Source organism: Rhineura floridana, chromosome 12 (assembly GCF_030035675.1).
Source record: "Rhineura floridana isolate rRhiFlo1 chromosome 12, rRhiFlo1.hap2, whole genome shotgun sequence".
Lineage (NCBI taxonomy): Eukaryota > Metazoa > Chordata > Lepidosauria > Squamata > Rhineuridae > Rhineura > Rhineura floridana.
The window spans coordinates 8,501,058-8,645,236 of record NC_084491.1 but is presented as its reverse complement, the minus strand read 5'-3'; the positions used below and the strand labels follow the sequence as shown (position 1 = coordinate 8,645,236).

Below are 144,179 nucleotides of genomic sequence, written 5' to 3'. Positions count from 1 at the left end.
ATATTAGGATAAATTGCTTGCAAAAGTGTCTACATTATTCAGGCCTGCATACTACAAATTAGTTGGACAAATTTACACAAAAATGCTGGTAAGGGTACTCTAACTCAAATTGCTGCAAACAATGTGGAGAACTGAATTTAAGATTGGAAAAATGAGAGAATCAAAACTGACAGATCTTTCCATCCCTAGAAGGGATGAGGAACCTGGAACCCACCAGGTTTTGTTGGACTACAACTACCACCACCCTTGACTATTTGTCAGAGTCCAGGGGGTGCCCTCAGAGGCCAGCTACCAGAGACATATGCTTTTCACTGAGGTTCCCATCAGCAAGGACAGGATCACAGATGCAGCACCATCCAAACAAACAAAAGTCAAGCACAGAAAATCATCTAGGCCAATCATGTTCTGGAGACAAAGCTAGGCAACAATCCAAAGTCAATATCGCAGAGAGATCAAGCAAGGGAAACCAAGGCAAGTAGACAATAAAGATCTGCAGCATTTCCAACAACTAGAACGTACAAGTGGGAGGCCTTATATACTCCGGCCTCCTAAAAACCACCCTCTAATCACAGCTGCTGGCAGTGACAGAATACCAGCTATTGCTTGCTCATGAATAGACCCTTTACTCAAAAGTTGACCAATGACTCGTCAGCATGGACCTGAAGCTTTTTTTTTGCTAGCATTCTCAAGAACTGGGAGATGAGTGACTCCACCTATTTCTCCTCTGATAGTTCTATAGGTTCTTCATTAGTTATCAATCAGAAGAACCCTTGAAAGGGATTCTCTGCATTGGATTCAGGGGTCCCTGCCTGCTCCTCAAAGTCCTCAACTTGTGGGGTGTCTGGTCCATCCTCTGAGGACCCCATGCCTGGTACAAAGTCACTACATGACTCTACTAGCCATGGTGGCTGGGGCTGCTAGGAATTAGGAGTCCAATGACACATAGTAGACTGCAGGTTTCTTGCTTCTACTTTATGCCATCTGCTCTGAAATAGTCTAGAATACTTCCAAGGCATCCATTGGTGAAGCACGATCCTTGCTTCAAGTCCCAGCCAAATCCTTCTTGGCCACCTGGATGGGGTGCGGGGGAAGCAAGGCCAGTTTCTCATTCTGGGAGGAAGGGTGGAATATAAATTTAATAAATAAATAAACAGAATACCACAACAAAAAGTTGCAGCGTAAGCCCACACCTAAGAGAAGTGCTTCTATTCAGAATTTTAGATAGGGTGGAACTGAATCTTTGTAGGGATGTTCAGGCCTCTTGTGTATGTGTGTGAGAGATAGTGCTGCCCTGGGCTTCTAGTGGGAGGAAGGGTGGGATATAAATGTAATTGATTAATCAATCAATTAATAGTTTCAGGAGTGAGGAAAGGATAAAGGATACCTCTTTCATCCTTTGTTCAAAGACTTTCCTTGCTGGGCTAAAAAGCAGTGGGGGGGCTGCCAACCCCAAACCTGAGCATTTTATAGCTATGTAGGGATTGTGAAGGAAGGCTATAGAACAGTGGCTCCCAACCTGGGGGCTGTGACGCCCAGGGGGACTATGAAGTAATCCAGAGAGGGCCACGAACAGTAAAGAAATGAATTATTTTATTAATTTTTTTAAAAGTCTGCACTACAGACACTGTCTGCTCTCCACTGCTGCTGCAGATGACACCTCCCCCTTGCTCCAAACAAGAGGGGATGACTTTTGCTGAAGCACCAGAGTGTCTTTCAGGCACACCAAGGGCAAGCATCTGCCTATACCACGTATGGCAGATGCCAAAGGAGGCTGAGGGAGGTGCTACCAGGAAGAAGAGGGGATTACTACTATCCTGACTCCCACCTCCTTGCACTGCTGCTGCAAAAAATAAGCAAGGCTGCAAGGAAATGCTGCTTTCCCCCTTCCTTCCTGGCAGCCAACCTGCCTGCCTTTCTTGACTCCTATTTCACTACCACCTCCCTTTAAAATTTATTCTTATTTGTGAGGCTGCCCAGATCTTGCCTTTGGCCCAGACCGAGCCAAGGAGCATTGAGGAAGCTCAGGACTTACTTGCCCCCATCTCTGAGGCTAAGGATGTGTGCAAGTGTCCCCCCTTTCTTCTACCTACATTCCACCACCACCCAGCTTCTCTCTCCAAGATGCTGCAGCAGTTGAGGGTTTACCCCCTCCCACATGCTCCAATGCATGCATGCCTACAGATGCTTGCAGGAGGGGCAGGTGTGTTCCTGTGTGTGCATGCCCTGACCGGTCTTCTGCTCCACTCTCATTCCCCAAGTGCACGCTAACCAAGTAGTCAGTTCTGATGATCATCCCAAGGCCTAAAAGCACTAACCCCCCATCTCAAAGTATCCACCCTTTTGCTTTCACAGTCTAGCATCCCACCACTACCACATTGATGTTTCTTGATAATGATGATGGTTTTTAAAAAGCTCAGCAGGTTGGCTGAGGCTTGGGTCCACATACTGCAGCTGAAAAGTATTTATTTATTTATTATTGCATTTCTATCCCACCTTTCCTCCAAGTTGCTCAAGGTGGTGTCTATGGTTTCCCCTCCCCTTTCTATTTTATCTTTTCACCAACCCTGTGAGATAGGTCAGGCTGAGAGACTGTGTCTGGCCCAAGGTCACCCAGGGGCTTTATGGCTGGGTGGGGATTTGAACCTGGATCTTATTCCAACACTGTAACCCACTGGTGTTGGGATACATCTTCAGATTGTTGTGTGGGGGAGTGAGATCCCAATTTTATTGGACCTTTGCATTAAGAAAAGAAAGCAACACCTCTGTCTGCAGGGAGCTTTATCTAGAAAGGGATATTTGGAGATGTGATTTTGTCATGCTCCATTTTTCCAATTAACAGAGACTAAAATTACAGTTAGTGTGTGGGAGGGGGTGTCACAAAATATTTTGAGTAAAGGGGGTCCCATACTCATAAAGGTTGGGAACTACTCCTATAGAACAGCGATCTGGAGAATGAGAAAGGAAAGAAATGTCTCTCCTTCCTGCCCTTTTCTTCTGTTAGAATAATAATAATAATAAACAACCCAACAGGATAATTACCTTTATTAGGACCAAGCAAGAAGTTACAAAAATGTCAGCAAGCTATGCAGGACTCTGCTTCAGGTTGGATGTTCTCTTAAAGAATGTTCTGTCATGGCTGATGAGATTGCATGTATGGGATGGGATCATGGGTGTATGTGTGTTGGATAGGGTTGCCAGGTTCCTGGCCTGAGACTGATCCTGTATCTTTAGGAGAAGAGAAAGCCAGCCAAGTGCAGGTGTTCTTGCAACCCTGTAATGGGAAAAACCACAAGGTGGAATTCTCGCTTCCCCCTGTGCAACTTTTAAAGATACAGAAGACCTCTTGGAGGCTGGGCCTGGCAACCAAGAGGTCTTCTGTATCTTTAAAACAGAGCTTGGAAAAGTTACTTTTTTGAACTACAACTCCCATCAGCCCAATCCAGTGGCCGTGCTTTAAAAGTTGTGCAGGGGGAAGATACAGGATCAGTCTCAGGCCCTGAACCTGGCATCACTAGTGTTGGAGGAGGTCTATGTTACAAGTTGATATTGCTCCACCACCACCACCAAATGATGCTTGGACCTTGAAAAGCACTCAGCCACTTGAGTTCACCATTAGAGAGAACAAGTGGGATATGCAAGAAAATGTTGCAGTGCGGGCTTTTTTCTTCTTTAGGGCTTTAGCCAGACAGTCCTGACTTTTTCCAGGATACTCCATTCCATCCCCCACTGTTTAGTTTTCCATCCCCCCCCCAAAAAAAACACCCAGCCACCCAGCATTCTGTAACCAGTCCTTATGGGGCTGTTTTTGGGTATCTCCCACTAATTTTTGTCTGCATAAGCATGAACACTAATACTTTAATCAGTATTAGTATACAGACAGGTGAGAGCCATTCCATACCTTCTCCCAGTTTTTTTTTGGGGGGGGGAATAACAGTCAGCTGCATTGTGTGCCCATTGAGCATTCCCTCTGAGTTGTTTGGGTCCCCCCCCTCCATTTACAGTCTTTGGGAACTGGACACACCCAGCCCCATCTACATTAAAAACTTGAATTTATCTTGGAAAACTGCAGCCGGTTTAACCATCCAACTCTGGTATGAAAAGCTATGGAACCTCATAATTATGGAGAAATTAACATGCTATTTAAGAACTTTAAGAGACCGAAAAGCCACAGACTCATTTAATAAAACCTGGCAAGACTTTATTTCCTTTATTGACAATACTGATACAGATCCACAAGTGCCAGACTGATATGTCCACTTTTGGAGGTCATAAATATCCTTCCTAGGAGACAGTGGAAAAACCAGTCACTTGCAATTTAACCAGGACAAACAAGGAAAACACTCACTGGCAATAAAACAAAACAAGAGTTATTTTAGGTTAATCTGCTGCCTTATCTCCAGTTCTGAAATTACCAATTGAGGTCAGGATGCTTCTACATGCTTGCTCAGGTTTTTAAGGAAGGCTCGGCTCTGTATCCCACCCAGAGCCACAGTTGGTGGACACACAAGGCAGGGCCTTCTTGATGTGCCAACCACATTCTGGAACTCATTGCCCTGGGAAGTTTGGTTAGTTCCAACACCAGATTAAAGGAGAACTGTTCTCTCATGCTTTTGACATGAACCTGTGGACTGCTTTGCTGTTGTTCTAACTGAAATGCTATTTGCTGTTGTATTTCTGTAGGAACATGCCTTATACTGAGTCATGCTATTGGTCCATCTAGCTCAGTAGTGTCTACACTGACTGGCAGTGGCTCTCCAGGGCTTCAGGCAGGAGCCTCTCCCAGCCCTACCTGGATATGTTGGGGACCAAACTTGGGGCCTTCTGCATGTAAGACAAATGCTCTAGCACTAAACTTTGGCCCTTCCCCAAAGGGAAATATATTTTCATTCTGTTTTATTCTGAATTTGCTTGTTAGCCATCCTTAGTGGGACAGAAAGCTCTTTTCTGCCCCCCCCCGGATCTGGGAAAGGTGCAGTGAGCAAGGGTGAAGGATTCAAGTCTGGATTAGGCTGCTATGAATAGCAACCCTCACAAAGGATCCTTTTTTACCTGGTATTGCTCAGGAATTCTAAGAAACCAAAAAAGTCAGTGCAGTTTTTGAAATCACTGGTTAAATTCACTGCAGTTTTCAAAGGTTCAGTCCACCATCTTGATTCAAAATGGTGTGCAACTGTATCCAGCAGAGACAAAAGCGTGCTCCTTGACTCAGGAACCATCATGTAAAATTTGCTTATGCTGTCTTAAGAGTCCAAATGCACAGCAAGCAGATCTATCTATCTAGTGTAGATAGATAGATAGTGTCTCTCTGTGTATATATATATATAGAGAGAGTTTTATGTGTGTGTGTGTTCTGTATGCATATATAGAAGCAAATACAGTTGTTTTGGACTTGCCTGAGATCAAAGCAGACTCCTTAATTCCCAGCTTCAAACAGAAGTTTCGCTTCGTGCCATCTGTCAGTACAGAACAGCAAGAGTTAACATAAATGGCAGGCCACAACTTCAGGGCACCAGCTGGTTTTGCATCGGATTCACTATCCCCTTGGGATCTTTTAACTGCCTCATAAACCTGGTCTTAGTGGATGCAATGCTTTGTGCCATTAGCATTTTGGGGATGTGCTGATGTGTACGTGCACGAGCACACACACAAAGGAAAAGGGGGAGTCTCTATTCTGTTTTCATCTACCATTTTGTCTCACGGTCTGTTTCCAAATCAGATTTAAAAGAACTAAATGAAATTAAGGAAAGGGCATTCCCACTACATCATTCAGGAATTACTTAGGGGTAGAGGCATGCAGCCAAAGATTTGACTGATAATTTGGAGCTTTTTAGTAGGAGGGAGAAGCAGCTGTGGGGAACTTGACAGAGGTGTACAAATTATGCATGGTGGAGAAAGTGTCTCTGCCTCTTTCATAATATCAGAACTCAGGGCTGTCCAATGAAGCGGAACGTTGGAAGGCTCAGGACAAAAAAAAAAGGAAGTACTTCACACAGGCAGCACAGTGTTAAATAGCCGTCATTTAGGCTCCGTATACACCCTACATTTAAAGCACATTTAATGCACGTCGCTTCCCTCAAAGAATCGTGGCAACTGTCGTTTACCTCTCATAGAGCTACAATGCCCAGGAACCCAAACAAACAACAGCTCCCAGGATTCTTTGGAGGAAGTCATATGCTTTAAATGTATTGTGTTATGCACCCTCATTTATGGAATTTGCGGCCACTTGATGTGGAGATGGCCACAGATATGGTTGCCCTGAAACAAATAGAGTATGAATCCAGACAAGATGGAAGTGCTATGGGTGAGTGGTTCCCGTGCCCAAGAGTTGGCAGAATTACCTATTCATAATAGGATTGTACTCTCCTTGAAAGAGCAGGTGCATATTTTTGGGATTCTCCTGAAGCTAGCCTCACTTGAGGTCCAGGTGGACTCAATGCCTGGGAGCATTTACACCCGGCTTTAGCTGGTGAGTCCACTATGGAAATTTCTAGATAGGGGTAGTCTGGCCATGGTTACTCATGCTCTGGTGACGTTTAAGCTGGACTGTTTTAATATGTTGTATATGGGACCTTGCAACTTACACAAGATGCTCCAGCAAGAATGCTGGTGGAGAGGGGTGTGGCCTGGAGATGGGTGGTCTGCTGGAAAGGAGGTGTGATGTGGGCAGAGCCCCAAAGTCAGCTAGAGACTTGGAGGGTTGCATTTAGACCCCAGGTCTGGAGTTCCCCACCTCTGTAGTAGGGGCAGCAGGTTTGCAAGCATATCAGTCCTATCCTAAAACAGCTGTACTGGTTGCTAGCCCAAGGTGTTTACTTTGATTTTTAAAGCCCTAAACAGCCTGGGACCCAAACATCTGCAAGAACTTTTTATTTATTAATTAATTTATTAAATTTGTTAGTCACCCATCTGGCTGGTTGTCCAGTCACTCTGGGCGACATACAGAACAAAAGCATACAGATACATTAAAACAGTAAAATCCCAACTAATAATAATAAAACCTAACTTCTTCCAAATTGACCTGCCCATGCTTTAAAATCACCAGATGAGGCTGTCTTGGTGGTCCCTATCCAAAATGAAGTATGTGGCATGGGGGCCCAGGGAAGGGCTTTTTCGATGGTGGCTTCTTACATGTGGAACTCCATACTGAGGTACACCTGGCCCAATCTCTTTATAGTTGTAGGCAAATGGTTAAGATGCACCTTTTTTTTAGCCAGCATTAGGAGAAAGAGAGACCTAATTGGATAAATTAATTCATTGCTGCTGCTATTAGTAAAATGTTATTGAGTGAATTGTCGAGTTGCATATTTAAAGAATTGTGTTATTTTATGGATTTTATGCATTCTTTTTATATTATTTGACTTTGTGTAAACAGGGAGTGCAAAGGGCAGTATTTAAATAATATAAATAAAATAAATAAATAAAAGGGAAGTAGACAAATTCATGAAGAACAGTAAGATTACCTGTGGCTGTGTACACACTAACCCATTTATACCACAAAAATGTAATTTTTCTCCATTTCAGAATCATTCATGCTCGTCCTCAACATTGTGCTTTCCATCTAGATCGATTCTAGATCCTGCCCTCTACAAGGGTGGGTGTGGTTACTTGATACATGTGTGAAAACCCTCCCCTTGATTAGGTTATCCATGCTGTTTCCTCCCTGCACGCACCTCAGGTGAATGAAGGAGGGAAGGGTGATTGTGATCTTGGTATAGGCCCACCCACAATTGGGCAGGTGTGGGTACAATTCCCCCCATTGCCAGGACCATCTACATCTGTTTTCAAATGGACACACAGAGCTTGGAAAAGTTACTTTTTTAAACTACAATGCCCATCAGCCCCAGCCAGCATAGCCACTGGATTGGGCTGATGGGAGTTGTAGTTCAAAAAAGTAACTTTTCCAAGCTCTGGACTACAGGGTAATGCAGAATCAATCTGCAATTTCTCAAGAAGCACTTTTCAGCAGAGGGGGGGAAATAGATCTAGATTGTGTGTAGACTACATAGAAAAAACAAGTACTCGGTCTCCATTGATTCTAGAATGAATTTCTGTATGTACTGTATGCAGCCTGTATCTACTAGTGTGGATAGCTGTAGATTACCCCCAGTATCAGATGCTGCAGGTTTCTGAATATCAACTGCTGGGGAACACAAGTGAGGAGACTGCTGCTGCCCTCCTCATGTCCTGCATATGGCTTCCCTGAAGCATCTGATTGGCCACTGAGGGAACAGGATGCTGGACTAGAAAGGTCTTTGGCCTGATCCAGAAGAGCTCTTCTTATGTTCTTCATAATATGTGGACTTTAGCCTTCTTCACCTTGTCAGTTCTGGGTGACAGGTACTTCTCCTCTCTACTCTTTCCTAGTTTCCCTCTCAGATTCCACCCTCTGACCTTCCCTTCCCTTCCCCTCCTCTCAACATCTCCATCTTCTGAGTTTTCTTATCTAGATCCATTCTCCCTCCTGTCTGGCTTTCCTAGGCCCTTCCAGGCACACTCCAGGATCTGAGTCAGCCAATCAGTAGCAACCAGGGGCCCTTTTCAGAGCCCAGCCTCCATGTGACAGCCAAGCAGCTAGGCATCATTATCACAAAATCCCTTTGCGTTATTACTAGCTGAGTAATTCATCAACTATTCCTTCTGCTGAGGCTTCAAGTAAGGGTGCGCTTCAAAATTTACAATGATTTCCAATTATTTTCTGAGTGCAATTCATCATAGAATATTTCACAAACACATTCCTGTAAGGTTTGCAATCAGCTTTCCTTGGTCTGGGTGTCCATGCTAGCATACAAATTAATCAGTTGCCTGCAGGTAGTATGCACAGCTAATATTATCCTACACTGTTGCTGGGTGCATGGTGTCATTGTAGTGCCAGTGTCTGCACTCTGTCCGAAGTGGCTAGAAGTGCCACATGGCAGCTATTGTTATGTGTCTCCCCACTTCCATGAGCAATGGCAACAGCACAGAGTTCACTTTCTTTGCAATCAGAGTAGACACACACAAATCTCCTCATCGGTTCACCAGGTGTCAGGACCATGAGTCCAGCAGCAGTCCAGACTCATGCGTCAGAGGCTGCTGTCTCCAGTTAAGGAGGTCAGACTAGGTGCAGGGCTCTGAGCCAGCTGCTAGAGGTCAGGAGACCACTCAGCCTGAGGCCGGTTGGCATGAGCCCCCAGAAGAACCTCCCATACCTGTAAGGCCAGAGCCTCAAACTTCATGAACGTCTTTGACAGCCAGCATGGTGTAGTGTCAGACTAGGCCCTGGGAGACCAGGGTTCACATCCCTACTCAGCCATGAAGCTTGCTGGGTGACCTGGGGCTAGTCACAGTCTCTCAGCCTAACCTACCCCACAGGGTTGTTGTGAGGATAACATGGAGAGGGGAGGAGTGTGATGTTCCTATATTAATGTATATATGGTAAGTGGTGGCTGTTTAGAAGATACATGGTAAGTGGAGTGAAAGAGGAGGGGGAGTGAATGGGCAGTAGAATGTGAGATGATTGGCTGAGTGTTTAAAATGGCTGAATGTATAAAAGGAAGAGTGAGAGTGGAATCTGGGGGGGAGAAGAAAAAGAGTGGGTTGCTTGGTGGGGTTTGAAAGAGTTGTTTGCCAGGAGAGAGTGGAGAAGGAGGGGGGTGGAGTTCGGATTAGTATTGAGTAAAACCATATGCTTATGTGCCTTAAGAAGAAATCTTGTTAATCTTGTTAGGTTTGTTATCTTTAATAAATACTTAATTTGGTTTACCAAAGGCCTGATCCTTGGCTGGGGTTTCACAGACCAGAAGGGAGGGTAAGGTAATGAGCAAGGCTGAAGGGGAACTGTAACAAATGGTGGCAGCGGTGAAGAGAATAACAATACCAGTATTCAGAGTCTCTGGGAATACTAGTATTAGGACGTGACTGGTGGTTGCCTAGCAGGGGGATCTGTTGAGATCTGTGCTAGAGCGGGGAGAGAAAAAATAAAATAAAGGACAGTCCGGACTGGTGGAGTCCCTGGTGGTGCCTAGAGACAGGCAGTAACCATGAGCAGGTAGGAACCTGACAGGGAGAGCCAGGGAAGGGCGTCACACGTGGTGGCAGTAGCGTTGGGATACGAACAACAGAGAATCCAGATACGAATACTAGAGAATCCCTAACAGTGGTGTGGCAAACAGAAATAACAAAACAAGATTTCTTGTGAGAGTGACTGGCAAAGAGTGTGTGGCAAAGAGTGAGTGAACTCAAACACCATGGCTGAATACATAAAAATGAAAAGAGAGGAGCTGGTGGAGAAGTGCATAACATTCAATTTACCTCACGAGGGTAAAGGGGTAGATGAATTGAGGGTAGCACTTATAGGATTTGCTACTGCCCAGCAAAAACAACCTGTCAGAGAAGAGACCCCAGAAGGATATTTAAGCAATCCCGCTTATATAGAGTACTTGAGAAAGAAGTTAAGATGGGAGGCTGAGGAAAAAGACAAGCAGAGGGAGTTGGAAGCTGAGAGATTGAGGGTGGAAGCTGATGGGAAAGACAAGCAGAGGGAGTTGGAAGCGCAGAGATTGAGGATGGAAGGTGCAGAGAAGGAAAAACAGAGGGAGTTGGAAATTGAGAGAATGAGAATGGGGTTTGAGGAGAGGGAGAAGCAACGAGCAGTGGATGCTGAATTACAAGTAGAAAAGTTAAAATGTCACTCTGAGGAGACAAGGAAAGACAGAGATGGAGCAAAAATAAAAATTACTCCAAAGGACTTTGCTGTCTATGAGCCTGGTCAAGATCCTCAAATTTACCTCAGCACCTTTGAAAAAGCAGCTCAGTTGTGGGGGCTACCTGAAGATAAATACATGCAGTATTTATCAAACCTGATTAAAGGGGAATTGGCTGAGGTATACCAATATTTCCCCTCAGACAGGCCCGTCACCTATGCTGAATTCAAAGAAGCAGTGTTTAAAAGATTCAGACTGGGGCCTGATTATTTTAGAAAGCTTTTCAGAAACTGCCAGATACAGACAGGGAGGTCTTTCGTGGAGCTGGGGGCAAAACTGATGGACATATTTGGGAAATGGCTGACAAGTGCAAAAGCTCAGTCTGTGGAGGAGGTGAAAAACCTCATGATATTGGATCAATTATACCATCAGTTACCACCAGAAATAAGGCTCCTGGTCAAAGACCGTTCCCCTACATCGGTGCAGGAGGCCGCAGAGATGGCGGATCACTTTGCCTCCAACAGAACTGGCTGGGTGGGGAAAACATCAAGAGATTTTAAACCCAGACCATATAACGCTGGCAGAAGGGATGTGGTACCACAGAGAGTGAGTCCTCCAGTAAAATCTGAAGGGCACAGGACACCCCAGAGTAGATCTGTGTACCCTAAAAAGTGAGGAGAAATTATGCTACAAATGTGGTAGACCGGGGCACCTACGTTTTCAATGTGAGGTTGCCAACCCCATTAGTAATCCTGCTCAGACAAGGGCAGTGAAAACAGAGCCCAAGGCTTTAGAAACAGCGAAAAAGGTTCAGTTCTGCCAGATAAACTGGACAGAAGTAACAGACCTTGATTCAAGTCTGAGAGAGGAAGTGAGTGTACAAGGGGCAAATTATTGGGCATTGCTTGATACTGGTGCCACTCAGACATTACTGAGGCCAGATTTAATAAAATCTGAGGTAATATTACCTCAGGAAACTGTGACTATCCAAGGAGTGAGGGGTCAACCAGAAAGTTTGCCTGTGGCCCTGGTGGAAATGAATTGGAGAGGCCGAGAGGGCCGATATAAAGTAGGCATTAATGCCCAGCAACAAGAACCAGTAATACTGGGAAGAGATGTAATGGGAGCCCAAGGAAAGATCTATGTAGTGACCAGACAGCAAATTGGCAGAGAAAAAGAAGCCATATTAAGGGGGGCTGAAACAAACAGGGTGGAATCTGTTAACCAGCCTCAGATCACCATAGCAACCACTAGCAGGCCTGCTGAAGGAGACAAACTGTATCAAGTGGTCTCTGGGGAAGAAGCAGATCAATTCAGGGAAGAGCTGCATAAAGATACCAGTTTGAATCAAATAAAGGAACAAGCCCTGACCCAACAGATTCCTTTCACTGACAAACTGAGGAATCAAGTTGTGTGTGAGAATGGGATTTTATACAGACTGTGGATGCCTGCTGAGAGAAAGGATGAATGTGAACCAGTGAAGCAATTGATAGTACCTAGCAAATACAGAACCAGATTGCTAGAGGTAGCCCACGATGTCCCATGTGCAGGACATCTGGGAATAAAAAAGACCAAGAGGAGATTGGCGGCACACTATTATTGGCCAAACATCTCCAAAGATGTAAAACAACATTGTCTATCTTGTGGAATATGCCAAAAGGCGGGAAAAAGTGGAGTAAAGACTAAGGCACCCTTAAAGCTCCTTCCTATAATTGGACAACCCTTTTATAGAGTGGGAATAGATTTGGTGGGCCCTTTTTCCAAACCCACAAGGCATGGCAAGAAATATCTATTGGTGGTGGTGGATTTTGCCACCAGGTACCCAGACGCAGAAGCACTAAGATCCGTGGAAGCCCCTGTAGTGGCAGAGGCTTTATTAAAAATCTTTATGAGGCTGGGTTTCCCTCATGAAGTGCTGACGGATCAAGGCAGTGTATTCATGGGAGAAGTGATGCAATGTATGTGGAAATGTTGTGGTCTAAAACATCTAAACACCACTACTTACCATCCTGCCACTAATGGGTTAACAGAGAGATTCAATGGCGTTTTGAAGGGCATGATAAGACGCTATGTTCAAGATCACCCACAAGACTGGGATGAACGTTTGGGATGCTTCTTATTTGCATACAGAGAAGTCCCTCAAGAGTCAACAGGCTTCTCACCCTTTGAACTCATGTTCACTAGAAAAGTGAGGGGACCTTTGGAACTATTAAAAAATTCATGGGAAGGAACCCTGGGAGAGTACAAAACATCTGTAGTAGATTTTGTATTGGAATTCCGCAATAAATTAACATCAATGATGGAGGTGGTGAAAAAGAATTTGAGTCAAGCACAGGAGAAGCAACGTTACTGGTATGACAGAACAGCCAGGGAACGTGTGTATGATGTGGGAGATATGGTTATGGCGTTCATACCCAGGAAACATGACAAATTACAGGCTAACTGGGAAGGACCATATACCATCAGAGAAAGGCTTGACACAGTGACGTATGTAATCACCACAGACCAATTAAACAAAAGCAAAGTGGTTCATGTAAATATGTTGAAGCCTTACCATACCAGGGATGCACAGGTGTTGCAAGTTACCTTATTCCCTGAGGGAAGTGGGCCTGAACTTCCAGATTTGGTACAGGAAAGCAAAGACAAAGGAGGGGTAGATCAAGTGGAATGGTCAGAGGAGGTGAAGGAGGAAGTAAAAGAAGAGATTCTGAGAGTTTTGAAAACCTATAGGAATCTCTTTAGCAACAAACCTGGCCGAACCAGTATAGTTATACATTCCATTGATACTGGAGATCATGCCCCAATCAGATCTGTTCCGTACCGTGTGAATGGGAAAGTTTTGAATGAGATCAAAAAGGAGGTGGAAGATATGCTGGAATTAGGAGTGATCAGGGAATCCATCAGTCCCTGGGCCTCAAGTATTGTCCTGGTTCCGAAAAAAGATGGAATGACAAGGTTTTGCATTGATTATCGGCTAATCAATAAAATTACTGTCCCAGATGCGTATCCTATGCCTAGGGTAGACGCAATGTTAGAGTTATTGGGGGCAGCAACCATTATCTCTACACTAGATCTCTGTAAAGGATTTTGGCAAATGGAACTAGACGAGCAATCCAGAGCCAAAACTGCCTTCAGTACACCAGATGGGTTATATGAGTTTGTGACCTTACCCATGGGACTAAGGAACTCACCAAGTTCATTTCAGAGGCTAATCAATACTGTGTTGCGAGGCATGTCAGATTTTGCAGTGGCCTATATTGATGACGTGGCTATTTTTAGCAAGTCGGTGCCTGAGCATGTCCAACACCTGACAACAGTATTGGAGGCCTTAAGAAAAGCAGGCCTCACAATAAAAGCTAAGAAATGCCAGTTTGGACTAAAGGAAGTAATCTATTTAGGACATAAGGTGGGGAGTGGGAAAATCACCCTCTTATGGAGCAAGGTGGAGGCAATACAAGCGTGGCCGATCCCCTTAACCAAAAAACAAGTAAGGGCATTTCTGGGTGTGGCTGGATTTTATAGGAAGTTTGTGAGAAATTTTGGGGAAATAGCAACCCCCTTGCATGAATTAACAAAGAAGAAGTGTTCTGAGCGTGTGGTATGGACGGATGAATGTCAGAAGGCTTTTGATCTACTGAAGCAAGCCTTGTGCCAAGGACCCATATTAATAGCACCAGACTATGAGCAACCATTCATCGTGGCTACAGATGCGTCAGACCTCACGCTGGGAGTCGTCTTGCTACAGGGGAGAGAAGACACCAGACATCCAGTGGCGTACCTGAGTCGCAAGCTGACGCCGAGGGAGAAAAACTATTCGTTGGTCCAGAAGGAGTGCCTAGTGGTCATGTGGGGACTGAACAAGTTGCGCCCATACATGTGGGGACGAAGATTCACAGTGACTACGGATCATCGGGCCTTGTTATGGTTGCAGACTATGAAAAACCATAACACTATGCTGCAGAGGTGGTCCTGGGCCCTACAGGACTATCAAGTGGACTTCCAGTTCATAAAAGGCAAGGACAATGTACTGGCCGATGGACTTTCCAGGCAAGTGGCCGGGACTGCAGTGACGTGACCAGACGGAGGAACAAAGAAAGACATTTTCCCCATAGAGACTTTTATTTGTTAACGCGACGTATAAATCCTGGAACAGGAATAATACTCTGCCGTTGTTTTAAGGGGGGGGGAAATGTGATGTTCCTATATTAATGTATATATGGTAAGTGTTGGTTGTTTAGAAGATACATGGTAAGTGGAGTGAAAGAGGAGGGGGAGTGAATGGGCAGTAGAATGCTAGATGATTGGCTGAGTGTTTAAAATGGCTGAACGTATAAAAGGAAGAGTGAGAGTGGAATCTGGGGGGGAGAAGAGAAAGAGTGGGTTGCTTGGTGGGGTTTGAGAGAGTTGTTTGCCAGGAGAGAGTGGAGAAGGAGGGGGGTGGAGTTCGGATTAGTATTGAGTAAAACCATATGCTTATGTGCCTTAAGAAGAAATCTTGTTAATCTTGTTAGGTTTGTTATCTTTAATAAATACTTAATTTGGTTTACCAAAGGCCTGATCCTTGGCTGGGGTTTCACAGACCAGAAGGGAGGGTAAGGTAATGAGCAAGGCTGAAGGGGAACTGTAACAAATGGTGGCAGCGGTGAAGAGAATAACAATACCAGTATTCAGAGTCTCTGGGAATACTAGTATTAGGACGTGACTGGTGGTTGCCTAGCAGGGGGATCTGTTGAGATCTGTGCTAGAGCGGGGAGAGAAAAAATAAAATAAAGGACAGTCCGGACTGGTGGAGTCCTGGTGGTGCCTAGAGACAGGCAGTAACCATGAGCAGGTAGGAACCTGACAGGGAGAGCCAGGGAAGGGCGTCACAAGGAGAACCATGTACACCACCTTCAGCTGTTTGGAGGAAAGATGAGATATAAATGTGAAAATATATAAACATGAAATCTATTTTCCCCAGAGCCTGAGGAGCCAAGTGCCTCTCACAAGACCTGACTGGCCCGGTGGCACAGGGAGCACACCAGATGGGAGGCTATGGAATGGAGGAGGAGTGCCTGCCTTCAGGCCAGAGGGTTGACTCTTTAAGAAACTAAGAATCTTGAGAATCTTTAAGAATATGGCCTTACCACATCCACACCAGATATTTATTCCACTTTAAATAGTCATGGCTTCCCCCAAAGAATCCTGGGAAGTGTAGTTTATGAAAGATGCTGAGTGTTGTTAGGAGACCCCTATTCATCGCACAGAGCTACTGTTCCCAGAATTCTCTGGGAAGAGGGGCTGACTGTTCAACTACTTTGGCCACGGAAGCCTTGTCTAGAGAACAGGAGTCTCCTAACAACTCTCAGCATCCTTCCCAAACTACACTTCCCAGGATTCTTTAGGGGAAGCCATGACTGTTTAAAGTGGAATAAATGTCTGGTGTGGAACTGACAGTTAGCCACAAGGGGACAGAGCCCGGCAGAAGTAGTCCAGGGTGGAGGTGTGGGGAGCAGAGGCTTTAAAAGGCTCAATTCTCTCTCACGTTTTGCAGGAGCAAGTCACTCACTGGGAGCTATCTCTGGCCCTGCAGCTGCTGCCTTGCTGCCAGCATGAGACCTGATCATGACACTAGAGGCGAGTGCACCCAGCCCTCTGGCTAGCAGGATTCTCAGCCCCACACAGATCCCTTTCCTGGGGGTCTCACTTCTGAGCTAGTATGAAACCAACAGAAGTTGCATCCGAGTAGCAGTACAGACTCAGATTGTTTCTTATCTTCCCCACAGGTGGGTTCAGTGATTTGCCTGAACATGCAAATGCTTAAAGTGTGGATGGGGGTGGGGGCATACACACAAGCCCCAACCTCAGTATCCCTGCACATATCATGCCCCCTCCTCAACCAGGATCCTGGATCATCTGGAAGGTTCTACTTGTGTCCACATTCAACACAAGGAAGGTCAGGGATTAAGAGTGGTGTGACATGCACAAGGATGTTGGAGACGTGGCTTGCATGCACAATCCTCCCCCCTTTCCTATCCACAGTATAGAGTCTGTGTGTTCTTCAAATTCCTGAATGTGCCTATGGCCCTGCACAAATGAGAGATGCCTCTTCCTCTCTCCCAAATCCTCTTTACATGCCAGTGGGTGGACTGAAAAGAGAGGAGTGGTTTGGGTGGCCATCACCAATAACGGCTGGCTAGAAAACCAAGCCAACATTTGGGGACCTCGGATGAGAGAAAGCACTTGAGACTTGTGGAATTAAGCAGTTTTCTGAATTAGGCAGCATGGCTATTCATTCTGTACTTTTACATTGTAGGACCTTTTGACCCCACTGCGTACAAGTTAGACACACACACACCTGCCAGTTGAGGAAATACTTTGCCTGATCCACAAAAGCTTAAGCTATAATACATTTGTTAGCCTTTAAGTGCGTCAAGACTTTTTTGGTAGTTTTTGCTGCAAAAGACCAAAACAGCTACCTCTTAATCATGCCTCAGCTTCCCAAAGCTATTGTGTGAGTTTGTGTGTGTGACCCCTGAAACCGCATGGCTGCTTCCAGTCCAGCTAAATTCAAATTCTCTCTTTCTCCCCTTAGTCTAACTTGAGCAGCTGTTTTTCTACTCCTCCCACTTGCTGAAGGCTCTGATGTTACCAAAGAGTACTGAGATTTCCAGTCAATAAGGAACATTATGCCCTTTTTAAAAGCTCCATTTCACCCATCAGTTGCCAGGTGATGGGCCCATTCATAATCATCAAGACAGTGGAAGTGTGTAACACCATTTAATCAGGTATATTATGTCATGGAACAGTACGTTTTTCAACTGTGCTAATGGAACCACAAGTACATGTTGAACCTCGGTGTTGCTCTTCTCTTAGGAAACTTTCACAAGAAAAAGCAACTGGATCACTCTTTACTCATGCTCCAGAGTTGTTATCTTATTTGTTGGCCTTCAGGAAACAGTACAATACTTATCTTTTCTAGTTGATTTATGATGGGTGTTGTCTCTTTGGACTGTTTAAGCAGCATTGTGGTTTGGGGATAAGTCCTCACTGGCTTTGGTGCAGGGATTGGATATTATACAGCCACAAGAGTGACCTGCCTTTTCCCTCCTTCCCCTCTCCTCTCCCTTCCTCCTCCTCCCCTTCTTCCCTCTCCCCTGCCCACTCCAGGCCTCCCTCCCTATAGTCAGATTTACCTATCCTAAGTATGATTGCACAAGAGTAAATCCCACTGAACTCAATAAACATACTAATGATCAAACCTGCCCTCCTCCTCCCCCTCCTGCCTGCTCCCATTCTCCTCCTCCCTGCTTCCATCCCCCTCCTCCCCTCCCTATCTCCAGTGGTCAGTTTTACTTATCCTAAGCATGATTGCAGGGGTGTAAATTCCACTGAACTCAATAAGCATTAAAATGATCAATCTATTCTCAGCAAACTTGCACAGGATCCCATTTCTTACCTCCCGGATTAAAAAGCAGAGAAATTCACTAGTAGGCAAAAAAAACCTTGCGGTTTAAGAACGTACCTACAGCCAACAGATATTTCTATCAAACTTTAAAAAGCAGGGAAATTGGGCAGAGAAATTCACTAATATTGTTACATGTTACCAAATTCTTCCAAGCTACACAGGAAGTGGATTGGACTGTGAAAGAGCAGCCCAAATTGTGTTTGCATTTTTACAAATTTATAGGGTAGTACAGTATGTCAGAGAGGAGGTCAGGTGTCTTGCTCCCCTGGTGCATTCACTATAGCTACCCAATTTCCCTGCTTTATAAAGTTTGACAGAAATATCTGTTGGCTATAGGTGCGTTCTTACACTGCAAGTTTTTTTGCCTATTAGTGAATATTAACTGAGGACTGGAACAGAGTTTAAAATTATGATTGCTCTGTGTAGCTAGCAAAACTGTAAACATCCTGGTTGTAAAATTATCTGTTGGCCTGCCAAACCTGTACCCTATCATACAATTATGATAAAGATGCTGCCATTTATATTTTGAAGTATTCCTACCCAAAGCATTTGCTTTTGATTCTAATAGTATCCACCCTGACCATTGTCTATGTTCCTAGAGATACCTGCAATAAAATGGATGCAATTAGTCAACAAGAGCGGTGTTACTAGGTTGGACCTCTCAAGAGCTTCAGCAATTCATGTGTTTTTTAAAAGGTAGTTTTCAAATTGGAACCTTTTCTCAACAAGCTTGCCATATAAGGAAAAGGCCAGTGTGGGGAGAGGGAGAGCTCTTTTGTGACTGACAGGTCTAACTTCTAATCAGAGGGAATGATTTTAATAGGACTCTCAGTGCTGTGGGAAAAGGACGTAATAATGTATCACCTTGTTCTTGTCTGTTCTGTCTTCTTTGCTAGTTCTGCTAGTTACACTTGCTTGGAAAATGCTGGACATCCAACTCCTTCTGCCTCTGGGTGCCACCATGCCAGCACATCCACTCCTGTCAAATCAACTTTGCACTTATTCTCTGTGACTTGTGGTGCCAACTGAGCAGAACACAAGCCTGAAGTTCTTTTTTCCCATTCTTCTTAACTCCCTAGTCCCTGTCCCCATCCTTCTGAAATTTTGCAGATTACTTTCCTAGGGGGCTTCTCTACAATGTATGCTATTTGCATAATAAAACTCTTATCCAAAAAACCACAGGGAATTAAGCCAGTTCTTCTTAGTTCTTTCCCAGCAGACAAAAAAATGAAAATGTTTAAGGTGCCTAGCACACACAACCCCTATTTGTATTTTGGCAGGTTTCTTACCTAAGGATGCCTCTCTCACATCTGCAGTTTTCCAACTTATTTCCCACAAAGCATCAGAGAAGGTTAATTTATTCTTTTTTAACACACCCCAAAACTGTAAAGGCTACCCTTGCAGGAAATCCACTGCAGCCATCCTTCCAGAATTTGGCAGATTTCATCCCCTAAGAAGGGTCTACCATGCCTGCAAATTTCAGCAATTTCTGCCAAAAATAAAAAGTTGTAGATGTTTCCCTTTAAAAAGCAAAAAAAAAAAAAAAGCAAAAGCAAAAACACTTCAAACATACACAGCACAAAACCCTGCCTATAATTAGGCAGGTTTTATCTACTCTGGAGGGGTTACTATACCTGCAAATTTCAGCCACTTCTGTCAACAAGAGGAAAAAAGTTATACACTTTTTTATTCCCTATCATTCTGGATTTGAGTGCTGAGTTGAGTTGGGCAGCCTCTGAAGTGTTTCAGACCAAAGCAAGCTGCTTTCCAAAGTGCTGAAGCAGGATCTGAACCAAATCTAGCGGCTGGTTCACACCCCTAGCATATAAGTACTTTGAATTCATAAATAATGATGGCCTCTGAGATTGGAATTCCAGGTGCAAAATCCCTAGTCTGTCATTCCAATCCCAGGGGCTCTTATTTATTCCAGTCCCAGAGAGCCATCATTCCAGTCCCAGGGGTCTTACTCCCACTCAAAGCGGCCCCATTCTGGTTACCACAGGCCACCATTCTAGTCCTGGAACCCCATTTGCTGCAGTTCCAGTCCCAGGCCTGTCATTCCACTGCCAACTCTGGAATGCCCATAATCAAAACCGGTAACTCACAAGTCTTTTGTCCAGGCCAGCCTCACTTGTCAATGGAGTCAGCAGAGGCCTGTCCCAACCAAAAAGGTTTCTTTTTATTCATCCTATTCCACCTACTGTATGTTGGAGAAGCGTAGCAGTCCACAATGCTTGAATGGTATGGCAATGGCATTATGTGTTGGAAGTTTTTTTATGAGCCAGCCCGTTGCTTTGTCTCCATTGAGGAGTTTTTCTTGCTTCTTGAAAGGGACTCACTCACCTGGGGACTACTGCTGTCCAATAAAATAAATAATTTATGTTGATTCTGTTGTGGGACCAATGCAAGCGAAGACATCCCTGTACTTACAGTTCAGAATTAGTGTGGTGCCATCTAGTGTCTAGGTACACTCAAACACAAAGCGCTTCCTCCATTCAGCTCTTTCACCGGAAGTTTAATCTGAGTACTTCTGTTTGTTTTTATATGGCTTGGTCTGCTTTTCTGTAGGGACAAACTAAGGCACTTTAAAAAGAGAGACATACAGATGTCATGCAGTGGAATCAGGACTTGGAAAAGCTAATATATAGATGTGTTTAGAGATGTAACATTTCCAGAATTTTTGAAGTCATACCAGGGGGCACACACACACACCAATTTCCCCCCCCCCCCAATTTTCAGGGGTAAATATTAATGTTGGGAATAATTGAAATTGAAATATGTGCAATACTTACTGTGTAAATTTATTTTATTGCTTAAACAACACAAAATGTGTCTGCATCTGTGCTGGAATTGCTTTTCAAGGTGTTTTTAAAGTAGTTTCTTAAAGATGTTTTTAAGATGTTTTGTTTTAATATATTTTAAAGCCTTTTGTTTTTAAGATGTTTTAAAGTGCTTTTAGTGTTTTTGTTTGTCGCCCTGGGCTCTTTCTGGGAGGAAGGGTGGGATATAAATAAATAAATAAATAATTTAGCATATAAAATTGTACTATGTGGTATGTATATGACATTTAGAGATCAACCCTATGCATGTTTATTCAGAAGTAAGACCCACTCTGTTAGTGGAGCTTACTCCCAGCATGCAGGTTGACCGTGTCAGTTGCTTGAGGAAAAGATGAAAAGGTCACCTCAAGGGAGGGGTCAGTCAAAAGGACATCAGATGCAGAATACTTGCTTCTAGTATTATTTCCAAATTGATCCAAAGCTCTCCAGAAGAAGGCATGCAGCAATTCATAAGCAGCAAATGCCCTATATGCTGCTTTCATTACTAAAGCAACACCCTCTAGGTTTGGACATGCATTTTGGATGAGTGTTGTAAGAATTATCATTCTCAAATGCCATTTAAAATAAATAAATAAAATTAGTCCGGGTCATCATATTTCAGGACATAACAGAAGTTTGTAGCACTATGCATAGTGTAGAGAAAGTAGAATCATAGAAGAGTTGGAAGGGGCCTATAAAGCCATCAAGTCCAACCCCCTGCTCAATGCAGGAATCCAAATCAAAGCATTCCCGACAGATGGCTGTCCAGCTGCCTCTTGAATGCCTCCAGTGTCGGAGAGCCCACTACCTCTCTAGGTAATTGGTTCCACTGTCGTATGGCTCTAATAGTTAGGAAGTTTTTCCGGATGTCCAGTCGAAATCTGGCTTCCTGCAACTTGAGCCCATTATTCTGTGTCCTGCACTCTGGGACAATCCCCGGCCTTTCTCTGTGTGTCAAACTTTCATGTACTTGAAGAGTGCTATCATATCTCCCCTCAATCTTCTCTTCTCCAGGCTAAACATGCCCAGTTCTTTCAGTCTCTCCTATAGGGCTTTGTTTCCAGTCCCCTAATCATCCTTGTTGCCCTCCTCTGAACCTATTCCAGTTTGTCTGCATCCTTCTTGAAGTGCGGAGACCAGAACTGGATGCAGTACTCAAGATGAGGCCTAACCAGTGCTGAATAGAGGGGAACTAATACTTCACGCAATTTGGAAGCTGTACTTCTGTTAATGCAGCCTAAAATAGAATTTGCCTTTTTTTCAGCCATATCACAATTTTGGCTTATATTCAGCTTGTGATCAACAACAATTCCAAGATCCTTCTCACATGTCGTATTGCTAAGCCAAGTATCCCCCATTTTATAACTATGCATTTGGTTTCTTTATCCTAAGTGTAGAACTTTGCATTTATCCCTGTTGAATTTCATTCTGTTGTTTTCAGCCCAATGTTCCAGCCTATCAAGGTCCCTTTGAATTTTGTTTCTGTCTTCCATGGTATTAGCTGTGCCCCCCTATTTTGTATGATCTGCAAATTTGATAAGCATACTCTGTACCTACTCATCCAAGTTGTTAATAAAAATGTTGAAGAGCATTGGGCCCAGGACTGAGCCCTGTGGTACACCACTCATTACTTCCACCCAGTTTGAGAAGGAACCATTGATAAGCTCTCTTTGAGTACGATTCTGGAGCCAACTGTGGATCCACCTGATAGTTGTTCCATCCAGCGCACATTTAGCTAGCTTGCTAATCAGAATATCATGGGACACTTTGTCAAAAGCTTTGTTGAAGTTGAGATATATTATGTCCACAGCATTCCCACAGTCTACAAGGGAGGTTACCCGATCCAAAAATGAGATAAGATTAGTTTGGCAGGATTTGTTCTTCATAAATCCATGTTGGCTCCTAGTAATCACTGCATTGTTTTCAAGGTGCTTACAGATTGACTGCTTTATAATCTGCTCCAGAGTTTTTCCAGGGATTGATGTTGGTTTGTAGTTCCCCAGTTCCTCCTTTTTGCCCTTTTTGAAGATAGGGACAACATTAGCTCTCCTCCAATCATCCAGCACTTCACCACTCCTCATGATTTCACAAAGATAATAGGCAGCGATTCTGAGAGTTCTTCAGCCAGTTCCTTCAATACTCTAGGATGCAGTTTATTGGGTCCTGTCGATTTGAACTCGTTCAAAGTGATTAGGTATTCCTTGACCGTTTGTCTATCAATCTCAAGCTCCAATCCTGTCCCTTCTACTTCATGTTTCCCGGGAGGGTCATAGACCCTTTTTTGGGAGAAGACTGAACCAAAGCAGAAATTGAGCACTTCTGCCTTTTCTTTGTCATCTGTTATCATTTTGCCATCCTCACTGTGTTGCTGTGCCACCATTTATCTGTCTTTTACTATGGACATACCTGAAGAAAGCTTTTTTTGTTGCTTTTAGCATCCCTCACTAACCTCAGCTCATTCTCAGCTTTAGCCTTCCTGACACCATCCCTGCAGTTCCATGATACGTGCCCGTACTCTTCCTTTGTGTCCTGGCCTTCTTTCCACTTCCTGTATGTGTCCTTCTTTGTTTTCAGGTCAGCTCTAAGCTTTTTGTGAAGGCACATTGGCTTCTTCTGTTGTTTCCCCCCCTTTTTCCTTGTTCAAATTGCTTGCCATTGCGCTTTTAGAATTTCCTTTTTTAGAAACTCCCACCCATCTTGGACTCCTTTTCTCATTAGGGTCGCTTGCCATGGAATGGTACTTACAATTGCTCTGAGTTTATTAAAATCAGCTTTCCTGAAGTCCAGGGTGCACATATGGCTACTCTCAACTTTTGCTTCTGTTAAAATCAAGAATTCAAGTATGGTGTGGTCACTTTCCCCCAGAGTTCCCGTAACTGCCACTTCATCCACCAAATCATCTCTATTGGTTAGAATCAAGTCCAGGTGATTAGGTATTCCTTGACTGGAATAATCAAGTAGATATTTTGCCCTCTCTCATTTTACTAGAACTCAGTTTCATCCAATGAAATTGATAATAAATTCAGGGCAAAGAGACATAGGAACAAAGAAAGCAGCCATATACTGTCAAACCATTGGTTGATCTAGCTCAGTATTGCCTACACTGACTGGCAGTGGGTGCCTGTCGTTTCAGGCAGGAGTCTCTCCCAGCCCAACCTGGAGATGTCAGGGATTGAACTTGAGACCTTCTGCTCTACCACTGAGCTATGCCTCTTCCCCAATAATTAGACAAATGTAATTATTCACGTAGCATATGCTTTGTGGAAACCACTGCCACAAGATGTGATGACCGTCTTAGATGGCTTTGAAAGTGGATTAGACAAATTCATGGAGGATAAGGCTTTCAGTGGCAATTAGTCATGATGGCTATCTGAAACCTCCATCTTCAGAGGCATGAATATCAGTTTCAGAGGGGCAACAGTGGGAGCGAGTGCTATTGATTTCATGTGGATGCTTGTGGAAACAAAATGCTGATCTAGATGGGCCCTTGTCTGATCAAGCAAGATTATTCTTATGTTCTAACTGGAATAGACTCAAGTGCAAGTTACTCACACTGGGATCTTAAATTGGCTTGTACACTACTAGCCCAAGACATTTTGCTGCCTGAGACAAAGGACAACATTTCCCCCAACACACACACGGATGGAAAAATATGTCAGTTTTGGTTTTCTCAGTTTCTAATTTTTCCAGTCTGAAATTCACTTCTCCAGATTTCTGCAGCAATTTGCAGTTTTTTTCTTTTTAAATCCTCATGAAAATTCTCCAGCTTTTTAGTGTGAATTTCTCCTAACAAACACATGTTTGGAGGCAATTTTGACTGATGCACACATTTTTGCAAGCAATTTATTGTTATACGATGTATTTGTTTGTTATTTTCACTCATATACTCATTTTTATGCACTTTCTCCTAACATAGGCATTTTTACAAACATTTGTTGGTTGACAAACTGCATTGCAAAATCTGAATAAGTGCAGATTTGGAAGGATGGCTGTGTTTCAGTTCTCATATTGTTTCAGAAATTGAGAATTTGATAGATTTGATAGATTTGACTTGAAATGCAAACTGAATTTAATTTCTCGCCCATCCCTACCCCCACGCACCATTCTACATGCAGAAGCTGACCACACTGGCAGTTGAACCCTACTTCAACACAGCAACAGCACACTGTTCTCCATTGCACCTGATGGCAGCAGGATGGCTTAGGGGAATGCAACTCAGGTTGTGTTTGCACATACAACTCTGTCCTCCAACATTCTGCTGCCTCTCCCTGCCTCCCAGCACTGGCTGTCTGGGGCAATTGCCTCACTCACCCTGGTGATAGGGTCATAGGGAAGACCCTAGACATCACCACTGTTCTGCAGGCCATGTCAAAAGGTCTCACACTGAACACTAGAAGTAGCAGATGTCTTATGTGTGCATACCCTGTTCTTTGCTCTGGGGACATCCATTTATTGATCCAAGCATCCAGCACAGCAGTAAGGACTCTAGCTGTCAGGCCATCACACTGAGTTTATGCACAACACAAATAATCAATGAAGCACTTACATTTGTAAATGTTCCATGTACACCCTGTCATGGGTAATATATTTACCTCGCTGGATCATCACCTTGTAGTGGTGAGTGGGCTTGCGTGTTCCAATGAACCCTGTGAGAGATGCCGTCGGGAGTCATATACTCCCAGCATGGTCAAGGGAGAGGAACCAGACAAAGAACAATCCAAGAAAGTCCTCAATGGCAGAACAGGCAGAGGATAACAATGTGTAAGTTACAACGGCTGTGAAGGCAGATGAAGGCTGAAGCAGATAAAAGACTTCCAATCATCATGGTATCCCATGCCATTGGATCAAAGCCTTTTTCTGTCAAGACTGTGTGTTGATCGTCGTGCGCCGATCTCCCCACATAAAACAAATTCACGCACAGGCATCTTCAAAGCAAATCCATCTGGAAACCTATGTCTGTGTGGATCCAGAATTGGCCTCCACAGTCACTTACGGACCCACTGTTAAAGAACTTATCTTGGAAGACAAACTTACTCGGCCATGAGTGATCGCCAATGAATGAATGAATTTACCACATACACATGCACCAAAGGCTCTGGATTGCTGGTATGTTCACTAGACAGTTGCAAAGCAGTCTATGCATATGATAGCTGTATTTAAAGGTGAAAGGAGGACACATATGATCAGGGTCGGCACCAAAGGGTGGCCAGGTCAGGCTCTGGCCGAGGGCCCCTGCAACCCAGAGGGGCCCCTGAGGGTCCCTCATTAGGGTGGGAGAGTAGCACTCCCCTTCTGCAATCCATGGCAGGATCCTTGCTGTGGATCGCAGGGACGGAGCTTCCAGGCCGCCCGCCCATTTGCTCGCTCCACCAATCTGTCTCCTGTGTTCTGCTGCTGTGCGTGCTGCAAGCACAGGGCTGCCATCTGGCAGATGCTTTTTTAAGGGGCTGATGCCCCTACCACCATCTTGGTTGATGGCAGGCATGTGCGTGCACGTAATGTACCATGCATGTGTGCCATCAACCAAGATGGTGGCAGGGGCATAAGCCCCTTAGAGAAGCCTCTGCTGCCATCTTGGTTGATGGTAGCCCTGTGAGCGCAGCACATGCAGCAGCAGAACACAGGAGACAGGTAGGTGGAACAGGCAGGAGCTGCGTGCCCGGGGCAGGCTGGTGCCCAAGGGCCCAGTCATGCCTGGCACCAGCCCTGCATATCATATGTATACTTTAGTGGTGGAACACATAACATATAAATCAGGCTGGAAGAATTGTCCCATGAATTTACTAGAGCGGGGCAGAGGATGCTCAAAGAATAGTAAAGCCCTGCCATAAGAAGATGAGAAAAGTCATACTTGCAGAAATTCCTTTCATCTAATCTGCACAGCAGTTAAAGCAGTGTTGTTGCTTTCTATCTTCATGGATTTTTTCCACGCTGACACTTCTAACCCATGCTCTGCAGCAGGGGTGGGGAACCATAGGCTCAGGGCCAAAGCGGCCCTCCTAGCCTCTCTATATGGCCCTTGATTTTCCCAGGCTTCACCCCTCACTGGCCCTGTTCTCTGCCTTTTGCCAGCTGGAATGCATTTTCAAACTATGATACAAAAATCTTTCATTATTAGGAGTGATAATACTATTAATAGTATAATATAATGCTTTAATAATAATTAGAATAGAATAGTGGAAGAAATAACCACTGTTATCATAATATATGTTATCATAACATATAACATAGCATATAACAGTTGATTTTATAATTGTGTTATTAATGTTATAATTTAGTGTTATAACACTATAATATTAAATTGTGCCTCTGATGAAGTGGACTCTGATCCACAAAAGTTTATGACAGTCTTCAGCAACCTGATGCCCTCCAGGTGTTTAGGAGTACAACTCCCAACAGCCCCAGCCAGCACACCTGTGGCTTTACACACACCCTTAACACAGCCCTCTGGAAATTCGTAGCAATGTTAATACTATTAACCCTCCCCTTAAATATTAAACAGGCACCATCTCTGTTATCTTTTCGGTGCCTACCAAAGTCCTTCCTCTTTCAACAAGCCTTTTAAGTAGAGACCTTATCCCAGTCTGTCTCTGTGTCGGAATTGCTTTTTAATATGTTTTTAAACCTTCTTTTTTTAAAAAAATAGATGTTTTTAAAGCTTTTTTTAAAAAAAATAGATGTTTTTAAACCTTTTTTAAAAAGATGTTTTTAAAGCTTTTTCAAAAATGTTTTTAAAGATGTTTTGTTTTAATATATTTTAAAGTCTATATTAATATATTTTAAAGTGCTTTTAGTGCTTTTGTTTGCCGCCCTGGTCTCCTACTGGGAGGAAGGGTGGGATATAAATCAAATAATAAATAAATAAATATTAATATTGCTATTAGAATACTAATATAGCGTTATAACAAATTATAATCAATTCTGTTAGGAGCAACAATTTTATAACAAATTATAATACCAATAATCAATAACACAATTCTAACATATCTGTACTGTTAGATCTGTGTGATTTGAGTTGTTGATTTTTAATGTTGTATTGGAGCATACATTCTTATATTTTGCTTTTTATATTGTATCCTGCTTTGGGATTATTTTAATAAAGGGTGGGGCTAAAAATCTTCAAAATACCTAATAAATAAATAAAACAAATAGTGCTATAACTACAATTATTATTATTATGTATATTATAATATTTAATATATAATATATCAGAGGTTCCAAACTGTGGTCCGCAAGCTTCATTCAGGTGGTCTGCAGCATGTCCCCACTAACTATTCAAATTGATCTTTAATTGTATTTTCATTGCTTCTTTTATTTCTTTATACTGCACTTTATTGTATTACAATTCAAATTCTGTAGAACAAAAATGGTAATATAATAACATACAATTAGTGCTGCTGGATCTGTTTGCATCTCTATAGGTGTTATAGAAAAGTCCAACAGGCTGTGGCCCTCAGTACTGAAATGTTTTGCAACTGGTTGCTCCACTTTTTTTTTGGTCAAGATTGCTGATTTGTGGTTTCTGAAGTGTGTGCGTAGGTCAGTTGTAGTTTTTCCTACGTATTGGATATGACATCCTGGTCTTTTGCATTCGATGACATAAATTATATTACAGGACCTGCAGGTGATGTTCTGTTTGATGTAATATGTTCTGCCTGTCCTAGTGCTTTCGAAAGTAGCTGTCTCCCTGAGGTACACACAGGTGATGCAGCGTTTGGAGTGACAACGATGAGACCCAAGGTTGCTGATATGTGGCTTCAATACAGCTCTCAGTCTGCGTAAATTAGGAGGCTGGCGAAATGCTACAACAGGAGGCATGTTGATGGCTCTAGCAAGATGTTCAGAGTTTGCTAGCAATAGGTAGCTCTCTCTGATTGCTCGGAGGCAGTTAGGAGATGGTGGATGGAAATCTACCACAAATGGAATCTGTTGTTGACACCTCATTATGATGGAGGAGGTTTTCTCTGGACAGAATGGAGACAGAATGGATGTTGCAATCGATAATATGTGGAGGATATTCTCTCAGAAGAAGGTGTTCTTTAAGTTCACTGATCCTTCTCTAGTATTTATCCTCATTGTTGCAAATAAGTTTGATTCTCAGAGCTAAGCTATACACAATGTTTTTCTTTATATGCTTAGGATGGCAGGATTTCCAGTTTAGATAGATGTGGGCATCAGTGGGTTGGCTGTAAAGATCAGTGACTATTTTGTTGTCTTCAATGGCGAGAAGGACATAAAGAAAAGGGATGTGCATATTATAATTTGTACTATTAAATGTAAACTTAATAGATGGAAGGGTAGCAGTGACGTAATTTTTAAATTGTTCTAAACTCTCTTTACCATTTGTCCAAACCATAACAATATCAATGCCACCATATAAGTGATTTGTTAATGGCCTTTTTGAGTAATATATAACTTTTACTGGAACAGGGTCCCTATGTCTCCAGCATCCTACAAGCCACTCAGTATGAAAGGGGAGCGTGTCAGCCACTGAGAAAAGTCTTCCACAAAGCTTGTTGTCCTTTCTTGCTGATTGGAGCCAATCAGAATGAAAGGAGGTAACTCAACCACTGAGAAGACTCTTCTCAGTGATTAACACTCTCCCCTTTAGAATCATAGAACAGTAGAGTTGAAGGGGCCTATAAGGCCATCAAGTCCAACCCCCTGATCAATGCTTATTTCATGCTCATTGGCTCCTAGGGATGGCTGTTCTTGTGGGACAGTGCATTGTACATTGCCAAGAAGGGCTCCTGCTGGAAGGGCGGGATATAAATCAAATAATAAATAAAATAAAATAAATAAGGCATTAACAACAATCATCTCATTCTCAACCCAGCAGACAAAAAAAAGGTGGGGAGGAAGTGGTGTGGCTGTGACTATCATGAAGGGATCCCACACATCTCAATTTACCATTACATTACTGATAATGTATATTATAATATATTGTAGTTTCCCTCAAACCTTTTTTTCTCATGGACCCCTTGGTTTGAGGAAAACTGTAATATATATTATAATCTAGAATATATAACATTTAACACATTATTTAATATATCATAATCTATATATACTATAATCATATAGTAATGACATATGGTTTTATATATATATATATATAATTTAATATATTATAACATATTTAATATATTATAATTGGAATATATATTATAATCATATAATAATGATAATGGTATGGTTGATTCTGTGTGTCTGTATATATATATATATCATTCATTCATTGGCGATCACTCATGGCCGACTAAGATTGTCTTCCAAGATAAGGTCTTTAATGGTGGGTCCGTAGGTGACGGTGGAGGCCAATTCTGGATCCACACAGCCTCCCACAGTGAGGACATAGGTTTCCAGATGGAAGATGGTCACTATGAAGATTTGCTTGATGTGCCTTCTGCTTAGCTCGTTTGTCCCTTTCGCCCTGTACTCATGCTTCTTCAAAGTCCATAGCACCTTTGATAATGGCCGACCTCCAATTGGGACGCTCATGGACCAAGGCTTCCCAGTTCTCGATGCTTATGTTACATTTTTTTAGATTAGCTTTGAGAACATCTTTAAACCTCTTTTGCTGTCCACCAATATTCCATTTTCCATCCTTAAGTTGGGAGTAAAGTAGCAGCTTCGGAAGACGGTGATCAGGCATTCGAACAACATGGGCGGTCCAGTGAAGTTGATGTTGGAAGATCATTGTTTCAACACTGATGGTCTTTGCTTCTTCCAATACGCTAACATTAGTCCGCCTATCTTCCCAAGTAATTTGCAGAATTTTCCAGAGGCAGCGTTGGTGGAATCTTTCAAGAAGTTGGAGTGGCGTTTATAGATGGTCCATGTTTCACAGGCATACACTAAGGTCGGTAGTACAATGGCTTTGTAAATAAGCATTTTGGTCTCCCTGCGAATATCCTGATCCTTGAACACTCTACGCTCCATTTGGGAGAATGCGGCACTCACAGAGCTCAGACGATGCTGAATTTCAACATCGATGTCAGCTTTTACAGAGAGATGGCTGCCAAGATAGGAAAAGTGATCGACATTCTCCAGCGTCGCACCATTAAGCTGGATTGATGGTGCTACAGACGGATTGGTTAGCACTTGCTGATGAAGCACTTTGGGGTTTTTGATGTTAAGCAAGAGGCCAAGCTTTTCATATGCTTCCGGAAAGACATTTAGGATAGTTTGAAGATCTTCCTCTGAATGTGCGGAGACTATATTATCATTGGCATATTGAAGTTCTATGACATGGGTTGTAATTACCTTACTTTTTGCTTTCAGCCTACTGAGATTAAAAAGCTTTCCATCTATTCGATATGTGATTTCCACGCCAGTGGGAAGTTTCCCCTCAACAAGGTGTAGAATCATGGCAATGAAAGTAGCAAATAAGGTCAGAGCAATGACACATCCCTGTTTGACACCTGATCCCACTTTGAATGGATCACTTTGAGAGCCATTGTTATCCAAAACTGTTGCCGTCATGTTGTCATGGAGGAGTCGCAAAATATTCACAAATTTATCAGGACATCCAATTTTCAGAAGGATAGTCCAGAGAACAGTTCGATTTACAGTATCAAAGGCCTTAGTTAGATCAATAAATGCCATATACAGAGGCCGGTTTTGCTCCCTGCATTTTTCTTGAAGCTGTCGTGCAGTGAAGATCATGTCCACTGTCCCCCTCGAAAGGCGGAAACCATTTTGGGATTCAGGGAGGATGTCTTCTGAGATAGGTAGGAGGCGATTTGTGAGGATCCTTGCCAGGGCCGGTTCTAAAGGGCGGCCAGGTAGGGCACTGGCCCGAGGGCCCCTGCAGTTACAGGGTGACAGGGGGACCCTCAGTGGCCCCTCCGCTCCCCTTCCGTGATCCGTGGCCCCCCCACACCCCCTACTTACCTGTCTCCTGCCTTTTAGTATTGCCCGTAATGAAGATGGCGGCCGCAATTTTCCTAAAGTACTGAAGCCCCTGCCACCATCTTAGTTGATGGCAGAGATGCGCGTGTGTAACACGCACGTGTGCCATCAACAAAGATGGCGGTGGAGGCTTCATCCCCTTAGGGGAACCTCTGCCGCCATCTTGGTTAATGGCAATAGTAAAAGATGGGACACAGGTACGTGGGGGTGTGGGGCGCCTGTGCACACGCACACAAACATGTGCACAAACGCAAACGCGCACACATGCTGGGGCCCAGGGCAAGCTGATGCCCAAGGGCCCCGGCATGCCTGGAGCCGGCCCTGATCCTTGCAAGGATTTTACCTGCAGTAGCTAGAAGAGAGATGCCTCGGTAGTTCCCACAATCTGTTCTATCACCCTTCTTGAAAAGAGTGATAATTATGGCATCCCTAAAGTCTTCCGGGATCTCCTCCCACATCCAGATTTTTTTGATGAGTTTATGAAGTTGTTGTGTAAATTCAGGCCCACCTTCTTTAAAGATTTCAGCAGGAATCCCATCAGGTCCACTAGCTTTGTTATTCTTCATTTGATTAATGGCTTTACTGACTCCATCCAAATTAGGGGATATACAGCATTGGTAACAGCATAGATATTATTATTATTTTATTATTTATTAAATTTATTAGTCACCCATCTGGCTGGATGTCCAGCCACTCTGGGCGATGTACAAGATAAAAACAATACATCAAAACGTTAACATTTAAAACCATAACAATAAAAACCTAACCCACCCCAAAAGCCTGCCTGAAGAGCCAGGTCTTCAAGGCCCGGCGGAAGCTCATCATAGAAGGGGCATTGGCGGAGATCATATGTTAACAGCTGATGAAGGCGGAAGCTGAAACGTTTTGCTAATACAATAAAAACCTCTGTTTTGTTAATCACAATTACTTTCATATATATATATATATACACATATAATGAATAGTGTAATTGGGTTATTGCGTAAACGTCCCCCTCCCCATCAGCTTTGGATGGCAGCAGCCGCTGTCGACCCAGGCAGGAGGCCGCGAAGCTGAGGCTAGCCACAGCTGACTATCATGTGCCTCACGCGCGTGGGCGGCGGCGGCCAGTGAGGGAGGAGCGGAGCGCCTGGGAGGTGGCAAAATCTCGTTGCTAGGGCGCCCTCCGCAATCCGCACGAGTTAAAAAAAAAACACCTGCCCCCGACCAATCCCCATTTAGGCCCTGCTCGATGCTCATGGGCCGTGGCGACTGCCGCTCAAATACCTCGCCTAGCTCCTGTCCCTTCTTTCCAGCCTATCAGAGGCCGGAGAAGCCGAGACGCTCTGCTCCGCCCAGCACCATCGTCCCACTTTGTCACTTGGAGCTTGTCGGTGGGACTGCGGCGATGGCGACTTGAAGTAGGAGAACCCGCGGGGTTATCAGCCGCGGACCAATCAACGGAGAGAGTTCGGTTGAAGGGGCGGACCCAAGCGACAACCCCCCCCTCCGCTGTCTCTGCAAGGGGAGCTGAGCCCGGCGCTTAGAGGAAGCTGCTGGACTTGGTGGTGCAGAGGTGAGAAGGGGGCTCCTCGGGGGAGGGGCTCTGGGGCTTGTGGGCTGTGCGGAGTTAGAGGCTGTAAACTGGGGAGCTCGGAAAAGCGACTGATGGCTGAAGGAGGCGGGGAAAGAAGGCGTTGGAGCAAGAAGGGTTGTGTTAGGGACACCTTGGCAGAAAGAAGGGGGCTGAGATTCCTGTGATTGTTTACTTGAGGGGTATGGAGATCCGTGTGGAGCAAGCCATGATGGGATCTGATGTGGGTTTTAGGATACAGAAGGTTGCAGTGGGATAATGGTTTTGGAAGAGTGTGCAGCTGGAGTCCTCATGGTGGTCAAAAGGATGTTGTGACAATGACGGCGTGCAGGGGTAGGACTCTGATGTTCTAGTGTTGTGGGCTACGATTCTGCAGATGTTGGGAGCCTGTCAGTGAATGGGTCTGCAGCGATCGGGATGCTTTGGAACTGCAAACAGTGGGGTCTGATGCGGGTTAAGACTCTTGATGCTGAAGATACAGAGAGTTGTGTTATAAGAAACGTTGGAATAAAGGGGTCTGGGGAGCTCTAATCCATGTGGTTGAAATCTATGGGGTGAATGGGGTTCTAAAGGGAATGCTTAAGAAGAACAGAGAGTTGAAAAGGTACAGAAGGTATAGGTTGGTGCTTTGGATTCTGGAGTTGTGGAAGCATGTACAAAAGGAAGTATTGTTGAAAGTGAAGGGGGACTTCAAACTTATGTGGCAATCTGATAGGCATGAAAGGTGTTGCTTGGGCGACAGAGTCAAATTAGGGTCCTGAATTTAGCATTACAGAAGATTGTAGTCAGGGAATAGTGTGATGTGGGATGAAAACTTTTCCACGGATTTTTCCATTGTTTTCTTTTCTTGAAAATTTCCAGTGCTTATTTTTCCATGAGAATATTTGCATTTCATAAATTTGTTACTAACAATGAGTTAGTATGCCAATTGCAAATAACATATTAGGCAAATTTGGTAATTTCAGAGGTTTTATCTCGCTTTCTAAATGCAAGTAAATTAAACATGTTAAATTAAATCAATCCAGGGCATCAGAAAATTTTCTGATGGAAACTGAAATTTTTCCAGTGCTAATTACCCTCATTCACAAAGGAAAAATTTCAAATTCAATTTTTTCTGGAAAAGCCACATCACTGGGTATTAGGCAGTGTTTGCTGAAATCTTCCCTGTGGTAGACAGATGGGTGCTCTGGGGCAACTGTAACAGGAATTCTTAGAAATGACATGAGAAAGGAGTCTGATCTTGGTTAGAGCTCTGCAGATACATTTTGCCATGGCCTGAGTATTGGCTTGTGGTAAAATGGAGGCAGCCTTTTTCACTGGTAGCACCAGTGTTGTGGAACGCGCTCTCTGCTGAAATAGGAGAGGTCCTATCAATATTGGCATTCCACTGGCTCTTGAAGACATGCCTGCTTAGATAAATATTTTCTTGACCTGAACCTTTTGTTTTAATTGCTGTTTTAATTGTTGTGACATTCTAATGGCCTTGTTTTATTGCACATTGTGGGTGTTTATTTTAATGTTTTGATGGTATTGTTTTGTTGTGTATTTTAATTATGTGTGTTTCATTTTTTTGTAACTGATTTTATGTTTGTAAATTGCTTAGAAGCCACTTTGGCAATTAAGCATAATATAAATTAATTAATAAATGATAATGATGATCAGAGTCCTGGGAGAGAGAGCTTTGGACTGAGGAAATGGGCACTGCAAGACCCCTGTCGATGTCTGGCTGGGAGCCATGGGGTTGTAATGAAGATTTTAAGAATGACAGCCCACATGCATCATTGTGGATTTGGCCTCTGAATTCTGGAGATGTGGGAGCCTGAGTCCTTTAACAATCTGAGTCATGTTGGGGCTGCCTTAGGGTATCTTTATGGAATGAAGTATGCCAATGTACAGGCGGGCCCCGCTTATACGGCAGGTTCCGTTCCGGACCTCCGCCGTAAAGCGGAAATCGCCGTAAAGTGTAACTCCATTGAGTATAATGGGGCGCGTTGCGCGAAAATGACGCAAAAATGACACAAAAGCGGCAAAATCGGCTTTAAAATGGGGAATGAAAGTCTCCGCATTAGCGGAACACCGGGAAGCGAAGCGCCTGTAAGCGGGGCCCTACTGTAATTGAAAGCTCTGGATTCTAATACAATTCACAACAGGACCATAAGGGGATGGAAGTCTTTACAGTGGGGAAGGTTGGGATGGTTGGGGGAGAAACTAGATGAAGATACTAATAGGGGTCCATGCATTTGGATGGGCAAGCCAAGGCTGTGCATAAGCCTGTCCCACCTGCAGGGGTAGAGGCACAGACTGTGTGACAGTGTTCAAAAATCAGGGTGAGAAGGGGTGGGAATGCCTTGACATCATCCCCAGCTTTGAGGTGGAAAGCAGAGGTCTTCTCTGTTGTGCTAAGCTTCAGTGGCATTTGGAAAACACTGAGAAGTCTGACTGCTTTCCGAGTGCCTCCAAGGTTCAGTGTGGCATTGAGGAGAGCCCCTTCACATTTCCCAAACATGGAGAAGGTTAGAGGCTGTTCCTGATGCTGCCGTTGCCAGATTAAAGCATGCTGTCTCCAGGGAAAGGCTGGCAAGGGCATTTGGGGATCCTGGAATCGAAAAACAGGAATGAGGACACTGGAGAGCAGGTGATTAAAAAGGGAAAGGCTGCGAGAGGTGTGTGACTACATCACACATTACTGTCTGGTATTGCACTAATGTGCGGTGATAGCATTTTATTAACAGTCAAGAAACAAAACAATTTTATAAATTTGTATAATTTATGCAATCCCAGATGTCAAACTGCTTAAATGAAAGTCTTCTGCTGTTTCTGGCAAACCTTGAGTGAGAATCTGATCCATAAAAGTGGAGCATTGTCCAAAATGCCTCTGTGCAGTCCCTTGATTTTTAAAGTTGGCACATAGATGTCATAGTTGAGAGTGTGCTTGTTGGTCCAGTTCAATCATGTGAGGCCTTGCTTATTTTCTGTGTGTAATTGCATACACAGGTATGTGACCTCGTGGAGAAATACTAATGAGAACTGATCAGTACATGGAGAAAACGTATAGCCATTTCTGTAACAACTGCTGCGGTTATTTTCCATCAGTGCAATTGCAGCTGCACTCTAATTACATCATGTTTTCTCACCTAGTCCTGTTCCTGCAATCCTCACTTAGATTATCACTCTGGTTGTGACTCCAAGTGTGAACCATCTCTCAGTCTCATTGCAGTCCTCTAAGCATTACACAGGATGGCCTAATTGGATAATGTCTATGAATGAAAGGAAGGGAATCTTGGTTGTAAGGGGGATGGAGGTTGAAGGGGGAGAAAACAGATTAGTCCAGGTTTCAGAGATGAAGGATGGGGTGACGGGTCTGGATTCTGAAGAGGTAGGGACTGTGAGAGAAGGTTGGAGAAGGGAGATGGATTGAGACTGGCAGTGAGGTGAGGTTTACGGCCCCTCCCAGCCTTGCAGGCGCATTCTGCAACATGTCACTAATAATAGTGCACTCATGGTGGATGTATATTGGATCATCCACACATCATTCTGCTTTATTTGCTGTTCAGCAATATTTCCTTAGTGTTATTGCTTTATTGCTGTCTGGAGGGACACTCTTGCACTATAGAGCAACAAACATTGAACAAAAATTAAACATGGACAATTGTGGTATGGTACAAAAGTTACAGGATTTCACCAGGAAGTTAAGGGACATGCATTGACGGGAAATGGAGCAATAGAATTACCCTTCTTTAAAGTATTTCTTTATATAATGGCCTTGTATTTTTAGGCCCACTTATTTTTAATTGGCAGCAGCCTATAAGTGGAATAAAGAAGTGCTTTATTTACATTTGTTTAAGCTGTTCATTTTATTCTCTGGAAAATTGAAAATATATGCTGTGCTATATCATTTACAATTTTTTTTTATTATATATTACATTTCTACCCCGCCTTTCTTTTCATGACTGAAACCCAAGGCGGCTTACATCCGGTTCCCAGGCAGTCTCCCATCCAGGCACTGACCAGGCCTGACCCTGCTTAGTTTCAGCAGGGAGCTGGCCTTATGTGCCTTCAGACCACTTCCTGGCACCAAGGTACCAAGGTTAATCATGGAGCTTCCTCAGTTTGCCCACCACTGTGTCCTATTCAGCACTCAGTCCGCTGATCTCCACACACCCAGTTCCAGGCAACAGTCGGTTTCGTCTGGCGAGTTTCCCAGGGGCTCCATTAAGATGGCCAATCGGACACTGTCCTGTTGTCACCAGGCTCCTTAAGGAGGCCAGGGGCTCCCCAGCAGAAACGCAAGTGAGGGTGGCACAAGGGCAGTCGACAGGGTCAGTCCAAAGTCATGGGTGTCAGGCAAGAATCAGGGTCATAGTAGTCCGGGGTCAGAAACCAAGCAGTCTAAGCAATGCAGGAAGGGGGCAAAGCGAGAGACAGGCCCAGGCCCTCAGATCATCTTTAGACAGCTGGTCCAGCAGCCCTTCCAGCCTAGCACTTGGGCTTGTATGCTGGAGCTTCTGAAACCCCACACACACCTCAGTGACTCCCATTGATCACCTGCAGCCAGACCTTTACTCACAAGGAGTCCAGGCCTGTAGTCGGGCCCTCCTCCAGATAGGCCGGGTCTCCATCTGGCATCAGAGGCAGCACCTCTGCCCTGGGCTCGGGGGCTGTTCAACCTTGATGTCAGAGGCCAAACTTGTCCCAGGGGCAGATAGCCCATCCTGGGCCTCGTCACAGGATCCTGGCCCCTCACCTTTAGGTGGAACCTGAGCCGGGGCTGGGTCCAAGACTAGAGTCTCCTGGTCTTCCTCTGATGAGGACTCCTCTGGCTGGGACCAGACGGACACCCCTCCCCTCACAGTTCTTTGGCCTCTGCACACCTCCTGTTCCAGCTGTTTTACTGTCCTGTAGCAGGGCTTGCTTTTATATTTATTATTATTTATTACATTTCTACCCCGCCTTTCTTTTCATGCTAGAAACCCAAGGCGGCTTACACATGGTTCCCAAGCGGTCTCCCATCCAGGCACTGACCAGACCTTCCCCTGCTTCACTTCAGCAGGGAGCTGGCCTCATGTGCCTTCAGACCATAGCCTGTTTTACCTTTGTTCTTCTTGAGTCAGGATTTAAACTCTGGCCTCCGAGGCCCTACTCTGATACCATGGGACAGCCTTCTGCAGCAACAGTCAGTCAAGTATTATATATTTTATTATTCTTAATGTTTTAGATCTGAAGTACCACAAAGCAGCTTCTTCGTGGTTTGGCAAAGTGTCCCCAGTGCTGGGCCTCCCCTCTGAGCAGCCATGATCCATAGCCTCTTCCTGATTAACTCGTCCGGGGACATCTTCCTTGAGAAGCACTGGAAAAGTGTGGTCAGCCGCTCAGTGTGTGACTACTTCTTTGAGGCGCAGGAGCGAGCTTCGGAGGCAGAAAATGTGCCCCCTGTGATCCCCACCCCTCACCACTATCTCTTAAGCGTCTATCGGCACAAGATCTTCTTTGTGGCAGTGATCCAGACAGAGGTGCCCCCGCTTTTTGTCATTGAATTTCTTCATCGGGTCGTGGATACTTTTCAGGTAAGTAAAATGTCGCGGCCGTTCTGGGGACAATCCACGCAGTATAGTTTTTAGGGGCACTTAACTGTGCACCTGCAAATGCAACCAAAACACATTTGCACCATCCAGGTATGCTTCTCACGGAGTCAGAATTGGCTGTTGAATGTATCACCTGGGTTTGCTGCAAAGTAATGTATGAACAGCTCTTATTCTCAGCTGAGCTACACCCAGAATAGCCCCAAATTGGCTGGAGACAGGAGGTGGTGTGTTCTCTTTTTGTTTTCCCAGAGAGTTGGTAGTGAGGTGCTAGAGCCATAGTTGCTTGAACCAAGTACTGGACTAGAATTTATCAGCAAATTTGATTCTATCTGTTTTGGACTTAATCAGGACAGTGGGTTTCTTTCCTGCTACTGGGGAAAAATAGCTGGAAAGACAATATTAAATACGGTCTTTCCAGCAGTTTTTTCACAGTGGCAGGAAAGAAACCCACTGTCCTGATTAAGTCCAAAACAGATAGAATCAAATTTGCTTGATGGTTGAGTTGACTGATAAATTATTACCTGTGCCTATTGCTGTTAACAAGTCACTCTGTTTTTTCTTTGTCTGTATTTGAGCTTTGCATAGATATATTAAAGATTGTGTCTCCTATTATTTCATACATATTTGGCCCCATTATTTAAATACCCCCTCTGTACCCATGTATGTGTAGTGGCATATAATATGCATCTGGCAACTGAGAAGAATGCTTCGTGCATCTGACAAAGCGGACACTAGCCGGTGAAAGTTTGTGCATCAATAACTTACAGTTCTTAAGGGTGCCACATCCCTCCTTTTCCCTGGCCAACCAGGTTTTGTGGGGTTTTACACTATAGCAATGGAGGCTCAATCTGACTACCTTTGGCTACTTTCAGCATGTTTGTTCCATTTCTTGCGGTAACAACATGTCTCCTCTTGTAGTGTCGTAATTAGCAGCGTAAGTAGGCGACAGTTTCTGGGGGCTGTTAAGTTGAATCTTGTAGCCTTGCCTTTTCCTCCTTTAATTAACCATGCCCATTTGGCCCTTCTGTAAACAAATTGATGTGAAGTGATATTATACAATCAAAGAAAAGTACGTCTCTTACCTGAGCATAATGCTCGCCAATGAGCAACTACTAAAACATCTCCTGAAACACAGAACTAGTATGTGGCCTAGTGCGGCGTTGCTGCTGGTGTGCGATAAAATTCAGTGTAGAATTTTGAATTGAGAGTACAGGCTTCTTGACAGGGCAGATGGTTGTGATCCTATGAAGACCAGACACCCCACTAGCTCTGTTTTTAGAAATTAAATACTGGCGTCCATGGCCGCTGGCTGTGTTCCAAGGACATGCCCCCATCTTAGAAAAAATGTTTAAAGCAGACCCTGTAGTCCTCCAGATGTTGATGGATGCTCAGCAGCCCCTGCCAGCATGGCTAATAATCAAGGATGTTGGGAGTTGTAGTCTAGCAACATCTGGAAGGCCACCGATTCCCCACCTTGCCATATGCCCCACTAATGTGTACCCAACAGCTTGGTCTGACCATTGTTGAAAGCAGAATGCTGAGCTTAATGTGGCAGTTGGTGCAGAAGCATCCCTGTCCATAGACTTAGAACAGCTGACCCATCTCTTTAATGCAGAGGTTGGGAACCTGTGGCTGTCCAACACTAGAGGCATTCAAGAGGCAGCTGGACAGCCACCTGTCGAATATGCTTTAATTTGGATTCTTGCATTGAGCAGAGGGTTGTACTCGATGGCCTTATAGGCCCCTTCCAACGCTATGATTCTTTGTTGTTGGACTGTAACTTCCATCATCTCTGACCATTGGTCATACTAGTGGGAATTGGAGTCCAACAACATCTGGAGGACCAAAGGATCCCCACCCCTGCTCCAATTGGTGATGCTGCAGATTGAAACTGGGAACTTAAAAAGAAAAAGCAAATATTTTAAATTTTTTTACAAATTTTCAATACAATATAATTTTGTCTAGATCTTAAAGTATAAATTATAAATACAATTTGATATCTAATAAATAATTATACAATCAATACATAAATGCAATTTAATATGTAGTAATATATCACCTATCATCACAAATTGCATCATGAATTAATTATTAACTAGAGTTCACTGAAACTACATTCCTGAGTGAAAATAACTCAGCAATAATCCTTCCTCAACTCATTTATTCTTCTGCTCTCTCTACCTTTTAGCTCTTAAATTTCTCCCAGTAAAAATATGGATTTTCTGAATCTTGCGCCTTGTTATTCCAATATGAAACAAGCAGACTGAAAAACTATTCTTTCTTTGTGCCAAATTTATTAGCTTAATTACGCATGCCATGTCCCAGATTTTAGCTGACCAAGAGTTTGCACAAGGAATGATGGTAGTCTTGCAGTTCTGACATTCTGTCATTTTGGCTTCCATTATCAAATAAGTTGTCATTTCTGTATCTTCTTCTGGTGTGGTATCCTTAAGATAGCCAAACAGTACTACCATTGGTTCTCTGGGAACTTCTTCAAGGAAGGTCTGTACCGCATTCCAGTATTGGCCTCCTTCCACAAGTTTGGTCTTGATGTTAAGCAATTTAAAATTCAATAAAGCAGGTTTTGCCTTCATATTTTACCCGGGGGAAGGTTTGCCTGCTTTTCCAGTCTGAGGTGGTGCATTTTTGAATTTGTTTACACCTTATCATAGGGTTCCTTCTGTGTTAACTACGCTCCCAGCTGGGAAAAGCAGTGGTGGTTGTAATCGCAGAAGTGGCTGGATCAGGATCAGGGTGGAAATACTGCAACCCCCAGAATGCTGCAATATCCAATTATTCTGGGATAACAACTCCTGGATTCATATCAAATGCTGCTTGTTTCTTTGTTGTAGCTAGCTATCAGTTTCTGATACAATCGTCCTCCAAGGCGCCCATAGTGGGATACATGGACTTTCCTAATTTTTATACTTGCAACAACCCTGTGAGGTAGGTGGTTAGTGACTAGCCCAAGAGTCCACCTTGGACAGCTCTTTGAAAGTTCGGACTAAAACCTGGAGTGGATTCCACTGCCCCACCGACATGGAGTCACTAGCCGCCACTGCTTCACAGGCTGGCAGTGTGAATTGGTATGACTTGACCAAAGTCCACAAGATATCTTAAGTACAGATGATAAAACAGGGCTGTGATGCTGAGGAAACATGGTGGAGTGTTTCTTTCCATCTCAAGGATACTCCTGCTCTCATTCTTAAATGTTCACCCTTTATTTTTGTTTTTAGAAGTTTTTTGTCTCTCTCTGTTTCTGTAAGGCCATACAGACTTTCCAAAAAATTCTAGCTACAGGCTTGCTAATGTGTAAGACACGATGATGGGATCTGAATTGTAACCTGATGAGGCAAGCATCAGGGTTGCAGATCTGGGACTCTTTTATAATTCATGTGGCTCGTTTTTCTTCTCTGGTTACCACCAGGGCTTCCTGGTGGCTGTCAGAGAAGGACTCATTTTTCTGCCTGTTGACAGGTGAGGGAGAGAAGCGACACTTTGCTCACAGCCAACCTTCCCAAATTTTGGAAACCACAGATTGACTTGGGGCACCACCCAGGGCGAAGTTTACAGCAACCTGAAATTCTGTATCAACAGTCACAGAATAGGGTAAACAGAAAGGTCTTTAGCTGTCTGCGAAAACACTCTGTCATTGTACTCGCTTGATCTGCATAGACAGCCCATTCCACAAAATGGGTGCCACAGTGCAATAGGTCATGGTACAGCCAGGGACGCCTCGCTCATAGATCGCCGTGACCTGGGAGGACTGTGCGGGAAAGTATGGCCTTGGAGATAACTTGATCCCAAGCTGTCCAATTAATTCCAATTGACTTGGAATTAACTTCCCCATAAGCCAGGACCATCCTCAGAGATACCTCAAAACGCCCACTTGAGTCAGCCTCCTTACCTTCTTCACAATCAAGCCACCGATGGCTTTCCGTCTCTTGTATTTCCTGGGGAATCAGTGGTGCTCTCCCTTACTGGTCTGTTTCAGAATATGCCAGGAGGAGGCTAGTTAATCTTTTTGTTCCCTCCTCCCCACGCAGGATTATTTTGGAGTCTGCTCTGAGGTTGTCATCAAGGACAATGTTGTGGTGGTCTACGAGGTGCTGGAGGAAATGCTGGACAATGGGTTCCCGTTGGCTACTGAGTCCAACATTCTGAAAGAGCTGATCAAGCCCCCCACCATCCTGCGGACAGTTGTCAACACCATTACAGGTCTGCAGTTGCACTTTTGTGCATAGGTGCTTCCAGGTGACCTGTTTGTTAGCAGTCATCCCAATTTGTTTCCAGGGATATTAGACAATGTTAGCTATTTAACGAGCATTCATTCTTATTTTTTGACAAGCGGGGGAGGTTAGATGACGTTGCTTCAAAACGAGCATTATCCCACACTCTCCAGTGCATTTCCCCATCACTTTCCATATCGCAAAAGTCCGATCTTTTGGGGAAGAGGATTTGTTGCCCAAGCGCTCCCAATCGACTATAATTACACAGCCTTGATTTGCCAGTATGTGATTGAATCCCACCTGAAAACAGCAACAGTAAGAACATAAGAACATAAGAAGAGCCTGCTGGATCAGGCCAGTGGCCCATCTAGTCCAGCATCCTGTTCTCACAGTGGCCAACCAGGTGCCTGGGGGAAGCCCGCAAGCAGGACCCGAGTGCAAGAACACTCTCCCCTCCTGAGGCTTCCGGCAACTGGTTTTCAGAAGCATGCTGCCTCTGACTAGGGTGGCAGAGCACAGCCATCATGGCTAGTAGCCATTGATAGCCCTGTCCTCCATGAATTTGTCTAATCTTCTTTTAAAGCCGTCCAAGCTGGTGGCCATTACTGCATCTTGTGGGAGCAAATTCCATAGTTTAACTATGCGCTGAGTAAAGAAGTACTTCCTTTTGTCTGTCCTGAATCTTCCAACATTCAGCTTCTTTGAATGTCCACGAGTTCTAGTATTATGAGAGAGGGAGAAGAACTTTTCTCTATCCACTTTCTCAATGCCATGCATAATTTTATACACTTCTATCATGTCTCCTCTGACCCGCCTTTTCTCTAAACTAAAAAGCCCCAAATGCTGCAACCTTTCCTCATAAGGGAGTCGCTCCATCCCCTTGATCATTCTGGTTGCCCTCTTCTGAACCTTTTCCAACTCTAGAATATCCTTTTTGAGATGAGGCGACCAGAACTGTACACAGTATTCCAAATGCGGCCCCACCATAGATTTATACAACGGCATTATGATATCGGCTGTTTTATTTTCAATACCTTTCCTAATTATCGCTAGCATGGAATTTGCCTTTTTCACAGCTGCCGCACACTGGGTCGACATTTTCATCGTGCTGTCCACTACAACCCCGAGGTCTCTTTCCTGGTCGGTCACCGCCAGTTCAGACCCCATGAGCGTATATGTGAAATTCAGATTTTTTGCTCCAATATGCATAATTTTACACTTGTTTATATTGAATTGCATTTGCCATTTTTCTGCCCATTCACTCAGTTTGGAGAGGTCTTTTTGGAGCTCTTCGCAATCCCTTTTTGTTTTGACAACCCTGAACAATTTAGTGTCATCAGCAAACTTGGCCACTTCACTGCTCACTCCTAATTCTAGGTCATTAATGAACAAGTTGAAAAGTACAGGTCCCAATACCGATCCTTGAGGGACTCCACTTTCTACAGCCCTCCATTGGGAGAACTGTCCGTTTATTCCTACTCTCTGCTTTCTGCTTCTTAACCAATTTCTTATCCACAAGAGGACCTCTCCTCTTATTCCATGACTGCTAAGCTTCCTCAGAAGCCTTTGGTGAGGTACCTTGTCAAACGCTTTTTGAAAGTCTAAGTACACTATATCCACTGGATCACCTCTATCTATATGCTTGTTGACACTCTCAAAGAATTCTAATAGGTTACTGAGACAGGACTTTCCCTTGCAGAAGCCATGCTGGCTCTGCTTCAGCAAGGCTTGTTCTTCTATGTGCTTAGTTAATCTAGCTTTAATCATACTTTCTACCAGTTTTCCAGGGACAGAAGTTAAGCTAACTGGCCTGTAATTTCCGGGATCCCCTCTGGATCCCTTTTTGAAGATTGGCGTTACATTTGCCACTTTCCAGTCCTCAGGCACGGAGGAGGACCCAAGGGACAAGTTACATATTTTAGTTAGCAGATCAGCAATTTCACCTTTGAGTTCTTTGAGAACTCTCGGGTGGATGCCATCCGGGCCCGGTGATTTGTCAGTTTTTATATTGTCCATTAAGCTTAGAACTTCCTCTCTCGTTACCACTATTTGTCTCAGTTCCTCAGAATCCCTTCCTGCAAATGTTAGTTCAGGTTCAGGGATCTGCCCTATATCTTCCACTGTGAAGACAGATGCAAAGAATTCATTTAGCTTCTCTGCAATCTCCTTATCGTTCTTTAGTACACCTTTGACTCCCTTATCATCCAAGGGTCCAGTTGTCTCCCTAGATGGTCTCCTGCTTTGAATGTATTTATAGAATTTTTTGTTGTTGGTTTGGAAGGGCCCTCGGTGTTCTAGTCAGTGAACAGCCTCAGTGTTCTAGCTGTTCACAGTGAACAACAGATCGATCTTGAAAGTCTTCTGAAGGGAAAAAAGCAAGTTTTAGCAAGAGCGCTCTCTCCCGCAGTTAAAATTGTAAGCATACTACACTCTTGCAGCGATTACCTTTAAGAGTGGGGTTGGAATAACAAATTACCTGCCCTCTGAGAACTGTCTCCTCCAGTATATCAGCATGAATCAGTGAATGATCTGTGGACGTCATTGCCAGATTAAGAAAAAGGCAAGCCTTAGAACATCCTTGGGCAGCATCTCCTGAGGCTAGGCAATTCGGCTGCATTTCTACAACAGGAGTAATTGAGTGAACTAATAACCGATGCAACTTGAATTTACCATTATATGATCAAATCCCACCCAAAAATAGCCACAGTCTTGAAATGCCATGAGAGAGAGTAAACCTGCAATCCTGTATATGCTCACTCAGGAGTAAGCCCATTGAACTCATGGGACTTCCTTCTGAGTAAAGATGTTTAAGATCATGATGTACCAGGCTGGCTAGCTGGATGTACGGAGAGGAAGAAGAAGCTGACCTTCCAGCTAAATGCTTTAACTTGAATGTTTATTTCATTAAAAAAAAAATCCTGCCTTTTGATAAGATTTAATTTCAAGGCAGCCTACAGTTCAAAACAGTAAAAAAAAAATCTGACATTGCAAAGCAGAATAACACTAACATTCACTGAGGATAAATCTATCAAAGGCTACTAGCCACAATGGCTCTGTTCCACCTGAGATGCAGTGTGCCTCTGCATGCCCAGTTGCTGAGAATCACAAGTGGGGAGAGTGCTGTTGCATTCAGGTCCTGCTTGCAGGCTTCCCACAGGCATCTGGTTGACCACTGTGAGAACAGGATGCTGGACTAGATGAGCCTTTGGCCCGATCCAGAAGGGCTTGAGTTCTTAAAAATACTTAAAAAAAAATAAAAACATCAGAGAAACAGCAAGAAACCAATAACAAGCTAAAAGCAGCAGCAGATGAGAACATGTAAAGCTAACTTTTATTCCCAGTCATTGGTCTATCCAGCTTAGTACAGTCTACACTGACAGGCAGTGGTTTTCCAGGTTTTCAGACAGAATTCATTTAAAGCACTATTATACCAGTTTAAACAGCAGTGGCTTCCCCCAAAGAATCCTGGGAAGTATAGTTTGTGAAGGATGCTGAGAACTGTTAGAAGACCCCTTGTTTCTCCCATACCGCTACAATTCTCAGAGTTTCTTGGGAATAGGGACTGAATGCTAAAACTCTCTGGGAATTGTCACTATTGAGCCATCTCTCCCTCTCCCCCTCCCCAGTTTGTCTAACTGTGTTTTAAAAAGCCATCTAAACTAGTGGCCAGTTTTTGGTTACTTGGCACAGAATTTAAATTTTCTTAGTGCAACATATGTATACACAGATCTGCCCATGGATAACTTTCAGGCTTCCTTATTTTGTGTAATTTGCAAGCTTGCATGCTCATGCACTCAAAGAAGGTGTGCCAGAGACTGAGAGATGATACTGTGGACCCATTGTTACTTCTTTTTCTCTGCGACCAGCCCAACAACCATTGACACTTTCCCTAGGAAACCATCCCTACATGCAATGAAATCACTGAATGGTGAGAGTTAATCTTATTTGCCATGCCAGACCCACAGGTGCTGTGTTCAAATCCAGACTCGGAGGGAGCTTGCTCCATCTTGGGGCTCCTGTGCTGGAACCCAAACGGCAGGAGACGCCCAAAGGCTGAAGCACATCGTTCTTCTATATGTTCTTGCCTAATTGTTTATTCTGCCAGTTTTGATTTTGTTAATGTTTATGAGATGTGTGCTATTAGTGGATTCACTTTTGTTTGGTTTAAGCTGCATGTTTTATGTATTTTATATTTTTTTAAATTTCTTTATGGTGCTTTAGGCCATTTTTGAGAAGCTGCAGCCCCTTAAATTGAAGCCCTAGCCTCTGACCCTCGAAATCCCTCCTTCAAGCCTCAGACTTCGACATACTGTTTATAACATTTCGGGGGGGGGTGTAGAGAGCTGAGGCTTAACAGGTGATCTGGAGGAGAACTGGCGTAGGCACTTTAATATAAGAAAAGTTTCGCATATTGCAAGTGGAAATTCACAAAAACATCCAGGACACAGACACTCACGCAGCTGAGATAAAGCAATCAGGACCTACTTGTGAGTAAATTTGCATAGGATTACAGCTTCATGATGAGAGATGCATCAGATCTATTATTTCATATCTTCCTGAAGAATCTTCACTTTGTGTGCTAGACAGATCCCATCATTCATTGCTTGTTATCAGTGGGGCAGTGCATTTGGCACTGTGAACATCCCCTTGGTCAAGAGACCACACCCTCTTGGCCAGCTTTATCCTCCTGAAGAGGTGGGATGAATGCAAGAGACTGCTGTTTTCAGACCAGAAGATGCCAAGAAGACTATCATGAACACATATGACATACTGAGAGGTCTGAGGCTGCATGTGTACCTGTCCTGCTTGTAGACAACCTTTTCAGCTTCATAAGCCAAAATGTGAGCAAGCTTTGTGCACTTACATCCAGCTGCTTTGCTCCTCCCTTCATGCAGAAGGGAAATGAGCCAGGAAGCCACAGTTTAAAAATAGCTTCCTATTATGTCCCAATCAGGAAACTGATTAATCACATCTAAACAAGCCAGAATATGAAACCGTGGTTTAAAGTTGGTTTGTTGGAAGCTGTTAACTGTAGTTTGCTGGTTTGAATGTCTGTTGCACGTAGCCATTGTCTCTTAACTCTGGAGACATCACCAAAACATATTTGAAAGAACAACTGCCATTTGTGCTAGATCTTCACGAGGATGAAGGGAGCCAAGAGGTTGTGCTTGTGTTTGAATATCATGATCACAGTGCCATCAGTGATGGGATCACTCTTCCCGGCGCAGAAATTTGTATTTGGGGAAGGGCCTTTGCTTGGATGCAGAAGGTCCCAAGCTTAGTCCTTGGCATCTCCAGGCAGGGCTGGGAGATACTCCGTGTCTGAAACCCTTGAGAGCTGCTGCCTGTCAGTGTAGACAGTACTGAGCTAGATAGACCAAACCTCTGAGTCAGTTTAAGGCAGGTCCTGTATTCAGTCCCTGGCATCTCCAGGTAGGGATGGGAGACACTCCCTGTCTAAAGCCCTGGAGAGGTGCTGCCAGTCAGTGTAGATGATACTGAGCTGGATGGACCAGTGGTCTGACTCACTGTAAGGCGGCTTCCTATGTTCATTTAATTTTCCCAGGCTATGGTTTTCCTAGGGCCTAGGCTGTGGTCTCAAGGCACATGTGGCCACCACCTTGCAGAAGCTGAGCAGGACTGGGTCCGGTCAGTGCCTGGATGGGAGACTGACTGGGAACCACATGTATGCCACCTCAGGTTTCTACGATTCAAAGAAAGGTGGGGTATAAATGTAATAAAGAAATAAATATCTTGTTCTGAACCATTATCATAATGTTACGTTATGTTATGGTTTATTTCTAGGCCGCCTTTTCGCCAAAAAGGCTCTCAAGGCAGCTTACACACAAACAGAAAAACACAAATACAAAATGCAAATAAAAACAATACAATTTACAAAAAATCAAGCTAACAAAATCTTAGCATTTCTAAAAAGCAACTAACAGCTAACCAAACACATTCATCTTCCTGGTAAAGGACAGTCCCCAGAAAAATGTCACTAAGAGCAGGGGTGAGTGGGCAAAGCAGGGGTGAGTGGTGATAATCCCAGCATGGATCTTGCCTTCTTCACGTGGTGTCATAAGATAAGACAGTTTCAGTGAACATGCATGGCACTTCTCATACTTCTCTCGCTTGTACCAAAGCATCTCTCCAGAAGGACTTGTGTGTCCCTTGAGGGCAAATACTTGATATATCAACATTAACATTAACATATGCAGAGAAGATTTTTCAGGATGATACGAATATCCCTAAGTTTGGTGGATCACTTGCCATAAAGAGATGTGCAGCGTTTTATGTGAGTAGGTTCCATTAACCTCAGTGAGAGTTAGCTGCTCCCTTTGGCCTGTGAGAGTGTCCCTTGGACAGTTTGCAAACTTCTATATACTGTGAAGCTGGTAGGCACAAGCAAAAGATTTTGGCATTCTTGCCGGAACGTTCCTGCGCTCAGTGCATTTCCGTAAATACTGTTGCTTCAGAGGGGTGTTGTACTGTTTTGCTATGGTTTAAGGCGATGTGATCAGGAAATTGGTTTGACTGCACACTTGTCTACTCCCGGCCTTCTTAATCGTTTCAGGAAGCACCAATGTGGGTGAACAGCTCCCCACGGGACAGCTGTCTGTGGTTCCCTGGCGCCGAACTGGTGTGAAGTACACCAACAACGAAGCCTATTTTGACGTGATTGAGGAGATAGATGCCATCATCGACAAATCAGGTACAGGATGCTATATTCCCATGGCATCACTTCCAGGCGGCAGTGTACTTGGAAAAATGAACAGAAGCCCCCAGACTTTAGGCCAAATAAAGGCATTGCTATTTCTGGCATCACCTCCAGGTGGCAGTGTACTTGGGTAAATGAAGTGAAGCCCTGGCATTAGAAGACCAAATCAAGGCATTGTTATTTCCACCTTGCTGTCTCATTTCTTTGGCAGGCTGCCTGTCATGAGGCCTCCCCCCTTCTCTTGTACTTCTTATTTCTTAAGTTAGGCTGCAATCCAATACATGTCTACTCAGAAGTAAGCTCCATTGCGTTCAATGGGACTTAACTCCAGGTAAGCGTGTATTGGACTGCAGCCTTGGTGACTGTATTTGCATGCTGCTTTTCAAATGCAACTTACAAAGTGGTTTTACGTTTTTTTAAATGTAGCTATAACATACCTATCCGCGGTGGCTTCCACCAGGGCCCCAACCTCCTTTGTGATCCACTTGGCTTTTATTTCCTATGGCAGGTTCCACAATTACGGCTGAAATCCAAGGGGTGATTGATGCCTCTGTGAAATTGACTGGGATGCCAGACCTTACCCTCTCCTTCATGGTAAAGTGAAAGAAGAAGCACCTCTTGCTTGCTTCCCCCCCCCCCATGCTCTGAGTAGACCCACTGAAACTTAACACATGTCACCAACTTAGGGCCCTTCCAGACGTTCTTTCATAATGCGTTCATGATTATTGGTGCTCATGATGGTGTCAGGTCAATTATACCTGCTCCCACTTTCAATATGCTTGCACCCACAAACGTTTGAGGACAGACACACTGCTTTGCTTCCAATTACAGTAGAGCCCCACTCATACGACAGGTTACATTCCGGACCCCTGCTGTAAAGCAAAAACCACTGTAAAGCGGAACTCATTGCATAGAATAGCGCGCGATGCCCGAAAACCGCGGTAAAAGTGGAACAAGCGCCGTATGAGTGGGGCTTCTAATTGAGACCCCCGCATTAGCGAAGTGCCGTAAAGCGGGGCCCTACTATACTGTATATCCTATAACTTCCTGCTAAAATCCTGTGACTTTTTATACCACAAATGTTCTGGTTTGGGGGTTTTTTTACGTGCTGTATGAGAGCCAGTATGGTGTAGTAGTTAAGGTGTTGGACTGTGACCTGGAAGGCCGGGGTTCGAATCCCCACACAGCCATGAAGCTCCCTGGGTGACCTTGGGCCAGTCACTGCCTCTCAGCCTCAGAGGAAGGCAATGGTAAACCCCCTCTGAATACCGCTTACCATGAAAACCCTATTCATAGGGTCGCCATAAGTCGGGATCGACTTGAGGGCAGTCCATTTCCATTTTGTTGTGCTGTAGAGCCAAAGTGCCTTTCCAGATAACAATAATCTGATAACAATGGGGAAGCATCACAAAGTAAAGCAGAGCAGATACATATAATGCAGATGTGTCAGGCACTCGCCCTTCAGGAACGTGCAAGTCCTTTTGAAGGGATGTTTTGATTCTGGCATAGATGGGCCAGCATAAATCCACCGCTAATGCACTATTATTGTGTCAATGACATGTTGCACAATACACCTGCAAAAAAAAAAAAAGCCTGGAAGGGCCCTTAAGTTCAGTGCGCCTAAATTTGAGTAGAATTCAGGTGGCTACAAGCCTATGTTTAAGAATGTCAGGGTGGCATCCTTAAAATAATCAAACAATCGATATATTAAAAAAACATCTTCACAACCGATAGTAAAAGGCAGATAAAACAGAGCAGGACATTTCAAGAGACTTGCACTATACATTGGGATGCCCAAGCAAATTTTTAAAAGTCTTCCTGGCACCAGCACGGCATCTGCGTCAGCACCAGGCACGTCTCCCTGGGAAAAGCGCTCCATATATGGGGCACCACGACTGAGAAGGCTCTCTTCTCTGCTCTCTACCTGCCAAACTTCAGATGGCAGGGACGCCTAGCAGAGGATCCCTGATGGCCACCAAGGTCAGGTGGGTTTGTGTGGTAGAAGGCGGTCCTTCATCTCCTGATGAAGCAGTAGAGTGGGCCCTGTTGAACGGATCCTCCAGGCTTCCCTGGTGAAAAACAGAGTTGGAAGAAACACTGATGGCCCTGGAAGGTGGAAGATGCCTGCAGGACCTGACAGGTGTTGGTGATGTGGGTAGAAGGTGTGATGGTGAGTAGAATGGGGCTTGTGGGAGAGGGTAGAGAGGGAGAGCCTAAGGGCCGTATTCCCTAATGGGCAACCCTCGGAAGAGGCGCATGCCAGTGGTGGGCAGGGCCAGAGGCAAAACTGGGCTGAGCAACAAATTGCAAGTAGGCTAGTTTCAACACTCACACACCTCTTTCTGTCCTCCATCCAGGCGAGCAGGGGGCATGATGTGTTCAAGGACACATTCTGGCTAGGCAAAAACACTAAGTGAGGGTGCAGAGTAGGGGCGGTGAGGGGTGTTGCTTGAGGAGAGCCCCAAGGGCCAGATAGAGAGGCCTGGAGGGCCACACTTGGCCCCCAAGGCTGAGGTTCCCCACCCCTGACTTCGACCCTTGCAATGGATTCTGGGCAAGAGACAGTGCTAAGATAGATCAGCAGACCCCAAAAGAGATGTCCCACAGATTTCCGAGCAGAGGGGAGGTCACGGTCTGATCAGAAATCTCTGCTGTCTTTATCCTGCTTGCATTAGAACCCCCGGTTGCTGGACGATGTCAGCTTCCACCCCTGTGTGCGTTTCAAGCGCTGGGAATCGGAAAGGATCCTCTCCTTCATCCCTCCAGATGGGAACTTCCGCCTGCTCTCCTATCACGTCAGCGCCCAGAAGTAAGGATCGGGGCTGGGAGTAACCAATGGCTTCCAGGGCCTCGGATCTTGTCCCTTCTCTAAAATGCGCATCTGCACTACACGTATAATGCACTATGATACCACTTTAAACAGTCATGCGTTCCTTAAAAGAATCATGGGAACTGTAGTTTAAGGGCAGTGAGAGTTGTTGGGAGACCCTTCCTCCCCTCACAGAACTACAATTCCCAGAGATCCTTGTAAAGAGGGGTTGATTGTTAAACCACTCTAGGAATTGTAGCTCTGTGAAGGGAACAGGGGTCTCCTATCAGCTCCCAGCACCCTTTGCAAACTGCTCTTCCCAGGATTCTTTGGGGGAAGCCAGGACTTTAAAGTGGTAGGATACTCCTTTCCATGTAGATGGGGCCTACGTTTGAAAAGGAAACCCTCACTGTGTCATTCTGCCTTTGCCCCCCTTCGTGGGAGTCGGCAGCCTGCTGTGGGCTCTATTCTGCTATTGCATTCATTTTTTTTAAAGAACGTATTTGTTCTTGTGCATTGATTCACAAATCAGACAAGGCAAGCTCTGGTGCGTGTTTGTTTTATATATAGGGAATGTTTAAGGCTGCCTTTTAGGGCAAGTTTCTCATGAGGTGGCATATAGATGTAAAAGCCTGATTAAAGTAAGAGTGTAAGCAAATGGCAGCTTTAAAAACTAATTGCAACACAATATGAAACAATTTAAAATGGCAGCTTAAAAGCAATACATAGGCCAGATTATGTGGTTTTAATGGGATGATCTGGCCTATGTATTGGTTTCAAGCTGCCGTTTTAAATTGTTTCATTAAATTGTGTTAAACCAGGGATGGGAAAACTAAGGGCCAAATGCACCCCTTCAGGCCTCTATAAATGGCCCTCAAGTTTCTCCCCAGCCACACCCTCCCTCCCTGCTTTGCACCCTCCCAGAGTGTTTGTCTAGAATGCTTCCTTGAACTCTGATGATGCGTCTTGCTTGCTTGCCTGAATGGAGGACGGAGAGAAATGCCTGACTGCCTGTAGAAGCAAGTCTACTGTACAAAGGTTAAATTTACATCCAATGCTCCGTCCTCTTTTGCTTCTGGCCCCACCAACTGCTGCTATGTGGTCCCTTGAAGGTTGTCTAGAAGGGAATGTGGCCCTTGGGTTGAAAAAGGCCCAGTGCTGAATTACTCCTGAATTTATCTCCCTTCTTCCTTGCAGCTTCTGCTCCTCGGATAAGTTCAAGAACAGTCTGATGCACATTTCACACTCGGAGCCTGTAGCTGAGTGAACTGCAAGGAGCAGTGGAGACTGATGGCTCTGATGTCAGTGGAGCAGTGGATCCGCTCCAGGGTTTAGTCGAAGAGCTGTCTAGCACCTTGAAAGTTTGGATTAAAACCCGGAGCGGACTCACTGCCCCGCTGACAACGCAGCCACCGGTCTCTGGTTTGGGGCATGAAGCCAGCCTTGACTTCAGAAGGTGCACAGTGAAACTCCAACAAAATGTTACAGCATGGAGTACTCCTGTTTGGAATACTTCATTCTATTCCCTCTCCTTCCCAGGTTTTCATCCGTTCCCACCCACCCCCAACAGTCAGTCATAATTCAGTGGCCAATGAGCATGTTCATTCCTCATTGAACTGGCCCGCCCCCCAAAAGTTTTTTTTCCTCCTAAAGATATTTTTTGTACTTCTGCAAATGTTGAGGTTTCTCCAAGCATGCTGTTACCTCCCTCTTGTGCCTGGGTGGTGCTGTTTTGGCTCCAGAAGCAACAACACCTCTGAACATAGGAAACAGAGGGAGGGATAGGAGAGGATATCTCAGACTCTCTGCCAAAACCAAGCACAGGAAGAGCAGAATTTGGACAAAGGAGCAGCTTTTCCTAAGCTTCCTGGATCAGGGTGGGATGACTTGATGCCAGGGGTGTCCACAGATGGCCCTCATATCCCTTCCAGTGACCTTCAGGAGTGCCATTTGCAAGTGTCAGAGCAGATTTTGAAAAAGTGAGAGGATTAACCTCATGTGTTCTGCATCGGAGATGGAATTAAATTTCACATAACTTGTGAAAAATTTGACTCTATAAATTTGAAAATGCTGGCATTCCCATTCAGCATTGAGAGATACTTTTAGGAACGTAAATTTATTGAGGAATGTTAAGATGATGGTGATGATAATGAAATATCCCAAAATCCCCCCAAAGGAGCCAAGGATAGCAAACGTTCATTCATTCATTCATTCATTATTTGATTTATATCCCGCCCTTCCTCCCAGCAGGTGCCCAGGGTAGCAAACAAAAGCACTAAAAACACTTTAAAACATCAAAAAACAGACTTTAAAATACATTAAAATGCAACGTCTTTAAAAACATTTCTTAAAACACTTTGAAGACATCTTTAAAAAAAGGTTTTAAAAACATTAAAAAGCAATTTCAACACAGACGCAGACTGGAATAAGGTCTCAACTTAAAAGGCTTGTTGAAAGAGGAAGGTGTTCAATAGGTGCCGAAAAGATAACAGAATCTAATATTTAGGGAATTCCACAGGGTAGGTGCCGCCACACTAAAGGTCTGTTTCCTATAAGATGGTATCTGCAGGAGGCCCTCACCTGCAGAGCGCAGTGATCAAAACATGTCATTACTGAAGCTATACACTTAAAACTTCTGAGAACAGGTAAAGACTCCTCTTCCTGTCACAGAGCAACAATTTTTCAGAGTGGTTTAACAATTGATCCCTCTTTCCAGGGAACTCTGAGAATTGTAATTCTGTGAGGGAAAGAGGGGCCTCCTAACAACTCTCAGCATCATCAACAAACTACCATTCCCAGGATTCTCTGGGGGAAAGCCATGTCTGTTTCAATTGATATCATACTGCTTTAAATGTATATTTCAGCTGGGGCCTGACTGTGAGGTGATTTTCTCCTTGAGGCCCACTCAAGAAGTGAGAGATGTTTGCCCCTTAAGGGCAGAGCATTCTTAGGACAGTCACATTTACCTGCCTGACCCTCTTTATCATGCAAAGACGGCTTTCTCCAACGTGGTGCCCTGTGCCAGATGTTTTGGAGTACGGCTCCCATCAGCCCCAGCCAGCACAGTCGTGTTTTGGACTACAACTGCAAAGCATGATTTTGCTGGTTAGGGCTGACGGGGGTCACACATCTGGAAGGAACCAGGCTGAGGAAAGCTGGTTTCAGATGTGCCTTGACTGCTACTGCAATGGTGTCCCCTTTGTTCCAGCTTGGTGGCCATCCCTGTCTACGTGAAGCACAACATCAGTTTCCGGGACAGCAGTTCATTGGGCCGCTTTGAGATCACGGTGGGGCCCAAGCAGACGATGGGAAAGACCGTTGAGGGGGTGATGGTTACCAGCCAGATGCCGAAAGGCGTCCTGAACATGACCCTCACGCCTTCGCAGGGGACGCACACGTTTGATCCTGTCACAAAGGTGAGAGGGAAAGTGGGAAAGGCCCCTTGCTGTCTGCCCCTGAGGGGCCAAGGTAGAGGCACAGTCTGGCGACCCTCATTCCTGTCCTCTGGCACCGCAAGGCCCCACTTCTCCAGGCCCCAAAGCGTCTTGATTGACTGTTTTGATTTGCTTCTGGCCCTTTCACAGCCTTCTACTTACAACGACCAATCTTCTTGCCTCTCTTTCCTTTCTCCTGTGAAGCTGCTGTCATGGGATGTGGGAAAGATCAACCCCCAAAAGCTGCCAAGTCTGAAGGGTACCGTGAGCCTCCAGACGGGAGCCTCCAAGCCTGACGAGAACCCCACTATTAACTTGCAGTTCAAAATCCAGCAGCTGGCCATTTCTGGTACGTGAGCCTAAAGTTGAATGTGTTTATGTTTTTCGCTCACATGCTTTCTTTTTGAACTTTCTGTCAATCAATCAATCAAGATTTAGATTGATTTTATCTTCATTGTTTTTAGATTTTTAATGCCTACGTATTGTATGCTTATGTTGTACGTCACCCAGAGTGGCTGGACAGCCAGCCAGATGGGTGACTAATAAATTCAATAAATAATAATAACAATCAAATTAGGACAAAGGAGAGCAGGCGCCAGCACAGCATGATATGCTAGCGAAGCAATTAACAGCCAGTTGAGGGTCCCACTCCAAGGGGCAGAAAAGTGGGGTATAAATATTGTAATGAATGCATAGGAACCTCTTCCTAAAGTAGACTCATGAGCAAAGCAGGAAGGCCTTTCTGAGCAAAACATTCTGTATCCTGAATGCTACCTTTGAGAGAGCCCTGCTCTCCTTAATATCCTATTCTGGTACCACGGAGGAGCCCACGGAGCAAGGCTGTTCAGTTGGCACAGCACCATGGAGAGCACCAGGTGAGCAACTTGCTCTGACAAGGGTGGTTCTTCCTCTTGCAGCATTTGGGGCTTTTTAGTTTAGAGAAAAGGCGGGTCAGAGGAGACATGATAGAAGTGTATAAAATTATGCATGGCATTGAGAAAGTGGATAGAGAAAAGTTCTTCTCCCTCTCTCATAATACTAGAACTCGTGGACATTCAAAGAAGCTGAATGTTGGAAGATTCAGGACAGACAAAAGGAAGTACTTCTTTACTCAGCGCATAGTTAAACTATGGAATTTGCTCCCACAAGATGCAGTAATGGCCACCAGCTTGGACGGCTTTAAAAGAAGATTAGACAAATTCATGGAGGACAGGGCTATCAATGGCTACTAGCCATGATGGCTGTGCTCTGCCACCCTAGTCAGAGGCAGCATGCTTCTGAAAACCAGTTGCCGGAAGCCTCAGGAGGGGAGAGTGTTCTTGCACTCGGGTCCTGCTTGCGGGCTTCCCCCAGGCACCTGGTTGGCCACTGTGAGAACAGGATGCTGGACTAGATGGGCCACTAGCCTGATCCAGCAGGCTCTTCTTATGTTCTTAATGGCGGATCAAGGCAAGGCAAGGCTCTATTACCACCACCTACTGGCAACAGGATCATCACACTTCATTCACAGCCTGTCATAAAGCCTCGTAGGCTTCACAAACTGCCACAAAATTTCCAGTACCATGCCCCATAGTTTTTTGTTCCAAAGGACAGGACCCACTGACAAATCTGTAAGCCCCAAATCCCTAAACCTATGAAGGAGAGGCGCTCTGTGTTCCACAGACCACCAACAGTCCTGTAGAACATGATCCACTGATTCCTCCATCCCACAAGCCTCACAACACCTAGAATCAATCCTCCCAAGCCTGCACAAACTGCTCTGAACAGCACAAAACCCCGGCAAGAGTCTGAGCAGGCTAACCTGCCTCTGCCGCCCCTTCAATTTAAAAATCTGAAAATCCTCTAATAGTGGACAAAAAGAGAAAACCCTCCTATAGAACCTGTAAAACCTACCTCCCACTGCCTTTCCTATTCACCTAACAATATCTGTTTAACCCAACTTTTAACTTCCAACAAGAGTTGGAAGTGAACGGAGGCCTTTTGAGCCTCTGGCCTGCCTCTCCTAGGCTGCACTCCCTTTTGGAGAACTAGATTCTGTTAAAGGCCAACCCTCTGGCCTGATCTTATCCTGCTCTCTGTGGCTTCCCATCTGTGCACCGGTGAGATAATCTAGGAGGCATTTGGACCCTCGGTCTCAGGGGAAGGCACCTGTGAGGGTCCTGGCTCTGGTCCTCCGCTCCCTGGTGCTGGGGAGGTGGTTCAGCAGGCCGGTGTCTGCTAGCCTTTGGTTCAGTAGTTCCTTGAGTACTTGCATCAGGCGTGGGGCTTGGGCCCTGGAATCTGGTCTGGCTCCTTAACTACTGACCCCATAGCCTCTGACTCGATGCGCTGGTTACTGCTGGACTCTGGGGACATGACATGCACCGACTCTTGAAAAGGACAGGGGTGCTGAAAGTGGCACATTACTGCTGTGGGGGAACATATAAGAGGAGATAGGGGGCTGACTAGGATTGGCAGTGGACTGGATCAATGCCCTACATACAACTCTGTTCCTTCCCACCTCTAGACAAACCAGAATAGTTTTTAATGCAGATTTAAGCAAGTGTCCACTATGGCTCTGTATCCCACCCCCCATACTTGAGGGGCTATATGCCAGTAACACTGATTTTATGATTTTATGCCTTCTACGCTATGGTCTGAAGGCACATAAGGCCAGCTCCCTGCTGAGGGTCAGGTCTGGTCAGTGCCTGGGTGGGAGACTGCCTGGGAACCAGATGTAAGATGCCTTGGGTTTCTATCATGAAAAGAAAGGCAGGGTATGAATGTAATAAATAAATAATAATAATAATAATAATACATTAAATTTTGCCCTTGTAGTCCCCTTTACTACCACTTCCTATATGTGTGTGTGTGTATATATATTGTATTTTATGTATTAATTTATTTTAATGTTTTTGTGATTTTATTGTTTACAATTTTATTATGTACATGTTTGATTTTATTTTTGTACGCCATCCTGAGTGCCCTATTATAGGGTAGAAGGGAGGGATAGAAATATTTTAAATAAATAAATAAATAACATCCCAAGAACCTAAGGAGAACCCTGCTGGATCAGGCCAGTGGCCCATCTAGCCCGGCATCCTGTTCTCACAGTGGCCAGCCAGGTGCCTGTTGGGAAGCCCACAAGCAGGATCCGAGTGCAAGAACACTCTCCCCTCCTGAGGCTTCCGGCAACTGGTATACGGTCTCCAACCGCAGAAGCAGGACATAGCCATCACGGCTGGTCAGAGTAGCGTATCTCCCACAGTTGCTGTCCTCCAGCCTCTCTCCTTACCTTTTTCTGCCCTCCCTAGGTTTGAAAGTGAATCGCCTGGACATGTACGGAGAGAAATACAAGCCGTTCAAGGGGATCAAGTACATGACCAAAGCTGGGAAGTTCCAAGTCCGGACCTAAAGGGGGGGCCTCTGCCCACAAGAGGGCTGGAGTGTGCTCTGGCTCCTGACTGCGCCTCTGTTTCTGTCTTCCCAGGGCTGCTCCTTGCTCTGACCCACCTGGATCTGGTCGGGGCAGGTATCTTCTTCCCCCTGTGGCCTCCTCCCATCCCAAGCTGGGCAAAACTGGCATCTCTGCCTCAAGCTTAAATTTTGAAGTTCTCGGGTGAGATTGTAGAGCAAACCGGGGGAAACCGTGACGTCCCTCCAGGCTTGCCGGCTAATGTTTTGGCTCATGCAGACGCTGCACCCATCTCCCTCTCCCTTTTTTTTTGGCTGGCATTTGCTTGTTTCTTTGCTGGCTGGTGTTCCCATAGCCTTGGAAAACAGGAGGAGATGTCAGGGGAGGCCGAGGGATTTAATCCTGAATGTTCTTCATCTTTGGCACCTGGGACTCTCCTTCCTTGTTCCAAAGACTGCCTAGAGAAGGACTCCCTGGCCCTGCAAATCCTTTGCTTAAGAGCCAGATGAACAGGACTGAAGTGGAGGGGGGGGGCATTATCCTCGTTTGCTCCTGCCCCATTTTAAAGGCCCTGGTTGGGTACAAGGCTGAAAAGACGATGCTTCTCGGAGAGGTGAGCTGATTGGCACTTTAGCTCCTTGTGGCTAAGCCAAGGCCAACGCTCGTCTCTCCCAAATGGGTTTTGTGCATTTCTTGGCCGCGCTTGGACAACCACAAAGCCTGTTAGATCAGAAATACCGCTGGGACAAAATATTGTGCCACCTTCACCGGAAAAAAAACACTCTAGTCTGTCCTGTCCTGGTTTTCTTTGCTGAATGGTTGTGGCAGGAGGGGAGGGTGTGGACAATGCGTATTTAATGTTTGTGAGAAGTGATGTCTGGCTAAAGCAGCCTTTGTGAAGCGGGTGCCCTTCATTCGTTTTTTGGACTACAACTCCCATCAGCCCCAGCCATGCTGGCTGGGGCTGATGGGAGCTGTAGTCCAAAACTCTGGAGGGCACCAGCTTGGCCAAGGCTGGGCTAAGGTGGCAAGAGTGTGGGGCTTTTAGAAGTGGGGTGCTTTGCTCCTGTGCTGAAGCTCCTCTTTCTGTATGTCCTGGTGTGCTGCACTCCTGGCGGTCTTCTCTTACATGAACCGCTTCTATATAAGTAGACTTTAGCTGTGTGTGTGTGTACATACTGATCAGAGCTTGCTCCAGTTTGCACGTTCTTCATTTTTCTTTTCTTTTAAGCCATGGCAAAGCCCAGTTGACTACTTTTAGCACAGTGGCCTATCTTCTGAACGTTCCCATGATGTTGTTGAAAATGCAGCGTGGAGCTGGGACCCTCTGAGCCAAGTTGGAGGAATCCACCAGACCCATTAGTTACTGTGCCAAAACGATCCGTGCGACTGCCACTCAACTGTCCAATTAAAAAAAATGGCAGTGTACATTGGATTGTTTTTTCAGGACTGTGGTGGCAGGTCAGCAGCTGCCGGCCTGGCACACCTGTTCCGAGGACTCTGCTTCCCGCTCGGATCTCCACTGCTGGCTAAGCAAAAGGAAAAGAACCCAGTAAGGTGCATCTGCTTGTTAGAAGTGGAGGATTTTTTTTAGGAGCCACCCTCAGGCCAATGATCATTTTCTAGCAGTAAGGCAAGAGACTGAAGCTGCAGTCTTATGCATGCTTTATGTGTACTAGGAAAGTATTTACAGTCAATTCATAGAAAATATCAGGGGTGATGTAAGATAAAATAATTAAGCCCAATGAAGAGGAATCGTATCCTAAACTAACAGACAAAAAAACACCTGCAAACAAATTGGGATCTGAACATTAAAATTCCACAAAATAGAATAGTATGAACTAGTTATTTAAAGCAACTTTACTTCATAAATAATGAACAAATTAAATAGACATAACTAACGTTCATTTATTAATGTTCCCCTCTATTCAGCATTGGTTAGGCCTCAACTTGAATAGTGCGTCCAGTTCTGGACATTGCACTGTAAGAAGGACGCAGACAAACTGGAACAGGTTCAGAAGAGGCAGCAAGGATGATCAGGGGACTGGAAACAAAGCCCTATAGGAGAGACTGAAAGAACTGGGCATGTTTAGCCTGGAGAAGATTGAGGGGAGATATGATAGCACTCTTCAAGTACATGAAAGGTCGACACACAGAGGAGGGCCGGGATCTCTTCTCGATTGTCCCAGAGTGCAGGACATGGAATAATGGGCTCAAGTTGCAGGAAGCCCAAATTCAACTGGACATCAGGAAAAACTTCCTAACTGTTAGAGCCATACGACAATGGAACCAATTACTTAGAGAGGTAGTGGGCTCTCCAACACTGGAGGCCTTCAAGAGGCAGCTTGCTTTGATTTGGATTCCTGCATTGAGCAGGGGATTGGACTTGATGGCCTTATAGGCCAACTCTACTATTCTATGATTGTATGATTCTATGATTTGAAAAAATCAAATCATTCTAAATATAACTAAACCAAACGTGTTTCAGCTGTTGCATTTTTATGTTCAGTTCCCAATTTGTTTGCAGTCTTTTCAATACAATAATTAAAAGTATAAAATGCAGAAGAAATGACCAACACTGAACAAAATTAATTCTCTAAAAGCACTTGGGGGAAACGAACATTTTCAACAGATGACAGAATATAAAAATTGTAGGTGCCTGTCTGATTTCAGTAGGAACGGTGTTCCAAAACCGTGGTGCCCCTCCCTAGAAACTGTAGTTTACATAGAAATTTAGGCCCCATCTGCCCTATATATTTAAAGCATATTATACCACTTTGAACAGTCCTGGCTTTCCTGGGAGCTGTAGTTTGTAGTTTCTATGTGCGTATATCTTACAAGTCGAAACACTGGATCAGCTTGCTGTTTGCAACCTATCTAATGTTAGTCATACTCGACATAGATCAATTGAAATCAATGGACTTTAGTAACTTAAGTCTATTATTTCAGTGGGTCTCCTCTGAGTGTGTCTTAGTTGGACGTTACCAATTTATATGGGTGTCCATGTAATTACAAAACAAAAGTCTCACACATTTTCAAAACTGCTGTGTGGGGGGCAGGATGGTGGTGACTTCATGGATGCTGGGCAAAAGGCACCTACCCCATCTGGCTTTCTGAGAAACCTTATCTCAGAGCTTTTCTCCATGAGGGGTAAGTGTGTATATGTTTTTCAGGGCAGCAAAGGTGCATTCCGATCTCCATCAAGCCTAAAATGTTATACCTGTCTCCTCTGTAATGGACCTGAAAACCTGCTGGATGCTGTTTAATCTTACTGTGCTGTGTTAGAGAGTCCCTTGAGTTGCAATAGTGAAACTTTACCTTTGGAACAACCTGCCTGTTGTGGCTCTAGGGTGGCGCCTCACTTAACAGAACAGCATCCCCACCCCATGCAATGGATGAAAATATGTTGGCATGGTCTGAATGGTGTGCATATGTGCAGTGTGATGAAAGTGTGTCTCCCAGGAGATCAATAAAAATCACATTTATCATTTGGTGTTTGAGAACTAACAGAGGGCACATACTGGATGGAGGCTCCGGATGGGAGGAGGAACCCACCAGGTGGGCGCAACAAGTCCACAAGCATTTAATTTTACTAGTAAGAATTGGAGTCTGCCATTCAGGAGAGCTGAACAGCAGTAATTTCTTTAGGGACAGTAGTGATTTGTATTAGGGTTGCTCGTACAGAAATCCATCAGCTTGGGTTGGCGAAACAAGACCATGCACCCATCCAGGGTATTCCTGTGAAGTTATAAAATTTGCCTATGGCACTATACAATGGGTATTTGGATGAAACGTTGCAGGAGCAGGTCTTGGGACCTTTGGCAGGGCAGGGACAAACCACAGTTGCTGCTTATGAGACTTATGTTAGTGAAATCTGGTTTAGGGCTTTGGATGCAATCACCGACACCTGGAAGTAGGGCCAGGAACAGCTTGGAAGCTGGTGCACATTGAAGCAGAGGTAATATGGTTAGAAAAGCAAATATCACAAATTATTCTGGCTGCAGCATTCTGCACTTTTCAAACACTTTTCAATAGCAACCACTGTGTGTTGCAGTGATCTGAAGTGGATGTGAATTAAGGCATGGGTAACTGGCCAGATCTGATTTCTCCAGGAACTAGTGCAATTGGTGCACCAGCTGAAATTGGGCAAAAGCATTCCTTTCCACAGAACCAGAAGCAATGCTGGACCCGGGAGCACCTACAGTTAATCTGGTCCTTCAAAGGGAGTGGAACCCCATCCAGAACAGGTTGCATTTCTGTTGTTATGTATATATTAAGCCTCAGCTTGTTAGTCATCTTCAACTTTTTCAGACCCAGGACTAAACTTTAACCCAAATGTGCAGGTGGGGACACATTTTCTTTTTTCCCGCTGTATATTTGCATGGTGGTAGTGCTGTTGCAACCCATCTTGGATCAGGCTGCCACCCACTAGTGGTCCTGCCAACCCACCATTTGAAAACAATGGTCACATCGAGGCCATCACTAGTTCCATTTCAGCAGAATCATGGTTATCCTCAAAGGGGTGGGAAGGGAAGGGAGGGGAAGGGGGGAAATGTGAGTGCTGAATTCAAATGGGACTGAACTGCAAAATGTATAAGCTCCCTTCACCTGCAAATCCTATGAAGGAGAATTGCCATCAAAAGGGGCTGCAGGGCCAAGCCCCCACCCTCATCTCAAAGATGGTGCCTCACTCTCTAACCCTGCACCCAGCACTCATTCATTAGGAGCAGACATCTGCAAAGGAAAATCTACACACTTAGTCTGCAATCCAATACATGTCTATTCAGAAGTAAGCTCTATTGGGTTCAATGGACCTTACTCCCAGTTAAGTGTGTACTGGGTTGCAGCCTTAAACCTCTAAGCACAGTAGACTTTCCATGTGTTCTGGAACCCTGCCTAAAAGTGGCATTCCTCTGCAGATGTCCATGCCTCATTTGTGGATGTTGGGGGGTGAGGCAGGGATGCAACCTTGAGAGCAGCCCTTTCCTACATATGACCCCTTCACATAATTCATGCATAAAGGGGGAGGTATGGGCTGTGGCATTTCAATGCAAAAGCATGTAACAATACTTAATTATTTAGAAACAACAGAACATATCAATAAAACCAAATGAACTACATAAATACAGATCTAAAGTGGGGGGCAGACTTCATGCTTGTGGGATCTACTTTGTTGTATGTTTTGCTTTTTACAAGAACCTCAAGATCCATCAACTGGAACCAAAGACACAAGACATACAATTAAGATTTAAAAGAATTCTGAGCTGAGGACTTAGTTCAGTTCTGAGACTCAAAATAAAATTCAAAGGCCTTCCACACACACCCAAAAAAATCCCACTCCTGGTTATTTATTTTATTTATTTATCATTTGCCTTATATCCCACCCTTCTTCCCAGCAGGAGCCCAGGGCGGCAAACAAAAGCACTAAAAACACATTAAAACTTCATAAAAACAGACTTTAAAATACATTAAAACAAAACATCTTTAAAAACATTTTAAAAGCTTTCAAGACATCTTAAAAATATTTAAAACAATGTTTTTTAAAAAAGTTTAAAAACATATTAAAAAGCAATTCCAACACAGAAGCTGATTGGGATAAGGTCTCAACTTCAAAGGCTTGTTGAAAGAGGAAGGTCTTCAATAGGTGCCAAAAAGATAAGAGATGGCGCCTGTCTAATATTTAAGGGGAGGGAATTCCACAGCGAGGTGCAGAAAAGGTCTGTTTCCTATGTTGTGCAGAACTGACCCCCTGATAAGACGGTATAAGAGCACAGTGATCAACTGGGTATATAAGGGATAAGATGGTCTTTCAGGTATCCTGGTCCCAAGCTGTATAGGGCTATGTACACCAAAGCTAGAACCTTGAACTTGGCCAGGTAACAAATGGGCAGGTTATCCACCTGCTTCTTCATTTCAGCAATATTATTGATTGATTTTATTACGGTCGATGACCAGCAGAAATCACGGTACAAAATATAAAAACATCATAAAAGGAATTAACAGTGCAATACTTGTATGCTAATGAGCATATAAACACAGTCTAAAAACATGCTTCAAATTGCAACGATCATTGATTTGTCAGCGCTTTTCGGAGTTTAATCGCTGCATCACAGAAGCTCGCGACCTTGGATGTTACTAGGGGTTTTTTATCAGCTAAAAGGTATTGTACATAAAAAGTAGCATCCCTACCTGGAAACTTCTGTAGGATAGGGGTAATAAACCAACTACAAAGGTCATGATAAAAAGAGCATTCTAATAAAACGTGACTTACAGTCTCTACAGCACCAGTATCACATGGACAGTGACGTTCAGCAAACGGGATTTTTTGATACCTACCCTCTAAAAGTGCAGATGGTAGGACATTATGTTTGGCCAGTGTGAATGCTTTCCTGAGTCTGGGTATATGTAGGAGGTCCAGATAATGCGCCGGGGTAAAAACCTTAGGATAAAGGTTAAGATCAGGGCTAAGACCAGCGAGGGACAGGAGGTTTTGGAATTCTATATCAAGTGTTCTCTGCGTAATAGCCGACTTCGCTTGGGAGAAGCCTAACGCTAGGATGGTAGAGGGGGAGAAACCTAGAACAGTGAGTTTAGTAAGTAAAGATTTCTTCCATTTTGACTGATAGTTATCCAATAGCACGAGGGGAGCCAAACTGACTGGTGCAGAAATCAGTTTTAGCCAGTACCTAAATTTGAGCACCCATATGCGAGCCTCGATGGTAGGCAGACCGGCTTCAAGGTGTAATTTGGCGTTTGGGACACATGGGGGGGTACCCAATATGTTCCTTAGAAACTTGGTTTGAACAGTTTCAAAGGAGGTATGGCTGCCATAGACACTTATCTGGGCACGATATAGTAATTGCGAGATGACTTTACCAGAAAATACCTGCAACCTGTCAGGATGATCATCAACTATGCAGGATGATAAGTTACTTAGTAGGTCGGTGGACACAATAAAGAAATCAATTGATGATGCTCCTGTACCGGAGAAATAAGTAAATTCACCGCTTTTGTCGCCCTCCAAGGACCCATTTGCTAGGACAAGATTCAGTCTAAAAAGCACTTGGATAAGACAGAAGCCAGCATAGTTAAACTCTTGATCTTTAGAGCGGCGAGTTGGTAGAGTATGGATCTCATCAGGGGCAGGGGGGACTTCGTGGAATTGGGCATATAAGGCCTCATCGCTAGGACCTATCCTGGTGTTGAAGTCGCCCGCTATCACCACCGCTGCCTCTAGGTAAAGCATTGTCAGCTTGCCTATGTAAGCCTCTAGTTCTTGACAGATTTTATTTATTCGCCTTTTTTGATGGTTCGGGGGGAGGTAGACGTTTATTAGTAGCAAACACGTCCAGTTAAGCTTGAGAACTAGTGACATAGCTAGCTCTGACAAAGAATCCAGTCTAGTAGCGCTGGTTCTAAGATTTGTGGCAACCAACACACTCAGTCCACCTTTGGGGCAGCCGCCTTAATCACTGGGCGTTGCCGCCAACAAATGGCAGAGTAGCCGTCCAGTTCTAATGCCTCAGTGGTCCAGGTCTCTTGGAGGAAAACAATATCATACTTGTTTACATAGTCCATAAAGGAGGGGTCTGCAGCTTTGGACTTCCATCCTGCAATGTTCCAAGAGAGAAATAACAACCAGGATGCCGAGCAAGTTGTTTTTAGTCAGGGCTTAACAGGTTTGCCTCCCGTAATTTGTTGGGATAGAGAAATATTCTGCATATGGGGAGCACTAGCCGTTGGAGGTGGTTTGGTCAACAGAAACTCGATTGATTCTAGGATTGCATCCACCCGACTAATGTTGGATATATATATCTGCTTAGGGTTAGAAGGAGACCCCCTATAGGCAAGTGCCTTTTGGAGGGAGCCTTCCTCATTTTTGTCCAGCCATCTCATTTCTGTCCAGGTAGGTATTGGACTACTTGTAACTATTGCCCTTGAAGATGTAATTGTCTGATTCTTCTTTATGGGAATTTGGGCTAAATTCGCTGCTGGGAGATTAATTTCTGCTGTGGTTGATCGGAGGACATGTAAATTACTTTCTAGAGGCCTATGGCTAAAAGTCGTGAACATAGGAGTTACCTCTGTCATACTGAGGGGATCCCCCAACAGTTGGTATTCTCTCCAGGCACTATTGTTGGATGTCCCAGCCGACAAGTGCTTTAGTTGTATGATTAGTCTCTGCAGCCTCAAAACAATATCTGTTTGAGCTGGTGCCGGTAGCACGGCGTAGGCTTCAAATAGATTTTTTTCTTCTTCACTGAGCGCATCATTCCCATCAGCATTCCCTAGACTATGGACTGGGTTGTAATCCATAGTCGCTGATTTAGGATTGACTAGGTGAAACGGCACCAACGAGGGTAAGGGTTGCTCAATCTCAGCTTCCAACTGAATTAGATTTTCTCCAGGCGCAGGGTCTGACGTTGCCGGAGGTTTTTTAGTTAATATAAGCGAACGACTAATTAAGAGCTGTGGAGTAGCTATATTTTCGAAGACTCTTAATGTTGTTATGCCGATTGATTGCAGGGCGTCTCTGTTTTTAAATAACTGACTAGTTTTTCCAAACAAGCTGCATTTCAGCAATATAATTTAGGTGGCAAGGGGTCATTGTGTTGCTACCATTATTATCTTTAGAGACAGAAAGCTTTGCTGATCTACTTTAGATAATCCAGAGAACACCAGTAGATGTTGATCTACTTCCTGCCCACCCTGATCTAAAGATTTAAATTTAAAAGGGCCAGTGAAATAAAATAGATAGAGCCTCGTTTGGTGCAAGTCCCTGGGGTAGGAATGGGTGAAGGTTCTCTGTGTTTCTCATTTTTCCAATCCTAAGTTTGGTTCTCCACATTTTGCAGCAATTTGTGATTTATTTTTTAAAATCCTCATAAAAATTCATTAACATTTAAGCGTGAATTTCTCTCAACACTTTGGATGCAGTTTTGACTTGCATATGTATTTCTGCAAGCATTTTCTCCTAATATAATGCATTTTGCTTGTTATTTTCACTAATACATGCATTTGTAAGCACACTTTACCCTAGTATATGCATGTTTGTATATATTACTGCACAACTGCATTGCAAAATTTGGAGAAGTGTGAATTTCAAAAGAGAGCTGCATTTTGGTTCACGTCTTGATTCAGAAAGTAGGAATTAGATAAGTTTAGCTTCAAATGTGAACTGAATCAAATTTCCATCTCTACCTGGAGAGAGCAATCCACAGCGACAGCAACAGAACAGAACCCTTCTCTGGTTGCCACTTGACCTGCTTCAAAAGGCATATGGAGTTGGACATAATCCTAGAAACTCTTGCAGATTCATGCAGGAGAAGGTGGTCCTTCAGGGTCCTAAACTGCTGTTTATGGGAGAATGCTACTCTATGCATGTTATATTTAGCAACGGAATCAGATATGCACAGCAGCGCACAGCAAGGCTGAACTTGCTGCCGTGTATATAAAGGAAAGCAAACACTTTGTTGTTATGTGCCTTCAAGTCGATTACAACTTACGGCGACCCTATGAATCAGCGACCTCCCTGTTCAGATCTTGTAAGTTCAGGTCTGTGGCTTCCTTTATGGAATCAATCCATCTCCTGTTTGGCCTTCCTCTTTTTCTACTCCCTTCTTTTTTTCCCAGCATCATTGTCTTTTCTAGTGAATCATGTCTTCTCATTATGTGTCCAAAGTAGGATAACCTCAGTTTCATCATTTTAGCTTCTAGTGATAGTTCTTCTAGTGATAATAACCTAGGTCAATATTGCCAACACTGACTGGCAGTGGCTGTCCAGGGTTTCAGGCAGGGATCTCACCCAGCCCTACCTGGAGATACTAGGGATTGAATTTGGGACCTTCTGATTGCACAGTGTGTTCTCTGAATTATGGCCTTCTTCCTACGACTCCTGTGAGAGAGCTTCCCTACAAATTGTCACCACCACCACCACCACCACCTCAGTAGGTCTGATTTCACACCCCATGTCTGGTACTACACAGAAATCCACACATATGCCCCAGATCTCTGTAGGAAATATGCAACCCTCCAGGTATTGTTGGACTACAAGTCCCATCATCCCTAGCTACTGGCTCTCCTAACTGGGGTTGATGGGAGTTGGAGTCCAACCACATCTGGAAGGCCACAGGTTCCCCACCCGTTCTATGGAAAGCACCCTGCAGAGGCAGCCAAGCAATGGGGAGGGGAAGGCCTGTTTCATTTCTCTGAGTCAGCAAGCCTTCCTCTGAGGGCTTTGCTTCACAAACAGCCCAGTCCTCTGATGAACTGAGCTGGAGTGAGGCCCTCATTCCTGAAAGGCATCTCATCCCTCTTTGGAGGGATACATAAGCCGGCTGGCTGAGGTGGCCTGGGGTTTTGTCTTTTGTTTTGTTTTCTTTTGGGTGCCATTGGTTTTAGCTATGGGTGGGTTCGGTTTCGTTTTATATTGTAGTTCTTGGGTTTTTATGTAGTTTGTATGTTGTATTTTACTTTATCTTGTACGCCTCCTAGAGTGGCTGCTTGTGTGGCCAGATAGGCGGCCTAGAAATAAAATTTATTATTATTACCACAGCAGGAGGCTAAATCAGATCCTGTTCTGAACTTGACATCAACAAAGCAGACAGATCTTGTGAAGCTGGGAAAAGAAGAAACCTGACATTTCTGGCCCTGTAAGCTCTCCGCCATCACCTCCCAGTTAGGGGTCATTATGTGATGAGCACAGGTGAGCTCATTGCCCCAACAGACTTGCTTGTGCAGCTGTTGCAGAGGACATTGCCGTGCTTTCTGCTTTGTTGTGTCTACAAGTGAAAGAACTGAGTGTGAGCTAGTTTGTCTTGGTGTAAAGCATTAGGGAACTACCAATGCTCATGGCCCTCACCCAGTGGCTCCATGTAAGTGGGGCAGTGAAATCCACCCCAGGTTTTAGTAAGAACTTTCAAGGAGCTGTCCAAAGTGCTTCAGCAGGACTAAAACCCAGAGCAGATTTCACTGTCCCACTGACTTGGAGCCACCAGCTCCCACTGACCACACTCCTCTTCACTGGGAGGTGCATAATCAGATCAGGGGTTGTGCCAGGCCTCCATATTGCACTCCCCCCAAAGGATCAGGTTTGTCGCTCAGCTGGGCGGGTGGGAAGGCGGGGTACTCTTGGATCCAGTGCGCTCACTGAAGGCAGAAGTGGCTGCCATAGTGCAGCAAGTCTTTTAGCAGCTTAGGCTGGACACAGATAACCTAGTTTCAATGTTCTATGCTCTGGGAATTACTGCAATGGGTTATACATGGGCCTGCCCTTGAAGACAGCTGGTGCAGAATTTGGCAGCCTGATTATTAATGGAGACCGCGCATTTTAAACACATCACACTTCTTAATTGCCTGTATGTTTCTGGGTCTAACAGAAGGTGCTGGTTTTGGGACTGTGTTAGTTGAAGGAACATCTCTTCCCATGGCTGTATAAGATCATCAACAGAGGCCCTCCTCTGAGTCCCCCTTTCTGCTGAAGTCCAGAGGGTGACACCAAGAGAGAGCTGCTTCTCTCTCTCTCTGAGGAATGCACCCACTTTAGAATATTTTCAGTAACAGAAAGTAACTTTGCTTGTCTCCTAATTTTTTTAACATCCCCCCCTTAGCCAATGCTTTTAACATCCTCTTGGGGTTGCTTAGGTTGACAAGGATTGTGTCTGGCCTTGAGGAGAGGGCTTTCTTGTTAGGTTGTGAATGTTGGTTTGTTGCATTTTCTTGATAGAGCATTTATAAATGTTTTAATTATATTATTAAGTTGCTTACAGGCTTTCGCACAGCAACCCCTAAATTTATTATCAAATAATAGTTAGCAGGACTGCAGGCTATCCTGTGTTGATCACACAGCTAAGGGGATCCAGTCCAGAACTTTTCTGCTGGTTCTCTCTCTATTTGTACTGTCTTTGTCTGTTTTTCTATTTCTATCATGGGTGCCTCAGCATCCTACTAGGCGGCATACAAAAATCAAAGAGGGGTGCATCCTTACCCCCCAGGCTTGCAATCTAATAAACTATGGCATGCGAAAGAAAGGGAATGCGAAGGAGGGAAAGGAGGATCACAGAAAAACAGCAGGAGTTAGAGGAGAAAAATGCACTTTTAGTAAGCAGCCGTTGGGATCAATGACAGAGAAGCATTCCAGGCATATGGAGCAGCAAGGGGATGGTCATAAAACACAAAGATAAACAATGTGGTGTGTGAAATGTAGATTAACACATGAAAGTTGCAGAGATTATACCTCTACCTAGGAGTAAGTCCCATAGAACTCAGTCGGACTCACATGTGTCTAATCAAGATTACACTGTTAAGGGGGCTTCCAGATGACCTGTTTTATTGAGCATTCATCATGAATTCTGTACAAGGTTAGATGACATTGTTCCAAAGCAATTGTTGTCTTGCATTTTCCAATCATTTTCCTTATGGCAAAAAGTCTGATCTTTTGGGGAAGTGGGGTTTGCAGTGGAGGACCTCCCAATCATTACCACTTTGACTGCCTAGTGCAAAGTCACAGGCAGTGAGAGATAATTCTCTGTCTTGTTCAGCCCTTCCCAAAGTTTTTATGCTGGCACTACCTCTGAAACATCAGGAGAGACCGCAGCAGGAATGGCTCCAAGCAGTTGCCGCCATTCAGAACCACCACAGGTATGGAGCCTCGTCTTCAACTGTCACTGTTTGCAATAAATGCTTGCCCTCTCTAAAATGAATGGATGTCTGGCTTCCAGATGCACCTGGTCATTGTGTAGGAATTTTTATTTTATTTTATTAAGCTTATATACCGCCCAACTAGCAAACAGCTCTTTGGGCGGTGAACATAAAAACATATACAATAATAAAATTACAGGATCTAATACAACAAGTATATAAAAGTACACAATCTAAAATAAAATTACAACATTTACTCAAATTAACTTAGATTAAAATGCCTCAGAGAAGAGAAAGGTTTTAACCTGGCGCCGAAAGGATAATAGTGTCGGCGCCAGGCGTACCTCCTTGGGGAGACTATTCCACAATTCGGGGGCCACCACCGAGAAGGCCCTAGATCTTGTTACTACCCTCCGGGCCTCCCTATGGGTCGGGACCCAGAGGAGGGCCTTCGTAGTAGACCGTAGTGTACGAGCCGGTTCGTATCGGGAGAGGCATTCCAGCAGATATCGTGGTCCCGCGCCGTATAAGGCTTTATAGGTTAGTACCAACACTTTGAATCTGGCCCGGAAGCATATTGGAAGCCAGTGCAGGCGAGATCCTCCTCCTGTCAATCCCTTGAGTTTCCTGAGGAGGATTTTTTTTTGGGGGGGAGCTGTATTTGCGTGAGGTAGTGTGGCATACAAAAAAAGAGAGACCTAAGGTACCACCCGAATTGTGTGCCTCCCTTAACTGCCATGTGCCACTCCATGCGCATGAGAACAGTCTCTCGTTCAGGCATCCATATCTCTCCCTGATGCAAGGAGAGCTCACTGGGAAGGGTGACTGGCTTGCTGATGCCATTAAGGTTTCATGTTCTCCTGAATCCAGCTCAGATAGCGAACCACATTCGTGTAAACGCCTGGGATGTCTTTCTTCCCACAGCCCACGCCCCAGCTGATGATCCCAAGGAGGTTCATACGGCCATGATTCAGACAAACCAGAGGCCCCCCAGAATCACCCTGCAAAAAAAGAAGATAGTGAGCAACAGGATCTTCATTCATTTTTATTCACTCCCAACTTACTGAAGATGGGTCTTCAACATTTTTAGCAAATGCCAACCCAAGACAGTTGGTTTCCACGTGGCAAAAAAGCTAAGGGCCAAGCCAGATGCCACTCCACCACTAATTGCATGAACTGCCATTTGCATAAATGGTTTACAAACAAAGTATATCCAGGGGTGGGCAGACAGTTGTCATTTGATGAAGCCCTGATCTGGATGAGGCTCCTCACACCTGCTATTTGCCTTGGAAGGAAAGCTGCTATAGGTCACATCCACACTGCACATTTAAAGCACTCTCATACTACTTGAACAGGCAGGGAGAATCTGAGGAACTGTAGTTTGTTAAGGATGCTGTGAACTGTAAGTCTGTGAGGTCAAGCACCCTTAACAAGCGACGGTTCCCAAGATTCTTTAGGAAGCCCTGACTGTTAAAGTGCTGTAAGAGTGCTTGAAATGTATGGAGCTTTCCTCCCAATGCAAACAGCAAGAGTGTTGAGCCCAACTGGGGGTGCAGCAGGAGGCATGCACACATGCACATGCATGGTCCCCAATCTGGATTGTAACCATCTGCCTGCTACTTACTTTTAAAAACCCATTCTGAGAAATTGCCGATTGGTCCTGTCTTACCCCCACCCACTGTCCTCCCCATCAGTGAAATATATAACTGGCTTTACTCAGGGTTTTTAAAAGGTTTTAAGGACTATTTTAGCCTGTTTTGTTTGTTTTTAGAGATCTTTATTTGCTGGTGTTTAAGAACTGTTTATTTTACTGGTAGTAGCTTATAATGTATGTTGCATCCATCCCTGGAATTGGTTCTGATGAATGGTAGGCTATAAATCTTCTAAAAAAGAAACAAACTAATACAATTGACATCTCTCTGCCTTTTTATGGAGCCCAAAGACTGTCCCTCAGGTCAGTTGCTATGCTGTCGTCCAGGATTAACCCCCCCAGCCGGTTTTCCTATGAAAAGCTCATCTAGGAACCAGCAACCAAATAAACTGCCTGTACTCCAGTACTAAACTGAGCAAACCTTTAGAGGGATCAGTGGGTTTTGTTTTTATTTTTAGTGCATGAACCCCATTTCCAAGAGGTTCACACAAAAGGGTTATTCCACTTTATGAGAAAAGGGTAAAAGAGGCTCCTAGAACCTGGTGCCCTTTGGGTGTTTTGGACTACAACTCCCATCATCCCCACCTAGCTTGGCTGTGTTCCCATCAGCCCCAGCATCATACAGTATTTCTAGCTAGGGCTCATAGGAATTATAGTCCAAAAGATCTGGAGGGCACCAGGTTGACAAAGGCTAGTCTAAATTATGGCTTCCCCTCTCCCCCCCCCCCGAAAAATACTAAAGCCCCCAAGGAGAAACCATGATAGAATTTTATGACCAGTGTGAAGCATACATTTTTCTCCATCTCCCATAATTGTAAAACTTGGAAGTGGCCATATTAAATTGACTAGCGATCATTTCAGGATGAGGAAGAGGGCATATGTCTTCCATCAATGTATCATTAACTTAGGGGGTTCGCTACTACAAAGTGTGGGGATGGCCAGCAGCTTAGGCAGCTTTTTAGAAAGGCTGGACAAAATTCAGGGCAGACAGCCATTGTGGCTTATTGCCATGATCTATTTGTCCTGCTTTGCCCATCTCAGAAATGGAACCTCCACATTCAGAGGCAGTGTACCTCTGATCCTCAGAAGCTAGGGACGAAGAACAGGGGGTGGTTTTTGCTTTGGTGACCTGCTCATGTAAGCTTTGTAGAGATATTCAGTTGGTGTTGTTGACAACAGCAGTTTTTAAGCCAACTACTCAAGAGTAGACCCACTGAAATTTATTAACTTCAGAGGTTCTACTCTGAGTAGGACTAGTACTGGATACAGCCAAGGATGCTGGAGAAAATGAACCTTTGGCCTGATCCAATGGGGAAATCCATGATGTTCTTAGAACTGGGTTTTGTTAGCAGAGTCCCATAAATATCAGATGGAGTCCAAAGAGAAAAAAAACTGATTACCCAGTAAAGTGGTAATGGCCTAGACAAGTGAGACATATTCAGCTCCCTCAGAACTACACAGCCAATCAGAACTTGAGTTACCTCATGCCATTCTGACTGGTTATTAAGCCAACACCTCTCCCTAAGCCCTTAGTTGGCTGACTAACTGTGAATAGAATTAACCCTTAGGTTACTAACTGAATGATCCCTGCTGTTGTACGTCCGACAGGTTTACCTTGCAGGCATCATCGATCTGCCTGGTGTCCCCTGCGCACAACATGTTCTCAGTGACTGTCCTGTTTGCAAGTTGCTTAGGTGTGCACTGGCTGGCTGGATACAGCCTCACATGTCCTTCCTTCAGACGTTCCGAAAAGAAAGGAGAAACTGTTGAGAGAAAGGGAATGTATTCATCTGGCTCCTGAAGCAGCCCAAAGACAACAGTTAATAAGGAACCATTTAGCAAGTCTATGCTCTGTGTTCCATGTATTGCAGAATATACAATCACCAAGTGCAGAATCCAGGAGCCTAAGAATCTCGGCTTTCACTTTAAAATAAAACGAGTCTCCAGTCCTTAACGTTATCATATAGGCTTAAAAGTAGATGCACTAATCCTGGCAAATTTTCAAAAGAAGGGGCTGAGCAACGTTTCCACTACTCGGGACAGAACTTCAGTGCCCAGTACAACATCCAGCTTTTCTCCTCTGTACTCCCACACCACAAACACAGCCCTGAGTGAAGATGAGAAAATATTGTGGCACTACTGAGGAGTTCATAAAACAGGTGTAGTATCCAGATGCAAAGGTAGCTTATGATCTGGTGTAGAGGAGGCTGAAATGGTGGAATATTTCTCTATACAAAAAATGCGTTCTCTGCAATGGAAAACTAGATGTCAGAGAAAAGTTGGTTTTCCGTATTCGGAGAAGTAGTTTAGTTTAAGCGAGCAGTCCATCATGAAAGCCCCCACTGGCATTCTGAAGAGATAGAGCCCAGACACAGGTTGACTGCCTCACTGAGGACTAGGCCCATGAGCTGCCCACCTCTTCTCTAGTTTCTTTCCTTTTCAACTTAGCAGACTTCTTTGACTTTGACTGCCGGAGCACACAGAGGTTTGAGAAGAAAGGAAGTTCTCAAAGAGCTTCGGATGAAGGGGTCATGACTGTTGGGGATCTGACTCATTGTAATGGAAGCCAGATGGCATTCTGGTGTAGACTCAGTTCAGTCACATGGATCAGTTAGTAACCAAATAGGAATTCAGCTCACATACACACACTGCACCAAATCCGGAGAGGGGATTTGAAGTTTGTTTAGAGAGGCCGTTTCTGCAGCCTTAACTGCAGCTGCACAACTGATGGATTCTGGCAGCCAATCTCATTCTAAATCAAGTGGTCTCAATTGCAGCAAGCACAAAAAGCTATTCTGAAGCTGCACCTCCGAACCCACTCACCCTGGCCTGCCATGTCTAGGCATAATACAAGGGAAGTGGAAGTGGCAGAGTTGAAGCACTATGCAAGGTGGGCACTGTACCCACTGGGAAGTTCTCCAACACAGTCCTCATTGCTCAAAACTCAGAAAGGGTTTGATACACAGCTTAGGGGAGGGATGGGGGAGAAATTTGTTAGTTTGCATTTCAAAAGCAAATCTACCTAACTTGCACTTCCCAAACCAAAAATGCAGCTATCCTTTCAGATTCACCCACCCCCGAATTTTGCAAGACATTTCTCCAGCCAAAGAATGCATGCAGAATAAGTGTATATTAGGGAAATTGCACACGAGTGCATATATTAGCAAAAATAACATACATTTATTATATCTGGGAAAATTGTTTGCAAAATTAGGAAAAACCACTTACAAAAATACATACAGCGGTATTCAATCAAGTCCTACTCAGAGCAGACACATTGAAATTAATGAACCTAAGTTAATCCATTAACTGCAATGGGTCTACTCCAAGTAGGACTTGCGCTGAATACCATCCACATATTGTGAGAAATGCACATGAAAGTGTACAAAATTTTGTGCAAACTTAAAAAGAAATAATCTCAAACTGCAGAAATGGAGCAAATTGGGCTTCTGAACAACAGAGAGAAACCAAAACGGACAGATTGGTCTATCCCTAGTTAGGGGGTGGGGCTTCTTCCTCTTAGCACAGCTGTCACAGCCCATAGTTTGGAGCCAGCCAGTCATTCTTACATTCTTCATGTTTGCCATAGCCAGAGATTTCACATTCCGTCCAATCTGGCAGCTTCAGCCCAGGCTCCGGGAGGCAGACAGGCCGAACGAAGTCTGTTTCTGTTGCACACTCGTTGGACAACGACTTCAGCTTCAGCAGAGCTGGCAAAAAGAGGAAAGCAGAAAAAGGCAGGGTGAGTGAAGGTGAGAGGCTGGCAAAGGGCCGTAGTTCAGTAGCAGTGCATCTGCCTTGCTTGTAGAAGGTCCCGAGTTCAATCCTCAACGTCTCCACGTAGGTCTGGGAGAGACTCCTGCCTGTAACTCTGGAGAGCCACTGCCAGTCAGTGTATCATCATCATCATCATCATCAATTTACATCTCACCTTTCTTCCCGAAGGAGCCCAGGGTGGCCAACACATCAACAAAACCATTTTTAAAAACCATTCTAAACAGTTACAATTAGAAACATTCTTTAATCTAATTATCTTCAGGAACACTCTCTTTCTGTCATCAAACGCCTGGGTAAAGAGGAAAGTTTAAATTCCTCCTGAATGTCAATAATGACAGAGACAGATGCACCTCACTGGGAGGGGATTCCACAAATGGAGAGCCACCACTGAGAAGGCCCTGTCACGGGTCAACACCAACCAGGCAGGTCCAGAGCTGCAGTCCATACTGAGCTAGATGGACCACTGGTCTGACTCAGTGTGTGGCAGCTTCCTTTGTCTAAGCCCAGGGAGGAACAGAACTTACCAATGTCGTTGTCATATGTTCTTGGGACAAATTTTTTATGCACAATACATTTCTCCACTGGGAATGTCTGTTCAGACCATTCGGGATTCGTGCGGGACGTCCTGCCCAATACAATTTTGAGGCGATTGGCGTCAAACCTATAGAATAGGGAAAAGTTTGGGTGGCTGGCACTTTCAGGTGCAATTTAGTCTTCCTCTGCAAACACAGCCTTCAGCTTCCTTGCTCATCTGCTGAAGGACTTCAAGGCCCCAGAGCTAGCCCAGACCTAGCATAGTGGTTGTCTAGAAGAGGAACTGGTAGCCCTTTGTTCAAACCTCAGCTCAGCCATGCACCCATTGAGTGGCCTTTAGCATCCTTTGTTTTCCCATTCCCACGGTACAGATGTGTGAGGATATTGGCTACCTTGCAAGGTTGTTGTATGGCTTACGTTCATACAGAAATGACAACACCATGGCTTGCCAAAATAAATGCTAAGCCTTATTGTGAGTTGAGCATGTGCATTTGGTGCTCCAGAAAATCCATGCCGTGTGATGAGGAAGCCAAATTCTGCAATCAATACATTATGCAAACTCGGTGCATCTGCATTACATTGATTTAGCTTTGATTGATCTGTTTCTTTTAGGTTCTGGAAGAAAAACAAACCCTGAAAGCTTTTTCAAAAGAAAAAGGATCAAAGGCTGGAAAGAAACATAGAGATGTTTGCAAGCTCTCAGGCGCTGCCACCATGAGGGCTAAAAACGGTGACTTCATTTCTTGTAAAGATGAAAAGGTGGAGGTGCTTTAGGAATGCTACGCCACTTACCAGGGTGTGTACATGCACAGCCCTCTGGTTCATAACCTCTCTCTTGTGGAGACCCAATGGATGCGAAGGAGCCATAATTCAGAGGCAGAGCGTATGTTTTGCATGCGGAAGGTCAATCCCTGGCACCTTTAAGTAGGGCTGGAGGAAAAAAAATCTGCCCAGGAACTTGAAGAGGTGCTCCCTTTCAGAGCAAATAGTGCTGAGCTCGATGGGGGATACAGCGCTAGATGGGCACCAATGGAACTTTCCTCCCAATGCAAATAAAGATCTGGATCGCACCAGAGAGGTTAAGGATTGCAAAGCCTTCTCGTGGAAGAGTCCCACTCCAGATCAGGGCCGTTCCCTTCTGGTTTACTCTAAGAAAAACTGCTTGTTGCATGAATAATTTAAAAATTTATTATTTCTGATTGCATGAATGGTGCAATTGCTAATTGCATGAATGGTGTTGCATCCAACTTGGCCCTCAGCCACCAGAATAACAGATCACCTCTGCTTTCAAGAGACTTCCGGGGGGGGGGGTGGGGAGTAGGGGCAGGAAGTCTGGAACAGCTGACAAATCAGGCGCAGGTCTCTTACTTTTCTGTGAAGCAGTGGGCGGCTGAGAGGACCCAACAGGAATTGATCAGAATCCCTCCGCAGAGGTAGCCCTCTCTTCGTTGCAGCTTGACAAAAATGGCTGCCTGCCACGGGTGGGACTGGATATACGAGTAGAGACCTCCTTTGATCCGGACCTGGGCTACTTTATGCTCTCTTAATCCACATGTGGCTGTAGATTTGGGGGGGGGGGAGGAGAGGAGAGAGAAAAATAAAGAAATAAGCATCTGACCTGCACGCAATGTCTGCAGCCAATGTCACCTCCAGGTTTGAGCAGCCTTTGGGCAAAATCCTGGGCCCATCCAGACATCCATTTTATTGTGTATTCATGATGATTTGTGCTCACGATGGTTTAGATGCGATCCCGCTTTCAATATTGTTTGCGCCTGCAAAGGTTTTGGGGTGGACATGCTGCTTCATTTACAACGTCCCATACCTTCCTGCTAAAATCCTGTAACTTTCTATACCGCTAGCATTCCGGTTTGTTTATTTCTTTATTCCCTCCAAAACAGCCATACTGCAGCAACCCTGGGAAGGCATTGCAGAACAACTAATAAAGCAGAATGGTGTGTGGATGGCCCAGAATCAATCCACCACTAATGCACTATTATTGCATCAGTGACGTGTTGCAGGACACAAACACCACACAAGCTTGGAGGGGGTCCACTCTCACAGGGCTGTTGAGGGTTGCTGCTGTTCTCCCTGCCACCGTTTGCTTGTGCCCCCCTCTGGGGAGAGTCAGGGGGAAAGGACAGGCGAGCAAGGAGGTGGCAATGCTGAGAAGCAGGAGGTGATCCAGTGGGCTCTTGATGGTGGGGGACCCTTTGCTAGGGCATAAGCTGTAGCAACTACCCAGCTATACCAACCCCTGACTTGACGAGGTTGAAGTCTGTAGTCATTCCTTGAAGCAGCCCATTATTATCATTATTATTATCATTATTTGCAGCAGCATTTACTGCCCACCTTTCACCCAGAGATCCAAGGGCGGGTCACAACAACCTTAAAATACAGGGTCAAAAACAATGAAAAACAACCAAAATCACAAAAGGGGCGGGTCCTAAAAACATACGCCTCCGGTGTCAAAGGCCAGGGGAAAGAGGTGCGTCTTCCGCATTTGCCTGAGGCTGTACAGTGAGGTTGCCAGATGCACTGCAGTGGGGAGGGAGTTCCACAACTTAGGGGCTGCCACAGAGAAGGCTCTCTCCTGGGCCGCCACCACCCTGAGCTTCTGAGGGTGGTGGAACTACCCAAAGGGCCCCCTCTGCTAATCTCAACACCGGAGAGGGTCTGTAGGGAAGGAAGTGGTGCCATTACTGGTGACAGAAAAATCCTGTGTAAAGAAAAAAATTCACAGGCGTTTATTCTATCCCTTGGGAGCTGTAGTTCTGCAAAGTGGGGGGGAGAGGTCTCTAAAAGGTGCTTCTCAGCACTCTCACCTCTTTGGCCATAGATCAGTGGCAGAGCAACTGTTTTGCACGCAAAAGGTCCCAGATTCAATCCTCAGCATCTCCACGGAGCTGGGAGCTGCCCTCTCTCTGAAACCCTAGAGAGCTGCTGCCAGTCCGTGCAGCCAATACTGAGCTAGGTGGATCAACAGTCTGCCTCATTATAAAGGCAGCTTCCTCTGTTCCTACATTCCGCTTCTCAGGATTCTGGGACAGGGTGGTGGAAACCACCATCATTACATGTTGGGGCTTATACAGAAGTTTCCATTTCTAGGGCAGATCTGCCCACAGACTTCATTGCCACCCTAACTTGATCAGCATAAGAGCGTGACTGTGGCTCCAGATAGAGCAGGCAGGGCAACACTTACAGCAGGCTGGCACATCGCAGTGTTCCCATTTTCTCTGGCCGCCCTTGATCACATGGCACCATGGCTGGGTGTCATTGTCAGGATTTCTGCAACACACACATGCAAGAGGATTATTTCAAACCTTTCCCCCCACTCAGCAACAGTGTGAAGTGCCCAGACTCAAGCCCCCAGAGAATTAAGAAGCTCCAGAGTTGATATCTATCTACCTATATAAAAATGTAAGCTCTCACACTGTTATGACATCACAGCATGACATTGGGGGCGGGATGCAGTGGCAAAAACCACCGAGCGAGCCACGTGGTGGCAGCAGTGGCCTGAGCCAATCTGGAAATGAACAAATACTAAACTATGAAGAGTTTCAAATGTGTGTGTGTGTTTTAGGCCCAGGCAAACACTGACGCAGACTGGGATAAGGTCTCTACTTAAAAGGCTTGTTGAAAGAGGAAGATCTTCAATAGGCACTGAAAAGACAACAGAGATGGCACCTGTCCAATATTTAAGGGGAGGGAATTCCCAAGGGTAGGTGCCACAGCACTAAAGGTCTGCTTCCTATATTGTGCAGAACAGTCCTCCAGATGATATCTGCAGGAGACCCTCACCTGCAGACCACAGTGATCGACTGGGAATATAAGGGGTAAGACGATCTTTCAGGTATTGTACACATTTTAGGCACAATCTTCCCCTAAAATATGCATTTCCTCTAAAATACATTTTATATGCATTTTTTGAACCAGCACAGCATTATAAAATTCAGAGAAGTGTACTATTCAATTGATAGCTGCATTTCAGTTTGCATTCGAGTTTGAGGCTGCCAAATTAGGTCAGTTCACTGTAAGATGTGGACTGAACAAACTTCTTGTTTACCCCTAGTTGTCAGTTAGCTTATCAATAAGCCCTTTGTTGCACCCGGTCCCTCTTTTACAAGAGGAACCTCAAGGAGAAAAGCTGAGAATCTGCTTACCTGCAGTAGTTGTGGCTACTGAGACCGAGCTGCTTCGCATCTGCCCTAAAGGCATTATAGACCTTCCCAGTAATGATCTCTGAGTCCCACCTCAGGCAAGAGGCCCCAGATTTCGTGTGGTTGTGGCTGCCTCGATAGCTGTTGCCCCTTCCAGAAATGCATGTGTCGTTTTCTGTGACAAGTGAGACAAAAATGGCAGGTTTGAATTCATCCTGCACCACACGTGTGACGCCCTTCCCTGGCTCTCCCTGTCAGGTTCCTACCTGCGCGTGGCTACTGCCTGTCACTAGGCATCACCAGGGACTCCACCAGTCCGGACCACTCTCTCTTATGGTTTCCCTATCCACTCTAGCACAGATCTCAACAGATCCCCCTGCTAAGCAACCACCAGTAACGTCCCAATACTAGTATTCCCAGAGACTCTGAATACTGGTATTGTTACTCTCTTCACCGCTGCCACCATTTGTTACAGTTCCCCTTCAGCCTTGGTCATTACCTTACCCTCCCTTCTGGTCTGTGAAACCCCAGCCAAGGATCAGGCCTTTGGTAAACCAAATTAAGTATTTATTACAGATAACAAAGCTAACAAGATTAACAGGATTTCTTCTTAAGGCACATAAGCATATGGTTTTACTCAATACTAATCCGAACTCCACCCCCCTCCTTCTCCACCCTCTCCTGTGGCTTGACTGTTTTCCTGACTGTAGATCTTAGATTGTAAGATTCCTGGGGCTAGGATATGTTGTTGCTGTTCTTGTAAAGCACCATAGAGGTTGCTGGTGGAGGGATTTTTCTTTCCTTTTTAATTAAAATGAATTGAATTTATGAACTAGAAAATTGACATTCATAGAAGAAAAACTGAAATCCACAAATCTTAGAATAAAGCTTACACATACTTAAATATGAGTTAACAGGACTTGTCCTTAGTAATAAACAAAACCATAGTTTCCGCCCCTCCCCCCAGCAAACAGGAAGGTATCAAAAACCAAAATGCAACATTAAGGAACTACTGACATCACGTGCCTTCAAAACAGTGCAAAGGCATAGTTTGAATCTGATACCCTCCCATTTGTCTTACAATATACAATAAAAGCATTTTTATTATAGATTTATCTTCTGTTACTCCTTTCTTTCTGAGGCAAACTCCTACGTTTTTCTATCCATTCTTTAAATAAATGGTGTTACTGTTAATCTCCATTTTCCTTCAGGTGTGACCCTAGTGGCAGTTACCATATATGAAGCCAATTCTTTTACGTTTTTGCCTAATCAGGCCATCCAAATGGATGCTAAACAAATAGGTAAGGACTGTGGTGGAATAGCCTCCTATCCCCTTCATAAAGCTATAATTCCCAGAGTTCCCTGGGAAAAGGGATTGACTATTACACCACTGTAGTCCATGGGGCTCATGTAATCATTGCCTTTGCATATGTATGGCTATTTTTATTATGTAGACTTGCCTTTAAGAGGTTAAGATTTGCAAGTGAAAGCTTAAAATGTTTTTCTCAACTTTGAGCACCTGCAAGAAACTCAGCTTGTGGCGCATGTGCCAGTAGAGGGTGGCATAGACAGGTCAAGATGTCCTGTTTACACCAGAACAGTGTCCTCTCACACAGATAGGGTAATCCGTCAAGTGCCTTGACACCCCAGATCAAGAGACTGTGATACTTCAAAGATAGTGAGATAGTAGCCATAAGCCTATTAGGCACAGGGCAGCTTTGATACCTAGTCTGATATAGTATAATTCACCATGTATTCTGTCAAGATGCGATGATTTGATGTAAGATAGCGGCTAATGATGTATTCCGTCACCATTTGCCTTGCCAAGATTTTCTCTATAAAAGGTGCCTGTCTAGCTCAGCTCAGGGTTCAGACTTCAACGTCTCTGCGAGGGACCTTGACAGTCTGTTCCACTGGGTAGGCATGCCTGTTATATACCCAATAAAGTCTCTTTTGTGAGTAAACTTTGGATCTGGCTCATTGATTCCTTGGTACTGACCCTAAAAATCTGAAGTAGCCCACAGCCAGGGCAATACAACCACTCTGGGAGGGGAATAGGGGTCTCCTAACATCTCTCATCACCTTTAACAAATGGCCCCTCCCAGGATTCTTAGAGTGGGGCTGGGAGGAAGACATGACTGTTGAAAGTGATATAATACTGCTTTAAATACATAGTGCAGACAGAGCCAACAAATGCATTAGCACATGTGATTTCATGTCATATTGGCCCTTAGCCCCACTAACAAAACTGTCCAAAGCAACACAGAAAATGGCATCCTGCCAGGGGCTCTCTCTTCATGCCAAGGTTCAGTCCAGCAATCTGGTTTTCAAATCCTGGAAAGTGCCTATGAGGGCATTTTTATTCTCATCAATAACTGCAGCCTATTCCCTACACACCCTTGTGTTACAAGAGAAGGGGGCAAAGGGGGCAGCAGCATAAGCTAAGCTGGACTGTTGCTACGTTTAGGCTGGCACTCTGAACCCAATCATTCCCCCACCTCCGCATGCAGTCGGGGGGTGGAATCCTACAAAGTCGTTGGGATAGTGGAACAACTTCCACTTGCACCAAGGAACAGCCCCTCCTTTTTTCCCCCTGCACACTCCCCCAAATCCAAATTTGGGAGCAAAATCAGAGCAGATTTTGGGGGGAGGGCATGGGGGGGAAAAGAAGAGAAGCTCCTTTGCATGAGCAGAAGTCTTACAAATGACTTCACAGGATACAACCCTGGGTTTGCAAAGTTGCCAAAAGGCTAAATGGACTTCCAAAAGCAAGCCCCCCCCGGTTTGCCTGCTCATCCTGCCTTGCCTGCCCCCACTTTTTTCACGGCACAACATTTTCACATTTCCAATCTCGGTCCTCTCCCTAGTCTAGAGGAGCCTCGAACCTACTGTTGGAGCAGGGAGGGACGTTGCAGTACTCCCAGGTGTACAGGCTGGCTCTGAAAACGAAGCACCAGGGCTTGGAGTCAGAATCCGGATTTCTAGAGAAAAGAGAAAGTTGACCGTACTTGACATTTTGTACCATTCATGAATTTATGGGCAGACTCTGCTTTCGGGGGGGGGGGGGGAGAAATGCAACCTCAAAAAAAAATAGGCAAACATTTATAGTCATAATAAAATAATGCACAGGCATGTGTATTTTAATGTATTATGCTTTTTTAGCCTTACATGTGCATACATTATTATCAGTGTTCTATTTTATATTTGCTGGTCTTTGACCAAAGTGAAAATTATTCACCAATATGCAAAAAACCTTGTGGTTTAAGAACGTACCTATAGCCCACAGGTATTTCTATCAAACTTTAAAAAGCAGGGAAATTAAGAACCTACCTATAGCCCACAGAGACACAAGTTACCAAATTCTTCCAAGCTACACAGGAAGTGGATTGGACTGTGAAAGACCAAATTGTGTTTGCATTTTGACAAATTTGTAGGGCAGTACAATATCTCAGAGAGGAGGTCAGGTCTCCTGCTCCCCTGGTGCATTCACTATAGCTACCCAATTTCCCCGCTTTTTAAAGTTTGATAGAAATATCTGTGGGCTATAGGTATGTTTTTAAACCACAAGGTTTTTTGCCTATTAGTGAATTTCTCTGCTTTTTAATCCAGGAGGTAAGAAATGGGATCCTGTGCAAGTTTGCCGAGAATGGATTGATCATTTGCATGCTTATTGAGTTCAGAGGGATTTACTCCCCTGCAATCATGCTTAGGATAGGCGAAACTGACTACAGGGGATGGGGAGGGGAGGGGAGGGGAGGAGGAGGAGGGAGGGGAGCAAGGGCAGAGGGGAGGAGAAGGACAGGTTTGATCATTTGTACGTTTATTGAGTTCAGTGGGATTTATTCCCGTGTAATCATGCTTAGGATAGATAAAACTGACCATGGGGAGGAGGAAGGGGAGGGGGAGAAGGGGAAGGAGGGGATAGGAGGGAGGAGAAGGGAGGGTGGGTTTGATCATTTGCATACTTTTTGAGTTCAATGGGATTTATTTCTGTGCAATCATGTTTGAAAATGGAAATGGACTGCCTTCAAGTCGATCCCGGCTTATGGCGACCCTATGAATAGGGTTTTCATGGTAAACAGTATTCAGAGGGGGTTTACTATTGCCTTCCTCTGAGGCTGAGAGGCAATGACTGGCCCAAGGTCACCCAGTGAGCTTCATGGCTGTGTGGGGATTCGAACCCTGGTCTCCCAGGTCGTAGTCCAACACTGACCCAGAGAAGGGGCAGGGAGGGTAGGAGGAGGGGGAGGGGAGGAGATTGGGTGGGTAGGCACTGGGCAGAGGGGAAGCCCTTTCCTTTCCAAAAGGAAAACATTGTAAATAGTATTGTTGCTTTTCAGCGTTTCCCCCACCTTTTTATTCTACAGCAGACACATGTAGCCTCCCACCCAAATTTAAACCAAAGCTGTCCTTGGCCACATCCACAGCAGACCTTTATTTCATTTGAGACAGTCATGGCTTCTCTCAAAGAATACTGGGAAATGTAGTTAGTGAAGGATGCTGAGAGTTGCTAGGAGATGCCCTGTTCCCCTCACAGACCTTCAATCAGAGCGGCTGACTGTTAAACCAGTCTGACCACTGGAGCTCTGTCAGGGGAACAGGAGTTTCTTCTTAGCCCCCTTCACAAACTACACTTCCTAGTATTCTTTGGGGAAGCCATGACTATCTCAAGTGAAATCAAGGTCTGGTGTGGGCGTGGCCCCTTGGTTAGCCAAGCCAAGCCAAGCAGCTGTGAGTCTGGCTTTTTGAACACTGACAGTTGGTTCTTACTGAGCATGCCTGACACTATCATTCAGTTCAATGCAAAATTTATTAAATTAATTAAAAATCAACCAGGCATTTTTTAAACTTTTAAACTGCAGAAGATGAAGGTCAGAGTATGGGGCAAGGTCAGTAATAGGATTACAGGTACTCTGTGAACATGGCTGATTTTTAATGAATTTCAACAGATTATGAGAACTGACAGAAAAAAGTCCAAAAGGGGGCTGGGTTTTTTTTCTCTCTTTTTAGACTTTGAACTCTCTTTTCTCTCTGACTGTTTTGTGTATCGCCAAGAAAATCGAGAGGGTTGTTAAGCAAGTGTTTCTGAGTTCAGGACTATAAGTTTTGTAAGGTTTTGTTTTGAATTGAGCTTAAGGGAAGCAGCAGAATGGCATGGGGGTATTTTCAATTTAACATTGTGGAATGTGAAAAATCCATGCTGGCTATATTATACAGCCACTCTCATGGCTGTATAATTACTACTAATAAAATATGCATAGCCATGTTTAAGGACATGCAAAGAGCCCTGTTGGGTCAGATCAAAGACCTCTCTAGTCCAGCACTCTGTTCTCACAGTGGCCAATCAGATGTCTGTGGGAGGCTTCAGAGTAGAAAAAAGAGCCACAGCCCCCTCCCTACTTGCAACCCCCAGCAATTGGTATTAAGAGGCACAGAACATGGCCACTGTGACTAGTAGCCACATCCAAGAATTTACCTAATCCTCTTTTAAATCCATCCAACTATGGGAGCCAATTCTGTAATTTAAATATGCACTATGTAAATAAGTACTTCCTTTTGTCTGTCCTGAATCTTCTAACATTCAGCTTCACTGGATGTCCTCAAGTTGAAGTGTTATGAGAGAGAGAGAAAATTTTCTCTATTCACTTTCTCCACACTGCGCATGATTTTATTCCCCCCTACCGTGCCCTCCCTATTCTGAACTAAAAAGCTCCAAATGCTATATATAAGCTTTTCTCACAACAGAGGTGATCCAACCAGTTGATCCTTTTGGTTGCCCTTTTCTGAATCTTTTCCAGCGCTGCACATAGGGGAACGCTGGAATTCACTCCCAGAAGAGGCAGTGATGGCCACCAACTTGGATGGCTTTAAAAGAGGATTAGATAAATTCCTGGAAGATAAAGCTTATCAATGGCTACTAGTCATAGTACTCGAAAGGTTGCCACAAAGGGGAGGACCAGGATCTCTTCTCGATTGTCCCAGAGTGCAGGACACGGAATAATGGGCTCAAGTTGTAGGAAGCCAGATTTCGACTGAACATCAGGAAAAACCTCCTAACTGTTAGAGAAGTACAACAATGGAGCCAATTACCTAGGGAGGAGGTGGGCTCTCCAACACTGGAGACCTTCAAGAGGCAACTGGATAGCCACCTGTCAAGTATGGTTTAACTTGGATTCCTGCACTGAGCAAGGGGTTGGGCTCGATGGCCTTAGAGGCCCCTTCCAACTCTACGATTCTACGATAGCCATGACGGCTATGCTCTACCTAAACAGTATGCTTCTGAATATCAGTTGCTGGGAACCGCAGGAGGGGAAAGTTGTGTTGTGCTCAAGTCCTGCTTGTGGGCTTCCTGTAGGCATCTGGTTGGTTGGCCACTGCGAGAACAAGATGGGGGAATATAGAATCATAGAATAGTAGAATTGGAAGGACCCTATAAGGCCATCAAGTCCAACCCCCTGCTCAATGCAGGAATCCAAATCAAAGCATTTCCAACAGATGGCTGTCTAGCTGCCTCTTGAACACCTCCAGTGTTGGAGAGCCCACTACCTCTCTAGGTAATTGGTTCCATTGTCATATGGCTCTAACAGTTAGGAAGTTTTTTCTGATGTCCAGTCAAAATCTGGCTTCCTGCAACTTGAGCCCATTATTCTGTGTCCTGCACTCTGGGACGATCGAGAAGAGATCCTGGCCCTCTTCTATATGACAACCTTTCATGTACTTGAAGAGTGCTATCATAGTAGATGGGCCACTGGCTTGATCAAGCAGGTTTCTTCTTATCGCCTTACCTTGGGTAGAGGGAAGCATTTAGGGACAAGAACGCAAGTGGTCAAAAAGGGATGGGTCAGACCGAGCAGGCCCCTCCCACATTTGTCCACTCACCGGCAGTAGTTGTGATTGCCCAGCCCCAGCTTCAGGGCATCCAGCCGGTAGCCATTGTACCGCTTATGCCTCAAGGAACTGAGGTTCCAGTTCAAGCACTCCACTCCGCTCACAGTTGTGCTCCACGTCCCCCTATACGTCTGTCCTGCGTCCTCGTAACACATGGCTCTGGTATCTGAATAAGAAGCACAGCATTCGTCTCAGTCCAGTCCTGAGCAACCTCCGAGGGCGCTCTGCACATATGCTGTATCCATGGGGCAGCTCAGGATCACAACGGGAGACTGGGGGCATTATTGCTGGGGGCTCTAGGAAAGGGGTGGGGAACCTGGATTCTCCCCAGGTCACCCTCCCCCATCTCTCATGGGCCCTGCTTTGCACCCTCGGAGGGGTTTTGCCTGGCAGGGATGTCGTCGTACACTGATTATACCCTGGATGGAGGAGATATGTGTGACTGTGTATAGGAACTGGCCTGCTGTACAAAGGCAAAATTCACATTTGTTGCTCTGCCCAGTTTTGCCTCTGGCCCCGCCCACCAATGATATATGGCCCCCAGAAGGGAATTTGGCTCTCGAGCTGAAAAAGGCTCCCTGTCCCAGTTATATGAGGTGCATGGTGGAACCGTCACAGGGCAATCTCCCTGCTTATACCTTCCCTACTATATGATGGGACTCCTCCTCCTCTTCATATTGCCAGTCATCTTGGATGGGCAGAAGCAAGACCCTTATGACTGAAGCCAAAGCCTGATCCCCTGAGGCTTGTATGCCAAATCCTGCTCCAGTCTCCCCTTTGTCACAGGCTACAGGGTCCAGCTAGGGTCACAGAGGGCTCGGCAGTCCAGCTACATGCAACGCTTTAAATAAGTGGGCTTAAACCTGGCTGCTTGTATTCTGAACAGCAACAACAACTGCAGATCCCTAATTCAGAACAGTAGTCAGGCAGTGGGCAATTTTCAGGTGCAGAATCCTGATCGATCTTAGGGCCATGTTCTGAACTGGGGATTACATCTGTTTTTTCAAGAGAGCTGCAAGCCAGGAAGTTCATATTTTTAGCTCCATCCTTGCAAAGCTCCCTAAGTGGTCTTAGGCAAACCACTCTTTCCAGGTCAGCAACCCACTCCTCAGCCCCCACTGTCTGCAATCAGGGGATATTAGCCTACCTTATTGGGGTGTTTTAAGGATTCTCAAGTAGCTAAATAAATGCCAAGGATCCATTGGGTTGGCTGCAAAAAAAACAAAGCCAGGCTCCCTTACATGGCACCCCATTCATTCCCCACAGCGTTGCGGGTGAGCTACTCACCAGTCTCACAGTGTTTCCCAGAGAGACCTGGGGGGCACAAGCAGATGAAGAAGCTGGGTGAGTACAGCGCTTGCTGGCAGCGCCCCCCACTGAGGCACCGTGGATTTGTACAATCTGTTGGGCAAAGAAACAAGAGAATCTTGGGTTCCCCCTTCCGTGGCAGTTTAGGGTTTCCATATCTTGGGCCCTCAACCTCTTGGGGAGGAAACACGACTCAGAGGCAGAGCAGACACTCAGCTGGCAGAAAGAGGCAGGGGCAGCACTTGGCATCTCCAGTTAAAATGATTCCAGGTAGCAGGTGCTGGGAATGGCCTGTGCCTCGACAGCCACGGCCTCTCAGAGGAGCCAGTGAGGAAATAGTCTCGCTAAACTCAAGTCACATCTGCACCATACAAATGTGGAAGGGCGGGATAAAAAAATTACTAAATAAGTTTAAACTACTATTAAACTGCTTTAACAGTCGTGGCTTCCCTCCACTTCCAAAAATCCCGGGAACTATACAGTTTATGAAGGGTGCTGAGAGTTATTAGGAGACTCTCTGTTCCCCTCACAGAGTTACAATTCCCAGACTTCCCTGGGAAGAGCGATTGAATGTTAAACCACTCTAGGAACTGTAGCTCTGTGAGGGGACGAGGGGTCTCCTAGCAACTCTCAGCACCCTTCACAAAGCACAGTTCCAAGGATTATTTTGGGCGAGCCTTGACTGGTATAGCGGTGCTTTAAAGGCATGATGTGGGTGTGGCCTCAGTGTTTTATCTTATTCCAAGAAAATATAGTCAGGACTACAGAACAGAACTGATGGCTCTGCATGCTCAGTGTTTGGAGGAAGGCCCACAACCCAGTGGCAGAGCATACATTTTGCATGCAGAGAAGTCCGAAGATCAATCCTCAGCATCTCCACAATGGATCTCATGTGACAGGGCTGAGGTTCTGGATGACAGCTGCCAGTCAGTACTGGCCTACAGGAACCAGTGGGCTTACTCAATGCAAAGCAGATCGCCATGTTCATAAGATAGCAGCATGGCAAAATACACCTCCTGCCCAAAGGGAGTGCGTGCAACATCTCGGGCGCATGCAGCCCCCTGTGGGTCTGTACCACTCCCTCCCAAATGTCATAATGACATAAGTCATCATGATGTGAATAGTCATCCCCTGGCCCTGGGGAGCTGCAGCTCAAAGAGGAGGAGTTAAAGTCTCCAGAAGAATTCTTTGCATCCTCAGGAAATCATGAGTGGATATAAACCTTCTAGATAAGCATGACCCAGAGGGGCTGGACACATATCTGGCATCTCCTGTTAGGGCAGAGAATGTGTGTCTTCATATCCTTTCTGCCACACTCTAGAGCAGCCTTTCCCAACTAGTGGGCCACCAGATGTTGTTGGACCACAACTCCCATCAGCCTCAGCCAGCATTGCCAATGGTCAGGAAAGATGGGAATTGTGGTCCAACAACATCTGGTGGCCCACTAGTTGGGAAACACTGCTCTAGAGTGTCTGTGGGTCTCTCCCTCCTCTTTGAAAAAAGTCATGACAGTTTTGGTCCTCACTCGATCACTGGATGCTCTACCTGGACCGCCCCACATCCCTATATATCTAATACCCACCTCTGACAGGCACCGCATGGCAAAAGATGCCATTGCTCTCACACCGACAATATTCAATCCGTTGGTTTGCTTGCCGTAGCCAGCTCTCCCGTTTCTGGTAAATCTGTAGGGTTGATGGGTCTTTGCATGTGGCTACAATCAGGAGACAGAAAATGCTCCTCAGAGAAGAGTCCCCACAACACCATTTCCCACCCTCCAAGCACCAAACTTCTTTGGTTCCCTGCTCAGTAGCAGTGGTGGCTGGTGTCCATTGGGCTTGGCAGGGTGTAAAACAGGAGGCCAACAGTAGGTGGAGCCAGAGCCAATGACAGGCAGAGCCAGCTAATTCTAGTTTGGTACCCATCCTCCTTCCTGCTGAGTTTTACAAGGGCAATGCTGAGATTGAGGAGAAGGAAGCTGGTGGGCAGTGCCACCCATTGGACTGGTTGTAAGTAAGAGGGCAGGCCAGCAGGGGCTGGTTGACAGCAGACAGAGTGGTTGAGGAGTGCTCTAATGAGTACCAGACTCCACTGCTCAGCAGTCACCCTCTTTTCCCCTCACTATTGTATGTGGGGCATAGCATCATTTGCTGTCTGCCACTCTGCCAAGGGCTACATGCCCTGTAAAGGGGGAAAGGAAATGCTTGCCTTTTCTTCCAAGCACTTCTCTTCAAATCACAAAAACTGGACAATCCCTATAATGTCCATCTTAATAGAAAGTAAGCTCCTTGTCCTTATGGATGCAGAGAAGAGATGGAACATCATGTTGGGCACAGCCTCTTGAATTTACAGAGGCCTTGAGATGCAAGGAGGCATCACCTGATGCTTTGGGGAAATCCAATGCAGGACTAGAAGTTGTGCTGCCTACTTACTTCCAATATGCTCTGCAGATATTTACAGGTATACTTGACATTCCCAGTGCTCACTCTTGTTGCAAGCAAACAATCCATATAAGGAGGCCACCCCAGGAATTTCCTACCATATAGGCATCTGGGGGGAGCCACCCTCACCACAAGCAACCGCTTGCAATACTTGTGTAGCTGACCCTGCCCTGCCCATGGTTTTTGCTTCTTGGCCCTACAGTTCATGCATCTCCAACTTTGTAAACTGCTTCAAAGTCTATTTTAGCAACAAGCAGTATCTTAAATATTAACAAAACAATTTTACATTCCCCTCTTTCTTTTCCCCCAGGCCTTGCCAAAAGAATCCTGACTTTATCCTGCTTACAAAATCCAGGTTTTCAATGCAATAGGTAATAGATGCCATGCTTGCTTAAAATGCAGGATTCTGATTACAGAACCTGAGCACAGAATTGGGTTTAGCTTGTACTGCCCGGAGATGCTTAGTACCAAGAGACCAAGCTCAGAATAGGCTGCTGATTTTGTTTGCCTGTCTGCTCCCACCCAGTTTGGGAACTGAAGTGCTCATCATAGCTTCTTACCTCTTCTTGACTGAGTTACTCGTACGCGCAGGGGAAGTTCCTACAGAGATGGAAGGGGGAAAAGTTGGTTAGAAAAAAGGTATTGTCACAGAAAGGTCACTTTTGTGCCAAGCACCAGCTGTTTTGGACTACAACTCCCATCAGCCCCAGCTAGCATGCTAGAAAAGTTTGCAGCAGGGATATGAAATGTGAAATGCTCAGTGTATTGCCATTCCAAAAGGAATCTCAGAAGAATGAGCAGGAGGGTTCCCAAACACAGTAAAAATGGCTTGCTGCATTTTGAAGTGAGTGAAGCAACACACATTACCATCTAAAGATGCTGTCAGTAAGGCGACAAAGTCCAGAGTCTAAATGTACCTAACTGCACCACTGTGTATCGGACAGGCCTGACATCTGCACATCCCTGTTCTAATGCGCTAAGACAGCTTGTAAGAAAAGCCAACAGTAAACAAACACATTGCCACGATGAGCTCTTACCTTGCCCAGGATTGCAACAAAGGCTCCCAGCAGCAGGAAAAATGGGAGGAGTTCTTGTCCCAGTCTCATTTTCAAGCCTTTTAATCTCTTCTAAAAAGTGAGAACCTAAAAGGAAATAATGTCGGGGCAAAAAGACAATGAATGATGACCTAATGCAAAATAAAAATAAAATCACAGACCTCCACTTGGAGGAGGGGTTGCAACTGCAAACACAGGCCCACGTGAACAGACCGGCTTCTTCAAGGAGCTTTGCCAAAGAGTAAAGCACACACAACAACAGATGGCTGGGGACAAAAGAAGGAGCAGCAACAGCAGCTGCTGCAAGCACAGAATGTTTACTGGTGGGTTTTGGGCCAGGCTCATCTGCTCCAGCAATTTAACCCCATCTCAGAGTGTCGCCCTAGGCTTGCAGTTTGCATCCTGGTCCCTCCCTTTGGCTGGCTGCTGAAAGTAGGTCACTTGGCCTGGGAACAGGGCTTGTGGTCTTGGCTCTCTGCTCATCTCCCCCGGGGAGCGCCTTCACCTCTTTGACTCATTTCACTGCAGCCACAACAGACTCTTGTGGGCTTAAGGTCAACTCCAAGAGCCAGGTCCTTTTCCAGGCCCTTTGGCTGCTATCCTTGTGTTTTTAACTGTCCTGCGATCTGTATGTCACTAGTTCCAGTCCCCTGCCTGCCTCCCCCAACCATGGAAATAATGCATTGCTGTGAGTGCCAATTGATCTGACAGTCCTCTGCCCATTGCAAAACTTCTGTTGTCCCTCCCACTATCCTCAGACTATTTGAAAATCATCCTTGCCTTCTTCAAGGTGGTACCATCGAGATGTTTTGGGCTAACTGGCAGGGGCTTATGGAAGCTGAAGCCCAACATATGTGGAGGGCACCAAGTGCTTCTCAGCGAAGTCACTGAAGCTTTCTATGGGCTAGGCTTAACTGCAAAAAAATATTTTTCTTTCGACGACCACTAAAATGTGACCTTGTGCATTTCTCGGCAGTGAGAAAAGACAATTTATTAAAATTTGACTTTACTGAGTGAGGACAGGGCTGTATGATTTTTGTTATTAATGCCTTTGTTATTAATGTTTGCATTTCTAAATCGTATTTGTCTCCCTCATGACTAAGGCACAAACTTGGAGAAAGTTTAATTAAAAATCTTACTTAAAGGAAAAATTTAGAAACTCAGTACTGCTTATTTGCATCATTTAATTCATTTATGCAAAAGAGGATGGGTCCTGCTTGGATCCTGGAAATTAGGGAGTGGCCGATGAGTTTATTAGCAAAAACATACCTTTAAAGAGGTGCCAATTAAACTTGGCTAAGAGCAGAGAGATTTGTCCAATGCTTTCATGTGACTTGGTTACTGTAGAAAGCAGGACTCTGGAAACATTAATTCCATATTTTGCAGTAGCCAGGAAATGTATTTCTACATTTGGCATACTAGAGCTTGCATCATTTAACATTTAACACTTAACATTTTCAAATTTCCAAAATACAGTTTTTACAATTAGAGATGAGTAAAAGGTAGAGGAGAAATTTTTGCATGCCTATCCTTAAAATAGGATTTTGGAAACAGGTACCTGCCATGTATTCCAGAAAGCTGATGTTGTATAGTTGCAGCCTCACTTGCTCCACATGTCCCACTGAACTCAAAAGGGTTTACTTTACAACAGATACATATAGAAAGGCAAGTGGGACGTAGGATGCTATTTTTCCCCTTGTATAGAAGGCTACATTCTGGCCACGCAAAAGACAAAGAGGTTTCTATACTTAACACACATCTCCCCATCCTTTGTAAGCCACATAGAGATTTTATTTACAATTACATTTTGTTAAATAAATAAATCCTCCCTCCAGGCAAGCAAGAAACATTATAATAGTTCAAGCAGACATTTCCATCACTCAGAAGCACTGGAAGGTGTTGAGCAGTCTGGTGAGGGTGTAGCCTGGGGAGAGTTCTGAGGGCCAGAGAGTGAATCCTGGAGGGCCACTTTTGGCCCCCCAGACCTGGGCTTCCCCAGGGGGCTGCACTGCTGGGTAAACTATACATGCACAGTTAATTTGGACACACTGAGCTGGGCATGGGGGTTGTGTGGTACCAGAATCCACTCCTAGGCTGCCAGAAAGGATTCCCTAAATTCATCCTGATTTGATGATAGTCCTGTTCGAATCCCAGAAGGCAAAACTGCCAAGGCAGTTCTAGTGAGATTAGGTGCTTGATCAGCATGGACTAGAAACCAGGACACAGAGTAGGAAAAGAATTAGTGCACTGATTAAGTGACATTGCTGACATGTTTATAAGTAGTAGACTGGCAATCTGCTAGAGATGGATGTTTTTCTAATCCTGCACTAGATTCTGGATAGAAATGCCAGACAGAGACTCAGTCCTGCCTGTATCATCTCTGCCAAGGATGCTTGAATGTCTGGCCACAGACTGAAGAGATTTTGGGTCTTTCACCCTAATACAGGAATTCAGCCACTGCAATCTAATTTGAAGCTGATGAGGGGTAACAGCAAGTGGGATGAAAACATGACAAATGGATGAGTCACTTTGCCAGAAACCCAAACTGAGAAAAAGCTTTGGGTTAAAACAAAATCAGGCTTTGAGCAAATGTCTAAGACCATGTTAATTACTTCATACCCTACAAAGTGTCACAGATGAAAAAGTAAGGATATTCCTGTACATCAAAGTTGGCCAACATGGTGCCCTCCAGATGTCCCAGGACTCCAGCTCCCATCAGCCCCAGCAAGTATGACTAATGGTCAGGGATGATGGGAGTCGAAGTACCACAACATCTGGCAAACACCTCATTGGCTATCCGCTCACCAACATTGCTACCTGAGCTCCCATTTATTAGTTACACCCCACCTTTCTCTAATGGGCTCAAGGCAGCATGCACAGTTCTCTCCCACCACCATCACCACCGTATCTTCACAACAACCCTGCATGGTAGGGTAGACTGAGAGGTAGAGACTGGTCTAGGGCCACCCAGTGAGCTTCATGACTGGGAGGGGATTTGAACCCGGCTCTCACCCCTCCTAGCCCAAGACTACCTACTGTACTACATAGGTTCTCATACCCTCTCCCCTCTGGTTACGCTAGACTTCTCCAACCTAGCGCCCTCTGGGTGTTTAAGACTACAACTCCCATCAGCCCCAGCCAGCACCCCAGTGCTGGCTGGGGCTGATGGGAGTTGTAGTCCAAAACTTCTGGAGGGCAAGAGGATGCAGAAGTCTGAGCTGTACGCTGTTGAAGGCCCTTCTCTAGCTTGCTACATTCCTCAATTCTGCAACAGCCTGCCTGGCACGGGTTTCAGAGTCAAGACAAGAAATGCGCTTTTGGTTAAAGATAACACCAGAAACATGCAGTGGCAGTGTGTGAAATGGTAAGCTGTACACAACGTGCCTTAGTGTTCATGCACACACCTTTTATCTTCAGAATAATCCTGCAAGGTAGGTTAGGCTGAAAGAGAGAGAGAGAGGGAAAGACTAAGGTTATTTAGCAAGTTTTATGACTGTGCAGGATTTGAACCTGGGCCCTCAGGCTCAAGTCCAATACTCTACATCAGCCTTTCCCAACCAGTGTGCCTCCAGATGTTGTTAGACCACAACTTCCATCAGCATAGCTGAGGCTGATGGGAGTTGTGGTCCAACAACATCTGGAGGCACACAGGTTGGGAAAGCCTGCTCTACATTTACACTGACCAAGCAAGAAAAGTTTTCTTTGCCTTCTCGCCATCACTGCATGCTTCACCTGTTGTATTTCTGCCCGTCTCATAGGTGGATGGCAAAAATGGAGTCGTGATTAGATTAAGACCAGAAAGACCCACTTTCATAATCCACACTCAGCCATGAAGCTCAGTGAGCAACCTCTGGCCAGTCACTCTCTCATGGCCTAAGTTACAGGGTTGTTGTAAGGATAAAACCACAACTCTTGAGTTCCCTGGAGAAAAGCCAGGATAGAAACAAACATAGTTAATCAATGAAATGAACAGCTGTTAAAAGGCAATGGGTCACTGCTGCAGTTTAAGATGACTCAGTGGAGGAAAGCTTTTAATCTAGAATGGGGGGGGGGAGAGAGACTGGCACTTAAATCTTGCTCAAAGAGGATCCTTTCTGCATGAATCATCAGGCTGAGTATGCCCCAGAGAAAGTCGCCCAGCATTTCTGAACCTAGAATTTACAAGCAGAGTGTCCAGTCTCCGTAGCAGGGCTGACCCAACTGAGGGGCAGCCACAAGGTTCTTTGGTTCCCGTGAGCAACACAGTCAGGGCTAGCTCCAGGTCTAAGGGGGGCCCGGGCACCAAGAGGCTCCCTCTTCCATTTTAATTCCCCACAGACTTTCAGAAGCCATTCCAATGCCAGCAGCATTGTGAGGGGTGGTGGTGGATTAAGTTGGCAGTGACTCCACCTGCTCCACCCAGGGTCCCTTCCACCAGCACTTGGCCACAATATCTTCTTCTTTTTTTTAATGAAGGGGGTCCCAGCATCAGCCATAATGATCTTCTTGGATGCTTTGGCATTTGCCCAAGGGACCCAAGTGGGAGTAAGAGCTCAGAGTAAGGGTCCAGAACTCGGGAGGGAGGGGGAGAGAAGCTGTTTTTCACTTAACTGGAGGCCTTTGTCTGTCTCCCTCTCCAAAACCCTGGAGAGTCACTGCCAAAGTGTAGACAGGCAATACTGAGCCAAGTGGACCAGTAGTCCAAAGTGTTGTTATAAATAGCAATTGACAAATCTGTCAGTTTCAGTTTCTCTCATTTCCTCAACCTTTAATCCAATTCATTTTTCTTTCAAAATCTGCACATGAATTCACAGAGATTGTGTATAGTTTTCTCCTAATATATATATATATATATGTAGTTTTGTATATTATTTCCACTAACATAATGCAGTGTTGTGCACACATTTTGGTTGGAGTATTTGCATCACAGAATTCAGATAAGTGTTTCGGTTCAGTGATTGGTTCAGGAACTACAAGCTAGGTAGGTTTGCACAGATGAATCTTCCTCCCCCCCATCCTTTGTGATAAGAAAGGTGTCTGTTTTCTACAGACACAAGAGGCTGAAGCACAGACAAGAGTTTCTGCAAGATTTGAAATATGTTTGTATATCCATGTGTAGTCAAGAAGTGTACACATTCTGTATGCACACACATACATTTCTTTTGTCTTAGTGTCACATTTCTGCAAACACATTTTGGAAACCCCTGCAAAGGCAGGATGAGGAGACACTGGGAATGAGGGAGAAACTCAATTCGGCCTGCACTTGAACGTGAACCTGCCTAATTTGCACTTTCTGAAACAATATGAGAATCAAAACACAGCCATCCTTTGAAGCTCACACGCATGCAAATTTTGTGATGCAGTTCTTCAACCAGAGAATGTTTACAAAAATGCATATATTGGGTAAAAATGAATATATTCATTAAAATAACATACAAAATGCACTATATTAGGTTAAAGTTTAGCAAAAACGTGTCCGTTAGTCAAAACTGCAAAAAAAAGTGTTTATTAGGAGGAATTCATGCTAAAATGCTGAAGTTTTGTAAGAACTCCCCCCCCCAACAATTGCAAATTGCTGCAGAAATGTGGAGTACTGAATTTAAGATTGGAAAATTGAGAAACTGAGAGAACCAAAACTGGCAGATCCATCTGTCTCTAGCAAACACACACAGCAATTTCCCTTTCAAACGGCCTTCAAATGTCTAAAACAAAAATGTCTGTTCCCTCCTCCAGCCAGGGTTACTGTTTGCTTCTGTAGAGCCCAAGGCTTTGTTTAATTCTGAAGAAAGCCAAGCTCTTGGCCTTTCCAAAATCCTTGAAGCTGCTTTTGTAAACTAGCAGAACTTTGAGAGAACTTTGGCTGCTTTGTTCCAGCAGTTTAGTATCTCTGAATAAAAAGGAATTCTGGTTACTGGTTAATCAGCATTGGCAGATCCTCAATTTTTTTTTAAGACAGCTCTTGCTTTTGTCCATTTTTCTCCATTAAACCTCGAGCCAGCATTTGCCAACCTGGTGCCCTCCAGATATTTTGAACGGCAACTCCCATCAGCCCCAGCATCCTATGGCCATGCTGGCTGGGGCTGATGGGAGTTGTAGTTCAAGGCTGCCTTGAGCATTAAAAAAAAACTAGGTACAAGTGTTTTAAAAATATATTTATGCACTTTCCTCAGGTAATAAATAGACCCTTGTAAACCACAACTTAATTATAACAAAGCAGAGGCTTATAAAATTAGAAGTAGAATGAGCAGCTTGTTATGAAGAATGGGGAAGTAGAATTCTACAAGTGAGGGAAGGGCAAGCATGGACTTTAATGTTCCCCTGTCAAATGTTCCCTGCATTTAGCAACCTAGTACATCAGGAATCAGCTGATCACTGGGGGCTGCAAAGTGCTGTGCACAGGGCTTTGGAGGCACAGCTGCTCAGCAGTGCTTGCAAATCCACTTCCAGCCCAGCCATATCATTACCTGCTTCACAACTGATGTGCAAGGCAGGTGGGCTTCGCTGGACTGAAACAGCCTTGCAGGCCAAATGGGGAGGTCCGATGAGCCTAATTAGGCTCGTGGGCCAGACGTTGCCTACCACTGCACTAAGCTATCCCTGGTTTCTTACCTGCTTGTGCTGGGAGGGGAAGAGAGCAGGAGCACCTGGTCGGCATGCACCAGCTCTTGCAGCTCCTGCACATTCAGGTTTATGAAGCCAAGCGTCTTGCTTTGACATGATGCCTACATGCTGGCCCTAGTTCAAGGTGCTGGTTGTGACCTTCATGCTAATAGCAGCCTGGGCTCAGCCTAACTGCAGGAACGCCTCCTTCAGCGTGAAGCCCCCTGTTCTTTTTACCTTATCCCTGGAGAATGGGTGAACCTCAAGTCTGGGGTCCAAATGGGGCCTTCCAGGCTTCTCTATCCAGCCCTTGGCAACACAGCCTCCTGAGACGGACTCCCCACCCGCCTTGAGGGGTTCTGGCTGGCTGGCATGCGTCCTTCACCCATTGGCTGTGACGGCTAAGGCTGATGGGAGTTGAAAGTCCAACAACATCTGGAGGGCACTAGATTGGCTATTCCAGCCCCCACACAATCCATCCAACTAATGTGGTACAAGCAGAAAGCAGATGCAAGAGGCATCACAGTAAGATCATTCAAGCAGACAAGCCCAAGGAGTGGGGATCCTCTGGGCCTCCAGATGTTGCTGGACTACAACTCCCCTCACTCCCAACCAATGGCCATCATGGCTGGGGCTGATGCAAGATGGAGTTTTCACAGTAAATGTTTCCTCCCTACAGTCAAAATTTAATCCTGTATGAGAAAGGAGGGGAAATAACTTCAGGAGCCTCAAAGAGTGAGCTGGTAGTGCATATCTTTCCCTTAGAAATGCTCTTGCCTCCCGCGCACTGCTTGGCTGTGCCTGAATGGAAATGGGAAGCTCTTTCGGGTGCTCATAAATAGACCGGAGGCAGAAGCTCTGTTTTGAAAGAACTGGTTCCCAGTCTCAATTTAAGTTCAGGAGAACACACAGCAGACAGCTGGCTTTCCACTAAGGCGTCAGAAGACATTAAGAACACAGGAAGCTGCCTTTTACTGAATCAGACCATTAATACATATATAGGTCAATACCATCTGCACTTCCCATCTGTCCCATCCTAACAGTCAGAGATAATCAGTACTGTAGTGACAAATTCAGAAGTGCAAGGTCCTTCCATAACAGTCACACCCTCATAGCCACGCCCCTTCTAAGATTATACAACCTTCTACAATTATAGAATAACTTGGCCAGGCTTGAATGCTGCTTTGTGCTTCTCTATCACTCTCACCATTTGACTGTCCTTTCTCACTGGCAGAGCTATTGCTTCAATAGCTGAATCCAGCATCTACACATTTATCTCCTGCTGCGACCAAACTACCCGATGATGTAGATGGGATATTATCATGAGGATTCACTGTCTCTTCTTCTGCAATTACATAATTGTCACTCCCAACAACTTAGGAATTCCTTTCACTCTGATTGGCTCCAACCAGCAGGAAACGACAAGAAAGCAAGTTAGAAGATTCTTCTCAGTGGCCATCACACTCCTCTTTCATGCTGATTGGCTCATAGGATGCTGGAGACACAGGGACCCTGCTGAGACCTGGTTCCCCAAAAAGTAACCCTGGATGACTACATTCCTGGGAATAATGGGAGTCCAACAACATCTGAAAAGTGACAGGCTAGCCACCCCTGTCCTATACAGGAAGCTGTCTGATACTGAGTCAGACCACTGGCCCATCTAGCTCAACACTGTCTACACTGACTGGCAGCAGCTCTCCAGGGTTTCCAGGAGGCATCTCTCCGGACCCTACCAGGAAACACTGTGAACTGAACCTGGGACTTTCTGCACGCAAAGCAGGTGCCCTACCACTGAGCTACAGCCCTTTCTTTGACTGAACTATAGACCTTCCCCAAACTGCGCTGCATAGTTTGTTAGATGGATAAAGAGTGACACAAGCAAAAAATGTCAGTATGTTTTTTAAAACCCTATTTGGTTTACTTTTAAAAACTCCTGATATATTTCCAAAAATAAACTGTACTCCTACTCACTCTGTCCTACTCCTCTGAATACGAGGAATGGATTCTAAATCTAGCTTGTTAACAGCCTGGCACAGTTTGGAAAATAAATGAACTGCAGAGAGGAAACAGCATTTACAAAGCAGACCTCTGAGTCCAACATATCTAACGAGATGTTTAGGATGATGCATAAAATTCTGAAGAAACACAACCAATTTCCTGGGTTAATTTGTATTTAATCACAATGGATTGTTAATTTTCTATCATACATATTTTCTTGTTGTACAAGCATTTTATTTATTTCCAGGTGAGACCTCTTTGAGGTACCCCATTTTCTCCCCCCCCCAAAGCATCCAAAACACTTACCTTGAAATATAGCAAACCAGCCCTCCCAGTGTTTAGGAGACTTCCTGCTTACTAAGAATTTCAGAAGAGCCTTGCTGGCATATCTAATCCAGCATCTCAGGGCCAGCGAGACACCTCTAGAAAACCCGTAAGCAGGACATGAGAGCAATAACCCTCTCCCACTTCCCAGCAACTGCCTCTGATCCTTGAGGTAATATATATCTATTGTGACTAGTAGCCTTATGCTCCATTAATATGTCTAATCCCCTTTTAAAGCCATGCAAGCCCATGGCCATCACAACATCTTGTAACACATTCCATAGTTTACCCGTGCACAGCAGTGGCGGCTGGTGGCTCCATGTCAGTGGGACAGTAGGCTCCACTCCGGGATTTAGTCCAAACTTTTAAGGAGCCTTGAAAGTTCAGACTAAAACCTGGAGCGGATTCCACTGCCCCACTGACATGGACCCACCAGCTGCCAATGCTCTGCACAGTATGAAGTACTTCTTTTTGTTGGTCCTGAATATCCCACCATTCAGCTTCATTGGATGAATCCAGTATTATATGACAGGGCGAAAAAAAAAACTATCTTGCTGTACTTCCTCCACACCATGCATAATTTTATACACCTCCATGATGCCTCTCACCTTGCTTGCCTTTTTTTTCCAATCCTAAAAAGTCCTAAGATTCATGACCCCAAGATCATGGAAACCCTGGGAGGGGGCAGTGCTCTTGCGATCATGTCCTGCTTGTGGGCTTCCCAGTGGGACATCTGGTTGGCCAGTCTGAGAATAGGATGCTGGGCCAGATGAGCCACCAGCCTGATCCAGCAGGGTCCCTCTTATGTTCAAGATGTCTTTCCTGGTTAGCTACTGTCAACTCAGACTACATCAGCGTGCTTGTGAAACAGGGATTTTTTGCCCCAATGTGCATCACTTTACGCTTGCTTACATCAAATCACATTGGCTATTTTGTTGCCAAGTTGCCCATTTTGGAACGATCCTTTGGACACAAAAATTTGGTGTTATCAGGAAAATTGGCCACCTCTCTGCTCACCCTGTACTCTAGGCCAGGGGTTCCCAAGCTGTGGTCCATGAACTTCATTTAGGTGGTCCGTGGAGCGTTTGCAGAAATACAATCAGAAATCATACAGCATTTAGCACAGAGCATTACAATTGCTACAAGAGGCAGAAAAATCATTAAGTGGTCTTCTAAGACCTTGAGCAATTTTAAAGTGCTTTGTGTGTGTGGGGGAGTTTGGGGACCACTGATCTAGGCTATTTATGAACAAGTTAAAAAGCAAAGGTAGGCAATTAATTACAATCTTTTAGAGACCCCACTTCTTATCTCTCTCCAGTGCAACAACTGCCCATATTCCTGTTCTGCTTTCTGCTCTTTAATCAGTTATTGATTCTTATGAGGATCTCATTATCTATAATGGCTTAGTTTATTGAAAAGTCTCTGGTGAGGAACTTTGTCAAAAAAGCTCTCTGGATTTCTCATCGCCTGGATTTATCATTGTTTAATAGACTATTACCAGCATCTCATCAACAAAATACACCAAGTAGACAAAATAAATTTTCATGAATGTTATTGCATAGCTAGCTTTCCTCCCAATAAAGGCAAGAGGTGTAATCTTCCCTTTGCCTGTTTTGCCTCATGTTTTCAACGTGCAGCAGAATGGAAGTACAAACGCATTCCTGTGTAACAGCGCAACAGGGAATTCAGAAAATTTATTACAGGTGAGCAAAGTGCAATAGAGATAAAACAGAGAGCCACTTGTCAGGTTGGAGATTACTATCGAGGCCAGACCGACTTCCAGTTTTCTTCCATTCTGATACTATACAACATTTTTTTTTAAAAGCAACCCAGAAGCTAGAGCTTTTTTGGGCTTTGATTTATGGCACAACAGCATTGGCAGCGATAAGGCATCACAACAGCAGCAGCTTCTAAGATCCTTGTAAAATTCCCTGGGCCTGAATTGTCCTCATCAGGATCATCTGCTGACATGGTGCTGCTCTGGTGATAGTTGCCCCAGTTACAGAGTTGAATCTGCCCACTGCAATGGACCCCATTACAAAACCTTAAGTGGATGGAATGCACAGGAACTGGATATCACCACGGATGCATCTGGACCGATCAGAGATCCTCTCTTCATCATTTTGTTATCTCTCTCCTCAATCAAAAGTTTGCTGCCTTTATAAAATTTTATCATTACATCTGCTAGGAAAGTCCCAGAGATAGCAAATGCACACCTTTCTGTTCTATTAGTGGTGGGGATGAGGGCTATTATTCTGTAATCTATAAAGCAGGGATCCACTTGTGCCTTGATCCAGCATGAACAACTTATGTCAGGGAAAGGGCTCCCCTGTGCTCATGGCAAAAGGAATCTGCTCAAGTGGGTGCCGAGCGAGGAACCTGAAGAAGAATTTCCCTGATGTATGTTTAGCATTCTCCCTACATGTAGAAAACTAGCATGTCAAGCTTTGTGTAGGTTTCTTCACAACATCCTATTTTTTTCTATTTGCAGGGAAGCGGGGGGGGGTTTTCAAACAAGCAGCCCTCCCCCACACCTGCAGCCTGAAGTGACCGAAACCAATAAATGCTTTTGAAATCCATTTTTTGATCCTCACAAGAACCCTGTGAGGTGAGCTAGACTAAGAGGTGGTGACTGACCCAAGGTCACACAATGAGCTCCACTGCTAAGTGGCGATTTGGATATGGCTCTCCCCTGTCATGCACCAACACTCTAACCACTACATCACAGACAATGCAAAGGGTTGCTTAAGCTTCTTGCCTCTTTCACCAGTCTTTCCATGAGACTCCTTTGTTTTTCTGAATGGGGGGGAGGAACAGGGATAGACAGTTGTGTAGTGGCAAATTCAGAAGTGTAGTCTCTTCATGATAGTCATAGCCCCCCCCCTCCTCCTCCTCCTCCTCCTCCTCCTCCTCCTCCTCCTCCTCCTCCTCCTCCTCCTCCTCCCCCCCCTTTTTGCCCCTGGGTTAAGAATGAGATCCTTTTAAATCCTTCTCCCACAACAACAGACACCCAGGAGCCAATAAGCATGAAAGGGGAGAGCGTTAGCTGCTGAGAAGAGCCTTTTCAGTGGCTGACTCACCTTTCACTCTGATTAGCTCCAATCAGCAGGAAAGGACAAGGAAGCATGTTAGAAGACCCTTCTCAGTGGCTAACACACTCTCCTTTCATACCGATTGTCTCATAGAGACACAGCGACCTGGCTGGGACCCTGCTCCGAAAAAAGTAAGGGGTCTAAGACCCTCTGAGCCCCTGCACAGCTACACCCCTGGGGATAGAGGAAGGAGGAGGCCAGCATGACTGCACCCCACAGCTGGGAGTTAAATGCCTCTTTCTTCCTGCTGGACTCTTGAACAACAGTTGATTATTAAAGAACGCAATTAGGGCTACAGTCTTTGGCACACTTCCTTGGCCCACTGAATGCAACGGGGCTAGCTGGAAAAAGGATGTGTGGGAAGGTTTCCTAAAAACCTTGGCAGCTCATCTTTAGAGGCAGCAAGTGCCGAGGGGGGAACCCTCAAAACTGGGCTAGGAACAGAACATCGGCTACCTTTGCCTAGCAACTGTGGCCAGACTACGCTGCCCCTTTCCTTCAAATAAGAGGTTAAGTATAACGGTTGCCACCCTAAAAGTATAAGAAATATTAATAATAATGATAATAATAAATTCTTATTAACATCATCAAATATTTGCTAGAGCTCCCTAGGAGGGCTTATCCAGCACCAAATGTTCAACCCAGGAATCAAACAAAGCGCCAGAGAAGGAGAGTAGCCTCTGAGCACGTGCAGAGCGCACCCCACTCGCGTAAGACACAACCGGATCCGAGAGAAGGGGCTCCCAACCTGGAGGCAGCCCTGCCTGGCCCCGCTCCTTGCAGACACCCGGCATCCCTCCCACCACTCGAACAGCCTTAGCCGGGCTAAAGAAAGCCGCGTTACCCTGCACAGCTCGCTTCCGCCGCTCCGCCCCGGCGTTGTCCTCGCTGGCGCTAGTTGCTCTGCCCGGCTCTGGGAAGCGTCGCAGCAGCACCGGCTCCTTAAAGACACCGGCTGCCCACGCGAGTGGGCGGGGACTCTGGAAGGTTGGGAGGGGCCAAAAGAGCTCCCCCCCCCGCGCTCTGTGCTAGGGGAGCGGAGGGGCTGCAACCAGGGGGCGCTTCTCAGAGGTGACGCGGAGCGGGAGGAGGAGATCTGGTTCTTGGCCCAGCCGGTGTTGCTGGCTGAGGGTGATTCCGGAGCGCGGGCTGCCAGTTGATTCCACAGCCGCCTCCACCACCCCCATCAGACGCACGCCTGGCCTTAACTGGCCTTCGCTTGCCAGGAACTGAACGCACAGACCCGCGTGTTTTCCTCCTCGCAACGCAGCCCAGCCCTGCTGTGAGGCAACCGACGGCAGACGATGTCTTTTATCTCATGCTTATCCCCCACCTTTCCTTCAAGAAGCTCGAGGTCAAGGAGCTTCCCCCCCTTGCCCATTTCACCCTCACAACAATCCTGCGAGGTAGGTTAGGCTGAAAGACTGTGATTGGCCTAAGGTTATGGTGCGGATAAAACAGAGCAGGGAAAATCCTGTATGCTGCTTTGAGGTCCTTGGAGGAAAGGCAGGATGAAAATGTCTTGGCCCAGCACTGATAGCTCCCTGCGGTGCCAGCCTTGTGATGGAGAAAGAAAGCATCCTTGGTGACATTCAGCTGCCCTTCACCGGTAGAGGGACCAGAAAGATGGTTACCTGCATAAATCCTGGATGGGATGCAAGAGTTAATCAACAGATGGGTAAATCAACAATGTGGGGAGTTTCAATTTTTTTTCTACCTTGAATGAAGAAAAAATCCTTCTGAAAGGCAAGGAATTAATATTTCAGGTCAGGAGTGAGGGAGCTGGCCTAGTTTAGTCTGCCAGGCGTCCTCATTTGGCCCATGAGGCTGTTTTCTCCAAACCACATCCATGTGCCCCACATAAGATGTCATCTGGATCCTGTGGCTAGAAAGCAGGTTTGCACTCCCCATGCATTGGCTGATGGGTAGGGAGTTCAATCCTGCTTGGTCACTATCTTCCCTCACCCTGCAGGCCAACTTTCACAGGTGGGCAGGACCAGCAACCTGTTAATCACCTGACATTAGATGAGTCCCACCCACCTGTCAAAGTTGACCTGCAGGGTGTGTGTGTGTGAGAGAGAGAGAGAGAAATAAAGATCTGGCCCACCAGGCCAAAAAGGTTCTCCACCCCTGTTTTAGGTGATTAGTTAGGAATTATGTACTTGTTTTGTTATTTTTGGAGCCCATTGTGATTCAGGTGCGTAAGAGAAGTAAGGAAGAAAAGATGGACTTTCTCTGAGGATGACTGAAATGTTTGTTATGTATTAAAAGTATACTTTCCATTTCCTCGAGTAACTTGTATCAGTACTGTAAGTTGAGATTTGGGTAATATGGTCATTTATTTCAATGCAAATCTGCGGTGCAGTTATGTCATTTTAGACTTTGGACTCAGTGGTCTTCTGGTGGGGGGTGGGGGTATTAGTGGCTTTCGACGGTAATGTGTATTATCCCATTTTAAAGTAGGTGAAGCAAGACAGTATTTGGGGACCCCCCCTGCTCATTCTGCTGAGTGGGGCCCTAGATGTCTGCCTCAAAGTCCTGCCCTGGCGGCACCACTGCATTGAATTGATGACTCAACTAAAAACGCTTGAATGAGTTGAGAATCAGAACGGGTCAACAGGCCGTCCTCATTGTCAGTGTGCCTGCTGCTGCTGCACAAAGTAAGTACGTACAGGCCAGCTGTCAAGAATAGCTAACTTTGGTCAAGCTAAAATGGTTCAACCAGAGGGGATTCTGGGAGCTTTGGGGATCCCTGGGACATCCCTGGGACATTGCCAAACGGCAATTTACAAATGTCAGGAAGATGCAACTGAACCTTATCTGTTCTCTTATCTTCTTCCTGAGATCAAAGTTAGGAATAGTGGGCATCGCAGATCAGGACCCCTGGGGGGGATTGTCTAGCCCCCCTTATCTTCAGAGAAGGTGCTCATGGAAGGGGCCGAGATTGCTAATTGGCCCCCCTCCCTGTTGCCTGCAAAACTCCATAAAAATGAAGGGGGATCCTTCAGTTGGTTGTTCCCAGTCTTGTTCGTGCTCCAGTGTCCTAATTCCAACTACGCAGACCTGCCTGACAATCCTTTTTGGGAACCAAGAGTTAGGGAAGTATTGTTATGCCTAAGTATCTCTTGTAGCCCAGCTTAGGACAATTAGCTTTTAAGGAAACAAATGCTACTCCCTTTCTGTATGTTTCTTTCTTTTCTCTTAAATAAATTACCCTTTTCTTAATAGTGTGTATTGCTTAGGACTGACTCTAAAATCCTGCCCTTGATCACTGGACACTACTGGCTACTGTTGATTAGGTGGGTTAATGCCCTAGAGCAGAGAGTGTAACAATAGGTCTGCTCTAGGATCTCAGTTAGCACTCTGAGGTCCCCTTCCTCAGAGTAAGAAGCTAAGAAAAGGGGTGGTGGCAGTTTCTAATGTAAGCCTGAAGGGAGAGTTTGCCTGGGAAGCAGCGACCCAAAGGAATTGGGACTGTTCTCAGAAGCAAAGAACCCCCTTGGAGTGCTAAGGTCAAAGGACCTCCAGGGGGGCAATCTTTAACACCGGCTATGCCAGAGAGGGAAGCCATGCCCTTTTGGCCTCATCGTGGTAGTTCACAACCAACAGGAAACTTGCAGGCTGGCGTTTCACAGTGGGGAGGAGAGCCTGGCTGGGAGTCCAGAGTCTGTGAGTCCAAATCCCTGTTCTTGTCTCCTGGGTGTCAAGGGCCAGCTAAAGATCACCCCCACAGTGAGTGGCTCAGGGGTTACATGCCCTGCCACCTGTGCAGCCGTGGGCAAGCTGCATAGTCCCAAGGAGCCCAGTTGCCCTCCAGCTGGCAGTTGCGGACAAGGAAGGAGCTGGCTTGTGCAGCTGTGGCAAGCTGAGCAGGCCTTAGCCAGCTGGGGAGGACTAGCCTCAGAGGGAGGCAATGGGAAACCCCCTCTGAATGCCACTTACCATGAAAACCCTATTCATAGGATAGCCATAAGTCAGGATCGACTTGAAGGCAATCCATCCAGGAGACTTGCCTGCCTGCAAGCAAAATATCCTGCTGGCCTATCCTTGGAAACTAAAATGTCCCTTGAGGGGGAGTAACTGTAAGAGGCATGGAGCTGCTGGGATAGTGAAGGAGTGAAGGAAATGAGCTGGCAAGAGTGTGTAGCACAGAGTTCTCCAGAAATATCGGTTCTGGGTTTTAAAAAAATGTCATGGTCTAGCTGTAGCAGGAAATGACCATTATGGTACCAAGGGCTTGCTGCCTTAATTTTTTTTTTTAACTGATCAGTCGTTCTATTAAGCAGCAGGCACCACAAAGAGAACTGTAGCAAATGCAGCTTTTCCGGGCATGGAGAAAAGCATCACTTTCTATTATTTAGTTATTTTAAAAACTACCGTTACCCACAATGTCTTCAAGTGACTTAAATTAAAAAACATAAACATAAAATACATTATACCATAGGATAAAAAGAAAAACAAAGCATTAACATTTTCATACAACACACAAAAAGCAGCCTTCCCATAACAGCCATAGGAAGCTTTGGCCACAAACTAACAATAAAACAGAATCAAGTCAGTCCATCAAAGGCCTGAGGAAATTGGTAAGTCACCAAACAACCTGACACCAAAAAGATGTCAGCAAAGGGGCCAGGTGGACTTCATGAGGAAGAGCAGTCCATTATCAGGAAGCCACAACTGAAAAGGCTCTGTGCCTTGTCCTCACCCTCTGAGCTGAGAGACCTAAAGAAGGGCCGAAAATGAAGATCTAAGGGTCCCTTTCTTTGTGCCGTGCAGGTGCAAAAAGAGCACAGGAGCACACCAGTTAAAAAAAGCAGCTCTAACAGTACCACCCACCCTCCTGTAAAAGTGAGTAGTGAGTTGGGCTTTGATGCAGAAGGGCTAGCCAGAGGCACTAACATGGTCCTGGGAAATCTGCAGACCTCCAGACATTGTTGGACTCCCAGCCCTGACCATTGGGCATGCTGGCTGGGGCCGATGGGAACTGGAGTCCAACAACATCTGGATGGCCATGGGTTCCCATCCTTGCATAAAAAGGCCCTTTTCTCTCATCTCTTAGAGCTCCTGGGGGATAAATAAGAAACAATACTTAGAGCAGCTGCCTCTCTCCTCTGCTAGGGATGGAGGAGAAATTCTATTTTCTTTGCATTTTAATAAGATACTACTTAATTTGCATCTCTCAAACCAGTAAACAAACTGAAACACAACTGAAATTCACACTCATCTGAAATTGCAGGGATTTACTCCAAACAATGTGTAGAAAAATGCATGTATTAGGGGACAATGTATATAAAATGCATGTATTAGTGGAAATAACATACAAAAATGCATTATATTACAGAAAAACTGTTTGCAAAAAGTGTATCAATGAAAATTGCATGCAGAGATGTGTTTATTAGGAGAAATTCACGTTAAAATACTCATGAATTTTCATGAAGGGTTTTTTAATAAAAATATTCACAAATTGCTGTGGAAATGTAGAGAACTAAATTTAAGATTGGCAGAATGAGAAGCTGAGAGAACTGAAATGGACAGATTTATCCATCCCACTTATCTCTCCGTCTGTTGTCTCCACTCTTGTTAAAATGTAAATTGTAAGTTCATTGAGGGCAGAGAGCTTTCTCCCCCACATTTTGGTTTTTTGCTTATGAAACCCTGCAATCCCAGGTATATAATATACATAGGTAAACTTTATTTGAATGAAAAAGCAAAAAAAAGTATCCAACAATGTCATATCTCAAAAAGAGAGAAAGAAAAGAGAAAGCAAAAAAAAATGTCAGAGTCTAAAATTGGACCTGTCTTTCTGCAAGCAAGCCGGTTACTGTCACTTTCCACTTTTTTTATTTGGAGCAAAGCTGTGGAGCTCCAGTTCAAAATACCACTACACGTTGTGGAGATTACTCATTGTTCCGTAATGAAATGAAGGCCTTTGATAAATGGCCACGCAGTTGTTTATTAGTATACAGGGTGCAGTCGTCTGGGGGCTCGGAGGGATCTTAGACCCTTTACTTTTTTAGGAGTAGGGTCCCTGCAGGGTCCCTATATTTCCAGCATGCTACAAGCCAATCAGCATGAAACGGGAGTGTGTTAGCCACTGAGAAGTGTCTTCTAACATGTTTCCTTATTTTTTCTTGCTGATTAGAGCCAATCAGAGTGAAAGGAGGTGAGTCAGCCACTGAGAAGACTCTTTTCTTTCCTGCTTATTGGCTCCTAGGAGTGTCTGTTGTTGCAGGAAAAGGCATTAACAAGGATCTCATTCTCAACCCCACAGCAAAAAAGGGAGGAGGGTGTGTGGCTGTGACTAACATGAAGGGACCCTTCTGAATTTGCCACTACACTACTGTTAGTGTATGTGATGCAGCCTGACCAGCCCATGTAAGAGTTCATAATGTCCACTTGTTCCTGCACAGTTGGTACATCTTAGCCAAGGCAAAGTGGCACAGGCTGTTCTACTAGTCGTCCAATCTTATCTGCTCTGTAGTTTCCTGGAACCAAGCTATCACTGAGCAGTGGATAGCATAAAGCATGTTAGATCTTTGGATTTAAGGGTCTTATTCTGCCCATTCCATATTGTTAGGAGTGCCAGAGGGGGCATAAGCCTTATGGTTTGGTTGCTTAAGTTTATAATTTCCAAAAAGACTTTTTTCTAGAAAATCTGCACATTCAGGCACTCCTTCTTTGAGTGCATCCTATGAAGTAGCGTTCATTATAGGTTTTTAGTATTTGTGCTAATTTCAGAGGGGTGATATACATAGAGTGCAATAAATATAATACATATTCCCAGATTTGTGCTGAGACGGATCAAAGAGATTGTATCTCATAAATTTTGTTCTAAGCATCTCATGTTAAAAGGCATTTCTATATCCCCTTCCCTAATAAATGTTAAACCCTCCACTGAGTTACTAGGGCCACATTCACCCCAGACATTTATTCCACTTTAAACAGTCATGGATTCCCCCCAAAGAATCCAGGGAACTGTAGCTTGTGAACGGTGCTGAAAGCTCTTAGAAGTCTCCTGTTCCCCGCAGAGAGCTACATTTCTCAGAGTCTTCTGGGAAGAGGAAATGACTGTGAAACCACTGTGGCAAGCTGTAGCTCTGTGAGGAGAATAGGGGTCTCCTAACAACTCTCACCACCCTTCTCATGATTCTTTGGAGGAAGCTATGATTGATTTTGAAGTGGAATAAATGTCTGGGGTGAATGTGGCCTAGATCAAGTGATGTATTTCTGAGGCCAAACCTGTATTGGACATGTATTATTCAATAACGTATTTAAATTGTGCTACATCTCTTGAAGCTCTATTTTTAATTGTCAAATTAGAAATAAAATTATGCTCCCCATGGAAAAGAAATACAGCCAATTTATTTGAATTCCTTGAAGCTTTTCCTTAATCTGATTTAGCCTAAGTGGCTTTTTATTTCCATAAAAGTCAATCAGCCTATAAAGACCCTTTTGTTTCCAGGTTTGATACTGCAACATTTTCTCTTTGCTGTAAAAAGATGGATGAAATACTAACGGAAGCAACAGTGATGCTTCTGGAATTAGCTTGTTTCACCTAGTTTTCCAGTCTTGGAGGATGGTGTGTAGGAATGGATTATGAAACAATCCATCCCATACTTTTCTTTGCAAGTGTCGTTTGCTCAATCATTAATTGCTCCAACATCTCCATTTGTGCTCATGGCATCTCTTGTGATCTGCACATTTAAAGAACCACATGCTTCATAATCGGCTTCATTATACAGCCACAAGAGTGCATTATATGACAAGAAATTGCATGCAAAAGTTTGTACATTAGTCAAAATTGCCTACAAAAATGTGCTTATTAGGAGAAATTCACTGTAAAATACTGGAGATTTTCATGAGGATCTTTTTAAAAAAATTGCAAATTGCTGCAGAACTGAATTAAAGATTGGAAAAATGAGAAATGGAGAGAACCGAAATTGACAGATCCTTCCATCCCTACTGCATGTTATAGCCAGCATGGATTTTTCGCATTCCGCAATGTTAAATCAAAAATACCCCCCATGCCATTCTGCTGCTTCCCATAAGCTGATTTCAAAACAAGCTCGTACAAAACTTATAGTCCTTAACTCAGAAAGACTTGCTTAACAACCCTCTATGTTTTCATGGCAATGCACAAAACACTCAGAGAGAATCCACAGTTTAAAATCTTACAGCGCAACGCAAATCATGGGAAGGGGGGGCAGAGGAAGAGTTGGAGCCAGCGGAAAGCTCTATGGCATCCACTCCCTGTTTGGGAATTGCTAGGCTGGCTGAATGCTGGCTCAGTTGGGAGCCACACACAAGGGCTGGAAAAGCAAAAGCTGGCCCCCATGAATATCCCCACCAGGGAGTAAGCACTCCCCACTGAGTGCCATTGAAATTATTTTACCCGCCAGCCTATTGCCAGGCAGAAATTTTGCATGGATCGGGACCTGAGGGAGCACCCCAAACGCAGAGAGGGTGACATGTAAGCCTCCCCCTTGATGACTCCTCCGCAACACTCCCAGAACACTCCACTTCCAGGCCTTCCTCTTGCTTTCCATCTGCCGGGTTGGTGGACCCCCAGCTCAGCCAAAATGAGGGGCTTATGATGGTGAAGCCCAGCAGCACCAGGAGCCTGCTGGCTCAGCTGAGGATTTGCCATATTTAACACTCCCCAGCCTGGTGCAAATACAAGTTGGACTGCACCCTAAACCAGGAGTAAGAAAATCCAAAACCCGGTGGACTTTTTTCTAGCAGTGGTCTCATAATTCGCTGAACTTAATTAAAAATCAGACATGCTCACAGAGTACCTGTGATTCTATTACTGACCTTGCGCCTTACTCTGAACTTCATCTTCCACAGTTTCAACATTAAAAAAATGCATGGCTGATTTTTAATTAATTTAAGAAAATTAACATTGGAGTCGATGATGGTGGAGGGCATGATCAGTAAGAACCAACCATCAGTGTTCTAAAAAAAACAGACCAACAGCCATTTGGCTTGGCTAATCAGTGTCAGCGTTGGTTTAAATTTAGGTGGGAGAGTACATGTGTCTGATGTAGAATAAAAAGGTGGGGGACACCCCCCAAAATAAATGATACTGCTAGGAATGTTTTCCTTTTGGAAAGGGGCTTTTCCTCTGTCCAGAGCCCATCCAATCTCTTCCCCTCTCTCTGGTCTGTTTAACTTATCCTAAGCATGATTGTGCAGGAGTAAATCCCAATGAACTCAACAAGCATGCAGGTGATCAATCTCCCCCTCCCTGATTTTTGAAGCAGTGGTTTGTTCAACCTAGGCTTGGTCCCTTTATGAATACATCTTGTAAGTAAGCTTTGCCATTTTACCAAATCCTGGTATCTATTAAAATAGACAGTACGTGAAAGAAAAAGAACTTGGGAAGTAGGAACATTTCACACACATTAATATACCCCATGATGAGTGAAAAAATTGTTTGGATCCACTTTTTATATCTGTCCTGCAGGTCTGTGAGACAAAGGCAGAGATGAGAATGTGGTTTCAGTCATTTTTATTGACCGTTTTGATGACTATACAAAGCTAACAATAAGCATAACATCATACAAAAATACAGAAGAAGATCAATACAGAAGAAGATCAAAACTGCAACAACCAGTAAGAGTAAGAAGGCTGACAAGCCCACAAGACGGCACCATTATTCACTAAAACCTTAATGCTGTTTTGCCTTCCCCCACGCCCAACTGCACAAGGCAGATGACGAGAAGTGTAGGACCACAAGGTGTGATGTCCTGTTCTCACCAGGCGCCTGAGAAGCCAAGAGATTTCCCAGCAATAACACAAATGAGGGCAACACCAAGGCAGCATCGAGGGCCAGTCCAACATCAGAGTCCGAGCACAACAACCAAAGGGTCAAGGAAGAAACAAGGTCAGAGCAGTCCACAGGCAAAGCAAGCATAGAAGATCAAGGGAAAAGAAGGGCAAGGCAAGGCTAGAAGCAGGCCCAGGGTGGTCTAGGGCCAGGCCTGAAATCACCATGAGATCAGCACCCAAGCCCCATATAGGGCAGCAATATAAACATTGGCCCTGTAGCAATTCTATCCTAGCACTGGGGTTTTTGAGCTGGGGCTGCTGGAACCACACCCAAAACCTCAGTTGACTCCTATCCCCTTCAGCCAGACCCATATTCCTGGGGAGTCCTTTACTCAGGAGGAATCCTGGCCTGCGGTCAGGCACTCCTCCGGATGGGCCGGGTCTCCAACTGGCGTTTGAGGAAACACCTCACCTTTGGGCTTGGGACCCAGTTAGCCTTGATGTCAGAAGCGGAGATCGCCCTGGGTGCAGATGGCTCTTCCTCAGCCTGGTTCCTCACTAGGCTTGCCAGGTTCCTGGCCTGAGACTGATCCTGTATCTTTAGGAGAAGAGAAAGTCAGCCAAGTGTGGGTGTTCTTGCAACACTCTAATGAGAAAAACCACAGTGGGGGAAGGGAGAATTCCACCTTGTGGTTTTTCTCATTAGAGTATTGCAAGAACACCTGGACTTGGCTGACTTTCTCTTCTCCTAAAGATACAGGATCAGCCTCACACCAGGAACCTGCCAACCCTATTCCTCACTCCCAGATGACTTGTGAGCCAGGCATTGCCTCAAACACCTGCTGGAGTCCTGGCCCATCCAGAAGAGTGCCTGACTACAGGCCTGCACTCCTTGGGATTTAAATCTGGTTGAAGGGGATTAATAGGATTCAGCTGAGGTTTGGGGTTTGCATCCAGCAGCTCCAGCATAAAAACCCCAGTACTAGGCTGGAAATGTTGATGGGAAAACAACTAGGCACCAGTTTTGTATCTGATATGTTGACTCAAGGCTAGTATTGCCAAGTCTCTAGATTTTGCACAGAAACTCTGGGTTTTGGGCATTCTCCCTGCGCTTCCAGGTGAGTCATCCCAATCTTTGGATTTCTAGCTGGGGTCGGGGTGACAGTGGCATCAAAAATCTCCCTTCCTGAGGAGATCTGGCCCTGTTGATACACCCCCAGGTTTGTAGTTGGTTGCATTTGATTGGGGGGAGGGGCAAGGAAGAGTTATTTCCATGTTCCCTCTGGTTCAAATGAAACTGGCTCTAAGGCTGAGGGGTGTGTGTGCATCAATGGGCCAAAATCTCAGTTCCCTGGGGAAATATAGATTTATTATTTATTTTTATTTATTATTTAATTCAATTTTTATACCGCCCATAGCAAGGCTCTCTGGGCGGTGTACATTGGATAAAAAAATATATTTACATTCAATTTAAAAACCACCTGATCATCAAATCAACAATTTAAACATATAACAAAAGTGAGATTAACATAATAAACCAATATTAAATACAAATAAAAAGTAGAGAAAAAAAGATAAAACATATAACTATCTTTACAAACATTAAATACAAATACTAAAATACTACAATACTAGATGTTGTGCACACACACACACACACACACGTCTTCAGAACCAGTTTCATACCATAATGGGGGGAGGAGGAAGAAGTTGTTCCTCACCCTCCGCATAGGATGCAGCCGGCTCTGAGGGCCTGCCCCATCACATCACTAGGCCCCACCCCTGAGATCTCAGGGTTTGGGATGCTTCTGACCTGGTAACCCTACTCCAGGCTTGATCCTGGACTACTCTGAAGCTGACTTGCCCGGCCCCCAGAACACACTGACATTGCTTTTTGCCTGGCCCTGCTGTTGCTGCTGTTCTGCACTCTGACATTGGACTGGCACTGAATATGGCTTTGGTGTTGCCCTCCTGTGTGTTACTGCTGGGAAGTCTCCGGTCTCCTTAGGAGGCTGGTGAGAACAGGACAGAGGCCCCTGTTTTACCCTATGCATAAACCCAGTTAAGGCCAGTTCCAGAGCCCTGCTAATGACTTGGTGAAAAGGTTCTAACATATTAACATATTAAAAGAAGCTGTTAACAGTTAATAAATCTGATATCTCCTATAGCCCAAGAGGTGTAATATTGCATTACAGTGTAATCCAACCAAGAGCGTGATTTATGTCTGAGCGGAAAGTATGGCTGAAATCTGCTAGATTGCAACCCATCCCACTTGAATTACACCGCCTTAAAAAATATATAGAATTTTACACAACAAAAATGAAAAATGCCCCTTTCGAGGCAGAAAGAGTCAAAATAAAGTAATCACAATCATAAGATAAAGAAGGAAACAGTTGCGAAGTTGCAGGGAAAACATCCCTCCAAAAGGAGTAAGAGGCCAGTGGTGCCCATCAGTCAAGACCACTCCCTAAAGCAAAGCAAATGAACAGAAAGAGGACTCCCCCCCAAAACACCTTTTCACATTCCTCCTTAGTCAATTTCAGAGCTTGGAAAAGTTACTTTTTTGAACTACAACTCCCATCAGCCCAATCCAGTGGCCATGCTGGCTGGGGCTGATGGGAGTTGTAGTTCAAAAAAGTAACTTTTCCAAGCTCTGAATTTCTCATCAAGAGCCAAGTGACAAATTTTGTTGTACCAATTTTTCAAGGATAGAAGCTCAGCTCCTTCCCAATTTCTGGCCACCTCCAGGGGTCCATCAGGCACTTTATGATTAACACTTTGTAATATCCGAGGACCGAGACATCATCTTGAAAAACAGACAGAAGTGCCATGTCTGGCTCAATTGCAGGCTTTGTGATTTGGTCAACCGTTGCAAAGATTTTTACCCAGAAATCCCTTACCTTTGCACATCCCCCCCAAAGGTGAAAGAGAGACCCATAAGCCTTGCAGCCCCTCCAACAAAGGGCAGAAAATGCAGCGCTGGCATAGTCAAGTTTAACCAGAGCTAGATGCCAGCAATAGATTAACTCGAAATTCCCTCCCAGATAGTTGTGGAGATGATTTTAAGGTGGAATTATTTCTTTTCCTACCTCCATGAGAATCCCTTAGCATTAACCTCCACACATGTGCCCCATTTGAAATCCCCCCCAATCAGTGCCCCATCTGAGAACTCTTTAGGTTTCTGCAACAATTTCTGAAAAAACTGTAATTTGATTGTTATTCAGGGCACAGACTGAGCAGAACGCTAGCAGCACGTATCTTCTGTTTTGTCTCTGAAAATCCAGTAATTTTAAAGTCCAGATTGGCCCTAAAAACAATGCAGAATCCTTGTGATTTAGACAACCCAAGTGCTATAATTTCTCCCCCAAACTATTTAATGCCCCAACAGTACATCCCTTTGAGTGGCTCTGTGTGTTAGGGGGTTGAGATAGGTGATTTCTATGAGTCCCTTCCAGCCTCTCATTTGGAACCCTGCACCTGGAGGTGGGCACTGCAACTGAGAAACCCACTCTGCTGGTCAGATGAGTCCCCTTTATTAGTCTAATAGAGCGGCCAGGTGAGCTAATGGGTCTATCAAGTGCCCATTAGCTGGGCCAGGGAGATCCTATTGTTATTGAAACTCCTTATGACAGTTCCCCCCCTCCTGGGGTCAAAAAAAGAGGCTTGCATTTTTAGTTGGGTCTGAGGAAAGGCTGGGAACTGGAGACACACAGAGAGGCTGGCTCCCTGCACCATGGCTTTAGGGTGCCTCCTGTAAGCCTGATGGAAAAGCAAGATCTCCTGGACTGCTGATGCTTTGAACCCTCCATCTTAAGCTCAAGTTGGAATGTGTGTAAATAAACAAACCATATTTAATAAAGACACCACAGACTCCGCTAAGCTTCTTTCCAAGGAAACCAAACCCTGGGTAAGTTCAGGGACCCCTGGAGATGTCTCACTGCTTGGAGATTGGGGTGCTGCAAAACAGACCACACTTGGGTGCCTTTCCCTTACATATTTGGTTATATGCCTCCTCTTTACTACCTCCCCCAGCCCTTTGACATTCAGTGTAACTGCCTTAGTTTCAGCCATTGTCATGTAAGGATTTCTTGTCACCCATAGCTCATGAACTACCCAACCCTTGCCTCCCATCTTGTCAAAAGGGAGAAAAAGATTTTATGAAAATGAGAAAGCCATAGAAAGTACAGTAAACATTGCCAGAACACTGGCATAACATGAGACAAATAATGCTCTGTGAACTGCACTGGTGTGCCACCTAAAGGTGACTCCTACCAAAATGGTAACACTTACGAACTGTAAGCACACGCAACCCGTAGTATAGAACACGCCTGGGGGTGGGTGGGGGAAGTTAAATATTAGAGCATAACTCTTACAGCCGGTCTCCACTGAACAAATTATTTTGACCAAACTCTCCAAATGGTAAAGATAGAATCAAACTTCCAGCTTCGAACAGTGAAGCTGACACAACTGACACCAACTGAAGTGCTCTGTCGGTGAAGGATGGGCCTGTCTTGGATCACTGAGACTTCTGCTGTTTCTGCCACCACCAATTCCTGCTGATCTTCCAACCACCTTCAGAGGCCACTTCATCATCCACGTTTTCCCCCAAATCCTGATTTGGATCCAAGCGAATTCAGGAGATGCAGCATCTAATGCTTCTAATAGTTCTGCAGCTGGAGTTGTTGTCCTTGAAGGAGACGACTGGGGAGGTGTCATCTTGTATCAGTAACTGCTGGGCTTCCTCTTCCACAGGCTCCCGCAGGCTAAGTAAGTAAGTAAGAAAGAAAGCAGTTAGGGTCCTGTTTTGTGCTTTCCCACATCCAGGGAGCATTCCCCCAACACAGGCTGTTCAAAGAGTGAGGTTGTGGTTTGATGTTATGGCCAATGGGGAAGTTTTTAAGCAGAGCCACTGCAGAGCTCTCTTTAATTGTGGCCAGCACATGCACTCTACAACCATGTTCCCCGTAGATGTCAGATTGTAGGTTGTGAGAATTTTAGCCTCCTGATATTCTTCTGATGAGGACTCCTCAGGCTGGGACCTGACAAAGGGCTGCAATATCCACAATCTCGTACAGCCAGAAGGCAGTGACCTTCCCCATGTTCTTCCCCATTGGTATAGTCAATAAAGTTAAGCCATGTAGCAAAGAGTCTTGCTTGCTTTGGCCTTGTGCTGCTCACAGCTCCTGGGACGACAACTCCAACAATGCAAGCTGCCACACAGCCCCATACCACCTGCCCCAAGAAACACGTGTCATTTCTTCCTGCTTTTAAATAGCAGTCTGGAAAGGGATGCTGAATCTGAGGTCTTTTCTACCCCATAATCCCTTTTAAACAGTTTAAAATTCTGAAGCATGCATTCCAAGGGATCTGTTCCCTTCTTTTCCTGTGACCCAGCTGCCCCCATAGCTCACTCAGATATACAGCACCGCTACCCTAACGTCAGTCGGCCCGTGTTGCAAACGGAATTCCCAAATGAGTGTAAAACAAAGGTGAAAAGGGTGCACTTACCCATCTGACGGCGGTCCCCAAACTGATTGATGGCGTCCCGTCCCCAAATGAACCCTCGCTGCTTCCTCTCGATTTTACAGGAGCCCCATTGGAAGTCAGGCTACCGAAGGCGCAGATCCTACTTGGGTGTCGACTCATTTCCCTGTTCGTTTCCCTGGTAGGCTGTCTCTGAATTAGCACCAAGAACGAGAAGTCAGTAGTCAGTCGAGGGTTCAACTCAAATTTATTATTCTGCAGAATAGAGACACACTCACCACTCATGCGTAAAGTGAGCTGCCTGCCATATTACTGAACAGGCCTTGTTTTATACTTTATCTCAATACTGCTATGTGGCAATAAAAGTTACAATCAAGCAGTTTAATAAAACGAAACTTAAAGATATATCATCACCTTTTGGGTATCTGCCAATTACATCTGCATAAACAAGATAAACCAGAATGTCCAGCTAGTTTCTTTATTTTTATCTTAGTACATTGCAATCTGTCCCCTTAGACCTTCAAAGTAGCTGTACTGTAGTTCCATTATGCACACAATCTGGATTTTCTCAACACTCCCCCCTCAAAAGGCTTTTCTCTTATAACCCATAATTTGTCTTGGCCCAGCAGGAAATTAAGCATTTAAACATACAAGTAATAAGCAAAAGCACAACTATAAGAATTATAAGTCCCAGGATGAGTTGTTTGAGCCACCCCCCTCGGGTAACCAAGAGAGAGAAGCCAAGACAAATCCAATCCATCACTCTGTCTCAGATGTGTCTGCAACTCTTTGAGGCTTGCTACCTTGGACTCTATGAGTCTTGAATGATCTGAAAGGTTACAACAACAGAGCCCTTTAAACTCTTCACACCCATGGTTATGTCACTACTTCACTTTTAGCTTGATAATTTCACATTATCATCACAGGTGGCATCCAAGGTATTCTGGTCCCTTCTCCTCCTGGGCTTTATCAGGTGTGGGTAAGGGGGAAGCCAAGTTGTTAACCTTCCCATTGCACAGGGACCACCTGTTATGTTCGCTGGAACATAGGAATATGCAATTCTTCCACACACACACAAAACCATCCTGGAGGCAATACTACATGGGCATACATGTAAGAGGCATTAACTATTACATTACAGTTAAAGGCATTCATAGGACTTATATCCACACATTCTCGAGAGCAATTAATGAAATTCAGCACATTGGGTGTTATTTGGAGAGGCTACCATCTGAACCTTGAGGGCAAAGCACCTCCTATCCTTATAGGTGACGATTTGGCCCCAAGCATGATAGTTATTATAATCAGCAGTGACATTCTCAAAATTCCCTAAAAAGGATACATTTGTGAGGACTTCTAGTGGGGTTGAGATCCCCACCAAACACAATGTAAACACTTCATTAACGGAGACTCCCCCTGCCAGGCAAAAGGAGCCTCTGTTTACAATTTGGCTGGCTATATAAATCCAAACATTTGTCTGGCCATCAAATTTTTGTGTGAGTATTCCATGTGTTATACCAGCTATATAGCTAAGGATGACTGCCCATATCTAAAGGCCTGTCATCTTTCTACTCCCAGGTATTTCCTGGTGAGAGATAAACTGGCCCTTTGCTAGTAGACACTATTCGAGGTTTCCTCTTGTTTGCCCACCTGTGGTAAGAATAACTATTCAGATTATCCTGTCTGTGGCCAACCTTTGCTCCTGTTACCAGAGGTTTCTGACAGATGCAAACAGTCCAGTCGGTTCTACAATAAGCAATTCCCACTATTACTGGTTCAGGCTGTGGCACCCGCTCATGTGGAGAAAGACCTAACCTGACTCTTTCTATTCGCTCTCTTAAAGAGGGGAACAAATGATATTCAGTGCTTAATACTGGCATGTAAAACCTCTCTCAGTCTCTATAATTCTTTTCAGCTTTAACTTCAGGTTGAGACCAGTACTGTCTCCGATAACCACTTTTCTTCGGGTGCTTGTTTTTTCTCCCCTCCAGCTGTGAGACCTTGGCTGTCTCGTCCTCCGGCTCCGGCACCTCTTTCAGCCTGGAATGGTGTACCCACTTCTCCGTCCCCTCGAGCTTTGCAGCTGCATGGGTAGTCAATAGCACTTGCTTCGGTCTGGTCCACTTTTCTTTCAGCGGGTCTTCTTTCCATGTCTTTAGGAATACCCAGTCACCTGGTTTTAGCGAAGTGGCAACCTCGGAACTGGGGCTGCAAATCTGTGGAGAGAAAACAAGACAGACTGCACGGCAGTAACGTATTCTTTCAACTGAACATCTTCTATTTCTAAATTTACACTCCTTTTTCTTAGCCAATGGTGAGAACCTGGGGGGGTCAGCCATATAATAGTTCAAATGGTGTCAATTTCAAACTTCCCCTTGACTGGCCCCTTAATCTCGTTAGGGCAATAGGGAGAGCCTCTGGCTACTTAAGCTTTGCTTCAATACACAATTTGGTTAGGGCCCCCTTCAAAGTTCTGTTCATCCTCTCAACTTAAAGGCGATAGGGTTTTTTCTTCCCTCCGGGATGGCTAATGCTGGAGCAGAGAGCAATGCCTGTTTTAGACTGAGAAAAGCCTTTTCCGTTTCTCTTTTGCTCTCTCGGACTTGGGCGAAGCTGATATGTTGTACTTAGTCTGGGCTTAAGTCCCCGTCAATCTGAATCTTCACATAATCAAATCCGCCCCCCTCTTATTCCTCTTTAACTTTGGGCTGTCTCGGTGCCAGTAGCTTTTTCTCAGCAATACGCATTCTCAGCAATACGCACTCTCATCTGTCTCTAGCTGTCTGCGACCTTCTTTTCTTTTCTTCATCTGTTCCTCCTGGTCTCCCGGCCGGCTAGTAATGGCTGCTACCAATAAAGCCGCTTCTTGCTTAGCTTTCCGCTCTTGTTCCCTCTTTTCCACCTGATCCCTGTTCACATACACTTTAAAGGCAATTTCCACCAACTGCGACAACAGCATTCCTGTGGCTCCATCTGTTTTCTGAAGCTTCCTCCAAATATCAGGGGCGGATTTGGCAATAAACATAGTGTTCACCAACTTAGCATTCTCTTGTGCACTTGGGTCTATATTGCTAAGACTCTCTAAGAACACACTGGGGTCTTCGGTGGGGCTTTATCTGACTTCATAGAGCCGAGATAGGTGGGTTACCTTTGGGATGGCGGTTCGAATACCTTCCAGGATAAGCCTCCTATACCGCAATAGGGCTTCCCTTTGTCCATCTTCCCCCACATCCCGTTCTGGGTCTTCAAGTGGCAATGCAGCGGCAACTGCTGGCCCTCCTGTCTGTTCCACACCAGCCCTCCTTCTCGCCTGGGCTTCCCCTAATTGTCGTTCTTCTGGCTCAACAGCTCATTTACATCTCCCCATGTGGAGTTATGGCTCCAGAAGATAGATGTAAATAATCTGTACATCTTCTCCGAATCCTCTCTTAAAGAGGGGTTTTGGTTTCTCCAATTGAACAAATCAGAAGTTGTAAAAGGCACGTATATAAAGACCCTGCCCCCTTGAGGTCCAACCGTCTCACGTAAGGGAAAGTGTTCCTGGGGCAGTCCGCTCGGACATTCAAAGGAGCCTTTATTCGTCTTTGCCAGGGTATGGGGGGGGTGAATATACATCTTCCCGTCCTTCCAAAGCCTTGTTCATAACTGGGTCCACCCTCCATGCAGCATTTTCCGCTTCTTTTAACAACTCTCTGTAACGCTGCAGCAGCAGTGGTGGCATTAACACCTCCACTTGTCCCGGGTGGATTTGGGACTACTGGCCTCCCTACGTCAGTCGGCCCGTGTTGCAAACGGAATTCCCAAATGAGTGTAAAACAAAGGTGAAAAGGGTGCACTTACCCATCTGACGGCGGTCCCCAAACTGATTGACGGCGTCCCGTCCCCAAATGAACCCTCGCTGCTTCCTCTCGATTTTACAGGAGCCCCATTGGAAGTCAGGCTACCGAAGGCGCAGATCCTACTTGAGTGTCGAGTCTCAACTGGACTCGGGACGTCCTCCACCCCTGGCATTGTCTGCACCACCGGCTCCCAAGCCACACAGGGGACTCCTGGCTGGCTCGCCATTTTTTGTTGCAAAAATGCTGTTTGTTTCCCTGGTAGGCTGTACTATAGTTCCGTTATGCACACAATCTGGATTTTCTCAACACTATTGGAATAACAACCCTAGCAGCAACTAGCAGAAACTGAATCAAATCTTTAGGTCTGAGACTGTGAGGTCCTAGCTGGGAGGGTCCTCATCAGAGGAAGCCCAGGAGGCTCCAGTTTAGGACCCATCTGGGGATAAGGAGCAGGGCCGGCCCCAGACATGCTGGGGTCCTTGGGCACAAGCCTTCCGTGATTTGTGGCAGGATCGCTGCCGTGGATTGCACGCCCCACCATTCCCTTGCTTAACCTACCTTTCTCACCTGTTCTGCAGTTGCACACACAGCGCTGCCCTTAACAAAGATGGTGGCAGAGGTTTCCCTAAGGGGCTGAAGCCTCTGCTGCCATCTTGGCTCATGGCAGGGATGCGTGCGCCAAGATGGCAGCAGAGGCTTCAGCCCCTTAGGGAAACCTCGGCCACCATCTTTGTTAAGGGCAGTGCTGCATGCACAACCGCAGAACAAGGTAGGTTAAGCAAGGGAATGGCAGAGCTCTGAAGTTCTCACTGTGCAATCTGCAGCAGCGATCCTGCCACGAATTGCGGAAGGGGAACAGTAGCCCCAGCGGCCCTCAGCCAGTGCCCCACCTGGCCGCCCTTTGGAACAGGCCCTGATAAGGAGGCAGGGTCCTGTGATGAGGCTGAGGAAGGGCTGTCTGCACCCAGGGCAAGTTTGGCCTCTGACATCAAGGCTGAATGGGTCCCAAGCCCAAGAAAGAGGCATCATCTCAAAGGCCAGCTGGAGACCCGGCTCATCTGCAGGAGTGCCCGACTGCAGGCCTGGACTCCTTGGGAGTGAAGTCTGGCTGAAGAAGGGGATTAATAGGAGTCAGCTGAGGTTTGGGGTTTGGTTGCAGCAGCTCCATCATAAAACCCCCAGTGTTAGGCTAGAAGGGCTGCTGGAAAAACATCTGGGCATCAGCTTTGTATCTCACCTGTCTGCTGACTGCATGTGGACGCCGTGCCCTTCCTTCTTCTTGCCTGGCCCTGCTGTTGCTCTTGTTCTGCACTCTGACATTGGACTGGCACTGAATATGGCTTTGGTATTGCCCTCCTGTGTGTTACTGCTGGGAAGTCTCCGGTCTCCTTAGGAGCCTGGTGCAAACATGATAGAGGCCCCTGTTTTACCCTGTGCATAAACCCAGTAAGGCCAGCTCCAGACCCTGCTAATGACTTGGTGAAATCTGCCACTTTCTCACACTTCTACCACATATGGTGGTAGGTCCCAATAGCATTACAGCCTCACTGACAGACAGCAGACAAAGTTTGACTAATAAGAGAAAGGGGTGCCTAAGGGTAAGGTACCACTGCTACACTAATTTAAGTATCAGAGCCCTGGTTTGAGCGGAAATAAACTGAAAGGAAGGTTTGCATCCCAAATGGTTCCAATCTGCATTGTCAATATCACCTCAAGTTCCCGTTCCCAAGTCACTTTCAAACCCACTTTATGCCCAACTTTATGCTCACTGAGCAATTTATAAAGCTGTAAAACAAGGCCTCCAGTGCTCCCACACATGAAGCTATAATTGGCTCCCATGCTGGCACCCTCCTAATTACACTGGTCTCTTTAGCTGGGATAGAAATAAAAGAGTTTTCTACAACAAAGTCTGAATAGGTGTTTTGCATTTCTACTTGATGATCTCATGTGACCTATACTTGCTATAAAAGATGGAGAGATACATTAAGGCAGATGGGGAAGTTTTAAATCAGACCCACCGCAGAGCTCTCTTGGATCATGGCCATCACATGCATCACTCTGCAACCACGCTCCCAATAGATGTCAGATTGTTGGTTGTGAGAATTTTAGCTTTTCAATGATGCCATGGGCAGCCGAACTCATTAAGTGTGCCCGTTTCTTCTTCCCAGTCCACAGGATGCTCTAATCTCCCCAGTGATGTCCAGTGGGCATCTTCCTGCCTCTCCCGCTGAGCTCGCCTTTTCATCCACCCTCTTGCCAATCGTTGCTGGCAAGTTAGAGGGGAGGATTCTTCTAGGTCATCTGGAGGTGGTTGCCAGGGGATGAATGTTGCCCCTTCATAGGGTGGAGACAAAGGCTGCTCAGTGCCCAGAGTCTGCTCTCCTGACGGTGTTGCTTCACAGGTGCTGTTTTGCTCCAGAGCAAGTGGCCGGCTAAAGGGATAGAACGTTTTCCCAGTAGCACCAGTCTGCATTCTTTTCCTGTCTCCTTCAGGAAACTGGAGATAAGATGGTTTGGATTCCTCTGGGTGGGAGACCATTGGATAAGGCAGTAGCTTTGGGAAAGAGATTGGCACTGGCTTTGCCATGGAGCTTGGCAAGGTCATTTGCCATGACATTTGCACTGGCTCGCATTCTGCCTCTAGCTCCAGGGTGGTCGTGGAGATTTTTGGAAAAGGCTGCGCTTTAGTGGCAATGATGTTTCGTCCAGCATTAATCTCTGGCAAGTTCAGATCTGCTGATGTGCTTGGAATTTGATGATCAGCCTGTCTGTAGTCAGATCTCACATTGCCCTTCCCTTGCTCTGGGGGCATCCTGGGGATGTACCTGATAGCTGAAGAGTCTAATCTAAGACACTTTCTTTTGCGCTTAGGTGTGTATGCTGCATTACCATCACGTCTTCCCTTTTCTTTGGCCACTGAAAGATAAGGAAAAAGAAGGCTTGAGGATTGGGCAGAAACCCTATCTAGAGCTAGTCCTACTATGTGGGAAAGGTCTAAGTATTCTGCCAAATCCTTGGGGAAGATCTCATTTGAAAGCCCCACTGAAATGGATGAAAGAATGAGAAAGTCATTTGAAGCACAGCCAAAAAAGTCTTACTAGGACCTCTTGACTGGACACTGGCCTCCTTCTGCTTCCTTTTATGGATCTTATGGGAGGGAAGTGGAAGCAAAGTGAAGCTTAAGTGATTCCCAAGGCAGGGCAGGGGTGGGGAGCAATAACACTCACTTTGAGGGTCTGCGTTGGAGGCTGGGTCATTCCAGGAACCGGCAGGAGCTGGAGGCATGCAAATGAAATGATGGCTGCTCGCTTGGCTCTGCTGACCTCTGGGCTGTTCAGGAACCCCCTGGCAGTGGTAAGCCTGGGAGATCTGCTTTTTCTTGGCAGAGAGACTTGCCACTGAAAGAGAAGGAAGGAGAAGAATTGAGGATTGTGCAGGTTCCACATCCAGAGCCAGCCCTCTCATCTAGCTAGTAGACAGGCCCAACTCATGTAGTGCAATCCATTTGGCAGTTGCAACAAATGAGAGCTATCCAAGATCATGGCCAGATGTTTGGACTCTAGCTCCCATCAGCTCCAACCAGCACGGCCAATGGTGAGGCAAGATGGCAGCTATGTTCAGCAACATCTGGAAGGCCACAGGTCCCCCACCCCTGCCATAGAGCAGCCTTCCTCAAACTGGTGTCAGCCAGATGTTTTAGACTACCATCAGTCCCAGACAGCACCTGCCACATTCCCATCAAAAGCAGCATCCTTTGGTTGTGCTGGCTGAGGCTGGTGGGAGTTGGAGTCCAAAAAATCTGAAGGGCACCAGGTTGAGGAAGCCTGGTTTAGAACAAAGTTTACTCTGGGTGGTGATCTGTTCTCCGCCTCATCATGTTCCCCAAAGCCACTTCCTATGGGAGGTGTTATCGCATCGCTGCTTTCATACTGCCCTGCTACAACAAGTGTGTGTTGGAGATATGAGCCTCAACATGGTTCCATGATTGAGAGGCTGGCTTCCCACAGGGGCATTATGGGAGGAAGGGATTCCCACTGAACAGACCTCCCTTGTGGCAGCTGCAGGGAAGTGCAGAAGTGGCACTAGGCTAAGCACTACTCTAGGAAAAGGCTTTGGCAACCATTGAGGCTGGGCTAAGCACCACATCAGTATCAATGATGCAGATTCCCTCCAGGAGGTGAATGCCCCCTTTGAAAAGATCAGCACAAACCTTTTGAGACCACATCTATGTCTTTCAGATTCCTTGGTCTAAATGTGTAATGCCCATTGGGAGGGGCAGGTGTCAAGATTTGTAGGGGAATGGGATTCTCCTCTTCTGAAGGTATTGGCTTCAACATTGCAAGGCGGAGTTTTCTCCCATATTGCAAAGCAGCTGACAAGATAGGTCCTTGTCTGGGAGGCTGCATCTCTCGCTGCTGAACGGGCTGGCAGCAGGAGTTCCCATTCAATTGTTCCATGGGGTTGGCAGCAGGACGTTGTCTGGACTGAGCTGCCAGGGGAACATAGAACGGCCTCGGCAGGTTGCCAGTTGTTCCCCACCCACGGGTAGAAGAGTGAGGTGCTGTGGAGGTTGCCGTAGACAGCTGATCTTCATTCCCACGAATGCCCTGTAGACGAGTTCTCTGTGGAGGTGGGTAGGCGGTAGTACATCCTAAGTTGGGCTGGGTGTGCTCAGACGGGGCTGTGGGCCTCTGGGAGGAACGAGGACCAGAGCTGGCAGACCCCACTGAGAAGCTTGGAGGTTGGATATTTGAGGCAGGGGAGCGATCTGCAACACAAACAAAATGGTCAGGGGTGCACATCCAGACCAGCCTTACAACAGTCTGCCCTTAATTAAAGATCAACTTACTAATTAAAGGCCAAGTTACTATATTTAGCCAGTTTTGAGTGTTCACATACATGATCTGAGCCTTCATTACAACAGTACTGTAAGTTAGGGCAATAGCATTACATTTTGCAGGTGTACTGGGGGTATGTGTGAGAGAATACTGGCTTGTCTAAACCTGCTGAGGAGAGATTGGAACCATGCACCCCATATGCCACTCTGGTTCTCTGCTAAGCTGTTTGTATTCTGAACTATAAACCTCTACAGGACTTTGCTAAATATGACTGCGTTCTTTTTCTCTCTTGCATGCTTTATTCACTGGCGTTACTCTCTATTTTCTCCTTTATTCCTCAAAATCTTAAGGAGGTCAGTTGAACCCCACAGCATTTTGCCTCTTCTCTTCTCAAACTCATATCATAGCAGCTTCTAAATGATTCCTGAAACCAGTTTAAAGTTTCACCTTTAAAGTGCTAAACAGCTTGAGACCAGTCTACTTGAAAGAATGCCTTCTCCCAAATCCACGTACCAAGCTTTCAACCAGGTCCAACCAGCAGCAAGCAGGGCCTTTTCAGAAGTGGCACCCTGGTAACGCAATAGCCTTCCCAGGGAGGCTCAGCTAGACTCATCTTTGTGGTCTTTTTGGCATGAGGAGAATACTTTTCAAATACACCTTTTACATAATTTGGGTAATCTGGCCTCTGCTTTTAAAATCTTGTTTAAATTTGGGGGTTGAGATGAGTTCTGTTGTGTTTATAGAGTATGTTCCCCACTCTTTCAAAATGGTTTGTATGTTGCCTGATGAACTTAATGTTATGGTACAGCTTACAAATGATATCAATCAATCAGTCAATCAATGGTAAAGTATGGCAACTTCCAAACAGAGTTTTGGAGGATCCAATTTGTTGATCAGATGTTACTACTTGGAGATCTTATATCCTCCCCCAATATCAAATTGCTTATGCTCCTATGATGGGATAATAATTTCTTTATCCAGTTTCTCTCTGTGTGTGTAGATGGATAATCTCCCTTTGCTGTTGACAGGAACAGTCTGTGTGTTTCAAGCTGCCTTGTATTGGTTCAAACCATTAGTCCTCCTTGCCCAGCATTGCCTTTGCTGCAAATCTCCAAGGGCCACAGGCATGGCTCATTCCCAGTGCTGCACCTTGTGCATGTTTAACAAGAATAACCAAAACTGCAGCTGTGATCTTCTGCCCACAAACTATGTACTAAGCTATGGCGCTCTCTGAGAGGGTGGGCTCATGGAAATACCCCCAATCCCAATTGAGGGATCTGTTCTTTTACAAGCCATCTTCAGGTTGCTCTGCCATTTTTATCATAATGAAAGTGCAATGTTGTTGCTACTTATCCAGTAGTTTAGTGGCAAATTCAGAAGTGCAGGGTCCTTCATGATAGTCATGCCATGCCCCCGCACAGCCATGCCCCTTCTAAGAATATACAACCATCTAAGGTTATATAATAATGTGAGCTTTCAGTCTCTTACTTTGTTTGGAGTACTTTCCCTTACTGATGCATTGCAACAATTAATGCAGATCTCTGTGTGCTGCCTTTCAGCTAGATCTACCATTTTCTGTGCATGTACACGGGCAAGTGTGCTGTAAGGTAAGGAACGTCCTTTGCTGAGTTTCTCTTCTTGGTTGTCATACTAAGACTCAGAGTACAGTAACTGCATTTGGGCAGAGCTTATGAGTTTTAGGAGGAAACTTAAGGATGGAAATTCCTGATCCTAACCTCTAGTGTTAGCTGCACCACATGCAGGGTCACTCTCACTCACTGTTAGGCATATTCATTTGCATTTCACCTTACCATGCCCAACACATATGGAACATCATTAAAAGCTGAAGCACCATCACCCATGCAGTACTCACTTTCTCCCCCCATCTTGAATGTTTTTCTCTCTCTCTCTTTCCCTCCTCCTCCTGATTACTTCTGGCTTTGAGATGGAACAAAGCTACACACCTCCCCCTCCCCCCTTCCTTGCTGGGTGGTGGTGGTTAAGAATGAGATCCTTGTTAATGCCTTCTACAACAACAGACGTTCCTAGGAGCCAATCAGCACGAAAGGGGAGTGTGTTAGCTACTGAGAAGGGTCTTCTCAGTGTCTGACTCACCTCCTTTCACTCTGATGGGCTCCAATGAGCAGGAAAAGACATTGGAGTCATAGGGACCCTGCCCTGGAACTGAGAACCATATCAAGCAACTGCTGTCACCACAGTAACCCCCCCCCCAGATTCTAACAGGCCAGGGAGTGTTATGATGCAAAACACAATCCACAGAGATGGGCAGCTGGCCTGAGCTGAAGGTGCAAGCTGCCTTGACTGTAAACATCTCTCAAGTGCCAACGGGTTAATTTGGATCCTTTGTGCAATCATAGGCAGTAGCCATGGGGACCGGCAGCCACATGGGCCAGAACTGATTGTGTGGGTCTTTCCCACAGAATCGCCCCTCCTCCTATAACCCATAAAGGGCACTTTTCAATTCCAAGAGGCAGCCTGATGATCTGCACAGGGCATAAGACAAACTCACATCCCTGCCTGGACCACATGCCTCCCCCCCCCTTTTGTGTTGTCACTCCACTGGCAATATTTAGATTGTAAGCTCCTTGGGTGAAGGAACCTGTTTTTGATTTGATTTTAATTTATGGTATTCTGTAAAGTGTCATGGACTTTGATGGTACCACGGAAATCAATCATTCAGTGGAATACACTGTACCTAAGACATTGAGGGCACATCCAGCAAAAGTTACTCATACAACTGAGGACAGGTCCACCCCATACACATCCAATGCACATTTAAGGCACATGACTTTCCCCCAAAGAATCATGGGAACTGTAGTTGTTCAGGGTGGCTGGGAATTTGTAGCTCTGTGAGAGTAAAACCACAGTTCCCAGGATTTTTTGGGGAAGTTATGTGCATTGGATGGACTTTAAATATATGGGGTGGATCTGCCCTACTTGAAAGCCATGGAATCGGCCATAGCCATGGCTAGCCAAAGCCTCTTTGGTTTTAATGGGACTTAGCTGTGACTAATTTTTGTCATATTGTGACTTCAGAGTGTTGCATCCTCCTGCCTCCCTTCTCTCTTGATTTATATCACAGCAGCTTGCCCTCCTGTGGGTTTTACCCTCGCCAACCTGTCCAAGGTCTTCCTCTTTTCCCTACCTATGAAGCCATCACCTCAAACCACTGGCTTCACTGTGTGTCCCCTGAGATAATGAAGGGTCCTTCTGAGCATCAAGGTGACAGAATTTCCTACCTGCCATAATGAAAGAGATGGATTGAACAAGATGAGTATAAAACTGCCTTTGTCGATCACTGGAGAGAGATTTCACTCCAGCATTCCTAACTGACTGAGCATCCAGAAAGGAATGGGCAGCAGGATGGTGATAATTCAAAACTGTTTATTCGTGTTCCTATGGTAACCATGGAGAGTGTGAGGAGGGGGCAAGGAGAATATTAGAATTAGAATCTGATGATGAAAGACGATGTCACTGAGGAAGCTGGAAGAGCAGACCTGGGGCCACTGCCACGAGCTGAGCTAGGAAGGGAAGAGAGTGATCAGTGCACTCTACCTGGTGGATGAGTCATCTTCACAGGCTCTTTTTACATTTCACTCATTCAGCTTGACTCAGAGAGGGCAGAAATGAAGGCTGCATTCACACTGTACATTTATTCCACCATTATTCCACTTTAAACAGTCATGACTTCCCCCAAAGAATCCTGGGAAGTGTAGTTTGTGAAGGGTGCTGAGAGCTATAAATTCTCAGAGTCCCCTGGGAAGAGGGATTGACTGTTAGACCACTCAGAGAATTGTAGCTCTATGAGGAAAATAGGAGCCTCCTAACAACTCTCAGCCCTCTTCACAAACCACACTTCCCAGGATTCTTTGGGGGAAGCCATGAGTATTTAAAGTGGAATAATAGTGGAATAAATGTCTGGTGTGAATGTGGCCCTAGTCTGAGAGGCTGAGATTTTTTAAAGTTTAGGGCCCATCTACACAGCCGTTTAGTGTGTGTTTGGTGCTGCTTGGATTCCCTCTTAATGCACATGGTTCACATGACCTTAGTGGCAAGCAGAAACTATCACGCAGTTTTCCCCCTGTAAATCCGTACTAACCCAATCCACTGATAATACGAAAAGTTTAAAACAATATGGCTCCATTCCGCTCCACACGTCTTTGTAGATGGTTTGCTTTGATGGTTTTTAGTTGGCGGGCAAATTGTCACTTCCAGCTATTCTCCTTTCTCCACCCATTAACTCTCCCATGAATTCCATTTTGTTTCCGGTGGTTTATCCAGCAACTTTTGACTGCTCTGTCCTCCTCCCTTCACAGTTTGCTGCAGCCCTCCCTTCTCTCTCTTTCTCCCCGAGCAAACTTCCTTCATTCCTTTGGTTTCTTAAAAAATCTAACACAGTTTTTTAAAAAAAAAGTCACATCAAAAATATCAATATCAGTACTGATATTTTCATAAAATATTGATATTGATATTGATTTTTTTTTTAAAAATCACTATTATGTTGATTTCTTTTTCCAGTGAGGAAAAATTAACTCAGAAAAAGCAAGGGGCAGCAGAGAAATGGGGGGCAGATGACCCCACTTCTTTTCAACCACCAAACTTTAGGAAGTGGAGGGGCAGGAGGGAGTGAAAATACTGCTCAGGTCAAAAAATTTGCACATGCCCAGTAACTGAGCAACCAGAGGTAGTAAAAATGTAAGATTAGATGGCGGGGCCACCAGGAAACAGCGACATAAATCCTTCCAATAGGAACGCCTACCTGTGCGAATGGAAAACAATGGATTTGAGGCTACCATTGAGCACAACGTATGGACCTTGCAAATCTAGTACAATGGTAAAAGCTGTGTATTTGCTATGAAGAAATGCTCCCATGTGGATAAGTCCTTAAACTGTGTACCACTATATGAAAATCTAAACAAGAGAGGTCTCGGTTGTACCCCCTGGTGTTGCTGTCACCATTAAATTAATTAGTAAAGCTTGGACAAATTCCAGCAAAAGGTTTTCATGAGAATTTTCTTTTTTTTAAAAATCACAAATTGCTACAGAACTTAATTTAAGATTAGAAAAATAAGAAACTGCAAGAACCCAGAATGACAGATCCTTCCATCCCTACTTCCAAGTAAATGTATATAGGATTGCAGAAGCCATCCTTCCAAGTAAACATCCATAAGATCATGTTTCACATTACTCCAGGAGACCAACATTCCTCTGTTGTTTGGTTGTGTGTTTTGCTGTTTAATGTTTGAGTTTAATAAGTTTGCAACATTTAACTCTATTAATTCACTAGCCCCATGTAAGAGATACTAGTTAATTCACTGAGTAATTAATTCATTTCTGTGTGGTTCTGTTTTGCTGATGTTAATTAACTTTACTAAATTATGGTTATCAATTCATAAAAGCCCGAAGATCTTACAAAGCTTTTCTGGTGCATTTGGAAACTTCAGAGAAGGCAAATAAAATTCATAAGAGAAAACTGAGCAGAGGATAAGCAAGTTACTAGATGGTAAAAAAAGATGATACATACTGTAGATAGACAAACTACTGTAACCAGGCTTTATATTTGATTCCATATCTAGGCCTGCAACATTTAATAGATTAATCAGATTTATATTGTTCTGACCTCTCCTGGGACCTACTGGTGAAGGGTAGGCAAGAAATTTAATAATAATAATAATAATAATAATAATTTTTGTAAACATTGGCTGGAGAACTGCATTGCAAAATTTGGATGTGTAAATTCTGAAGGATGGCTATGTTTTGGTTCTCATATGATGCAAATTTGATAGTTTTTAGCTTTAAATGTAAACTGAATAAAATTCCCCCCATTTCTCCTCCTAATTTTCAGCTCTCTGTGTGTGTATGTTGGAATAAATATATTGTTTCAGTTATTAACTGCATCCTGCCAGAATCCAGAGCAGGTTTGTTTGAAGCACCGTGTTGCTGTTGTTGGTTGTTTATTAATTTATATGCCACTTACATGCCAAGATTGCTTCTAAGCTTTAAAAGTTTTAAAAATCATACACACTGTGAGGAATGCTTCTCCTAAGAACTCAGCAGCCTCAGCAGGGTACTTATGGAATTGTACTATAACACTCAGTAGGTTTCAGTAGGCCTGCAGGGTTTTGATTTGTTTGATGGTGGCATTAAGTCAAGGAGGTAGGATACCACATAAAGTGGCAAAGTAGACTGCAACAGGCCTGAGCATTTGGCCCCATGCAAAAATTTCCTTTGACTTATCAGACCGTGTTGATAGCTGGTTGTAAGCATTAGCCACACAAGAAGAAGTCACAGACTGTGGTCTTTGGCAGACTTGTCCATTATTGCTGTTCACTTCAGTTTATAGAGTTAGTGCTTGGCCATCTCAGGAGTAATAGTTATAGTCTGGAAGGACTGTAAATAATTCCAGACAGTATTCCAGGGACCCCATCCCTTGCAGACTTCCCTCACCTTGAGAACATAACAGCATCAGTGCTCAATTCATTTGAAAGTATTTCCAAATTCCAGCTTCAAGGTGATCTTCCTATTTGATGGATCCAACAGATGTCTTATTTGGAACTGAGAGGAAAAGTTGCTTCATGTTTGGGGGGGAAATGTGCTTTGTGAGGTTTACTATGTTGTTTGTAACAGCACGCAAACCCTGTGTGCTGACCCACAGCTAGAGGGAAGGGGATTCAGTGGCACATGAAACCAGTGGGCACCAAGACCTCTCTTGTCACACGTGTGCCCACGCTTGCTGTGTTATTGACCTGTGGACTATATCGTTTTCAGAACAGAGGGCCTGGTGGCAGAGTGGCTTCTCAATCAGCTCGTGTTTTACCATTTATTTATTACATTTATATACCGCCCCATAGCCAAAGCTCTCTGGGCGGTTTACAGCATTGCTTCCCTGGGCTCCTTCTGGGAGGAAAGGTGGGATATAAATGTAATAAATAAATTTAATAAATAAATAAATAAATGTTGACTGGTAAAGCTAGGTCCTGTCAGGGAATCAGGATTGGGATCTGAAAAACAAGTAGACCCCAGATGCTGTCCTGACTTCATCCCCGGGCCGCTTGGGTTCTGTCCAAGCTCTGCCCAAGCTCTGCCCAAGTCCTTCAGGCAGCAGAGGCTGTCCGTTGGGGCAAACGGGGCCCTGGCTCACCAGCCTCACCCTGCCCTCAGCCAGCTCCCACCTGCCTGCCTTTCCTACTGGCAAGGGTGTCCCTCCTCCTCAGTCTCCGGGTTGCCCTTTTAGAACTCTGCAAGGGGGAGGACAAGGGGGAGGAGGCAAAAGCAGAATTATTTATTTATTTATTTATTATTTGATTTATATCCCGCCCTTCCTCCCAGCCCAGGGCGGCAAACAAAAGCACTAAAAACAGTTTAAAACATCATAAAAACAGACTTTAAAATACATTACAACAAAACAACTTTAAAAACATTTTTTAAAAAGCTTTGAAGACATCTTTTAAAAAAGGTTAACAAACATTGTTTTTTTTAAAAAAAAAAGTTTAGAAACATATTCAAAAGCAATGAGTTGGCTCTGCCTGTCACTGGCTCTGGACCCACTCCTGGTTGCCTCTCTGCCTTTTGCCCCAACAGTCCAAATGGGCACCAGCCACAGCTACCTTCGGGTTCTGTCAAATACCTCCCAAGTAAAGTTGGGAGGGTAAAGTTGCTCGCCTCCGTAGCAGTCTTGATGCCCCATCCACATCTACTGTAGTCCCCAATGAGGTGTGCAATGCAACGTCTGCTGCAACTTCTTGAGAATGGTTTCAGTTGATGTGGCCTGATGACGTGGACAAGGTGCTTGCGATGATGCGGCCAGCAACATGTCCTCTCGACCCTTGCCCTTCTTGGCTTATTAAAGCTTGCCGAGGGGGTCTGACCGAGGGGATCCAGGGTGTGGTCAATGCATCATTGCGGGAGGGATTGGTTCCAGCCACCTTGAAAGAGGCAGTGATCTGACCACTCCTGAAAAAGCCCTCCCAGGACCCATTGGTTTGTGACAACTACTGACCGGTTGCAAATGCCCCCTTCTTAGGGAAGGTAATTGAGAGGGCTGTGGCACAACAACTGCAAGCACTTGGATGGAACAGATTATCTTGACCCATCCCAGTCTGGGTTCAGGCCTGGTTATGGGACTGAATCTGCCTTGGTCGCCCTGATGGATTACCTTTATTGGGAGAAGGATAGGGGGAGTACGACCCTGTTATTATTATTATTATTAATAATTACATTTATACCCCACCTTATGGCCAAAAGGCCCTCAAGGCGGCTCACAAAAAAACCAAACATGAATATAACAATATATCAATAGAACATAATACACCAATAAAATAATACAATTCTCAAAATTAAATAACAATTCTCAAAATTAAATAACAAATAACATTATTAAAAGCAAATTATTGAGCAAGTGTTACTTTAAATACTTGTATATACATGTCCACAAGCCAGGAACAAGAATTCTTCCTTGATCTCTCTGCGGCTTTTGATACCATTGACCATGGTATCCTTTTGGGCCGACTTGGTGCGCTGGGTATTGGAGGCACTGTTTTACAGTGGTTCCAATCCTATCTCCAGGGTCGTTCTCAGAGAATAGCATTGGGTGACTGTGTTTTGGCCCCCTGGCAGCTGTGCTGTGGAGTGCCGCAGGGTACCATCTTGTCCCCCACGCTGTTTAACATCTATATGAAGCCCTTGGGAGCAGTCATCAGCAGCTTTGGGGCGAGGTGTCAGCAGTATGCTGATGATACCCAGCTCTATGGCTCCGTAACATCTGAATCGGGAGAGGCCGTGCAAGCCCTGGACCGCTGTCTGGACTCAGTGGTGGGCTGGATGAGGGCCAATAAACTGAGTCTGAACCCTAGCAAGACGGAGGCACTGTGGGTTGGTGGTTCCCGAGTTCAGATAATTGGTCAGTTGACTGCTTTGGATGGGGTCGTACTCCCTCTGAAAGAACAGTTCCATAGTCTGGGGGTGCTCCTGGATCCATCTTTGTCACTAGAGGCCGAGGTGACCTCCATGGCTAAGAGTGCCTTTTACCAGCTTCAGCTGGTAAGACAGCTGCGGCTGTTTCTGGATCGGGATAGCCTGACCACTGTTGTCCATGCACTGGTAACCTCCAGGCTAGATTACTGTAATGCGCTCTATGTGGGGCTCCCTTGAGGTTGGTCCGGAAGCTGCAGCTGGTGCAAAATGCAGTGGCAAGACTGCTCACTGGGGCAGGGTATCGCCAACATGTCACCCCGCTGCTGAAAGAATTGCACTGGCTGCCCATTTGCTACCGGGCCAAGTTCAAGGTTCTAGTTTTGGTGTACAAAGCCCTATACAGCTTGGGACCAGGATACCAGAAAGACTCTTATCCCTTATATACCCAGTCGATCACTGCGCTCTGCAGGTGAGGGCCTCCTGCAGATACCATCTTATCAGGAGGTTCGTTCTGCACAATATAGGAAATGAACCTTTAGTGTGGCAGCACCTACACTGTGGAATTCCCTCCCTTTGAATATTAGGCAGGCGCCATCTCTGCTATCTTTTCGGCGCCTTTTGAAGACTTTCGTCTTTCAACAAGCCTTTTAGGTTGAGACCTATCCTAGTCTACGTCTGTGTTAGAATTGCTTAATATGTTTTTTAATAATTTTTAACCCTTTCTTAAAGTTGTTTTTTTAAATGTTTTTAATGCTGTTTTGTTTTAATGTATTTTAAGATCTGTTTTTATGATGTTTTAAAGTGTTTTTAGTGCTTTGTTTGCCGCCCTGGGCTCCTGCTGGAAGGAAGGAAGGGATACAAATCAAATAATGAATAAATAAATAAATAAGTCCTGCTCAGGCCCCAGCCAATGTAGCTAGCATTTTTTTACATCAAAAGTTGTGTCACCGTAACTGGCGGAGAGGCTGCCTCAAAGCACTGTGCCCAAAAATGAAGCGTTCAAGTGCTAAACTACTTTTTCCTACCCTAGCATGGCACAACAGCCCTTGCATGGCAAAGTTAGGAAGCTGCCTTATACTGAGCCAGGCCAATGGTCCCTCCAGCTCATAATTGTCTACACTGACTGGCAGCAGCTCTCCAGTTTGTCAGACATGGGTTTTCCCCAGACTTATCTGGAGATGCCCTGGATTGAACTTGAGACCTTCTGTATGCAAAGCAGATGCTCTAACACAGAGCTACGGCCTTTCCCTCTATGTAGTTATAGAGGCAGGTTGGCAACAGGCAGAATAGCACAGTTAGCAGCAACAGCATTGCCATGGGAGCCACTGTATTTTTAGGAGCTTAAAATGATTCTAGGCCAGCTTCAGTCAAGATGCACATTCCATAGCTGCATACACACCATACATTTAAAGCATATTATTTTCCCCAAAGAATCCTAGGACCTGTAGTTTGTTAAGGGTGCTGGGAATTGTAGCTCGGGGGGGTGTAAACTACAGTTTCAGGATTCTTTGGGTAAAAATGGTGTTTTAAATGTTCGGTGCGCAGAGCTTGGAAAAGTTACTTTTTTGAACTACAACTCCCATCAGCCCCAGCCAGCATGCTGGCTGGGGCTGATGGAAGTTGTAGTCCAAAAAAGTAACTTTTCCAAGCTCTGTCGGTGCGTATGCTGCCTAGGAACGAGACTGACAATATCATAATGCCGTCAAACAAATTTTTGGTGCTGTGCAAAGTTCTGATCATCTCACCCCAGAAAGGAAAAGTTGAGGAAAGGGCAAAGAAAATGGCCATGGTACTGCAGCAACTCCTCCAGTTTGGCTTTTGCCCCTGGTGGCAATGCTGGTGGCCTGGAAATTGGGGTGGTGGTCCCGTGACCCGATTATCATGATCAGATCACTTCCTGATAAAGTTTGGGCCAGTGGTACCAATTTCCTTTGTAGGGGCAGGGAATCGATTAGAATGGTCCACCACTGGAGACTCATTGATTCTGATGAATTCCTGAATGCTCTGGAGGATTTTTTGTGTGTGGATAGAGCTAGTGGTCCTGCCAAGGCCCTCATCTTGCGGTGGAATGGCCATCGATATGATTGCTCCCAACTCCTAAGTGCTCTCTGACATTGTTGGAACATGGTATCGGTGAACTATCTATATCAATAAAGTTTGGAAAGATCTCGGGCAAGCTATTATTAACAAGAATGAAATATTTGGTATCGGTGAACTACGTGCTATGAAACAGCACATATAGTGCAACCCCCACTGTGAAGTGTGCATTGAAATGCACATAGCATTAAAATGCATTATATTAGAGAACATTCCTTGCAGAAATGTGTGTCTAAAATGCTGACAATGGCAACCTGAACTTAAGACTGTGAGAAACAAAAATGGACAGATTCCTTCATCCCAACTCCCAACAGAGAGAAATCTGGTGTTCACAGAACTGTAACTCTCATGTTTCCACAAAGGTTAATGAAATAGCAACTTTAAATGGTTTAGATTTTTTGTGCCAGGGCTCACAGCTCAGTGGGAAGAGCACAATCCTTTGCTTGAGAAAAGCCTCAGGTTTGACCCCTGGCATCTCCAGTTAAAAGACAGGGATGGGGAACCTGTGGCCTTTCAGGTGTTATTGGACTTCAACTCCCATGAGCCCTGGCCAACATGGCCAATGTTCAGGGACGATGGGATTGTGCTCTAGCAACATCTGGAGGGCCACAGGCACTGGAGATTGGCCCATCAGGGCAAAATGGGCCATTACCCAACCAACCCTCAGCCCCCACCTGCCTCCCTCCCCCATTTACAACCAGTCCAAGGGGTGGTGCTGCCTGCCAGTTTCCTCCTCCTTAGACTCACGGTTGGTCTTGTAGACCACAGGTCACATTCACACAATACACTTATTCCACTATTACTCCACTTTAAACAGCCATGGCTTCCCACAAAGAATTCTGGGAAGTGTAGTTTGTGAAGGGTGCTGAGAGTTGTTAGGAGACCCCAGTTCCCCTCACAGAGCTACAATTCCCAGAGTGGTTTAACAGTCAGCCCCTCTTCCCAGAGAACTCTCGGAATTGTAGCTCTGTGAGGCGAATGGGGGTCTCCTAACAACTCTCAGCACCCTTCACACTTCCCAGGGTTCTTTGGAGGGAAGTCATGACTATTTAAAGTGGAATAATAGTGGAATAAATCTACATTGTGCACATAGCCAAAGTCAGCAAGGAGGAAGATGGGGACAAAAATTAGAATGAGTTGGCTCCAATTACTGTTGGTCTCCCTGTCATCCCCACCCCTGTCCCAATGGGTACCAGCTATCACCTGCCACAGATTTCCAAAGAAATTCCTGTCCCTGATTGAAAACCTTAGAGAGTTTCACTGGGCTAGATTGATGGTCAGGCAGCTTAATATGTTTTCCCCTTTTCTTCCATCATGGCACTCAACAGATGGTGCACAGTGGATGGATGCCATGCATCCAGGCACTGACCAGGCCCAACCCTACTTAGCTTCAGCAAGGCGGTCAAGTGCCCTCAAACCATGACAGAGTCAAAGCTGCTACACTATTCCCTCCCCCCCCCCCGGCTTCAAGAGACTCATTGAAACAAAGTCTGGGAAACTTTATATTAGCAGCTTCACATGAATGGTAGGAAGTCTTGCAACAAGGAAACACACTGTTGATCTCTGAGTTTGGCGCCCTTGCTTGGCTGTGGGAAAGAAGAGGGGCTGCTTCATACGGTACTTGGTGAAGAGGCATGCAGTTCATCCCACTCCCCAGTGCATCTGGGCATATGTTATTACATAACATATTAAGTGCCCAGGGACCTTAATCTGCCCGACAATTAAGGCTGGAGACAGACAGTCTTTTCAAAAGGGATTTGAAGCTGGTTTGAGAGAGGCTTTGCTTCCCATGATGTACATTCATTTTGCCCCACTTGTTGGAAGCCTGCAGAACCTGTTCACCAGAGGCAAAAGTATGCATGCATGCACACACACAGTATATGAATCCTACTCAGAAGAATATTATTAAATGAGCCTCCCAGAAGGGAGATTCAGTAGAGGGAGGGAGGGGGAAAATATTCAATTCAGTTTACATTTAAAGTTGAAGAAAAGCCCCACATAGAGTGCATTGCAGTAATCCAGCCTTGAAGCCACCACTGCCTGAAGTACTGTGGTCAAACTTTCCCAATCCAGGAACGGTCGTAGCTGTCTTACCAGGCGCAGCTGGTAAAAGGTGCTTCTAGCCATGTGCACTTTGCATGCAAGTCTTAACCCCAAAGCCTTCAGCTTTGTCACATATGAAGCTAACTAAAGCTGCAATCCAATACATACTCACCTGGGAGTAATTCCCATTGAATCCAATGGAGTTTACTTCTGAGTAGACATGTATTGGATGGCAGCCTAAGGAGGTTTGAATTAGGGCAGTACCTAGATGGCAGAGGGCTGCTTGGGAACTTCCTGTATGCTGCCTTGAGTTCCATGATGGAAGACAGACGGGACAAAAATGTAACATTTAATATATGTTTATTTGAATTCTCTCTCTCTCTCTCTCTCTCTCTCTCTCTCTGTATACCTGCAGGGTACCATCTTGTCCCCCATGCTGTTTGACATCTATTGGGAGCAGTCATCAGGAGATTTGGGGCAAGGTGTCAGCAGTATGCTGATGATACCCAGCTCTATTTCTCCGCAACATCCGAATCAGGAGAGGCTGTGCAAGTCCTAGACCAGTGCCTGGACTCAGTGGTGGGCTGGATGAGGGCCAATAAACTGAATCCTAGCAAGGAGGAGCTGTGGGTTGGTGGTTCCCAAGTTCAAATAATTGGTCAGTTGCCTGCTTTGGATGGGGTCGTACTCCCTCTGAAAGAGCAGTTCCGTAGTCTGGGGGTGCTCCTGGATCCAACTTTGTCGCTAGAGGTCCAGGTGACCTCAGTGGCTAGAAGTGCCTTTTACCAGCTTCCGCTGGTGAGACAGCTGTGCCTGTTTCTGGACCGGGATAGCGTGACCACTGTTGTCCATGCACTGGTAACTTCCAGGCTGGATTACTGTAATGCGTTCTATGTGGGGTTGCCCTTGATGTTGGTCCGGAAGCTACAACTGGTGCAAAATGAGGTGGCAAGACTGCTCACTGGGGCAGGGTATTGCCAACATGTCACCCCGCTGCTGAAAGAATTGCACTGGCTACCCATTTGCTACTGGGCCAAGTTCAAGGTTCTAGTTTTGGTGTACAAAGCCTTATACAGCTTGGGACCAGGATACCTGAAGGACCGTCTTATCCCTTATATACCCAGTCGATCAC

General features: G+C 45.2%; 2 protein-coding genes across 6 annotated transcripts; one reads left to right on the top strand and one right to left on the bottom strand.

The window, feature by feature from the left end:
* The first annotated feature begins 33,179 nt into the window (after positions 1-33,179).
* On the top strand, positions 33,180-63,086 carry AP3M2 (adaptor related protein complex 3 subunit mu 2). 2 transcript variants are annotated; one of them, XM_061592878.1, is made up of 9 exons: positions 33,180-33,414; positions 38,648-38,996; positions 43,061-43,232; positions 49,818-49,955; positions 50,470-50,555; positions 52,637-52,770; positions 55,979-56,186; positions 56,409-56,553; positions 59,498-63,086. In XM_061592878.1, the coding sequence occupies exons 2-9, from the start codon at positions 38,724-38,726 to the stop codon at positions 59,596-59,598; spliced, it is 1,257 nt and encodes a 418-aa protein (XP_061448862.1). In that variant the 5' UTR covers positions 33,180-33,414; positions 38,648-38,723; the 3' UTR covers positions 59,599-63,086. The 2 variants fall into 2 exon arrangements, with proteins under 2 accessions (XP_061448862.1, XP_061448863.1); XM_061592879.1 differs by lacking the exon at positions 33,180-33,414 and adding an exon at positions 33,585-33,765.
* Positions 63,087-71,934: 8,848 nt separating this feature from the next.
* PLAT (plasminogen activator, tissue type) lies at positions 71,935-106,996 on the bottom strand. 4 transcript variants are annotated; one of them, XM_061592375.1, is made up of 15 exons: positions 106,886-106,996; positions 97,453-97,489; positions 94,031-94,135; positions 93,554-93,593; positions 92,135-92,266; positions 90,532-90,645; positions 89,236-89,410; positions 85,246-85,337; positions 82,360-82,531; positions 81,399-81,484; positions 79,568-79,757; positions 78,190-78,326; positions 77,458-77,598; positions 75,503-75,651; positions 71,935-73,238 (listed from the first exon to the last, which is right to left on the bottom strand). In XM_061592375.1, exons 3-15 carry the CDS (start codon positions 94,097-94,099, stop codon positions 73,080-73,082), a joined length of 1,656 nt encoding a protein of 551 aa, XP_061448359.1. In that variant the 5' UTR covers positions 94,100-94,135; positions 97,453-97,489; positions 106,886-106,996; the 3' UTR covers positions 71,935-73,079. The 4 variants fall into 4 exon arrangements, with proteins under 4 accessions (XP_061448359.1, XP_061448362.1, XP_061448360.1 ...); XM_061592378.1 differs by lacking the exon at positions 106,886-106,996 and adding an exon at positions 97,781-97,798; XM_061592376.1 differs by lacking the exon at positions 106,886-106,996 and adding an exon at positions 97,732-97,787.
* Positions 106,997-144,179: the final 37,183 nt, after the last annotated feature.

Coding starts and splice junctions, on each gene's coding strand:
- AP3M2 (XM_061592878.1), top strand. CDS start 38,724: ATGATCCATAGCCTCTTCCTGATTAACTCGTCCGGGGACATCTTCCTT. Junction 43,233..49,817: donor AGTTGTCAACACCATTACAG/GTCTGCAGTTGC, acceptor TAATCGTTTCAG/GAAGCACCAATGTGGGTGAA. Junction 50,556..52,636: donor ACCTTACCCTCTCCTTCATG/GTAAAGTGAAAG, acceptor TGCTTGCATTAG/AACCCCCGGTTGCTGGACGA.
- PLAT (XM_061592375.1), bottom strand. CDS start 94,099: ATGAGACTGGGACAAGAACTCCTCCCATTTTTCCTGCTGCTGGGAGCC. Junction 92,267..93,553: donor AGTAACTCAGTCAAGAAGAG/GTAAGAAGCTAT, acceptor TCCTGATTGTAG/CCACATGCAAAGACCCATCA. Junction 89,411..90,531: donor TGGGAAACACTGTGAGACTG/GTGAGTAGCTCA, acceptor CTTCTTATTCAG/ATACCAGAGCCATGTGTTAC.